Source organism: Bos javanicus, chromosome 2, assembly GCF_032452875.1.
Source record: "Bos javanicus breed banteng chromosome 2, ARS-OSU_banteng_1.0, whole genome shotgun sequence".
NCBI classification, from domain to species: Eukaryota; Metazoa; Chordata; class Mammalia; order Artiodactyla; family Bovidae; genus Bos; species Bos javanicus.
The window spans coordinates 78,942,145-79,086,323 of NC_083869.1; the positions used below are offsets into that span (position 1 = coordinate 78,942,145).

The window sequence follows — 144,179 nt, forward strand, 5'->3', positions numbered from 1 at the left end:
TTCAGTCACTCCTGTAGATGAGTCTTTCTCCCACCACCACTATTAAACCAAAACCAGTGCCTATACATGGACATTTATCTTTCATTATCCTCATTTTGGGGGAACTGAACTGTTATCAGGGGCTCCAAAATCCTTCCATACTCAACAATCAGTGGCCATATACTGGTCTGGTTTGCTCTGCAGTATATCCCAAATCTGCTGGTTGCACCCAAAGCCACATTTTAACATATATTTGCTTCTGGGTTAAAAAAAGTAAAGGTCAGTGCCTTCCCCACAAATAAAATCACAGCTAAAAAGCATAATACATGTCATTTTTATCTGAGCCTGCAATTTGAGAGTTAGTTCATTGAAAATGTGAAAGAAAAGGCAGAAAATGTGTGTGAGACAGCTTCAAAAATGATACCACCAGGTTTACTTTCCAATTTAAACCAATTTGGGTGACTCAGAAGCATAATCAGCAAGCTGGGCCATTGTCTGATCCAAACCCAGCAAATCTCTCCTTCCACAAACGTGAGCACAGAGGTTTTCCTCAAAATGAAGAGTGATGAAGGTGAAAGTCACTCAGTTGTATCCGACTCTTTGCGACCCCATGGACTAAACAGTCCATGGAAATCTCCAGGCCAGAATTGCCTTTCCCTCCTCCAGGGGATCTTCCCAACCCAGGGATCGCGGGTACATTCTTTACTAGCTGAGCCACAAGGCAAGCCTGGGAAGAGTGATGGTAGATGGAACTGGTCCTGAAGCTGACAGGTGTGGTGGTCAGGAAGGTAGCAATGTTGACACTGTTGAACACTTGTCCTGAGCCAGGCACTGTGTGAAGACTAACATGTGTTAGTTGAAGCTTGCTGCAGTCTTTATCAACTGAGATGACTTTATACTGAAGCTGGCAACGCTTGGCAATATTTTGGTTGTCACAGTTTTTGGTGAGGGGGAATGCTACCAGCATTTAATGGGTAGAGATCAGGGAGGCTGCCAAACATTCTACACCAGACAGCCCCTGCCCTTCACCCACAACAATTTTCCATTCCAAAAGGTCAGTAATGTCAAGATTCAGGCAACATGGCTGAATACAAAGTATCCCTGTTTTCCAGATAGGGAAACAAGCTCAGAGAAACGAAATCATTTCCAAAGATCAGTAAGTGAAGGAACCATACTTAAACTTGAGGATATCTATCTGACCTCATAGCTTCAAAAGCAAACTTTAAGAAGTCACTGCCTCTTAAATTCCTCTTAATTCCCCTCACAGGGAATTCCCTGCATCCAACAAAAAGATGTTTACATGGTCTGTTTTCAGTACTTTCTCAAGCTGGTGAAATTAACCACACACCTAAAGGAAAACACAAATGAAAGAATATGCACATGCATGCACAGTGTTTAAAGTTAAAAAGCACTGATTGCACAGCTCTGTTATCAAATTGCCAAGTGGCATTAGTCAAATCACTTAACTTCTCTAAACTGCACTTTCTTCATTTAAAGAAAATGAATCACACTGAGGTAATAATAACTAAGAATTACTTAATATTGCCGTGCTTGTCTGCAGTTTCTCTAGCTAATTAATCAATGTGAAAATGTGTTAGTCTGATGTAAACTTTGATTTGCATGTTAAGAAGCCACTCCTTAATCCAAAGGAATAAAAGCTGAAAGCTGGCACTTCAGGAAACATAGTACAATAGCAAAAGAAATATTGTTGACTGGAAGGTATTTTATGTATTTGTCGTGGAACTCCTACATCCATCAGAGGATCCAGTGGAAACCAGTCAGAGGACAAAACTGATCTGACAGAAGAAGGTAGAACTTCCCAAGACAGGGGTAAGCTTCAGGAATTAGACCCTGAGATTTAGTAGGTCAGTAGTCAGAGAAGACTCTTGAGAGTCCCTTGGACTGCAAGGAGATCCAACCAGTCCATTCTGAAGGAGATCAGCCCTGGGATTCCTTTGGAAGGAATGATGCTGAAGCTGAAACTCCAGTACTTTAGCCACGTCATGCGAAGAGTTGACTCATTGGAAAAGACTCTGATGCTGGGAGGGATTGGGGGCAGGAGGAGAAGGGGACGACAGAGGATGAGATGGCTGGATGGCATCGCTGACTCGATGGACGTGAGTCTGAGTGAACTCCAGGAGTTGGTGATGGACAGGGAGGCCTGGCGTGCTGCGATTCATGGGGTCGCAAAGAGTCGGACACGACTGAGCAACTGAACTGAACTGAACTGAACTGAACTGAGTCAAGGTCACTGCTGCCCCTGTTCTTGGGATGACACAATGTCAGTGTATTTTGCTCTGTAGATTTGTCTCTTTTTGATATGGTGACCACAGACACAAGGCCAAAGAGTTTAGGCTAACATGGTACCCCACTCCAGTACTCTTGCCTGGAAAATCCCAAGGACGCAGGAGCCTGGTGGGCCACAGTCCATGGGATCGCCAGGAGTCGGACACGACTGAGCGACTTCCCTTTCACTTTTCACTTTCATGCATTGGAGAAGGAAATGGCAACCCACTCCAGTGTGCTTGCCTGGAGAATCCCAGGGACGGGGGGGAGTTGCACAGAGTCGGACACGACTGAAGCGACTTAGCAGCAGCAGCCACAAGCAATAGAAGGCTCCTGAGGTTTTGTAGGTGGAGGACTGACATTATTAATAGTTTTCTTTTACTTTAGTTTTAATTGGAGGATAACTGCTTTACAATATGTGTTTCTGCCATACATCAACAAGAATCAGCCATAGGCATACATATGTCCCCTCCCTCTTGAAGGAGCTCCCACCTCCCACCTCTCTAGGTTGTCACAGAGCACTGCGTTTGAGCTCCCTGCATCATACAGCAAATTCCTGCCGGAAAGCTCAGAGACAAATCAACATACCAATGGGCACCTTATCTTTGACAAAGGAGGCAGGAATACACAATGGAAAAAACACAGTCTCTTCGATAAGTGGTGCTGGGAAAATGGGACAGTAACATGTTAAAGAAAGAAACTAAACGCCTCCTAACATAAAAATAAATTCAAAATGGATTAAAGACTTAGAAATAAGGCCAGAAACTATAAAGCTCCTAGAGGATAACATAGGCAGCACACTCCTTGACATAAATCACAGTAAGACATTCTATGACCCACCTCCTAGAATAATGGAAATAAAAACAAAAATAAACAAGTGTAACCTAATTAAACTTAAAAGCTTTTGCACAGTGAAGGAAACTATAAATAAGGTGAAAAAACAACCCTTAGAATGGGAGAAAATAATAGCCAATGAATCAACTGACAAAAGGATTAATCTCCAAAATATACAAGCAGCTCATACAGCTCAATACCAGAAAAACAAACAGCCAGATCAAAAAGTGGGCAGAAGACCTAAACAAACTATCTCCAAAGAAACATACAGAAGGCTAATAAACATATGAAAAGATACTCAACATCACTCATTATTAGAGAAATGCAAATCAAAACCACAATGATGTATCAGGTCACATGGGTCAGAATGGCCATCATTAAAAAATCTACGAACAATAAATGCTGGAGAGGGTGTGGAGAAAAGGGAACTCTCTCGCACTGTTGGTGGGAATGTGATCCCAACCATATGACATTCTGGAAAAGGTAAAACTACCGAGACAAAAAGCATGAGTAGCTGTCAGGAGTTCATGGATGATGAATAGGTGGACAACAAGAAATTTTTAGGTTAGAGAAAATTTTCAGTATGATAATATAATGGTGGATAAGTAACATTATTCATTTATCAAAATCCATAAAACTGTATAACACAGAGAGTAAAACTTTATGTAAATTATGAACTTATTTATTACAAATGTATTGATACTGGTTTATCGATTTTAACAAATGTACAACACCAATACAAGAAGTGAATAATAGAGGAAACTGTTTGTAGAGAGAAGTGCTTATAGAGCTCTCTATACTATTTTTCCATAAATGTATAACTGCTCTAAAAATAGTCTATTAACTTTTCAGTAAATTTTCTCATCTACTATTGTTATATATATATATCCAAATAAATGATTTCTTTTTCCTTCAAAGTAGTTGCCTTTGAAACTCAAACTCATTTTACTTGTGTCCTCATGAGCTGCTGTCAGACTTATCTTTCACTCCTCCTGGAAGAGAAGCCACCATTTCTTGTTAATCAAAACTAAAATGGCTGATTAGATATATTTGCTTTCTGAAAAAGAAAAAGAGGTCTGAATGTTGTTTTTGTTTCTTTCTTCTTCTTCTTCTTTTTTTTTTTTTTTTGCAGTTTTGAATGTTCCTATTCAATTTAATATCTTGGAACTCATTTTGAATTTTTTAAATTTCAGTTCAGTTCAGTTCATTTCAGTCGCTCAGTCGTGTCCAACTCTCTGCGACCCCATGAATTGCAGCACCGCAGGCCTCCCTGTCCATCACCAACTCCCGGAGTTCACTCAGACTCACGACCATTGAGTTGGTGATGCGATCCAGCCATCTCATCCTCTGTCGTCCCCTTCTCCTCCTGCCCCCAATCCCTCCCAGCATCAGAGTCTTTTCCAATGAGTCAATTCTTCACATGAGGTGGCCAAAGTATTGGAGTTTCAACTTTAGCATCAGTCCTTCCAAAGAACACCCAGGGCTGATCTCCTGTAGAATGGACTGGTTGGATCTCCTTGCAGTCCAAGGGACTCTCAAGAGTCTTCTCCAACACCACAGTTCAAAAGCATCAATTCTTCAGCACTCAGCTTTCTTCACAGTCCAACTCTCACATCCATACATGACCACTGGAAAAACCATAGCCTTGACTAGACGGACCTTTATTGGCAAAGTAATGTCTCTGCTTTTGAATATGCTATCTAGGTTGGTCATAACTTTTCTTCCAAGGAGTAAGCGTCTTTTAATTTCATGGCTGCAGTCACCATCTGCAGTGATTTTGGAGCCCAAAAAGATAAAGTCTGACACTGTTTCCACTGTTTCCCCATCTATTTCCCATGAAGTGATGGGACCAGATACCGTGATCTTCGTTTTCTGAATGTTGAGCTTTAAGCCAACTTTTTCACTCTCCTCTTTTCACTTTCATCAAGAGGCTTTTTAGTTCCTCTTCACTTTCTGCCATAAGGGTGGTGTCATCTGCATATCTGAGGTTATTGATATTTCTCCCAGCAATCTTTATTAAAGTATAGTTGGTTTATAATGTGTTGATTTCTGTTGCACAGCAAAGTGATCTAGTTATACTTATATATTTTTTTTTCATATTCTTTTCCATTCTGGTTTATCCCAGAATATTGAATATAGTTCTCTGTGTTACACAGTAGGTTCTTGTAATTTATCCCTGATATAAAAAATAGTTTGTATCTGCTAACCCCAAACTACCAATTCATCTCTCCACCACCCCACCCCCTCTGGCAATCACAAGTCTGTTCTGTATGCCTGTGAGTCTGTTTCTGTTTTGTAGATATGTTCATTTGTGTTATGTTTTAGATTCCACATATAAGTGACTTTGTATAGTATTTAACTTTCTCTTTCTTACCTGCTTCACTTAGTGTAATAATCTCTAGGTCCACCCATGGGGCAGCAAATTGCATCATTTCAATCTTTCCTATGCCTGAATAGTATTGTATATGTGTACCATATCTTTTTTATCCATTCATCTGTCAATGGACATTTAAGTTGTTTCAACACCTAGGCCATTGTGAGTAGTGCTGCTACGAATGAACGGGTGCATGTATTTTTTTGAATTCTAGTTTTATCCTGATATAGGCCCAGGATTGGGATTGCTGGATCATATGGTTGTACTATTTTTAGTTTTTTGAGGAAACTCCATACTGTTTTCAATACTGGCTGCACCAATTTACATTCCCACCAACAGTATAGAAGAGTTCCCTTTTCTCTGTATCCCTTCCAGCATTTGTTATTTTTAGACTTTATATAAATTGAATCTACAATCTGCAAAGTTGGGATAATGTGGAAAATTATTTCAAAGAAAAGCCATATCACTGGAATATAGTTCTAGCCACTATACCTGAATTTTCCCCTAAATAGTAGCTTTATATTAGTTTCTGCTGAGTATGCAAAGCGTACACAGACAAAAAGAAAATCCAGTTTAACCCCACTACCAAAAGCAAAGAAAGTCAGTTTTCAGTCTAATCATTGCACCTTGGAAGGCAGCATGTCCTTTTTCTTTAACTACCTTTAGAATTCTCTGTCTTTTGTTCTTACCCATTTTCCTCTGATGGCCTTAGATATAGGTTTATTTCTAGCACTTATTTTGCTTAAAGTTTATAACATTTTTTGGAAACTGTAACTTAATGTCTTTTGTCATTTGGAGAAATTTATCAACCATGATTTTTCAAGTATATCTTCTATACCATTTAATTCTCTTCTCCCTCTGGGACTCCAATTACAGTTCTTGGTTATATATTTTCATCAGGTTCCATATGGCTCAAATTCTTTTTCTGTATTTTGCACTTTTTTTTTCTCCATGCTCTTCATTTTCTACTGACCTGATTTCCAGCCTATTAATGCTGCTGTAAGCTTGTCCAAATTTGCTGTGAAACTCATCTGTTGAGTTCTTTAATATAGGTTATTTTATTTCTGTAATGTTCATATGTTCGTATAGTCTATCTTATAGTTTCTTGATCAAAAAATAAGTCTCCACTTTCACTAATTTCTTGAGTCTATAATTGTAGAGTTCATGTCTGATAAACCCAACATTTGAATTTTCTATGAGTCTGTCTCTATTGCCTGATTTTCTATACTTAAAATGTTTGACTGGATTATAACTAACGTAAAGTTTTTCTATGGATGTTTGCATATGTATACGCTCATGCAACCCCATCATACCAAAATATAGTGCATGTTCAGTCACTCAGTCATGTCCAACCATATGCACAATAGCCTGTTAGGCTCCTCTGTCCATGGGACTTTCCCGACAAGAATACTGAGTAGGTTGCCATGCCCTCCTCCAGGGGATCTTCCCAATCCAGGGATGGAATCCACATCTTCTGCATTGCCAGGCAGTTTCTTTACCATTGAAACACCTGGGAAGCCCAAGATATGGTAGTTATTAACAATATAGAGAGAGTATTAACAAATCAATAAGAATAAAGAGAATCACCACAAAGGAAAAAATGGACAAAAGACCTAAAAGGAAATTCACAACGATAATACAAATACAAGAATAGATCTGAAAGATGTGTAGGCTTACTTTTAGTCAAGGAAATGCAAAAAGTAAAATAGTAATAAGATACTATTTTTCACACATTGCATTGTTACAAATTAATGCATCATTGATCTATGATGGTAAAAATGGGACTTTCATATGTGAAAGACTTGACAATGAAAATTGTTAATTGGAAGGTCTCTCTCTGTGTTTCAAATTTATTTATTCTTTGATTCAGCAATTCCATGGTTAAGACTCTGTCATTCAGAAATTTTCATAAAAGCACACAAAGATATATTAGCTAAGATTCTGTTCTTAATGATTTACATGTATTAACTGATATAATTCTCAAAACAGTTTAGAGGTAATAAATATATTCCAGTCTGGATGATAGTTGAAATAGAAAACTAAAGCTTAAAAAAGGAGTATAGTACTTGTTGTTCCTCAAACACTATATAGACGAGACAAATTTTTTTTAAAAGAAAGACTGAATGGAGTAGACGAGGCATAGACCAGAAAGTGTTGCCCAGGTAAGTCAAGGGTCATAACATGGAACCAGCTGGGTAAAGACACAGGGCTGTGCTAGTCACCTAAAATTTGATACTGATGGGAGAAGATTCCAGTAAGCCCACACCAAGTATTTTCAATCACCTGCCATCTCTGTGTGCTCCACAGTGCCAACTGCTGTGGGGCTTGGGAAGGACTACAAGACTTAGTCTCAAAGGGTCTGAACATCATGTGAAAACACTGTCCACTCTGCTCCAGCGTCCCAAAGAAGAAGCCTTGCCCAGACATCTAGGTAGAATTTAGAGCAACGTGTGGGAATTTCTGGTCAAGTGTTTCCACTGTTTGTCTCTGTTTTTTCTCATGGCTGCTCTGTATCTGATTCATCTCTGTCTCCTCCATACTTTGTGTCTGGCACACAGTGGACAATCAGTGAATGGCTGTCAAATAGGTGAGTAGATGGGAGGATAGCAAGTTCTAATATTAACCCTTTCCTTATATATAGATGACAGGGTGGCACTAGATGATATCCAAAGATTACTCTTCTGCAAATATTTCTGCATTCTTTTCTAGCTTATTTCTTCCCCTAAGATTCCACTTCTGTGGAGTTTATTTATACTCTTTTAAGTTTTATCAGTACAGAGAAAACTATAACTAAAAGGGTGCCATTTGCTTTAGCTGCTTTTCCTCTTTACAAAGCAGATAGATCTTTTGTTCTTTTGTATCTATTGTTATGTGTTTCTGAGAAAACAAGTACTAACAGCCTCCAGGATAAATATCAGAGTATATGTCCACTGTCATATTAATTTCTATCTGTAAGGGAAATCTATTCTGTTTATTATTTTTATTATTTCCATGGACACTGAAATCCTGATATATCTCAGCCTTCCATCATTGCCAGTAATTCTCAGCAATCATGCACAGCTGAAGCAAGGCATCAAGATGGCATAGGAAGAGCCAGTGAGGGTTCCAGAAGCACAGCTCAGGCGAAGGAAACAGCAGCTGCCTGGGGCATGCTCATCCCATGGTGGAGGACTGGAGGACCAGAGGCCAAGTCAAACTATGCAGACACATTCCAAGCCTCTGCTGGGATACAGCTGAGGTCATGTTCACTCACATTCCATTGGCCTAAACAAACCTCATGGCCCACAGGGCAGGGCGTTACACTGGGTTCATGCTGGGGAAGACGAGAAGAAATATTTGTTGGATAATATTACAAGCTATCACAGGGGAGGGTGGGGGTGTTCATTCCAAATTTAACTCTCAAGGTCCCTGCTGCCTCCTCACAGTTTCCTGGAGTTCTGCCTGCTTTGTATGTTTTGGTGATTTCTACCACCCAGAGCAAAGATAATAATAAAAAGGGCCATCATTAATTGAGTATCCAGTATGTCTTTGCCATATATGTATATATGTGTGTGTGTGTATTATTTTTAATTCTCACCACAGATCTTTCAGGTAGGACTTGCTATGCTCACACTATATATGAGAAAGCTACAGATCAAAGAGAGAAAGTATCTAGTTCAATGTCACTAAGTCCATGCCAGAGATAGATGGCAAGCCTAGTTCTAGCAATCTATCTAATTGCCCATGAGCACATTCCAGCTTCTTCAGGTGCTCAGTTCTACTGACCATCTTCACTGATTGATTGATTGATGAAAAAGTCCTACACATCAAAAAGAAAAAAAAAAAGCTAAATTTACAAGATTCAAAATACCAAGCATTTAGAAGAACTAGCGTCTCCATACACTGCTAGTGGCAATGGAAAGCAATCTTCCCAAGTATAGATGTAAGATATAGAGGGTGGCTCAGACAGTAAAGAATCAGTGTGCAATGCAGGAGACCCATGTTCAACCCTGGGTCAGGAAGATCCCCTGGAGAAGGAAATGGCTACCCCTTCCAGTATTCTTGCCTGGAGAATCCCATAGACAGAGGAGCCAGGTGGACTACAGTCCATGGGGTCGCAAAGAGTCAGACACAACTGAGTGACAAATTCTTTGAACTTTGAGATGTAGTTGATACAGATACAGATATAGGCATAGACATACATATAGACAAATAAGTAAAGAATGATTTTCTAAAGTCTTTTTTATTGGAGTATAGTTGCTTTACAATGTTGTTAGTTTCTACTGTACAACAACATGAATCAGCTATATGTGTATATATATGTATACATATATACATTTATTCCCTCCCTCTTGGACCTCCCTCCCAACCACTCCCATCCCATTCATCTAGGTCATCACAGAGCACCAAGTTGAGCTCCCTGTGTTATATAGCAGCTTCCCATTAGTTATCTATTTTACACATGATAGTATACGTTAATCCTGATTTCTTAATTCACCCCATCCTCCCTACACCCACTGTGTCCATATATCCTTTCTCTACATCTGGATCTCTATTCCTGCCCTGCAAATAGGTTTATCTAACCTGGATTGTTAGGTCCATGAATCAAGGCAAATTGGAGTGGTAAAACAGGAGATGGCAAGAGTGAACATTGACATTTTAGGAATCAGCGAACTAAAATGGACTGGAGTGGGTGAATTTAACTAAGATGACCATTATATCTACTACTGTGTGCAGAAATCCCTTAGAAGAAATGGAGTAGCCATCATGGTTAATAAAAGAATCCGAAATGCAGTACTTGGATGCAGTCTCAAAAATGACAGAATGATCTCTGTTTGTTTCCAAGGCAAACCATTCAATATCACAGGAATCCAAGCCTATGCTCCAACCAGTAATGCTGAAGAAGCTGAAGTTGAATGGTTCTATGAAGATCTACAAGACCTTTTAGAACTAACACCCAAAAAAGATGTCCTTTTCATTGTAGAGGACTGGAATACAAAAGTAGGAAGTCAAGAAACACCTGGAGTAACAGGCAAATTTGGCCTTGGAGTACAGAATGAAGCAGGGCAAAGGCTAACAGAGTTTTGCCAAGAGAAAACACTTGTCATAGCAAACACCCTCTTCCAGCAACACGAGAAGACTCTACACATGGACATCACCAGATGGTCAACACTGAAATCAGATTGATTATATTCATTGCAGCCAAAGATGGAGAAGCTCTATACAGTCAGCAAAACCAAGACCAGGAGATGACTGTGGCTCAGATCATGAGCTCCTTATTGCCAAATTCAGAGTTAAATTGAAGAAAGTAGGGAAAACCACTAGACCATTCAGGTATGACCTAAATCAAATCGCTTATGATTATACAGTGGAAGTAAGAAATAGATTTAAGGGACTAGATCTGATAGACAGATTGATGATGAACATTGGACGGAAGTTCATGACATCGTAGAGTGGACAGGGATCAAGACCATTCCCATGGAAAAGAAATGCATAAAAGCAAAATGGATGTCTGAGGAGGCCTTACAAATAGCTGTGAAAAGAAGAGAAGGGAAAAGCAAAGGAGAAAAGGAACGATATTCCCATTTGAATGCAGACTTCCAAAGAATAGCAAGGAGAGATAAGAAAGCCTTCCTCAGCAATCAATGCAAAGAAACAGAGGAAAACAACAGAATGGGAAAGATTAGAGATCTCTTTAAGAAAATTAGAGATACCAAGGGAACATTTCATGCAAAGATGGGCTCGATAAAGGACATAAATGGTATGGACTTAATAGAAGCAGAAGATATTAAGAAGAGGTGGCAAAAATACACAAAAGAACTGTACAAAAAAGAGCTTCAAGACCCAGATAATTATGATGGTGTGATCACTCACCTAGAACCAGACATCCTGGAATGTGAAGTCAAGTGGGCCTTAGAAAGCATCACTACGAACAAAGCTAGTGGAGGTGATAGAATTCCAGTTGAGCTATTTCAAATCCTGAAAGATGATGCTGTGAAAGTGATGCACTCAATATGCCTGAAAATTTGGAAAACTCAGCAGTGGCCACAGGACTGGAAAAGGTCAGTTTTTCATTCCAATCCCAAAGAAAGGCAATGCCAAAGAATACTAAAACTACCGCACAATTGTGCTCATCTCACACGCTAGTAAAATAATGCTCAAAATTTACCAAGCCAGGCTTCAGCAATACATGAACCATGAACTTCCAGATGTTCAAGCTGGTTTTAGAAAAGGCAGAGGAATCAGAGATCAAATTGCCAACATCCGCTGGATCATTGAAAAAGCAAGCAGGTTCCAGAAAAATATCTATTGCTGCTTTATTGACTATAACAAAGCCTTTGACTGTGTGGATCACAATAAACTGTGGAAAATTCTGAAAGAGATGGGAATACCAAATCACCTGACCTGCCTCTTGAGAAACCTGTATGCAAGTCAGGAAGCAATAGTTAGAACTGGACATGGAACAACAGACTGGTTCCAAATAGGAAAAGGAGCACGTCAGGGCTGTATATTGTCACCCTGCTTATTTAACTTATATGCAGAGTATATCATGAGAAACACTGGGCTGGAAGCCGGACAAGCTGGAATCAAGATTGCCAGGAGAAATATCAATAACCTCAGATATGCAGATGACACCACCCTTATGGCAGAAAGTGAAGAGGAACTCAAAAGCCTCTTGATGAAAGTGAAAGTGGAGAGTGAAAAAGTTGGCTTAAAGCTCAACATTCAGAAAACGAAGATCATGGCATCTGGTCCCATCACTTCATGGGAAATAGATGGAGAAACAGTGGAAACAGTGTCAGACTTTATTTTGGGGGGCTCCAAAATCACTGCAGATGGCGACTGCAGCCATGAAATTAAAAGACGCTTACTCCTTGGAAGGAAAGTTATGACCAACCTAGACAGCATATTCAAAAGCAGAGATATTGCTTTGCCAACAAAGGTCCGTCTAGTCAAGGCTATGGTTTTTCTAGTGGTCATGTATGGATGTGAGAGTTGGACTATGAAGAAACCTGAGTGCTGAAGAATTGATGCTTTTGAACTGTGGTGTTGGAGAAGACTCTTGAGAGTCCCTTGGACTGCAAGGAGATCCAACCAGTCCATCCTAAAGGAGATCAGTCCTGGGTTTTCATTGGAAAGACTGATGCTAAAGCTGAAACTCCAGTACTTTGGCCACCTGATTCGAAGAGTTGACTCATTGGAAAAGACTCTGATGCTGGGAGGAATTGGGGGCAGGAGGAGAAGGGGACGACAGAGGATGAGATGGCTGGATGGCATCACCGACTTGATGGACATGAGTTTGAGTAAACTCTGGGAGTTGGTGATGGACAGGGAGGCCTGGTGTGCTGCAATTCATGGGATTGCAAAGAGTCTGACATGACTGAGAGACTGAACTTACAATTTTTTTAGATTCCATATATTTGCATTAACATACAATATTTGTTTTTTCTCTTTTGGGCTTATTTCAATCTGTATGACAGACTCTAGGTCCATCCACAACTTTATAAATGACCCAGTATTGTTCTTTTTTATGGCTGACTAATATTCCATTGTATATTGACTTGAGAGGATTAAAGAGGGGTAAATGCCCTTAAAAAAGCCAGGATCCTAAAGGTAACATTTAACAAAAAGTTACAAAATACAGGGAAATAGGCCAGTAGGACTGCAAGTTTTGGAGCACTGGTGTGAAAGGGTTGGAGAATCAGAAGGGATGTGCAATAAACTCAAGTTAAGGATTTAGAGCAGGGTGGGATGAAGACATTAGGAAGTTCGAAATTTGGGTGATGATTCAAGCAAGCAAGGGCTTCCCGTGTGGCGCTTCCCATGTGGTAAAGAACCCATCTGCCAAAGCAAGAGACTTAAGAGATGTGGGTTTCATCCCTGGGTCAGGAAGATCCCCTGGAGGAGGGTATGGCAACCCACTTGCCTGAAGAATCCTATGGGAAGAGGGGCCTGGTGGGCTATAGTCCATGGGGTTACAAAGAGTAGGACAGGACTTAAGCAACTTAGCATGCAAGCAAGCAGGAATGCACAGTGTATCCACCTGGATATTCCTTTGGGACAAGGTGGGTAACCATTTCAATTTAAAGCTTCATCCGGGATTGCTTGGGGGCTGGGGAGACTCATGACCAGTCCTTCAAAGAGATAAAAGAATTGAAAGCTCCCTTCCTTGACACACACCCCTTAAATCATGTAGAGTTTAGCCTGGGATAACAAGCTAAGTTACACCTCCTTGGTATCTCCGTGCATTTTACTGAAACAAATTCAGAGACTCAAGCTAGTTGCTGCTAAGTTTCATCTTGCTAAATCAAGCCCATTTTCTCAGCCAGCTGAACGTGTTTTTTTTTGTTGTTGTTTTTTTGATATTTTAGGTTTTCCCAAGTGTTCTTCAATAATTTAAAAAAAAAAAAAAAAAAAACATGATTCAAATTCTACTGCATAGGGCTTTTGTTTTAAAAGCAACCCTCTTCCACCACACACTTCCCTACCCATAAGCGGGCTCTCCAAAGACTCTTCTACCATCACTAATAGGAGGTCTCCAGTGGGTTAATTCATTTTTCTAGGTAATATATTAATACTAATTATCTTAGTTTTTAAGTTACCAACTTCAGACTTTTCACGGCAGTTATTCTTCATCTACCCCATCCCAGATCCATTCTCCTACTACTCATGCCCAGGAGAAGGACACTGCTGGTAAGGACTGATCAGTGGAGGTTGCATTTAGGTTCAGCCAAAGAAAGCCCTCACATGAGGCAGGTGGAGTGAGACCAGACCTTTAACCCAGTCCACCCTCAAACTTCTCTGTAAGTCCATATGTTTTATCATTGTCACTCCAGGGTCCCGAGAACAATGGCAGGTTAGCACTCTGGCACCACCCCCACTTCCTTTCCCCCTTTTCTCCAAAAATTGAATAGTTGCATCATCATGTTTGGTCTTCTCTTGGTTGGTTATTTTTGCAACTTTTAATGAGATATGTAGGGAGCACATCTGCCTTCAAATGCCATCCACACCTCTACGCTCTCTCTGTCAGTCAAGAATAAAAGCATCCTTCCCCTCCATCTCCATCACTGATGGACCTGGACTTGCAAAATATTATAAAAATTTGCGGTCTGTACCCTGATCCCAACTGTCTTCCATGATGTTTGTTTTTTCCACTACAGGTTTATTTTGAATCTGAATACCAATTAACAGTGCCTGTGTGTTGTAGCCACAGAATGATTTCCACTGAAGAGCCTGACGGTATGAGAGGTTTGTATCTCCTGTTCTTGGGGTCTGACATCTTTTTGCCAGCATTTCCCAAAAGAGAGTCTCCCCAGACTTGTGGCAAAATGAGTGATCTTTTCTCACTCTCCACAAATGGCCCCAAGTGATGCCATATTTTAGTTGGCTTCATATTTGGGCCATGACTTATTTGTGAAGATTTTTGTTTGTTTTCCTAGGGTTATAGCCAACAATGTTTTTTAACATGTGGAGAAGCTATGTATGCACTCTCACCATATTTTCAGGTGTATCCAGACAATCAGGCATCTTGTCGTCTATAGAATCACCCCTTCTGAGGTTCACCGACCCCCAGAAGGAAAGAAACACCCCTGAACTTCCCTGCCTTCCAGCCACACCAACTGTTGCCTGGATCCCAGGGCTCCTCTGCATTGGCATCCTCCCTTGCTCCGGCAAATTTTATCCTCCAAGAGCTTTCTTCTGTGTTTTAACAGCTAAATGTTTTGAGTCTGTGTGTATCCATAGATATGTTTATTCTTCTCTCACAGTCCAATTGCTCTTTCAGTCAGTAGCAGGATGAAAGGTTCAAAGGCATCTCCACTCCCTGAACTTGGAAAGCACTGCCTTACAGTCTTCTAGCGTCCTGTACTAGTGATGTGAGTTCTGATGCCAGTCTGATTTTATTCTTCTATAGAATGTGCCCCTGCTGCCCACCCTCCACCCCCTGGGCTCTGAAAGCTGTTAAAAATTCCTCTTCAGCATTGTTGCTCTGAAGCTATATAACAGAGATATATGCATTTTTAAAATTCATCCCTTCCAGTCTGAAGACCCACATTCTTGATTGAGCTCCGAACTATTTCCTCCTCCCTTCTTTGTGTCCTTGTAATTTACATGTATTTTCCCCACATCCATCTTCTCTGTTCCCTCTTCTAGAAATTAATTCTAGTTGGACCTCTTTGGTCATCTCTCATGTTTTTTTCTTTTGTTTTGCCCCAAATATAGATTTAACTTTCTTTAACTTTAGTTTTAACTTTCAACTCTTTCATTGAATTTTTCACTTCAGCCAGCATATTGTTAATTTCCAAGAATTCTTTCTGGTTATTTGCTTTTCCTTTTTCATAGCACATTATTCTTATTTTATAGTTTTAATATTTTCCCAAATCTTTGAGCATATTATAATTCTGCTTTTTATTCTTCACTTTAAGTTACTTTCTTATTTTTTTCTGTTTCTTTAACTGACATTAGTTTCTGTCTTTTCTTTATTTTTCTTTTCGACTTGGCCTTTTTCTCCCATGTTTTGGTTCTTGTATGTGACTTGATTGTCATATACTGTTGTCTATCAACATTTAAAAATGAAAGACCAGGCTGACTATTCTAAAGAGTTGTTAAGAACTTCCTCTTTTATTGTCTGAATCCATCTGTTTCCTAATCAGCCTTTCTTTGGGAGGAAAAATCTGACTGGAAGATCCATGTTTCTGAATTACACCATCTCTGCTTTAGAGTATGTGGAAGAGGAATTTTCTGACAGGCTCTGTGCCCCCAAATCCCAGAAAGAGGAGAGTTTTGCTGAAAAAAGCTCCTTCCCACACTAGCAGCCTTGGTTCACTTAAAAGTTTTCTTAATTTTCCTAAGTACATCTACTTGTTTTTGTCTGGGGGTGGGGGGTGGGGGGCTGGCATTTTGTTCCCAAAAGATGGGAGAGGGGAGTTTCCTCCACCCCAAATCTTCAACACATCTCCTTGCCATCACCCCCACTTCTAACTCCCACTGTTCAACTGCTGACACTGAGCCTAAACCTCTGTGTCTCCGAAAGACTTAGTCGACCCTCCCCACCCCACGCACTCCCCATGGCTAACCCACTGGCCTCCCCCAGAGCTGGAGCCTTTGTTTCCCTATTTCCTCTACTTAGCAGGCTTCACACCCTATCCATTTTTCCCACAGTTATTGAAATCTCTTACGTGCTGAAGGATCCCCTTAAAGCATCTTCCCTTTGGAAGTTAATTTTTTTTATTTTTATTGAAGTACAGTTGGTTTATAATGTTGTATTCATTTCTAGTGTACAGAAAAGAGATTCGGTTATATATATATGTGTGTGTGTGTGTGTGTGTGTGTGTGTGTTCAGTTGTGCGTGACTCTTTGTAACCCCATGGACTGTAACCCATCATGTTCCTCTGATCATGGGATTTCCCAGGCAAAAATACTGGAGTGGGCTGCCATTTCCTTCTCCAGGGGATATTCCTGATCCAGGGATTGAACCTGTGTCTCCTGCTGTGGCAGGTGGATGCTTTACCACTGAGCCACCAGGGAAGCCATATAATATACATTCTTTACATATTCTTTTCCATTAAGATTATATGTATATATATATTTGTATATATATTATTTTCATATTATTTTCCATTAAGATTTTCCATTATGTGTATATATATATGTATACACATGTGTGTATGTGTATATATATATATATATACGTATGCATGCATGCTAAATCTCTTCAGTCATATCCGACTCTTTGTGTCTCTATGGATTGTAGCCTGCCAGACTTGCCAAGTGCCTCTGTTCATGGGATTCTCCAGGCAAGAATACTTGAGTGGGTTGCCATGCCCTCCTCTAGGGGATCTTCCCAACCCAGGGATCAAACTTGCATCACTTGCAGTTCCTGCGTTGCAGGCAGATTCTTTACCACTGAGCCATCAGGGGAAGCCCTATGTATATACATACATTATTTTCATGTTCTTTTCCATTAAGATTTACTACAGGATACTGAATATAGTTCCATATGCTATATAATAGGACCTTGTTATTTATTCATTCTATTTATAATAGTTTGTTGTTACTGTTGTTCAGTCGCTAAGTCATGTCTGACTTTTTGCAAAATGGAAACCAATTTCTTTTATTGTTCCTTTCATATAATTGTAATGGGCTATCGAAAGTGAGAGTATGAAATACAATAAAATTAGAGCCACCCCCCCGCAGAAACTTATAAAGGAAAGAAATAGTCACTCACATCCACATGGCCTTGCCATGACCATTATCATCTGGAGGTGGACCAATTATATCTGGTGGAGATCATAACACACATTTATGTCTGTGTGTGTTTATTTCACATGATATTTTAAACTTTTTCTACAGTGCTGTGAAGCCTGTACCTTATCATCTTAATGAATGTGTGAGGTTCCAAGGGGGTCCTGCAACAGCTCCCTAGAAGCACACCAGATGGAGGCATCATTAACCCCACTTAGCACATGAGAAAACCTTGGAGTCAAAGACACTTGGCAAAGGGGCAAGTGGTGACCCACGAATGAGAAGTCATTATCACCACATTCCCAATCCTGGTCCTTCCTTGCTAGTGACATTGCTCTGGCATGAAATAAGTGGGGCTCACAGCAAATAGAATCACCACTCCGTCTTGCCAGTCACAGACCCCATGCCCAAAATTCTTCCCTCGTCTTGGGCCCAAGACAGTAAAAGAGGAGGAAGCTGACTCTTCCTTTGTTGGGCCAAGAGTTCAGCTGGGAGCAGCTGGAGAAGCCATTTTTTAGTTCAGTTATATCCAGACTTCCCTGGTGGCTCAGACGGTAAAGCATCTGTCTACAATGCAGGAGACCCAGGTTCGATCCCTGGATTGGGAAGATCCCCTGGAGAAGGAAACGGCAATCCACTCCAGGACTATTGCCTGGAAAATCCCATGGACAGAGGAGCCTGGTAGGCTACAGTCCATGGGGTCGCAAAGACACAACTGAGCGACTTCACTAAGACTTCACTAAGATATCCAGACTTAAATCCAGAGGAAAGGTCTGTAACCCAAAAAGGGCTCCCTGGAACTTTGTAATTCACTAAATGCTGGAAAATTCTATTTCCCTGTGTTCTGAGGGGACCCAGTGGAAATTCGTCCAGCAACTTTTTGCCTCTTGCTTCAGGTATGAATAACCCTATCAAGCTGAGCAGGAAACCAGTGAATCGCCAAGGAACACAGACTGAGCAGGAAGGGTCCTAAGGAGAGTGAACTGACAGCCCTTCCCCCACAGCAGAGCCTGCACTGAGTAGTTGTGTGAACTTCAGCAGTTACTTCACCTCTCTGGTGCCCAGTTTCCCCTCTTGTAAAATGAAGAAGATGGAAAGGAAAAACAAACAAAAATAAAGCATCTCCTGCCTTGTAAGGACACTGTGACATTCGCAATAATCACATATGAGAGTCCTCAAAGTAGCATCAGGTCTGGCACATCCTTTGCCTTCAGGAAATTGTCTCCATCTACATAATCCTATGCCTTCCGGGGATGTGTTTCCCTGAAAATTCACAGATTCCCCACTGTGTGGGAACCACCCAGGCTGAGCTCCAGGCTGTGCCCTTTACCCAGGCTCTTCTAAGATTCAAGCCAGCTCCACCCCCACATTTCTCTGTGCTCTTCCTGTTTGGTTTCTTTGTTTGGTTGGTTTCAGGTTTGTTTATTTATTTTGCTTCTGTTTGGTTTTTGTTTGTTTGTTTTTCTTCCCAGCATGAAGCTTCCTGGCTCATTTCAATCCTAGCTCCTAATAGATTAACATTAGAGCTGTACCCCGCTGCATGAGATTTTTGCCTATGGTAGCCTCAAACTATCTCAGACTACCTGATGTTTCTGCTGGGTTTCTATGCAGTCCATTTCCCCTAGGTTCAGTTTACAAACTGTCAGAGACAGACCATTATGGGTGCTTCAAGATCTGCCCTTGGATGAGGTGCCCTGTAAGTCAGGGGCATGGACTGTGGTTCGAGGTCTCACAGTCTCACTAACTTTGAACTTGGGGTACCCTCCTCTGCCTGGCAAGCTGAGGGCCAGCCTTCAGCAAAGTCTAGATCAAAGTGGGCTAGCAGCTCAGCATCAGCAACCAACATCAGGTTCCCTCCCCCTCAGACTTCATACCTCCTCACCAAAACTCCTCCTTGGAAAGTCCTGTGTGCTACTGGAGAAGGAGTGGGTTTACTGGGGAAGTGTGAGTGGTGGGGGGGGGGGTACTGCCCTAGGTCTGTCTGTGCCTCTCTGTGCACTGCCTTTTCCACCCTGCTCTCCACGCTCCTCAATACTCACAACTTGTGGCAGCATTACTGAACCAAATCCCTTCTCTCCACTACTCTTAAAATATACAGAGCCACAGTCTGCTTTCCTGATAAGTTGCCAACTTATCCATCAGCTAAGTCAAACTATTTCTATGCCGATGAGGAAGAACCAGAAAAAAACCCAGGAAGACAATATTTGCTATATACATGAAAAAGTAATGCTGCCTTTTGTGTGTTAAGAGTTCAGATAATCAATAAGAAAAACATTAGCTCCCTCTCTGAATTTGGAAATAGCATGAAAAATATACTCACCTAAAAGAACACATAATTTGTAAATGTGCCTATGACAGCATATTCAACCTCACAAGTCATCAAGAAAATGCAAACGCAGATAAATACATGTTTCTCATCTACAGAATCTACAGAATGATTTAAAATCTAGTGCTTAATTCTTAATGAGATGAGCACTGGCACTCTTGACTGGGGAGAATACAAATTGTTATAGGCACAGCTCATGAATATATCAAAAGCCTTAAATACACTCTGACTCTTTGATTCAGTAATTCCACTTGTGGAATACTAGCTAAGAGAGAAAAATACATGAAATGAAGATATTTATGTTCACAGGGCTTATGACAGCAGTGTTTAACAAAGAAAGGGAAATAACTTAGTAATTAAAATGAATTAAAATTCTTTCATATTTCTAAATGGAAAAATGGTTGTGACATAATGTTTGGGAGTGAAAACTCAGCACTCAAAATTACACGTGTGCTGTGTGCTAAGTCACTGGCAGTGTCTGACTCTTTGTCACCCTATGGCCTGTAAGCCCTCCAGGTTCCTCTGCCCATGGGATTCTCCAGGTAAGAATACTGGAGTGGGTTGCCATGCTCTCCTCCAGGGGATCTTTCCAATCCCAGATCAAACCTGGACCTCTTACATCTCCTGCATTGGCAGTCAGGTTCTTTACCACGAGTGCCACCTGGGAAATTTTAGTCAGGAAAATCTCAGTAGTACAAAACAAAGGTCCACAGATGGCCCCCACCTCAAAAAGAGGCTAGAAATAAAAATACCTTCACGTCCAGAAATTAGGGCTTCTCTGATGTCTCAACAGGTAAAGAATTTGCCTGCAATGCAGGAGACACAGGAGACACCTGCTCAATTCCTGGGTTGGAAAGATCCCCTGGAGGAGGAAAATGGCAACCCACTCCAATATTCTTGCCTGAAAAATCCAATGGACAGAGGAACCTGGCAGGCTACAGCCTGTGGGGTCACAAAGAGTCGGACATGACTGAGTAACTGATACATGACAGATACCAGAGCTCACGAGCTGTTGTTCGAATTGGGTTTGATTTTTTTTTCCTCTCCATTTAGCTTTTTTACACAAAGAGCATCTATTCCTTTGATGAAGGACAAACCTTTTATTAGAATTTTTAAACTTTTTATTAGAAATTCATTTAAATTAAAAAATTAAAGGCCTCAAGTAAAATCTGTCCACGTCTGCCTCTAAGAACTCATAGCCCTCTCCTAAGAATGGGACCAGCAGCAAGTGCATGTTAGTCTGGGGTGGGGATAAAGCAGGCAGGGGTACACCTCCTGTGGGCAACTCCTACCTTGTATGGTGCTTGGAAGGAAGAGGAAATCCCCAACATGGCCTCCATTGCACCCTCTTATCCCTTGGAGGGTTGTAGTAGGGTTAAACCAACCCTGTCCTACATGCATTAGAGTCTTCCAGGGCTGAGACTCAATCCTGGTTCTACTGCCGTGATCAAATTTTTGTCACTGTCCCCAACCTCAGTTTTCTTACTTTTAAAATGTGTCCTTCAGGAGGGAAAGGGGCTAGGGATGAACTGGGAGACTGAGATTGACATATATGTACTATTGATACTTTGGATAAAATAGATAACTAGTAAGAACCTACTGTACAGCACAGGGAACTCTACCCACTGCCCTGTGGCGCCCTAAATGGGAAGGAAATCCAAAAAATAGGGGATATATGTATGTGTATAGCTGATTCACTGTGCTGTACAGTAGAAACCTACACAACAATGTAAAGCAACCATACACCAATAAAAAACTAATTTAAAAATAAAATAAAATGGGCCCTTGACAATACCCTGTTTGAAGGTATTCATGGGGATTAAGTGAGATGAGAACTGCTTTATTGTTTCAAGACAGAGCTGAGCTTTTTACCTCATTAATAAATATCTAACACATTAAGACACACTAGTAATGCATTTCTGTGATTTAATGTCAGACTCTTGCCATATTATCTAATGTCTCATATAATTATTTTATCTTTTTAAAATAGTCCTCATTTCTTTAATAGTAGGTACTTTCATGGTTAAATCTTCTAAAATATCAAATATGTCCCTGTTAGCCGAACCACTGACTATTAAATACTGTGCTGTGTGCTTAGTCACTCAGTCATGTCCCACTCTTTGAGGTCCCATGGACTATTAAATACTATTTACCTTCTTTTCAGATTTGCCTGGGGTCCTTACCATAAACCAAGTGTTCCAGTGAAGGAGAAGGAAACAGGTAACTTTAACTCCTATGTGCTGAGTAAGACATCATATTGTCTGTTTCATGATTAACTAGCTAATGTATCACTCATAACAACCAAGCTTTGCAGATCTCCACAATTTCATAGATGAGAAATATGAGGCTCAGAGAAGTCAAGTAAAATGCTAAGTGTTACCCAGCTAGAAGGCAGTAAAGGCACAAAACCAGATGGAGTCCCAAAGCCTCAGCTCCTTGGTAGCCCAGGGTGCAGTGACATTCTCTCCTTAAGGATGGAGCCGAGATGTTTTAGTTGTTTGTTTTAATTTAAATTTTTTTATTTTAATTCGAGGCTAATTACTTTACAATATTGTATTGGTTTTGCCATACATCAACATGAATCCAACCACAGGTATACACGTATTCCCCATCCTGAACCCCCCTCCCACCATTACCTTAATACCAAAACCTGACAAAGATGCCACAAAAAAAGAAAACTACAGGCCAATATCACTGATGAACATAGATGCAAAAATCCTTAACAAAATTCTAGCAATCAGAATACAACAACATATTAAAAAGATCATACACCATGACCAAGTGGGCTTTATCCCAGGGATGCAAGGCTTCCTCAATATCCACAAATCAATGTAATACACCACATTAACAAATTGAAAAATAAAAGTCATATGATTATCTCAATAGATGCAGAGAAAACCTTTGACAAAATTCAACATCCATTTATGATTAAAAACTCTCCAGAAAGCAGGAATAGAAGGAACACACCTCAACATAATAAAAGCTATATATGAAAAACCCACAGCAAACATTATCCTCAATGGTGAAAAATTGAAAGCATTTCCTCTAAAGTCAGGAACAAGACAAGGGTGCCCACTTTCACCACTACTATTCAACATAGTTTTGGAAGTTTTGGCCACAGCAATCTGAGCAGAAAAAGAAATAAAAGGAATCCAGATTGGAAAAGAAGAAGTAAAACTCTCACTGTTTGCAGATGACATGATCCTCTACATAGAAAACCCTAAAGAGCCAAGATGTTTTAGAACGCTACTTTGTTCTTGTATCTCATCTGAATAGTTTGTTCAGTTTTCTACTCTTGTTGTTCAGTTGTTTAGTTACTTAGTTTTGGGCTTCCTGTCCATAAGGAATTTGTGGCATTTTTTCGGTGCTTTTAACGTTTCCTACCTGGCAACCCACTCAGTACTCTTGCCTGGAAAATCCCATGGACGGAGGAGCTAGGTAGGTTACAGTACATGGAGTCGCAGAGTCAGACACAACAGAGCAACTTCACTTTCATTAAGACATTAATTAAGCAAATTTTAGTCTTATGTCCAAAGACTGCTGCTGCTAAGTCGCTTCAGTCGTGTCCGACTCTGTGCGACGCCATGGACTGCAGCCTACCAGACTTCTCCATCCATGGGATTCTCCAAGCAAGAACACTGGAGTGGGTTGCCATATCCTTCTCCAATGTATGAAAGTGGAAAGTGAAAGTGAAGTCGCTCAGTCGTGTCTGACTCTTAGTGACCCATGTACTGCAGCCTACCAGGCTCCTCCATCCATGGGATTTTCCGGGCAACAGTACTGGAGTGGGGTGCCATGCCTTCTGTAAGTGAGGTTCTGGGACGTCTTCCCATTCAGTTCACTTCAGTTCAGTCTCTCAGTCAGGTCCGACTCTTTGTGACCCCATGAATCACAGCACGCCAGGCCTCCCTGTCCATCACCAACTCCCACAGTTCACTCAGACTCACATCCATCGAGTCAGTGATGCCATCCAGCCATCTCATCCTCTGTCGTCCCCTTCTCCTCCTGCCCCCAATCCTTCCCAGCAGCAGAGTCTTTTCCAATGAGTCAACTCTTCGCATGAGGTGGCCAAAGTACTGGAGTTTCAGCTTTAGCATCATTCCTTCCAAAGAAATCCCAGGGCTGATCTCCTTCAGAATGGACTGGTTGGATCTCCTTGCAGTCCAAGGGACTCTCAAGAGTCTTCTCCAACACCACAGTTCAAAAGCATCAATTCTTCGGTGCTCAGTTTTCTTCACAGTCCAACTCTCACATCCATACATGACCACTGGAAAAACCATAGCCTTGACTAGACGGACATTTGTTGGCAAAGCAATGTCTCTGCTTTTGAATATGCTATCTAGGTTGGTCATAACTTTCCTTCCAAGGAGTAAGCGTCTTTTAATTTCATGGCTGCAGTCACCATCTACAGTGATTTTGGAGCACCAAAAAATAAAGTCTGACACTGTTTCCACTGTTTCCCCATCTATTTCCCATGAAGTGATGGGACCAGATGCCATGATCTTCGTTTTCTGAATGTTGAGCTTTAAGCCAACTTTTTCACTCTCCACTTTCACTTTCATCAAGAGGCTTTTGAGTTCCTCTTCACTTTCTGCCATAAGGGTGGTGTCATCTGCATATCTGAGGTTATTGATATTTCTCCCGGCAATCTTGATTCCCGCTTGTGCGGCTTCCAGCCCAGTGTTTCTCATGATATACTCTGCATATAAGTTAAATAAGCAGGGTGACAATATACAGCCTTGACGTACTCCTTTTCCTATTTGGAACAAGTCTGTTGTTCCATGTCCAGTTCTAACTGTTGCTTCCTGACCTGCATACAGGTTTCTCAAGAGGCAGGTCAGGTAGTCTGGTATTCCCATCTCTTTCAGAATTTTTCACAGTTTATTGTGATCCACACAGTCAAAGCCTTTGTCATAGTCAATAAAGCAGACATAGATGTTTTTCTGGAATTCTCTTGCTTTTTCGATGATCCAGTGGATGTTGGCAATTTGATCTCTGGTTCCTCTGCCTATTCTAAAACCAGCTTGAACATCTGGGAGTTCATAGTTCACGTATTGCTGAAGCCTGGCTTGGAGAATTTTGAGCATTACTTTACTAGCGTGTGAGATGAGTGCAATTGTGCAGTAGTTTGAGCATTCTTTGGCATTGCCTTTCTTTGGGATTGGAATGAAAACTGACCTTTTCCAGTCCTGTGGCCACTGCTGAGTTTTCCAAATTTTCAGGCATATTGAGTGTAGCACTTTCACAGCATCATCTTTCAGGATTTGAAATAGCTCCCCTGGAATTCTACCACCTCCACTAGCTTTGTTCGTAGCGATGCTTTCTAAGGCCCACTTGACTTCACATTCCAGGATGTCTGGCTCTAGGTCAGTTATCACACCATCGTGATTATCTTGGTCTTGAAGATCTTTTTTGTATAGTTCTTCTGTGTATTCTTGCCACCTCTTCTTGATATCTTCTGCTTCTGTTAGGTCTATACCATTTATGTCCTTTATCGAGCCCATCTTTGCATGACATGTTCCCTTGGTGTCTCTAATTTTCTTGAAGAGATCCCTAGTCTTTCCCATTTTGTTATTTTCCTCTATTTCTTTGCATTGATTGCTGAAGAAGGCTTTCTTATCTCTTCTTGCTATTCTTTGGAACTCTGTATTCATATGCTTATATCTTTCCTTTTCTCCTTTGCTTTTCACTTCTCTTCTTTTTACAGCTATTTGTAAGGCCTCACCAGACAGCCATTTTGCTTTTTTGCATTTCTTTTCCATGGGGATGGTCTTGATCCCTGTCTCCTGTACAATGTCACGAACCTCAATCCATAGTTAATCAGGGACTCTATTTATCAGATCTAGTCCCTTAAATCTATTTCTCACTTCCATTGTATAATCACAAGGGATTTGATTTAGGTCATAGCTGAATGGTCTAGTGGTTTTCCCTACTTTCTTCAATTTCATACGGAGTTCATGATCTGAGCCACAGTCAGCTCCTGGTTTTGTTTTTGCTGACTGTATAGAGCTTCTCCATCTTTGGCTGCAAAGAATATAATCAATCTGATTTCGGTGTTGACCATCTGGTGATGTCCTCCCATTAGCAAGGTGCAAAGACCTCGGGATTCAGTCTTTGCTTACCTGGTTGGTCTTTGGCTTCAATTCCCCAGCTGCCATTCAAATAACTACAGTTGCTTTATTTATGAATACTCATGGACGGAGGAGCCTGGCAGGCTCCAGTCCATGGGGTCGCTAAGAGTCGGACATGACTGAGCGACTTCACTTTCACTTTTCACTTTCATGCATTGGAGAAGGAAATGGCAACCCACTCCAGTATTCTTGCCTGGAGAATCCCAGGGACAGAGGAGTCTGGTGGGCTGCCGTCTATGGTGTCACACAGAGTCGGACGACTGAAGCGACTTAGCACACTTAGCACACGCATCACTTCATGGGAAATAGATGGCAAAACAGTGGAAACAGTGTCAGACTTTATTTTTGGGGCTCCAAAATCACTGCAGATGGTGACCGCAGCCATGAAATTAAAAGATGCTTACTCCTTGGAAGGAAAGTTATGACCAACCTAGATAGCATATTCAAAAGCAGAGACATTACTTTGCCAACAAAGGTCTGTCTAGTCAAGGCTATGGTTTTTCCAGTGGTCATGTATGGATGTGAGAGTTGGACTGTGAAGAAGGCTGAGTGCTGAAGAATTGATGCTTTTAAACTGTGGTGTTGGAGAAGACTCTTGAGAGTCCCTTGGACTGCAAGGAGATTGAACCAGTCCCTTCTGAAGGAGATCAGCCCTGGGATTTCTTTGGAAGGAATGATGCTAAAGCTGAAACTCCAGTACTTTGGCCACCTCATGCGAAGAGTTGACGCATTGGAAAAGACTCCGCTGCTGGGAGGGATTGGGGGCAGGAGGAGAAGGGGACGACAGAGGATGAGATGGCTGGATGGCATCACTGACTCGATGGATGTGAGTCTGAGTGAACTGTGGGAGTTGGTGATGGACAGGGAGGCCTGGCGTGCTGTGATTCATGGGGTTGCAAAGAGTCGGACACGACTAAGCCACTGAACCGAACTGACTGAACTGAACACAGGCGATGCTATTATCCAACATGAACCTACATGCATTACAAAATAAAATGTTAAACTGTTACAGTAATCACTGCCAGCTTCTGTTAAATGCCTTTTTTGTCCCACTGTCATTAAGTAGACATTGCCTCTTTAAAACCTGGAATGTAATTGTTCTTGTATCCATTTTACAGATAGGGAAACTGAGACTAAAATTTTCCACACCTGGCCAAAGACATTCTGTGAAGAGTTCACTTCTCGTCACCATAAGACATGTTGAGTGTGGAATTTTGATTAAAGCTCTATAACCTATGAGCAACCCACTCCAGTACTCTTGCCTGAAAAATCCCATGGACAGAGGAACCTGGTGGGCTGCAGTCCATGGGGTTGCGAAGAGTCTGAAGTGACTGAGCGACTTCACTTTCACTTTTCACTTTCCTGAATTGGAGAAGGAAATGGCAACCCACTCCAGTGTTCTTGCCTGGAGAATCCCAGGGACAGGGGAGCCTGGTGGGCTGCCATCTATGGGGTCGCACAGAGTTGGACACGACTGAAGTAACTTAGTAGCAGATATAAACACTACCTAACTAAAGAGAATTAGAAATACTTTCCACTGTGTCAAACAGGCAGCTCTAGTAAGGACACCTGGAGTGGTTTAGGCTGGGAGAAACGGGGGAGAGCATCTGCATTGCACACCTCCAGGGGGCAGTCTTGAGTTGTGTTCAATCTGGATGGTAATCCCAACTGCACACACATTGCACAGACTGCTGGAAAGGTGCCCTGAAATTGCAGCAGAGATGAGGACTGTCAGGTAAACAGCAGTGAAAACCCCACAGAAAAGACAGGAGAAGGCCAGGGTGTTTCCTTGGACAGGGATTTAAAATACAGGTGACGTGTTCTGAAGCTCCCTACCTTTCTCTCTGCGAGGTGAAGAGAATATAATGCTATATATTACACAACATTCTTTTTGGTTGAGATGGGTAGAGTTCATTTAACCAGAGTGTCAAAATCCCTGTAGAGTTTTTAATTGCCTAATAAAGTGAATTCTCCAAACACTCCACTCTGTCTGAAAGCCTCAGACAAAGGTGATTCAAACAAGTCACAGGGTCTTAGCACCCTTTTTTCTAGGAATCTTTCCCAAACATAAGCCCATGGATTGGGGCAGTTGCCCTAAGGCACGAGGAGGCCAGGAACTCTCCCCAGGCCACAAAGGCTCCGCGGCTCTGAGAGGCCTCATAGGATCCGCCAAGACTCCAACGTAAGTCTGGTTCTATTTGGTCACCGTCCCGGACCGTGGCGGCGGGGAAGGCCATCCGGGAAGCCCATCTTGTCACGTCTGGGCGCTTTTCAGCCCACACACAGGGTAATTCTCAAACACAACCTCTATCTGTTAGCTGCAGATAGAAACAGAAACTAGTTAGAAAAATGTGATTCTCGCGCAGGAAAGTCAGAGCACAGAAGAGTTCAGAAGTGGGCGGGTGTATGTGTTTAAAAAAAAAAAAAAGGGTGGGAACCCCATCAGCCAAGTCTGCAGAAAAAACTAAATGAAGTCTGCCTATCTCTGGCCGGAGCCCCTCCCCTCGGTCCGCGCCGAGGAGTGTGACACAGGTGCCGCTTCCTCCGGCTGCTGAGGGTCAGGAGCGGCCGATCGCGACCCTTGCCACGGTCCCCCTGGCCGTGCCCCGCACCGGTCAGCGATGAGCACTCCGCTGCCGCTGACCACGACCCAGCAAGGTGAGTACCCGCCGGAGGAGGGGCGAGGGGGGGACGGGTACCGAGGGGGCGGTGGGGGCGGGGGGGGGCAAGCCCGAACTGTGGCCAAGGAACCCAGGGACTCTGGCTGCCGCCCGGCCTCCTGGTGGGCGAGGGACCCACAGGACCGCGTCACCGAACATCGCGGGAACCCGGGCGTCGCAGCGCCCTGCGCATCGCGGGGTCGTTGTCCCCCGAGTCTGGTGCGCGGGCTCTGCGCGCCCCGGGCCTAGAGAGGCCACCTCCGTCCCCGCGGCCACCCGCTGGCTTTCTGTTTCTTTGTGTGGTGGTGGGGAAGTGCCCTGTGGCCAGAACTTTTCCCCTGAGAGAATGAAGAGGGAGAGACAGATCGGTAAGCAGCGCAGAGAAAGCACAAGTTGTTTTCGGGACTGCGCCGGCAGGAAGGTGGAGGCGAGTTCTGAGAAACTCGGAGTTAACTCTGCTAACTCCCGACTCCTCTCTTCTCCCAGGCGGGCGGGAACCAGCCACACGCAGATGTTGCAGGGATCGGCTCGGCTCGCCTTGACCGTTTGGGCGGTTGCAATTCTTCAGAGCCTGTTTTCTTTCTTTTTAAAACCGGCACATGCTTTCTTAAGGACAGGAAATCCCGCAGGGATTCTTTGTGATTTTCAAAAGCAATGTTCTGAAATGTTACTGGGCCTCCCCCAACATCACCCCCTCCCCCGCCATTGGGCTTTTGCAATAAACATTAAATTTTCATTTAAAAAATAAACAAGCAAACAGACCAAAAAAAAAAAAAAACAGTGTTGATCACTCCTCCCTACCCTGGCTAGGTCTGATTCTTAGAAACTGTCAGAGAGGAGACTGAGTCTATAATGTAATACATTTAGTAGTTAACAGGGTCATGATTATGGGTACTGGAGACACACTCCATTTGTTTCTTTCTTGAGCCTGGGCGAGAGCCACTGGGTCTGTCTTTGTCCACCATGTGCCTCTCTGTGTACATGGCCATGTGTGTGCCCATGAGGTGCTCCCAGTTCCTCCCTGCCTGCTTTTGGACCATGTGTGCAACTTATTACAGGAACCTGAGGCCAGCCAACCTCCCTTAGCTGCAGTTTCATCATTCTTTGTGGGAATAATAGGATAGTATGCCTGTTTGGATTGTGAGAGTTCAGTGGCTCAGCATAGAGATGAACACATGTTAAGTGCTTAATGAATGTCCAGCATCTGTATCATACTGAGGATCCATGAGCTCCTGTGAGTTAGTGTTTACCTTTGTGTATGTGTCTGTGAGTGTGAGTCAGACACTAGTGAGTGTGTGTTTGTGTGAATCAGATACTATTTAGTGTGTATGTGTGTCTCGGGGCCAGTGTTGAGGGGACAGGGCACTGTGATTTTTCTAATTCAGGTACCAAGGAAGTGCGGGCCTACAATCCTTCCAGTCTGGAGAAGATGGGCATGCTCAGGGAGCCTTGCCCTCCCCCAACCCATCCACTCACCCTACCCCTCTACAGTGGTTCTCCAGGATTCAGGTTTCAGACCTTGACCCTTGACCAATGACTGCAAACACTTCTCTTCCAGAACTGATGGAGATGCAGCCCTTACTTGCATACCATTCCAGATTACCCTTAGGATTTACTTTCTGGCAGGATCTCTGCCGTGGGAGAACCATGGAGCTCTATTTCTCACCACCGCTGCTAACTCAGGCAGGATGTGTCTATATCCTTCCTGTCTCAGTTTACGTCACTACCCCACCCCCAGAACCAGATATTACAATGGAGAGGACCTGCTGCTCCCTCCCAGCCAGGCCCCTGCTATCCAACTGGGTGCATAAACCCAAAGGCCACAATTATTGCGGAGGAGTTATGTGCAGAAATCAATCGCCTTGCCCTTGATGGGGAGGATCAGGCTCAGTGAGGAGATGGCCAGGTCTGGCAGCTTTATATAGAATGCGCTACCTCTGGCAAAAGCAGGGAGGATTGTGTTCAGTGCCAAATGACATTCCATCAGAGCTGTTGCTCAACCCCTCCAGATATCTGTGGCTTTTGGGAGTCACATGGCTTTGGCACAGCCAGCAACTGGACCTTCCAAGGGTGCCCAGAGTTGGCCAGTTATTTCTGGGGACTTGCAGTGCCTCCAGGGAAATAGGAATGTGGGGTAAGAGGTGTCTTGTGCTTGCAGTGGGAGCTCACCAGCCCATCTACTATGGGGAGAGAGAGGCCCTTCACCAGCAAGGAGAAGCTGGCAACTCAAGTCAGTTTGCCTCTTTGAGTGGCAGGTATATAGTCCATCAAATGCCCTTCTGAGACCCCAACCTAAACACCTTCCAAAGGGTGAGCAAACACAACACCTAAGCACAAGCCCTTAGGCACTCTTAAGCACAAGCTACAAACAAAACAAGAAAATTTAAACAATGTTTGAAGAGTTTATAATAGAAAAGGATAGTTTCTTCCCACCTCCAGAGCAGGGACTTTATAGATTTATGAGAAACTTTCTAGAAGTATTGTATATCTCTACAATTGCTTTTTCATTTACTAATGAAACATGTATTCTACTTCATCTTTTTTTTTTCTTCATAAGACCATATTTTACAGAGTATACTTTATCACCATATACAGATCCATCCTTCTTGGGGCTGCATAGTATGAATATGAATGGGTTATTTAACCAATTCCTCCAAAAATGGACATTTGGGTTGTGTACAGTCTTGATTTCTTTTTTTAACCAGACACAGTGCTGCCATGACAACCCTTGTAAGTAGGGTTTCATTTGCATATGTTTATGTACATTTAGGATACTTTCCCTCAGAATTTAATTTGGACAAAAAGTATATACATGTGAAATGTTTTTAGATACTGAAAAATGCCCTTCAAAAGGTCACATGAATTTCTAACACTTTCTGACAGCCAATGAAAATGGTGTTTCCCCGCATCCTCATTCACACTGTGTGGTTTTTATCTTGCCCAATCTGATGTGTGACCCATGTTCTCACTTTTGAATGTGCCTCTGTAATTACACGTGCTTTTGCACTTCTGTTAGGTACTGTGTTTCTTTTGCTGAGAAGTACCTTGTATGGCCTTTGCCCACTTCCTAGCAGGTTCCCTACCCCCAGTGAGGAAATATGCCCCAGAAGTTAAATGAAGTGTGCTGTCTCTCATGGTGAGTGAGAGGGTGGACCTAAGCCCCACAAGTGCTGTGCTGGGGAGTCAGACTTGATTGGATACCATCCCCAACACTTACTGACTTTGAGGAGATATAGGAGACCTCGGAGCTTCAGTTTTCTCATCTGTCAACAGCTACTTCTTGGGAATAGTGTGATGAACAAGAGAATAAGGGTCTGGCGCTGTGCCCAGTGATGTGGTATTGGCAGATGTTGTTGTTAACAGAATTTAGCAAACCTGGCCTGCAGGTGCTAATCATCTCCAGTCTCCCTAGCAGAGAGCAGCTGAGTTTGCTTTTGATAATGTAACAGAAGCAATGTCGGTACCTATATGCCTAGGCCCATGGTCCAGCCTTGCCTGGGTCATTCCTCCACTGCCTGGCCTCACAGGCATATTCTTCCCTGTTTTGCAGATGAAACACTGGAGGCTGGGGAATGATGATCCTCAGGGCTTCCTGGTCCCCAGGATACAGCCAGGCTATGGACACAGGCTATGAGACCCCAGAGCCAACAGAGGCTAACCTGAGTGCGGCATTAGGGTGCATGTGGGCCTGCTGCCCATGTGTGCCAGGCAGGGCCTTTTGCCTCCCACAGGCAATGAGAACCATGCCCAGGAAACCAGGGCTGTGCCTTTGCACAGATGCTTAAAACCTGCCAACCACACCATAGCTTTTCATGCAGGCCTGTGGTCCAACCTCAGTCTACCACTGCTTGCCATCACCCCTTCTGTGTGGTCAGGCCTGACCCACACTGGGCCAGCTGCTGCCCTCCACAGCCAGCGTGGGACATTCCCTAGGGTCCTTCCTCCTGCCTGGACTGACCTGTCCCTCCAGCTACACCCTCACATCTGCCTGCTTCAGGCCTCCAGGCTCTCTGGGTACTGCCCCCTATACACACACCTATACCTGCTGGTCAGTTAAGGCCTCCCTGGGAACCTCCTGACATTAGAAAACCACTCACTGGGGCCCTGAGGACACTTTGCAGCCTGAGGAATTTCTGGGTCTGTCACATTTTCAGGAATTCTGACTTCTAAGAAGCTCTGTGACCCCAACTGCCCCCTACCACTTGGTGCCTAGCTCAGGAAAGTGCTCAGCCAGCAACTCAGACACGAACAGCTGACTACACAGACCACCCAGGGGCCAACACTCCTGAGCCCATGTCCATTCGAAGGTCCAAAAACACCTTTTAAAATCATCTGCTCAATGGGTCCTAATCTAGAACTTGGGCATCTGTAAATAATACATTGCAGCGGACAGAAAGTCAAACCCAAACCAATTCTAAGAACATGCTAATGGGCCCCGGGCATCACCACCAAACTCTTCTACTCTGCATTCACTGATTGGTATTTCATTTTCGCCTCCTCTGCTCCCCCACCTGCCCTCTCCACCTTTGCTCAGGGTTTCCTTCAGAGCATTACATAAGCTGTACTTCTGTGGGAACACCACTTCCTGCCCTTAGTCGTTATAAACTTTAATTTGGGTACATCCTTCCAGAACAAATGTTAGTGTGCAAAATCTTAGCTGAAGGCAGATATTGTCAAGCGTCGGTTCTTTCTCTCAGGCCAGCGGGAGCATGAGCTCAAGACGCTGGGCTCCTTCACAGGTTGAACCTTGCACAACTCCCCTCACACTCCCTCCGGCCACTGGAGAGCCTGTGTGCTGGTTCCCTGTGGTCAAAGACAGCCACTGGCCTGTCTCGCCCTGTGATCTGTATCAGAGCATCACTGGCTGCCCACCTTCCTGCTCTGAAGTCTGCCCATCCTCTTGGCCCAACATCTTTTCCAGCTCTCATTCATGACTCTTTAGGATTGATAAATTGCTCAAGACTCAAGTGTGGAGAAGGAAATGGCAACCTACTCCAATATTCTTGCCTGGAGAATCCCACGGACAGAGGAGCCTGACAGGCTACAGTCCATGGGGTCACAAGAGTCGGACATGACTTAGCAGCTAAACCAGTGTGGATAACTCTGTGAGTTAAAAACCCTAAAGGTAGAGGCCCAGTCATTGAGAGCCCCACCCCACCCCTGCACACACAATATGGTGATATCCACTATCTGGAGTTTGACCAGGTGACCGAAGTAAATATCAGAGAAAAGTCATCTTGAGTTTCCAGCAGGAAGGAGGGGATAAGTGCACCTGTTCTTAACAAGGTCTGGCCTCAGGGAAATTAACCAGAGCCTGATCTGATATGATACTGTCAGAGCCTAACTTACCTGCTGCTGCTGCCAAGTCGCTTCAGTCGTGTTCAACTCTGTGCAACCCCATAGACGGCAGCCTACCAGGCTCCTCCATCCCTGAGGTTCTCCAGGCAAGAACACTGGAGTGGGTTGCCATTTCCTTCTCCAATGCATGAAAATGAAAAGTGAAAGTGAAGTCCCTCAGTCGTGTCCGACTCCTAGAGACCCCATGGAGTGCAGCCTACCAGGCTTCTCCACCCGTGGGATTTTCCAGGCAAGAGTACTGGAGTGGGTTGCCATCGTCTTCTCCCGAACTGACCTGCTGCTGTTCAGTCGCTTCAGTCATGTCCAACTCTGTGCGACCCCATAGACGGCAGCCCACCAGGCTCCCCCGTCCCTGGGATTCTCCAGGCAAGAACACTGGAGTGGGTTGCCACTTCCTTCTCCATTGCATTAAAATGAAAAGTGAAAGTGAAGTCCCTCAGTCGTGTCCGACTCCTAGAGACCCCATGGAGTGCAGCCTACCAGGCTCCTCCTCCCGTGGGATTTTCCAGGCAAGAGTACTGGAGTGGGGTGCCATTGCCTTCTCCCTAACTGACCTAGAGGAAGGGAAATTCCCACCTCTAGCCCATGCTAGCCTTCTGTGCCCACCTGCAAGGAGAGAAAAACACTGAGGGACACTTATGAAGTTCACAGTCCAGAGAGACAGGCTCACTAAAGGATAGACCTCTTTAGACCATAGGGTGCTCCCCTTTCCCTACCCTTCACCACCCAATCCCAATAGGTCATTTTACCCAATATATCACATCTGGCTGCCAAGAAAAATTACAAGACATACAAGAAGACAAAACACACAATTTGAAGATATAGAGCCAGCACCAGAACCAGACGTGAGAGATATGGGAATTACCACACTGGAAATTTAAAATGACTGTGATAAGTAACTCTTTATGACACTTTTATTATAGTCTGTCTTGTATCTGCCACACCTCCCTTCTCTTATTGCCAAAGCATTGTGGCTAGTATACTCTCTGCTGCTCAGTGGACACACCTGTGACCCTTGCTGGGTCTCTGAGGAAAGGAGCCTTGAATTAGAGGCCTTTGGGAGGAACATCAGAGAAGGCAATGGCACCCCACTCCAGTACTTTTGCCTAGACAGTACTTTTGCCTAGACAGTCCCACGGACAGAGGAGCCTGGTGGACTGCAGTCCATGGGGTCGAGAAGAGTCGGACATGACTGAGCGACTTCACTTTCACTTTTCACTTTCCTGCATTGGAGAAGGAAATGGCAACCCACTCCAGTGTTCTTGCCTGGAGAATCCCAGGGACGGGGAAGCCTGGTGGGCTGCTGTCTATGGGGTTGCACAGAGTCGGACACGACTGAAGTGACTTAGCAGCAGCAGCAGCAGCAGGGAGGAACATGCTCTGGACAAGGATGCCCCATCATCTCACTGCACACATAATGTAGGTATTTTATCTCCACTGTAATGGACTGACTGGCACGTCACTTGCAGGGAGCACAGGCTGGGACCCCCAACCCCCTTCTCCTTCATACAATGCACACTTTTATGAGAGTTCAAGTATGCACCTACCAGCTGACCCTGGGCCTGGGCACATCCCCCTTGAACCCTGGAATGGAGAGTCTTCTTGTTTTATATGTAGCTGTGGACACGTATTTCAGCCATGTCTTACAGTGAAGGGGATTGTGGTTTGCCAGATCAAAACTAGATAAATCGTCCTGCTTATCTGCCTTTTGTGCTGGGTTCCTATCTGTGACCTCTGTGTTCACTGGACAGCAAAGTCCCCAGCTGTGAAAGGTCCTTTCTCTTGGGATGCTCACCATACACACAGCCTTCAGCAAGTAGGGAGTTCAAGCTCAGGTCCCTCTGCTATACCTTGTGAAGCCATTTAGTGCAAATACACTTGGCTTCAATTGTCTAGTGACAAGGAGGTTAGAAGACCAGCTTTAGAGTTCAGGCTTTGGGTTTGAATGTGGATCGGCTCTGACTTGACCGTGACCTTGAACATAGTGCTGGCCCCTTTGTTCTCAGCTCGTGGGTAAAACTCCTGATATAAAGCCTGGTCTGCATTTATCACTGTCTCTGCCTGAGTGCTTTACGGTGTCCTCTGAGTTCTGGCTCACTTTCCACTGTACGGCTCCTCTCCCTGTTTGCTCATTGGCCACTGAAAATAATACCAAAGACAGGAGGCAAAGTCTGCCCTGGTCCTAGGGCTCCAGATGAAGCCCTCAGACCTAGCATAGAAGTCAATTTTGCAATAGCTCTGGGATACTGTGCCCTTCTTTGCTAGGACAGCTTCCTCCAAGGGGTCTGTTCTTTCAGTATTTATCACAGAGTGGGCGAGGTGGGGCAGACAGCATGTGTTCTCTCCCACCAGCTGTGTGACTTTGAACCAACCTTTTACCCTCTGCAGCTTAGTCTTCTTAGCTAGCATCCGAGGAGAACAACCCTTGCTCCCTCAGCTTCACTGCCTGCTTAACAATAAGAGTCTTGGCTGTCTTGAGGAAGAGTAGGCTCCTTAAAATCATACATGAACGAATGGATGGAGGGATGGATGGAAGAGATGGGTGGGTGGATGGAGGGAGAGGGATGGATGGATGGGTGGGTGGAGGGATGGGGAGATGTGAAGGGCCAACCAGTGTACACAAGTCTGATCTGCACAGAGAGTGCTGTTGGTCCCATATTCACCTGCATCTTCCCTGCCTGTGTTAGCCCTGCCCCTCACTGGCCCACGATGGCCTCTAGCTCAGCCCGATGCCTTGCCCCTCCCAGCCTTCCTTGTGCACCCCAACCTGCGTGCACATGGGGCTCCTTCCCTCCCACCTGGCCTGCAGCTGCTCCACCTCTCAGTGTCTTTCCCTTGATGTTTGCACTGGGTGGGTGCAGAGCTGGTGTCCCCTCTCTCCTGGGTGGGCCCCCTTCTCACCACTTCCGGCCTCCAACCCACACTTGAACTCCTGCGAGGAAGCTGAGCCTTCTCTCCTTTGGTTGTGCCCTGGGACTGACTTGTCATTTGAATAACTTTCCTTCAGCTTCTGCCAAAGTTCTCAATTTAGTGAATTCAGTTCTGCTTTGGCTGAAAATCCCGAATTGTCTTTTTTTTTTTTTTTTTTTTTAATTTTTACAGTCTCTTTTTTCCCTCTTTTCCACAAATTCTATAAACTGTCCTGACCAACTGTCTCCCTGACTCAGAGCATAAAAAATTTGCTGCACTCTGCTTAAGTTATCTCATTTCACCCTCTAGCAGCCCTACGGTGATTATTTTATCTCCATTTTGCATGTGATGATATAGAAACTCAAGAGGCAATGTGAGTTGCCGAGAGCCACCAACCCCTCGCTCATGCACAGCAGGTGTTTCTACGAGGGACTCAGCCAGGGCCGCCTCACACATTAGGCACAGCACTTAGAGCTTTTAGAGAACCACAGAAAAAGGTGTTTCTTTTGCAATCAAAAGGTGAAAATGAACTTTTAAGACTAAACCTTGTATTTGTCTTTATATCAATGTCCCCTCTAAAATGATTGTTAATATGGGGGGTGGGGAGAAAGGACCCAGGAAGACAGAGCGCCTAGGCCCACAAAGGCCCCCTGGTTCAGCCCATCAGGTCCCCAGGGCCTGGTGCCCACTGGTCCCTGCCCAGTGCCCACAGCCCTGACCCTCCTCTGCAGGGCTTCCATGTCAAATCCTCCCACTCTCCCACTCCCCAGCAGTCTTTGCCCACCCAACAAAGGCAGAGCTCCTGGGCTGCTGCCGTGGCTCCCCCATGCCTGCTCTTTGCCTCTACCCTGGGAGATTGCCAGAATCAAAAGGAAATGCTTGAGGATACCCAGAATACTCCCTTTAAAAAAAAAAAAAAAACTTTGACGGCGCAAAAAAATTTATTTCCTCAATCACGGATCGAACCCGTGCCACTGGACTGTCAGGGAAGTCCTATCTCTGTATCTCCATCTCTGTATTTCTCTTATCCTCTTGCCTTTTTCAGCCATGAAATTAGGCTGTTGTTCTTCACGTCAAAGTTTAAAAGTTTTGTCCTGTTTCACTGTGAAAGAAGCAATTCGTGGTCATTGTAAAATTATACATAAAAAATCAAGAAGGGTGTGGGAAGAGTCTCTCTAAGCAGAGGTGACTTTCAGATACCTACGGGATAGCCAGGTGACAGGAGGAAGGCAGTTCATAAAGAGACTGGGCAGAGATACAGATGGAGGACCTCAATGTAAGGAGTCCACCCAGTGAGGGGCCAAGGTGGGCAGCCATGAAAAGCCTGCTGGACTCATACTGATCACTGTGGATGGTGGATCTCAGCACAGGTGCAGAGGCAGGGTGGGGAGTGCAGTTGGTCACGCCCAGGGGGGATACACAGGGTATCCTGTTCAACCGGAAGATGTTACCCAGATGTTGTTTTTCAGTCGCTCAGTCGTGTCCGACTCTTTGTGACCCCATGGACTGCAGCACGTCAGGCTTCCCTGTCCTTCACCATCTCCCCAGATGTAGATTTTATTAATTCAAGCTTAGAAACATGGAAACTGAGGTTCAAACAGGGCCTCACAGGGCATCACTGGCGCTGTCTGGCTGCCAGCCTGGTGTATCCGTCTGCCTCTGGGATGTGGCAGATGGCATGCTGGGAGGGGTTGCCCATGACCCTGGCAGTCCAGTGGTCTGCTCGTCTCCATGTGTCCCTGAGTTTACTCTCCTGCCTTGGAAGGAAAGGCCTTTCTTTATCCACCCCACGTGGGGCCAGTTGTGCTGGCTTTGCCCTCCTCAATGAGCCCCCACCTGGCAGCCGAGCAGCTGCTGATGAAATGTTCCTTGTGGCCTGTGAGGGCTGGGCTGTGACGATTGTACCAGCTGAGGCCAACCCACACACAGGTCCTACTCTTCCTCAGGGAGGCAGTGGGCAGCTGCCTCTCAGGGTCACTGCAAGGGCACCCAGAGAGAATAATGCCCCCACCAATTCCTGGCCAATTCCTGGAATGCCTCCACCACAGACCCACCCCTGCGTTGGCAGAGTTGTCTTTTGTTGAAATATCACCAGCCGTGGGACCATTCCAGCACTACGTGTTCTTCTTTGCTGCTGCTGCTCTAGGCACTCTCAAATCTATTTCCTTTCTTCATTCAGGAGTCACTACTTTTTGTTTATCCATTCTGTATATAGAAGCCTACATATGCTTACCTCAACTTCCCACTCCATCTCCCCTCCATCCCTCTTGCCCTTGCAACCAGCAGTCTGTTCTCCTATTGTATAGCACAGAGAACTATATTCAATATCTTATGGTAAACTAGAATGAAAAAGAATATTTTAAAAGGTGTGCATATATAACTGAATTACTTTGCTATACCAGTTGTGATTAACACAACATTGTAATCAACTATACTTCAATTTTAAAAAATAAAGAAAAAAAGGAGGCACTACTTGCCTTCTCTGGTAGGTGAATAAAGTGAAGCTCAGAAATGTTCGGAGGGTTACACAACCAGATGTAGTATGTGGAGCAAAGTGGGGTGCATGTCTCTGATTCCCTTGGGAACGTACTGTTTTTGCCACAGAAATTCACTCATTAGGTTCTTAAGTGGGGACAGGATGATGTAATGACTTTGAGGAGCTGATGCTGGGACTATAGAGTCACCAAAAAGAATGAAGGCCATCCATCCCTGAATCTCCAAAAGCAATGGCTCCCCACCTGGGGTCCCCACCCCCCAAAAATACACACATTAAAAAATAATGTCACAGCTACAAATCTCCATTGCAATTATTTTCAGGAGAAATGACATTTCTATAAAATGAATTGTGAGATGAAGTCTGGAAATATGAAAGAGATAAAAAGCCCATCTGTATAGTGGAGCTGGTGGCCTGGCAACTCCACTCCAGGACCCCCTTGTGATTGTCACTCTCAAGTCATGGCTGGACACCGGGGGTTCAGTAACCCAGTTTTCAGTCTCCTGGCTGGTGCGTCAGAATGGCCACCTGAGGTCTTATTACTATTTGTCGTCAGTGATGATGTTTTGGGGCTTTTGGAGGGTCCTTCCATATTAGACATTTTCATCACATAAAATACTCTCACTGTGGTTAAATTGAGGAGGTCATGGCAACTCACTCCAGTAAACTTGCCTGGAGAATCCCATGGACAGAAGAGCCTGGCAGGCTGCAGTCTGGGGTCACAAAGAATCGGACACAACTGAAGCGACTTGGCATGCATGAACATACGTGGTTAAATTATTTGCCTACAGCCAGACTGCAGCATACACCCAGCTGTCCATCACTTTACCAATTAATCCACAAGAAAGGTTCTTATCAAACTTCGAGTCTCTGTGAAGAAATCTTAATAGTTAGAAACTATTGGGTCAGCCAAAAATTTCTTTCAGGTTTTTAAACCCAAATGAACTTTTTGGCCAATCCAATAGATAGATGGTTCCATTAGGGAAGCAATTTATCCACAAATGTTTACTAACGACCATGTACACCCCTGGTTCATCAACAGAAACTTGAAGACTTCTATGTATCCGCCCTGCCCTAGGGATGCAGGAGAAGATAATAAAAAGTCTAGACAAGATCCCTGTCCTCAGAGCATCATTGGACTTCTTGGTGCAGCAGAACACACATCATGACAGGAATAAAAAGCATCCAAACCCCTTACTGAGAAATTTCTTAGCAACTGAATTCAGGTTCCAGATTGAATTGCCTGTGTCTTCTTCTGATTCTTCATAGCTAAATAGATATCTAGCAATTTAAAGACTAACTTAACTTCTCAAATATAAATTGCTATCTAAAATTACTTAACACTGGTAGCTAATATTAAATTATGGTGTATTTCTCCTTAACTTAATCTTGTTGAATTAAGACTTTGTCCTTGAAGAACTTGTCAACTCACAGCCTAAAAGTTGAGAATTATGTTTTATTTGGTGGATAAATCTGAGGACTTAAACCCAAGATGCAGCCTCTTAGATAGCTCTGAAAGGCTGCTCCAAAGAGGCAAAGGGAAAGCCAGGATATATAGAAGTTTTTGCAACAAAAGACCGAGTAGTTGGAACATCAAGTAATCAAAAGATTACTGTTTATCAAAGAAAACTAGACATCTTAAGTTCATGAATTCAGTACTTTTCTGTGTCTGGGAAGATGCAATAATCTAGGTTCACTGAATTAATTTCTTTGATATGCACCTTAGCTATGTGGGGCCAGTAGCCTGTGCTTTCTCATCTGGGTCTCAGAGGGGTAGCTGCACAGCAGAGTGCTGGATGGCAGATATCCTGCTTCCATCCTAAGTTCCCTCGGGGCTTACTATCTGAGCGACTCTGATGAGATGGCTTGATGGCTGCAACATCCTTTGCTTACTGATGTGGCAGGCAATATTTTAGTTCACAGACCAACGTTCATTGTTGAGAATGTTCTAACTCAGGGAATGACTGAAGTTTAGACAAGTTGAAAGAATGTTAAAATACAGAAAACAGTGCAAGTGTGTGGGGTACCTGCTGTGAGAGTAGATGATCTGATGTGTCACACGTGCTGAGCAAATGTTGGTTCAGAGTATTCTTTCCTTGTCACCGTCCTTCTCTGTGAGAAGGTGTGGGTGGTGCCTCCTTCCTCTGGATGAAGGACAGGCTGGGAGCAGCAGGGCTGTGATTTGAACCCAGGTGCTCCAACCCCAAGGCCATCTTTTCAGCCCTGCTCAGTATCACCATTTGTATGTGTAGACAGTGGAGGGTTTCAAAAGAGAACAAAATTCTCTTTCACAGGAGTGAAAGAAGGTTGGTTCCAATGGGCTTTTTAACTGCGCTCATTTATATCAGGCATTGGTCGCTACTCCTAGGTCATTTCCTATTTAAGATTCTTGAAGCTTCTGAAAAGATCTTCTGGAACATGCTATTTTTAAAGAACTCATTCGAGTGAAATGACATTTGTCACTCACTGAAAAGGCACATAATGCTACAGAAAGTCAGAATACAGCTTTGAAGACATTGCAGTCGAAGACAGATGAAATCTATGGTTTTCCTCCAAAGTTCAGACACCCGGTGAGACTGTGTTGCCGGGCTGTTTATTTCCTGAGGCTTTGGTCTCTGGCCAACTGTTCATTGTCCTCTGTTCCTTTGGTAAAAGCCACAGGGTCACACCACCCAGAGGCACAATTATCTGGGTTCCTGCCCTCATTGCCCTGGGGCTCTAGAAACAGAGGCCTGACTGTCTATGCAGATAAACACAGATAAAAGGTTGACCGCTCACTGCCCTGCTTTCTGCCTGGGGTCTCCAAGGTTCTCCTTTGAGCTCCCTTGAGTGGGGCCCTCCTCTAAGAAGAAATGAACAGAGGACGGTCATTCTCCTCAGCCTTGGTTCCAGACATCTCCTGAGCCAAGCAGCTCCACTCAGGAACCCTTGTACAAATGCTTCCCAGACCTCCTCAGGCCTCCCTGGAGCAGGCCCTTGGTGTAGCCAGGCTGTGACCACTTGAATAAGCAATTTATTCTGGTCTGGAACCTGACATCTCAGGACTCAAGATTCCCTGGAAGGTCCCTCTGTGATGAGGCCTCTCTAATCAGTGCAATTGGCCAGGGGAGCTGCACAGACTCCAGTCAGAGAGGGCAGGCCATAGCCTTCACTGCAGAGATGGCCTTGAACCTGTGCAAGATTTAAATCAGAGGTGGGACCTGCCACTCTCATACCATGTCATCAGCCCCTGTTTTAACCCCACCAATAACCAGTGTAGGTGAACTTGAGTTGGTGACTCACCCTCTCTGGCCTCCATGGCCCCGGTGCCTGCATCCTGTCATACTTATGGAGTGTTCAGGGCACAGTGAGCCATGGGTACAGCCAGACTCTGCAATCTGTGCAAAGTGGCCACAGCAGTGGATGGTGTCCTGTGTTCTTATAGCTAATGATCTTTCAGCTTGCACCTCTCACTGCCCTGCTTTCTGCCTGTGGCCTCTCTATGGTTCTCCTTGCTCCTTTGAGCAGGGCCCTCCCCAAGAAAAAATGAGCAGAGGGTGGCCATTTGAAAGGCTGCAAACATGTCAGACCTGGGTTCAAGATGCAGCTTAGCCACTCAAGGATCCATCCTCATGGGCACTTTAAATGAGATGTAGGAAAGGCCCAGGCCTAGCACTGAGCTACCACAATGCAAATATTAGCATGAGGGGGAAGAGAGAGGCTCAGTGACACAGAGACTTAAGCCAAGCGTTTGCAGACTAAGGCCCATAGGATGCCTGTTTTTACAAATAAAGTTTTATTGGAATGGGCTTCTTTGGTAGCTCAGCTGGTAAAGAATCTGCTTGCAATGCAGGAGACCCCGTTTTGATTCCTGGATTGGGAAGATCCCCCGGAGAAGGGAAAGGCTACCCACTCCAGTATTCTGTCCTGGAGAATTCCATGGACTGTATAGTTCATGGGTCGCAAAGAGTTGGACACAACTGAGTGACTTTCACTTTCACTTTATTGGAACACAGCTGTACCCATTCGTTTGTATAAACAAACTTCCTTCAAGGGACAACAGCAGAGTTGTAGCAGAGACCACATGGTGTACAGACTATTTAGTGTGTGGCCCTTCCTCAAAAAAAGTTTCCCAACTGCTGTCTTAAACCAACAGGAGCATCTCCAGTGGCTTGAATTCTAGCCCTGGAGCCCACCTGGCCCCACTGCACTTCTCTCTGGGGGAAGCCATAGCCTCATGGATGGATGAGAAGCCACAGAATAAAGACCTGCAGCCGAGGCTAGGGACCAGGTAGCAGCCAGGTACGCCCATCAGGCCAGGCCTGGCTTACCTGGGTGAAGATGGAATGACTCATTCCTGTGACCTGATCCACCCAAGCTGCCAAGGGAAGCTTGTCCCTCTTGTGGCTTTTACCTTCTTTTGCCTTCCTGTCACCTGTCTACCCCCAGCCCCATAAACATAGGCAGCTGGGGCTCTCCTACTGCCTTGCAGAAAATCCTCACCCCATCTGGGCAGGTATAGGAAAAAGAGCCAAACATCAGACAGGCTGTGCCTGGACCAGACAGCTCTCCCATCTCGTTCAGAAAACAGGGCTTCTCAGAAGGGCCCAAGCAGGCATTGGGCTAGGAGCGTTGTCCTGAACCTGGTTTTGTTTTTCTTTTTTTAACTTTTTATTTTATATTGGCATATGGTTAATTAGCAATGATATGTTAGTTTCAGGTGTACAGCAGAGTGATTCAGTTATACACTTACCTGTTCTTTTTCAAATTCTTTTCCCATTTAGATTGTTATATAATATTGAGCAGAGTTCCTGTGCTATATAGTAGGTCCTTGTTGGTTGTCCATTTTAAATGAAACAATGTGTACATGTCAACTCCACACTTGTAGTCTATCCCCCCTGCTAACCATTCCCCTCTGATAACCATAAGTTGGTTCTCAAAGTCTGTGAGTCTGTTTCTGCTTTGTAAATAAGTTCCTTTGTATCATTTTTTTTAATTCCACATTTAAGCAATATCATACGCTAGTTCTCTTTCTCTTACTTCCGTATGCCGCTCTCTAGATCCATCCACGTTGCTACAAATGGCATCATTTCATTCTTTTTAATGGCTGAGTAATATTCCATTGTATATAAGTACCACATTTTCTTTACCCAACTTAATGACATCTTTCCCCATCTCAGGAGGTTATTATCCCTCTTTTCAGATTGGATATGTTGACTCAGAGGAAAAAGTATGTCCACATTTCACCAGTTATGAGATAGTGGACCCTGAGTTCAACAACAGATTCCCTGAGTCTACACTCCTACTCTGCCTCTGCCACCGGCATCAGCAAGCTTTTTAGCCCAGCCCATGAGTGTGTTTTGAGCACCCACTGTGCGTCAGGCCCTGGGGATTTGACAGTGCACAAACCAACAGTCATCCAAAAAGAGAGCTTACATTTCAGTGGTGACGGACACAAGACCTGCAGGTAGAGTGCTCAATAAGTCAGATGACGCTAAGTGTGGGGAGGAAGATCAAGCCAGGAAAGGAGAGAGGCCCAAGGGACAAGAGGTGGTGCCATTCTAAAGACAGTGGGCAGAGAATCTTCACTGGGGAAGTTGATATTTGAGAAAGACCTAAAGGAAGCCAGGGAGCCAAACATGGGATTGAATATCTGAGAGGAGGCACAAGAGGCAGAGCACAGCACATGCAGAAGTCCTGCAGTAGGACCAGGCTTGGCCTGATCGAGGAACCGATAGGAGGCAGTGCAGCGGGGAGAGGAGTGGGAAGTGGTGACTAGGAGATGAAGTCAGACAGGTAAGGCAGCAGAGGGCCAATGGGACTGTCTCCCAGCACCCCTTGTAGCAGCTGGAATTCTACCACCTTCCTGAATTTTCCCTGCCAGAAGTTTTCTCATCCCGAGTGAGGAGCCCCTCAGCATCTCTGCTAAGGCTCTAGCAAGGTTCTGAGTCAGCTATTACACGTACTGGGGGCTGAGAAGGAGAGAAGAGGATGGCAGAGAACTCCTAAGTGATGCCTGAGGTGCAGTGGTGATGGAGGCCTTCACCAGGCACCCCGTTTGTGTTTATGTGTGTGTGCTCAGTCATGTCTGATTCTTTTGAGACCCCACGGACTATACCCCACCGGGCTCCTCTGTCCATGGGATTTCCCAGGCAAGAGTACTGGAGTGCGTTGCCATTTGTTCTCCAATGTCCTGAAAGATGCCTTAGTTGCAGGCCCACATGTGCGTGTGCGCACGCACGCGCACGTACACACACATACACACACCCACAGAGGCTGGCTTTCAGAGCCTCTCTGAAATTACTGGTTGCATCTTCTGGGTGGAGTTTTTCTGCAGGGCCACGATGAGCTCTACAGGAAATGAATATGGGTATGAGGTTCCTGGCACCTGCCCTCACAGGCACTCAGGACTCTCGGGGACCAGCTAGGAGTGTTACAATGTGGGACAGAACCCCATGCAGGGCCAGAGAGGGGGACATTGCCATCTCCCTCCCAGCTCTGGGTCCACGTAAGCCCTGGGGAAACAGTCCAGCAGAAGGCACAGAGCAGTCCCCAGGGCTGCAGGGTCTGGCCCAGCAGGGGTGGAGAAGAGAATCAGGAAAGGATGTGGACGAGGGTGCTCTCAGGCCCAAGACTCCTGGGGTCCAAGCTGCCACCTGCCTGGGAAAGGTGGTCCCCACAACACCCTCAGCCTAACCCGGAAGCTTCACACAGAAGATGCAACCATCAATTCCAGCGAGGCTTCTGAAACCTGACCTCTGCCTGTGTGCACATGTGTGCTTGAGTCCCTGGTGGAGTGAAAGAGCAGCCTAGAAACACAGGCTCCATCTCCCTGATATCAGAAGGGTGATGAGACCAGTGTGGGCTCCTGCAGCTCAGCTTAGAAGCCACGATTCTACCACTTGAGTCTCTCTGCACCCCCATGTAAGAGGCACAAATTAATGCAACTGCTCACGGAGGCAAGTCCCACTAGCAGCCAGGTTCATTAGGCGGGGACAGAGGTTGAGGTTTCATCTGCTTTTTGTTTACACACTGTTGTGTTTAATCTGCTGAGCTGCCCCGGAAACCATCCGGTTAAGTGATGGGGGCCAATTAAATATGGCTCAGAAGCTCATCCTGGCTGCCTCCTGCCCTCAGATAATATCATCCCTGCACGCGAATCCAGGTGCTCTTCAAGTGACTGGCTTCTCATCTCCACGGGGACAGGCATGCTAGGCTTTGGGTCACCCGAGCACCCTTTGTACTTGGAACCTCTCGCATATACAAATGCATGGACATGTTTCTCATCTTGCCTGGTTCTCCCTGCAGCCTGGGACAGGCCAGAGGGTGTGAAGGGAGGGTCAGCCTCCCCTGAGATTTCTCTAAGCCAAGGGGCCAGGCAGGCTGTCCATGTGCCCACCAGGGAGGGGAGTGCTCTTAGACACCACTTAAATGAAGGGTCTGGGGTCCTCACAAAACTCAGTACCCTAAGTGTTCCTGTAAAAGGGACAAATGACTGTACCAAGGCCACACCAATAGCAAATAGAAGAGCCAGCCCCACAGTCCAGCTGTCACTCAATTCCATAATGTCTGCACCCCACAGGCTCACCTACTGGCAGGCAGTATCCTCCTCCATGATGCTGAGTGCTTTTTGTGCTATGAACCTAGGGGACATTTTTTACTCAGCCATTAACAGTATAAAATAATACCATTTGCAGCAGCATGGATGGACCGAGAGATTATCACACTGACTGAAGTAAGACAAAGACAATTACCATATGATATTGCTTATATGTGGAATCTAAAAACAAAGATATAAATGAATTTATTTACAAAAATAGACCCACAGACAGAAAACAAATGTATGGTTACCAATGGGAAAGGAAGGAGGGATAAATTAGAAGTTGAGGATTAATATAAGATTAATATATACACACTGCTTACGTGTATGCTAAGTCACTTCAGTCATGTCTGATTCTTTGCGACTGTTCCCCACAGGCTCCTCTGTCCATGGAATTCTCCAGGCACGAATACTGGAGTGGGTTGCCATGCCCTCCTCCAGGGGATCTTCCCAAACCACGGAATGAACCGATGTGTCTTATGTCGCCTGCATTGGCAGGCAAGTTCTTTACTGCTAGTGCCACCTAGGAAGCTCGTATATGCGTGTGTGTGTGTGTGTGTACACACACACACACATTTATATATGTAACTGAATCACTGTTCTATATACCTGAAACTAACACAGCATTGTAAATCAACTAGTCTTCAATAAAAAATTAAAATCTAAGAGGATAAATGCTTCACACCTGAACCTGGTTTGCATCCCCAACACTTGGAGAAGGAAATGGCAACCCACTCCCGTATTCTTGCCTGGAGAATCCCATGGACAGAGGAGCCTAGCAGGTTACAGTCCATGCGGTCACAAGGGTTGGACATGACTTAGTGACTAAGCCACCAAACCACCACCACCGAGACACACACACACACACACACCACAGGAGACATGGCCGGCAGCACTATCAGGGAGCCATCCTCTTTGCTTTCAGCTTAGGTCCCGCTGGCTTCTGAGTGGGGTTGCCTGTGCCTGTGAATCTGCCTTGCACCAGCATCTGGCGTATAGCCTGACTGTGTCTGCTTGCAAAGGTGTTCTATTTCTCCCGGGTTTTTTTTCTTCCCTTCCTTTATTCACGCGAATCTGCCTTGCACCAGCATCAGACATATAGCCTGACTGTGTCTGCATGCAAAGGCGTTCAATTTCTCCCGGGTTTTTTTTCTTCCCTTCCTTTATTCATGCGAATCTGCCTTGCACCAGCATCAGGCGTATAGCCTGACTGTGTCTGCATGCAAAGGCATTCTATTTCTCCCGGGTTTTTTTTCTTCCCTTCCTTTATTCACGCTGATGGAAATGGCTCCTTCACCCAGGTCTGCCTCTGATAAGCTCCAGATGGTTTCAAGAAAGCAGAGCAGAGCCTCTTATCAGACAGCAGCAGTGGATCTGGTGCCAGCACTGGGCGGGCCTGGTGCTGATAAAATGGGCCTGGGCCCAGCTCACCAGCTGCTTTCTCAACCTGCCCTCAGGGCCTGACCCATCAGAAGTGGGGGTTGCCAGACCCAGGAAGCTTCTTTACTTTCTTAGGCACTAGAGCTGACTCCCAGTGACCACAGGCAAGAGGACCTGATAGGAAGCCATTGGGGACAGAGGATTGGCCATGAGGCTGACGGGACAAAGGACCCTAGGAGGCTCTGACAGGACAGTGGGAGCTGGCTCCTCCCAGGCACATATCGGGATCAAGTGTGTGGTTTGAGCCCTTCCCTGTGAGGCCCTACTGTTCCTAGTCCTGGATAAGACACCCCAAGGCTGGGGAAGGGGAGGTGTTAAGGCGTTTGGTCTAATGTGGCGTGATCACGTTTGAAGTAGGTTTGCCAGACCCAAAAGCTCAGGCTGTCTGCCCCCTTCCTGGGAGCTCTGGTTTGAAGGAGATCAAAGAGCTCATCCCCCCGCCCCACCGCCCCCCACACACCCCATTTGAAGATAGAAATTCTACCTTCAAACATTAACTTCTTTTCCTTTAAGCTTGGGTCAATGTTAAATTTCCTGTCCTTGAGGTAGGACAGACTGGGCTAGCTGACTGTTTTGTGAAAAGTGACTTGGCCATATGGAATCTAGAAGAATAGTGCCGATGAACCTATTTGCAGGGAAGGAATGGAGACACAGACATAGAGAATGGACTTGACACAGCGAGGAAGAGAGAGAGTGGGACGAATTGGGAGGGTAGCATTGACATACGCTATCATGTGTAAAACAGACAGCTCGTGGGAAGCTGCTATATAACACAGGGAGCCCAGCCTGGAGCTCTGTGATGACCTAGAGGGGTGGCATGGGAGTGGGGAGGGAGGCTCACGTGGGAGGGCACACATATATATAATTATGACTGGTTTGCATTGTTATATGACAGAAGTCAACACAACATTGTAAAGCAAATATCCTCCAACTAAAAAAAAAATTTCTTTAAGAAAAATACCTTTCCTGTAATAAGCATATATGTAAAAAGAAAAGTGACTTGGCCTTTCTGACCTTATTTGTCCCATTTTTAAAATGGGTTGGTCATCCCTATGTCCAGTGCCCTGCTGGGAGCACCCAGGATTTCACAGGTGGAGGGCATCTTGCCTCCACTGGTCACCAGGGTTCCACCACCAGGCTTTGCCCTACACTGCGAGACAGGGCCAGGGCCTAGCAGCAAGGTCAACAGTAGAGCCTCAGTCTGGGTTTGAATCCTGGCTCTGTCCTTGGACACTGTCTCTAAGCTCCAGTCTTTTTATATTTAAAGGAGGGATGGAAACTCCAGTCTGGCAAGGTTGTTTGCAGGAGTTCAGTTCATGAGAGCTACTCGTGATTTGTGGCTGTCCCATGAGAAAGGTTTTGAATGAGAAGCATCTTGAGTGTGAAATAATGTGAGTGAATCCCCAGCACAGAGCAGACTCATAAAAAACAGTAGCAGGAGCCCAGCTGATCTGCTGGCTGCCCCCTGCTCCAGGTGTTTAGGTACATGGATACATATGAGGTTGAAGATCCCTCCAAGACAAGCAGAGACCAGCAGGCTTCCATGCAGGCAGGTTCTACAGGGTCACTTGGCATCCTGGGCCAGTGACTGGATGTGCAGCCACCGAAGAGGCCTGCAGGGTGGGTGCAGAGGGGTACAGCCTGTTCTCAGATGACCTGCAAGAATGCTGTCAAAGCAAACCTCATGGGGATTTCACTGGTGGTCCAGTGGTTAAGAATCCACCTTGTAACACAGGGGACATGGGTTCATTCCCTAGTCGATGAGCTAAAATTCCACATGTCTCAGAGCAACTAAGCCTGTGTGCCACAGCTACTGAGCCCACACACTCTGGAGCCTGGGGGTCACAGCTTGAGAGTCCATATGCCACAACTAAGACCTGATACAGCCAAATAAATAATACATTTTTTAAAAGGGTTGACAGCACAGCCAGGAGGAGCAGCAGCTCCTGACTCTTAGTCCCTAAAACAGGACCACACAGGTGGTCTGCCCTGAGATGGACACCAAGCTGGAGAACTGAGACTAGAGGAACTAGAGGAACCTGATGTATCAAGAAACTATCTTTCCGAGACTGAGGCTGACAACTACTCAAGGCCAGAGAAAAGGCAGGCTGAGGGGCAGAGCAATAGGACCAGCCAGGGTGGCTGCTCTCATGAGCTGTGTCTACGGAAGAAACAGCAGGACTCCTCAAATCTCTCCCCTGGAATCAGTCAAAGCCTCATGTGTAATCCTGAGAGCCAGAGGACCAGCATGTATAAATGTTCTCTGTAGTGATAAAGGCAAGAGAGATGGTCTTCACACCTAGCAGCTAGTAGATGCTTGATACATTGTGTTTTGCGATCACTGCCAACTCCTGCTTTTGTAACTACATATCTGGATAAATTTCCTGCTGTGTTTCACTGCACTGCTGGGAGGAGCTTTCACTCAGTAAGCTTTTGATGATCACATAGATGGTCACCTACCATGTGTAGGTCACCTGGCAAAATATCAGACACCAAAGGGAAGATGCCAGAGCCCTCACTGTGCCCCAGAGTTCTTTGATGTGTTTGATGAGTCTGTCCATGGAAACAGAAGGTCACTTCCTTCCAGAAGGTCAGAACAGATACCCTCTACAGGTGGCATTGGACCAGTGTGGATTGATGTGTGGACATTCACCAGATAAGCCAGGTGGAGTGGACATTCCAGGCAGAGGGCACAGCAAGAGCCAGAGCCTGGGGGTGCAAAATATAATTGGAGTTCATGTGACCTACAAGGGGCTGACATGGGACAGGAACGATGTGAATGTGTGAGATGGCAATGTGGGAATTTGGACTGGCTTGTGGCTGTCACTCTGCATTTAGGCCTGGGATCTCCCAGTGGTCTTCTCTGGGTGGATCCCTATTAGAGAACTCACAGTGGATCTGTTAAGTTGACAAAAGAACTGAACAGTCCGTGGAGCTGGCATGTATTATTTGGGACATACTAAAAATTGTGTTGCTATTTATCTAGAAGTCGAATTTAACTAGCATCCTGCATTTTATCAGAACATGAGTGCTTTTCAAAGGCTCTCATGAGATGCTACTGTCCAGTCAGAGTTGAGGACCATGAGCCAGAGGCTCCTGCTGCTCTGAGCAAGCCCACTGTCTCAAGCCCCAGGCCAGGTCCCTAACTGCAAAGACTCTGAGTATATGAAGCATTCCCACTCTTAAAAACATTTTTAGGGAAGCTTTTGAGATTTCCTTCTTATTCATCCTTTCCATCTAGTTCATGGATGCCTCCCACAGCAGGTCAAAAACCTATTTTTATATAAATTTGAAAATCTGAAGCTAATTAATTTTTAATATTTTAAGTGATGCAATTGTGGAAGTTATTCAATGACTGGATATACTTAAATACAAAACAATAAATCCTTATTCATACTGCTTATAGCACTCCCAACCCACATGTCTTCTTAACTACTAACCACACTCCTTCCAGAACCTCAGACTCTCTAACCTTCAAGACTCCCAGCACTGTCAAGTGTGCCTTCCTGGAACCCCCGCCTCACAACTATACCTCCTTCCCCACATCCATTACTCTCAGTCCTGTTGGTCTCTTTCCTCTTTCTCAGTCCTGCTGATCCTTTCTTGGTAGCTCCAAAGGGCTCTTCTAAACTGAGAAGAGAGAAGACTTTCCTCTCCACTGCTGTACTACAAACTTTCTAGAAATTTTCTATAATCTCTCACCTGCTCATTGCCTACAGGAGAAGACTCAGTTTATCTAACCTCACCTTTAAGACTCTTCATTACTCATTACTCACCAAGCAGATGAGTGATAAAGTTTATTAATGATATCAGATGGGATAGTGATGGTGGAAGATGTAATAAGACAAGGAAAAGGAAGAGAGGAAAATAAACTAAAAACGTGTACTGAATTTAGTCATTGATATTTTTCCCTTCCTTTTCCTATTCCAAATAGGAGGTATAAAATTAAACATTGCATTTGTTTTAATGTAAAGTCATTCATACTAAAAAGGATAAAAGTATTCAAATCTACATTGTCTTAGACCATCTGGCTTATCCGGCAGTCCCTCCCTAATCCTGATTACTCGAATAGATCCAACTCTGTAGATAGCTAATGCCTATTTTGCTAACTCTATTTTTGCTCTCTCTACTTGGTTTGCTTAAGAAATCGGTACACCTGTCCAAAGAATAGTAAATTGTGTTTATACTTTCCCTTAACCCCCTAATATGTGTTAGATTTCAAACCCAATTTTGAGGTGCTGAGATCCCTGATTAGGCTATATGGACAATCCTTTCTGTTTATATTAGCTGCATTAAAATAACAGGAGAGTGAAATTCACCCTTCCTGTTGGTCATTAGACATTAACCAGTTGTGGGACTTTAAATAAACCACCTACAAAATTCTGAAGTGAAACAAAGTTTAAGTTTGTTGGCTTTATTTGATTAGGTTTCCAGGGCATTTATCACTTTCTGTGAAAGAAACATTTAATTTAGATGGCAGTTGATTTGTGTCATGGGATTTCAACTGACAGGAGGAAGAGTTATGTGTGTGTTTATGACTTCTTTGCTTTTAAAAGATTAATGTGAGTGAAACATAAATCACAAGACCTTTAAGGGAGAGAGATGCTGGAAAGACAGAGCAGGAGTGTGTCAGGGTGATGGATTGTAAAGTGTCTTCATCAGGGAGGAAACCAGAGGGAGGGTGGGACACAGGGGTGGTGGGGTGGGAGCAGTGAAGAAAAATGGCTTTTCCTTCCCAAGCACAAAGACTGTGCAGGGGCTTGAACTAGAGCCAGGCAACTTCTTAGCTCCATTGCCTGATGCAAACTGAAGAGATGAGCTGATGACTTCCTGAAGCCCCTTTCCTGCCCTGATAGCCAGAGGACAAAAAGAGTACTAACAGCACAGTGGACATGCTCAGGAAGCCCAAGTATTCCAGGAGACAAACAAACACTCCCTGCCCCCCAAGTCACAAGAACTGGTCCCCTGTTCTGCTCCCAGAGACACCCTACATCCAGAAGCCAAGTATGTGTGTGTGTGTGTGTGTGTGAGAGAGAGAGAGAGAGAGACAGGAGAAGGAGCTATTCTCAAAAAGGTGGGAATGATAGGAAGAGCTGTCATATGTTGGATACAATTCTCCTGGGAACCATACAGGTGCATCCTTCTCTACAGATCAGTGAGTTGAGGGTTGGAGATAGTTAAAGTGGAGGAGCCAGGATTCATGACCGTCTATTGCAATCCACCCTCCCTTCACCTACAAGGTGCTCCCTTGAAACACTTTCAGACAGTTTTTGTAAAGAGCAGTTTTCTGATGTGCATTCTCCTTTCTCTTTACCACCACTTCGAGCAACACATTCCCAGTATTTAGATCAGAATGCACCCTCTCTTTCCTAGCACGCTTTTCAAACACTATTCCAGTAGGGAAAAAAATCTACAGTGTTATTACTCACAGTATCAGCTAACATGTATTGTGCCCAGACTCATCTGTGAGTGTGTGCAGATACCATCATATGCATCATTTCATGTCATCCTCACAAATACCCTCAGACCCCATTGCACACGTAGCAATAATGAGCCCAGCATGCCTCCACCCAGGGTAAGGAGAAGGCAGAGTCCCTTGATGCAGCCCCCTCCCTGGCTTGGGAGGAAGAGAAGAATTCCAGGGAGTGGAGGGGGAACATGCTTTCCTTCCTCAAGGATCATTCCCTCCATCTTCACCTTTTGAGTTCATGAATTCAAAGTCCTGTATCTCTGGTTCACTCTGGATCCCCTTAGTACATCCTGGAGGAAGTACTAGTGTCTGTCTGTAGAATGCAAGCACCCCACTCCTTCATCTGACAGGCTCTCCCTGAGGCTTTGACCAGATCCCAGGGCAGCACACCCTACCACCTCTTGCCACCATCCTTTTCACTTTCCAGGCCTGACATGGGTCTCTGTGGATCCTGCCTGTCAAAGCTCACAAAGGGAAGAGAAAAGCATTTTCTGTCTCCTGTTCTCCAACTTATGGAACCCAATAACAAAGCGTGGCTAACTACATCATCATCATTTACACATGCAGTCTGATCGAGGACATTTAGCCATGTAATTAGGTACCTAATTGTGCTGAAAATGCAATTATATGATTTCTTAAGTGAATTAAGTCCTTGGAGAAGTGGTAAGGCTTAGCACACGTGATCTAGCTGGAGAGCAGGGACCATGAAAGGCATGTCAGCATGACTATGGCCCGCACAGAGGCCAAGTGGCCAGTACTTGAACCACATGGGTGACCACGTGAATGTATGCACGTATGTACAGATGAACAGGCATACGTGCATGCACTGCACACACACACAAGATGTCAACTTCACCTTACAATGATCTACTACAAACCAGGAACTTAATAAATGAGAGCCATTAATATCGCTGGGAGCTTTGTGTACCTCTGTGAAGTGACGACTGTTTAATGGCTCACTTGGAGACTCTCAGAGAGATTATTTATTTAACATGTGAGAGGCAGGTGTGTGGAAAAAATAATGATAAAAAAGTCAGTTGGGACATGTCAGAGGATATTTTATGCAACATCACTTATTCATCCAACAACCCAACATTGTGTCAGATAGTGAGGGGTCAAATACAATCCTCCCTCATTATAGCTCAAAAATGAGTGTAGAGATGGATGACCACAAAGCATTTTAGTAATGATTTGAACAAGTTGTTCAGCAAACTACAGCCTTCAGACTAAACCCAGCCTGTGGCCTGTTTAGCTAAGAAGGGTTTACATGTTTTTAAAGGATTGTTTGAAAAAACAGGAAAACCGATAAAACAAAGAAGAATATGCAACAGAGACCATATATGGGCTGCACAGCCTAAAATATTTATGAGAAAGGTTGCAGCTCCTGAAGGAATAAAGGAAGCAGCAGATGAGCCCGATGCAGAAATCAGGGAAGGCTTCTCAGAGGAGGTGACATGACCTGAACTTCATAGCTAAGCAGGAGTACTACAGCATCTCCATCCCCAGGAACTTCCTTCCAGCCAACCAGTCCACCACACACGAGAAACCATAAAGGATAAATTTAGAGGATTTGTTCCTGAAAGGAGGCCTGGGAGAGTCCAGAGGTTCTGAAATGTCAGGCAGTGGGGTGTGGACCTGTCCCACTGTACAACAAAAGGACCAGATGTGGCTTGCTGATCCCCAACACCGAGACAATGGGGAGGGACAGACCACTCAGCTTCTCATGCCCCTGTGGTCTTGATGCCAGGGATGTTAGCCCTTGAATCACCAGTAGGTCCAACCTGGGGACTGAACGATGTGGCAGAGAAAAGCAGCTACAGGGAAAGAAGGCACACAAATGCCTGGACGCCCAGGCCTTCCAGTTATCCCTGCCCCCAGATCGCTTCATCTCCCTGACAGCTCAGAACACAGGGACCAAAGGCTGCACCACCCAGCCTCCTACCCCAACCCGGCTGAATACGCCTCCCCTCCCTTGCAGCAGACACCTGGCTTTACAACTGGGCACAGTGTGGAAACAGGAGACGCTGTTGTTCCTTCCTTCCTGAACATACACATCATGCTCTCCTCCTCCAAGCAGACATCTGCTGTCTCTCTCAGAATCTCAGCTGTCTCACCAGCATCATTCTGTGAGCTGTCCACACACACACACACACACACACACACACCCCATTAACCTCAATTCCCGCCTTTTGGCATCAGCTCCTGCAGTCATAACCAGAATAAAACATTCACAGGGCACTTCCAAAGTCTTCATTTCAAGCGGCCTGATCTCCAACAGCTCAGGCCTCTGCTGATTCCACATCTTCACTCCAGCAATTCCTCAGACAAGTGGGCATCTTGAATCCAGTACCTGACCACTTCCCCTGCCCATCACCTTCCATCTACTCACTTCCCCGCCGAGCATCTTAGGCTCCACAGCCCATAATCAGACCTCCTAGAAAATACGTTCTGAACCCATCACCTCTCATCTCTCCCACTGAAGTTCAAGCCAGCATCCTTGGTTCTCTGAACTGTACCATGGCCCCTGCCTGGTCCCGTTCCTCTGAACAGTGGCCAGAGCCATCCTGACAGCATGACAATCAGTTCACAGTACTCTTCTGCTCCAAATCCTTCTATGGCCCCTGTATACCTCAGAGTAAGAACTGAAGCTCGTCCAGGGCTCTCTAGCCCCTCCATTATCCTCTGCTGTTATTTCTCTGACTGCATCTCCTACAGCTCATCCCAGGCTCACTCCACTCCAGCCACATTGGCCTTCTGGCTTGTCCTTAAATACACTGGAGCTGCTCCCACCCCGGGCCTTTGCGCCTGCTGTTCCTGCTGTCTGAGATACTCTTCTCCAGATCTCCACTGGATATCTTTTCCCATACCCCCTTCAGGTCGTAGTCAAATGCCACCTCTCCCTGGCCACACTTACTCAAATTTGTAACTCCTACTCATGGTCCTTGTCCTTTTTTTTTGTCTTCACACTGTCTAGTATACTCCATAGCTTGTGTTTTTCTCCTTTGTATTATTTGTATCCTTTCCCTTGAATGTAAACTCCAGAAAAAGAATTTCAGCTGTTTTTCTTCGTTTTTGCTGCTGTGTCCCCAGATGAATTTTGTTGAATGAACATGTGAACTCTCTTAACCTTTTCTCCTTTACTCCTACTGGCCAATGTTTAGATCAGTAAATATAGCTCTTCCCCCTCCTGTGCAGCTGAACTCAAGCCAGGCTAAGAGCACCCCCTATTCACACACACACACACACACACACCAGATTGACTGGTCCCCCCTACTCAGTGCTGTGATCCCCAATCCAAATTCTCTGTTCAACAAGCCCCCACCTCTCTCTGTCCATTTCCTCCCTCCACTTGTTTTCCCCCCAAGCACCAATTATGAGGGAGGCTTATCTCACTGAAAAAGAAACCTCTGAAACATCAAAAGAAGGTATAGAAATCCTTTTGAGGAGTTTTGCTATAAGGGGGAGCAGAGGAAGGGCCCAGAAGTGGGAGGGAGACAAGGTGTGAAGAAGGGAGCTTTATCTTTTCTTCAGTTTGCAGAACAGTGTGCTGTCAGGGGTGACCTGCTGGCAGGGGCCAATTTTGTGATGCAGGTGAGAGAGGGGAGGTCTCAGTGGTGACGTTTATCGTGTGTGGGGATGTGGAGTCTCATACACACACAGGCCCTGGGGAGCACAGGGCAGACATAGACTGAGCAGGAGGAAAGTCGTGACAGGGCTGCCCAGCCACTGCAGGGGAGCCTGGCCCAGTCTCCCAGGTATGGCTCGCCCCCCACCCCGGGCTTCTCCTGGCTCACTGCCTGCTTCGTCCTGGGCTCCAATGCTGCCACATGAGTCCAAGGCCCAGGGCTCAGTTCTGGCTCCTCTCCTTAATCTACATTTGCTGGGATGTGGCCCCAGCCCATGTCTGTGAGCACCGTCATGATGCTGGAGCAACCCCCTACCTCCAGCTACACCTTCAGCCCTCACCTTTCCCCGAGCTCCAGACTCCTCTCTCCGATGGCCTGCCCTGCACCTGTGCTTCACATCTAATACATCCCCGAGCTTAACACATCCTCATCTAGCGCTGATTTCTGCCCCCCTCCCTGCCCCACACCACACGCCCCTTGTAGTAAACTCCATCCTCCCTGCTCAGGCCAAAAGTCTGACTCTTTTTTCTTTCTTTCTTTCTTTGCACACTCCACATCTAATCCATTGGCAAGTTTTATTTGCCCCACATTCCAGATACACCCCAAATGTCTCTATCCCTCATCACCTGTGGCACCATGGTTCTTATCCAGGCGCTTGCCTAAACCATGGCCGCAGCCTCTCCCATCTTTACTCAGGGTCTGTCCTCAGCACAGCAGTTGAAATGATAATTCTCTCTCATACACAGTTCATATGGCTCCTGCTGGACCCCTGCTCTGGCCTCCCACCCCTCACCGAGTGCTGCGGGGTCCAACCTGTCCTGTCATCACTGCACCTCCTAGCACTCTGGCCCTCACTCACTCTGCAGTGGCCACATGGTCCCTGGCTCACCTGGGAACACATCGCCTGGCGAGTGTCTCCTTGAGATATTCCTCATTCCAATGTCTGTAGGGCTCACAGGCTCCAGTATTTCGGCCTGCATTAGTCCTTTGTGGCTACTATAATGAATGCCACAGTTGTTGTTGTTCAGTTGCTACCACATATCTGGGCTAAAGCAACAGATATGTATTTCTGACAGTTCTGGGCACTGAGAAGTAAGTTCAAGATCAAAGTGCCAGCAGGTCTGATGTCTGGTGGGGGCCACCTCCTGGTTCATAGCCAGGCATTTTCTCTCTGTGTCCTCAAGTGGCAGAAGGACTGAGGGAGCCCTCTGGGGTCTGTTTTATAATGGCACTAATCCCATTCACGAGGACTCCACCTTCATGACCTAGTCACCTTCCAATGGCCTCCTAATTCCACCACACTGGAGGTTAGGTTTCAACATATGAAATTGGGTAGGGGTGGGGAGGGTGGCAATGGCATCCCACTCTAGTACTCCTGCCTGGAAAATCCCATGGAATGAGGAGCCTGATAGGCTGCAGTCCATGGGGTCGCTGAGGGTCGGACACGACTGAGCGACTTCACTTTGACTTTTCACTTTCATGCATTGGAGAAGGAAATGGCAACCCACTCCAGTGTTCTTGCCTGGAGAATCCCAGGGACGAGGGAGCCTGGTGGACTGCCGTCTATGGGGTCACACAGAGTCGGACAGGACTGAAGTGACTTAGCAGCAGTAGCAGCAGCAGGGGAGGGTGGGGGGTGGAGGGGACAAAAGCATTTAGTCTAGCACAGCCCAAAAGTTGCCTCCTCTGGGTGACCTCCCTGATCACCTCCTCAGTTATTCTTTTTCCCTTTCCCCCTTTTTTGTGTCTTCAGGATTTATCACCTCCCTGGCCGTAAATCTTGAATCCCTATTTTTAACTCCCTATTGTCTCTCCCTACCCTAGAATGGAAAAGAAAACCCCAAGGGAGGGTCTTAGCGCAGTTCACTGTTAGACCTTCAGCCTCTAATAAAGGGAATGTGATGGGCCCTCAGTGAACCTTCTCTGAAGGGATGGTTCTGGCAGAAGCTTTGGAATCAGACCCCTTTCCCACCCCCCATGTTGCTGTTGTGTGACCTCAGGCGGGTTGTAGTTTGCCCCACTGAAAAGTGATGGGCATTGTTGCATCCAATTCAGTGGTTCTCCTGAGAAATTGCACCAATATACGAACTTATAAAGTGAGCCCCTAAGTGGTGGTGATTATATCATTATACATATCTAGAAAGGAGGGCTTTCGAGTGGGAAGAGAGACAATAGTCACTGGGGGGAGTGGAGCTAGAGTATAGCGGGAACCTGAAGGAACTTTTTAGCCAACCAAATACCTTGCCTTTGCTGCTGGTGGTGGTGATGTCGGGGTAGGAGAGAGGCATTCTGAGTGCCGCTGGGGCAGGGGGAGAGCCAGGGCCTAGCTGGGCTGGGGTCTTGGCCCTGCTGCTCTCTAGCTGCGAGGCCTTGGATAAGATCCAGGAGCTCCCTGGGCTCACTCTCCACATTTCTAAAATAAGGATGCCCACACCTGTCTCATGCCATTGTTTCTACAGGAACAGAGACGGCAGCAGTGATGGAGATTCCCCTTTGGTCCCCAGGTGAGTGCTCCCTCTACATCTGGGTCTTTAGGTCCTCACACGCCCAAGGTGGTCCATGGATGCCCCTGATCCTCCCCATGGGGCCACACTGTCTTCAGAAAGGGGGAGGAAAGGAGAAGTGAGGATACGGAAGTTCTTCCACCTACTGCCTGACTTTCCTGTGATAAGAAAGTCTATGACCAAATCTAACTCACAGGCCAGGCAGACACATAATAGCAGCAACCTCAGGGTGTGAATGGGAGAACAAACACTGGCCACACAGAGCCACGGGGTGGGGGTGGGGGGCAGGGGGGCTTGGTTCTGCTTTTGCCGGATCTGCGGGAGGAGACATTCTCTTCAGATAAATCTTCAGAGCAGCCAGATGTTTCTCCCCCACCCCCCAGCAAGGAGAGGCTTTATAACCCTGGCCTCTGCTCTTTTCTAAGCTGGAGAGGTCAGGTCCTTGGTCCCCACATTGGTCCCCCAGCCTGAAATCAGGGCTGGGAGGAGCATCGCTGGCCCATTCCCTGGGCCTCCACAGTTCAGCTGCTCCTTATAGAGCTGTCTTCCCCATCATAACTGGATCCACTCACTATCCATGTGCTTGGCCCTGGCTGGGGCATAACCGTCACCACCAGTGAAGGCTGGGGACCGTGACTTAGAGAAGCACTTGCATCAGCCCAGGGAGCTCAGTGATACAGCTGCAGGTGCATGCATGAACATATATGTGGATAAGGTTGTGTGTGAAATCTATATATTAGGAGAAAACGATACCCCCAAAACCTACCCCCTAACCTATAACGACCCAAAAGCTACCATCTCAAGAAAGTGTATTTCCTTTCTTTCCTTTTACTGACTCTTTTCTAGAATGTTTAACATAGTTTATATTTAGAGTCTTGTTCCTCTCCATTAAATCATACTATGAGCGTTTCCCCCTGTCACTAAGAATTCCCATGTGTCCCTCAGTAAGTGAGGCAGAACTGTCTGTCCTGTGGATGTATCATAATTTACAGGACCAATTTCTTGACGCAAAACATTTAGCTAGTCCTCTCTTATTTTCCATCTTAAACCCAATGGCAATATACTTTGCCAAACATGAATTTTTGTTGCTGTTTCAGGTGATTTCTCCAGGATCAATGACTAGAAATGGAGTTTGATATTTGGGGTGATATATTTACCAAAGAAGGTGTGAGAGAAGGAAAGGTACCCATTTTTGAGAATCCCACATTTTTTGAGCAATCTAGACAGCATATATTTTAGATAATAGCGTGTAAATACATGAAATATAATGACAATTTTTGTAGCGCTTTATGTTTTATAAAGTACATTCTTAATTTTTCTTCACAACAAGTTTAAAATAGTGCATTATTCTATATACTGGTATCTAGAACAAAAGTAGTTCAGCCCCTGGTTTTCTGAGTTGGCAACCCACTTCTTCCATTGCGTGAAGTTGTTCTGTTCTTGAAAAGAAGCAGATTCAGTTTCAAGTGGTTAAGAGCTCAAGCTTCAGCAGGAGATCAAGCGCTGCCATGTAAATCTGGTCTTGTTAGTCTCTCTCAGCCATAGTAAAAGAGGCTGATGGAGCAAGGGTGGGGATGGTGTGTTTGGAGTTAAACAGCGGAAGTTGTAAAAGGAAGATCATCTGGTTAAGAGCCGTCATCATGGAGGCAGCAAAGAAAACATAACCATCCCTCTCTGTCCTCCAAAACTGCAGTTTCCTGCTGCCATCTCCCAACTTAAATGGAAAGCAGCTGCCTGGAAGCTCGGGAGATGCAGAGTAGGGTCAGCCTCCCCAGGGTAAAGAGGAAGACAAGGAAGGGATCAACAGCCAGTGAAGAGATTCACAGGGCAAGTTCCCAAACAAAGGAACTTCAGTCCTCTGTGCGTTTGGAACCCAGCATGGCGGCACATGGAGGCATTCTGCTTCACCAACCTGGAAGCTCTCTGAAATCTCTCCTTTTAAGATTTTTATGGAGACTTCATTGCACAGGCATGATTCATTAAATCCTGAGGCACTGTGAGAACCCCACTTTGACTGAATCTGTGTCAACACTGTGGACAAGGATAATAAGTGATACTCACATAGCTAGTCTAACTCATAAGAGGTCTATGGATGGTGACTACAGAGCAGCACCATTGCAACCGACACCAAGGAAATGGGTTGGGGAGGCTGCGGCACTCCCCAAGGTGGTCTAGGTGGTGAGTGGGGGCTCACGTCACCCTGTGGGACCACCCTTCATGTTGTCCCCTGTCCACTCCATGCCAGGTCATCATGCTCAGCTCACAGGTACCCAGGGGGCTCCCATCTAGCAGGTGGGGCTTTCTTGCACCCTCATCATCCCCATGGCTAGATGTAGCTAGGGCTGGAAAAAGTAGGTCCAGAGCCTTTCGGGCTCCAGCTGGCTCTGGGGGAGTGGGGAGTTGGGAAGCCAGGCCATGCTAATTGAGACACACAGTCACTTTCTGGCTCCTCAGAGCATCTCCAAGAACCCACTTGCTTTGACATTTTGGTGCCCCTGACAACTTTCTCTGGAGAAGCCCTTGCCCGCTACATCATCGGGGCCCGGGTGTACTTAGCTGAATCAGCCTTGGCTCTCATTCCTTCCCTGGGTGTCACCACGCTCACTCAGGGCACACATGGGCATCCAGGGCCAGCTGAGGACCTTCCAGAATTTCCAGAGAACAACGCTGCAGCCTCCTCCCTGGTCATTGGTCAGAGGGTATGCGTAGCGACCAGACCTCGGTACATTGTCCCCTGTCCCCTTGCCCAGACAGGCAGGGGAGCCAGCAGAGGTGACAAATGCTCAGACTGTGTCACTGTGCCAGGTCTCCAGCTCCATCAGCTGGTCCTGAAAGAAAGGGCGCTGAGGCTGTAGCCCAGGCAGCTGTGGCTGTAGCTGCTTGTTTGCATTGCTGAGAGGGTCCCAGCCCCCCACCCCCTGTCCCCCTGTCAAAGGACTGTAACAGTGTTTGAACAGAGCCTCGTGCGCTGTCAGTAGCACTTACGGTCATGAGTTCAGTGGTTTGCAGAGGGAAGCCCCTGGACTAGAGCAGCATCACCTGCACAGGTGAGAAATGCGGGCTTTCAGGTCCAACCCGGCCCTGCTGATCAGAATCTGGGTGGTGGGGGCAGTGACCCACGGAGTTGGGGTGTGACAAATCCCGTGCCCCAGGCACTTCCCATGGACACTCAACTGTGAGAACCAGGGCCTCAGCTGTCAGTCTTTTAGGCTGGGGGTTTACTATCTCTGTGTTACAGATAAGTAAAGGGGAGTATGAGACATGGAGGGGCTTGCCTCCAAAATTCTTTCCTACACCACAGGTGTCATCATCCCTCGAGATGAGAAGGGTGGAGTACCATACCATTTGAGGAGACTAGTACAATTCCTAAGGGTATTTACTGCCTCCCCTCTTTAGGGCCTTGTTTCTTGTACTCAGTGTATGGTGAGTACATTTATCTGTTCCCTCTTTATCCACAACTCGGCAAATTCCTTCCAATTGCTGCTGGGCTCTGGAGCCTGATCCTGACCTTGGTCAGAGCAGGTACCCTGTCTCTCTGTCAGACAGAATCCACCTTCTCTTCTTTCAACATGAAGATCACTGGGCTTGATGAAGGGACTTGTGCAAATCAGAACTTAAATAGTATATACATACATACATATGTATATGTATGTAGAAGTGTGTGTATATATGTATGTATATGTGTATGTATGTATATGTGTGTGTGTGTGTATACATATATGTATGTATGTATGGTAGTGCTTTAGTCGCCAAGTTGCGTCTGACTCTTGTGACCCCGTGGACTGTAGTCCACTAGGCTCTTCTGTCCATGGGATTTCCCAGGCAAAAATACTGAAGGGGGTTGCCATGCCCTTCTCCAGGGTATCTTCCCAACCCAGGGATGGAACCCGCATCTCTTGTGTCTCCTGCATTGGCAGGCAGATTCTTTACCACTAGCGCTACCTGGGAAGCCTATAAATATTATGAAAATGAAGTCACTCAGTCGTGTCCAACTCTTTGCAACCCCATAGACTGTAGCCTACCAGGCTCCTCTGTCCATGGGATTTTCCAGGCAATAGTACTGGAGTGGAATTCCATTTCCTTCTCCAGGGGATCTTCCCAACCCAGGGCTCGAACCCAGGTCTCCAACATTGTAGACAGACGCTTTACCGTCTGAGCCACCAGGGAAGTCCTAACAATAAATAAATATTATAGTTGAGGACCAAAAAAAAGGACTTCCATGGTGATCTGTTGGTTAAAAATCTGGCTTCTACTGCAGTGGGGCTGGGAGTGGGTGGGGAATCCATCCTTGGCTGGAGAACTAAGATTCCATCATGCGGATGAGGTGCAGCCAATATATTGTGGTGTTGGAGAAGACTCTTGAGAGTCCCTTGGACTGCAAGGTGATCAAACCAGTCAATCCTAAAGGAAAGCAATCCTAAATATTCATTGGAAGGACTGATGCTGATGCTGAAACTCCAATACTTTGGCCACCTGCTGTGACGAGCCAACTCATTGGAAAAGACCCTGATACTGGAAAAGATTAAAGGCAGGAGAAGGGAACGACAGAGAATGAGATGGTTGGATGGCATCACTGCCTCAATGGGCGTGAGTTTGAGCAAGCTCCAGAAGATGGTGAAGGACTGGGAAGCCTGGTGTGTGGCAGTCCATGGGGTCGCAAAGAGTCAGACACAACTGAACAACAATATGCATATATTAATAATATGGTTGGTTCTCCTCTCTCCTTTTCCAGTGTGCTAAAGCCACACCAGCTGTTTCAACACCAGCTGCTCTGCCACAAAGAGCAAACCTTCTGAGCTCTTTTTGGTGGTATTAGTGTTGTCTTATCTGAGATTCTAGACCAGACACTTCTCTGGCCCTGCCCCCGCCCAAGCAGCAGATGGAGACCAAGTTCCAGGCTCCTCCCCAGGACCACACACAGCAGCCAGACTGGGATGTTTTCCTCCCCTTCTTCCGGTCTCTTTTGAATTCCATTTTCTTAGAAATCCTCAGATCTTCAGGAGGAAGAAGGGTAGGGTGTGGAGAGGAAAGAGTGGTTCCTTGAGTGTGCCTTGAGGCTATTTACTGCCCTCTTAATAAATCCCAAACTCCACACAACCCAAAGCTGACGAGGCCCCTCTTTCAGAGGAACATCCATGTATGGACAGTGGTGACTTCTGTATTGGAATAAGACTGTATTAAAAAAAAAAACAAAAAACCTCAGGAATAATAGCAGGGAAATATAGCTGGAGGAAAGCAGATACTCTGGGCTGTGAGTTACAGCATCCTCAACTTTCAGTTCCCCTCTATTGAGCACATCCCTCAAATAGCAATGCCTGGATATGAAAACTCCCTGAGTAAGGATCCAGAGGCACGAAGACCCCCTTTCCAGCTCCCTTATCTGCCAGTTTATCAATGTCAGGAATGGCTCTATTCTCCAGGGTAGGGAGCCCACCTCTCTTCTCCCCATCCCAAGTCCCAGTGCTTCACCCATGTATAGTGATATGGCTGGTGTGTTGCAGCATGCAAGGCTTCGGTACCCACCAGACACCTGTCCCTGTTTTTATACAGTATAAGCAGGCACCGGGGCAACAGGGAAAGCTGGATCACAGCCAGGAGGAGGCAAATAAGGCTGAATCTTTGGATGGGGTTTCAGAGCAATGTGATGACATTGCACGGCGATTTGGCTGCCCTGGGATTGGGGAGATTATTTATAAGGCGACACACAAGGGACTGCAGATGGTGACTGCAGCCATGAAATTAAAAGACACTTGCTCCTTGGAAGAAAAGCTATGACCAACCTAGGCAGCATATTAAAAAGCAGAGACATTACTTTACCAACAAAGGTCTGTCTAGTCAAAGCTATGGTTTTTCCAGTAGTCATGTATGGATGTGAGAGTTGGACTATAAAGAAAACTGAGCACTGAAGAATTGATGCTTTTGAACTGTGGTGTTGGAGAAGACTCTTGAGAGTTCCTTGGACTGCAAGGAGATCCAATCAGTCCATCCTCAAGGAAATCAGTCCTGAATAGTCATTGGAAGGACTGATGCTGAAGCTGAAACTCCAATACTTGTCCACTTGATTTGAAGAACCGACTCATTAGAAAAGACCCTGATGCTGAGAAAGATTGAAGGTGGGAGGAGAAGGGGATGATAGAGAATGAGATGGTTGAGTCTGAGTAGATTCCGGTAGTTGGTAACGGACAGGGAAGTCTGGTGTTCTGCAGTCATGGGTCGCAAAGAGTTGGACACGACTGAGAGACTGAACTGACCTGAACACAAGGGACCATGAGGGCAATCATTTTGACCTTGAGACTAGCAGACACATTCTCACCAAGGCACATCAGATTCACGTGGGCCTTACCTGCCCAGGTACTTTGTCCTTAGAATTTGATCTGGGAGCCTGGGTAAGTGGACACAGGCTCTCTGCACAGATAGGAAGGGTGACCTGCTGGCAGTTGCAGGCAGATAACTCCCCTCCTCCAGCATACAACCAGCAGCTCCTGGGAGCCCAGACCCTGACCCATGACGACCAGGTATCCCAACAGGTAGACCCACCTGGAGATCCTCCTGTGTCACCTCTCATCACGACCTTTCCATTTGCATCCTTCTCTTACCACCGCTGCTGGCATTGCCCACTCAGCGTCTCAGAAGGCCAGTCTTGGGGACCACCTCCTCTATAAAGCCTTCATGAGAACCCAGAGAATTACCCTTTCTGAAGTTTCCCATAGACATCCTTGTCTCTACTGTAAGATCTGTTCCTTGAAGGCAGGGACCTTGCCCTAACTCTCTGCCACATTGCTGGGATGTAGTAGGTGCTAAAGAGAGTTTGCCAAAGGAAAGAACGAATGAACAAAATCCTGAGTTTCCTCACTGTCCTAGAACCTGGGCATCCTGGGGCTGAGTCTGATGGTTGAGTTCCCTCTAGAGCAGCCCCAGGCACATCTTTTATTTTATTATTAATTTTTATTGGAGTATCATTGATTTACAGTGTGGTATTAGTTTCAGGTATACAGCAAAGTGAATCAGTTATGCATATACAAATATTCACTCTTTTTCAGATTCCTTTCCCTTACAGTCATTACAGAATGTTGAGTCAAGTTGCCTGTGCTATGCAGTAGATTCTTATCAGTTATCAGTTTTATATATAATAATGTGTGTGTGTCAATCCTAATTGGAGAAGGCAACGGCACCCCACTCCAGTCAATCCTAATCTCCCAATGTTTCCTTCTCCCCATTTCCCCTCCCCCATCTTCCCCCTTGGCAACCATAAGTTTTTTCTCTGCATCTGTGACTCTGTTTCCGAGGCACGTCTTTATTGCTCATATTGACACTCGAAGACACAGGGTCTAACTTTCACATAAATGTATCTGGTCTCAACCATGTCATAAGTGTCTTGGGGACAGATCTCATCCTTTCCACATACCATGAAGCCTGGGGCTGGGCAAATGCTGGTTTGCAAGAAACAGAAATTGTATAACAAGCTATCCATTTCTTTCCTTGGAGTGCTTTGGCTTGAGACTACACCCTTTCAGAGCAAGATTAACAACAGACCAAAGAAAAATAAATGTCTTTGACCTTTTTATTACCCCAAAGGAAAGTCAGTTAGTAAACATCAGTTGTCAGCTAATTTCTACTTTACTTGCATCAGGCCTTTGAGGCCAGAATGTAGAAAAGGAAGGAGAAACTCCAGTGCAAGCAAAGGAGAATTATCTATAGCCACAAAGGTTCCTGTCCCTCCCCTGGACCCAAGTCAGACTCACACAAAGCCATTGCCCCCTTCCCCTGGATTCGCTGGGTAAAGTGACTTTTCTGACCCAATACCATCAAGCAACAGACGTGGCTGCCACTGCATTTCTGACATCCACACCGTTGTCATGGCTTGAATTCACCCAAGACTTCGTGACACACCGAGTTTCCCTTCAGGATTCTAAGACTAAAATAATCTTCCTTTTCCCAGAGTCCTCCGCCCTGTGTGCGAATTCTTTTCTTGGCTGGACCAGGTGGGCAATGGGAAACAGGAATGGGATGCTTCTTCCAGGACCTCTGAAGCAGGAGGAAAAATCATTAGAAGTGGGTGGGGAGGTAGGAAGACCGAGCCTTGCAGGAAAAAGAACTTCCCAGCACAGCTTTATCGGAAAATACAAGAAAAGTGAGGCCCTTGCTGGTGACAGGAGGGTCAACTTGTGTCTCTGGGGCCAGTGCCTAAGCATTGCGACATCTGAGAAACACTACTAGACCCCTGAGAATCCAGCTGCTGCTTAAGGCTGTGTCCTGTTAGTTGTGTCCAAGCTGCCAGGCGGAACGGAGAATGTCGCCTACGTGGAGGAGCAGCACCTCTACACCCTGCTGCCCCCCAGGGCTGCTGCCTTCGACCAGGGGACAGGCGACTGACCACCCTGCAGACCTGGGAAATCAGCAGGGAGTTGGCTGCAGCCAAATTACATATAGTGCAGGAGCAAGGCCATTTCCAACTTCAGCAGCTGGCGCTGAGGAGAGAGAACACATTTTAGAGCTGTGGCATCCCAGGTTACAACACAGGCGCTGCTCCTTCCATCTGTGAGACTTTGACCTCTTACTTGAGCTCTCTGGGCATGCATTTTATTATCTGTAATTCACAAAAAGGGGCAAAGGCTTCCTTTTTGCTGGCTTGCTGTTCAGAGCTAAGAGGCAACTTCACCCAGTGCCTTCTGCCTACTAAGACCTCCTCCCCCTGATCCCCACCCCCCACCCCAAGGCTGAACCCCCAGGACCTGTGTCAGCACTTCTCTAGTCCTAGAATATTGTGCCCACCCCTGAAAATTCCCAAGATTCACTGGAGCATCAGCCTCCCCTGGTACCTACCCCCATACCCCACCTCCATGGGAGGTGGTGACATCCCCACATGAGAGCTGGGGCAGGAGCAGCCCTTCCCTTCCTCTCTGGATCCACAGCTACAGGAAACACCTGATGTCCCCACCCTTGACCTGGCCCCCCTCTGGCAAGTTCTGCAGCTGGGTGACCACACAGAGGGTTCAGAAGCCCAGAGGTATCAGACTGCTTGGCCATTCCTCAGCCATCACCCACCCACAAGAGCTTTCACAGGTATGATGCAAGTGAAGTAGAAATCAGCCGTACTTTGTTCTCCTTCTGTCAGCTTCTCGCTTGATCTCTTGATCAGGCTGCCCTTGAACCCGATACTATAGAAAAAAGGGTTTAGTTTATTCTTTTCTGTCATTGTTGTTTAGTTGCTAAGTCGTGTCTAACTCTTTGTGACTCCATGTACTGCAGCACTCCAGGCTTCCCTGTCCTTCACTATCTCTCGAAGTTTGCTCAAATTCATGTTCATTGGGTCAGTAATGCCATCCAACCATCTCATCCTCAGTCACCCCCTTCTCCTCCTCCCCTCAGTCGTTTCCAGCATCTGGGTCTTTTCCAGTGAGTCACCTCTTTGATTTAGGTGGCCAAAGTACTGGAGCTTCAGCTTCAGCATAAGTCCATCCAATGAACATTCAGGGTTGATGTCCTTTAGAATTGATTGATTTGATCTCCTTTAGGATTGGTTGGCTTGATCTCCTTGCACTTCAAGGGACTCTCAAGAATCTTCTCCAGTACCACAATTCAAAAGCATCAATTCTCTGGCACTCAGCCTTCTTTATGGTCTAGCTCTCACATCCATACACGACTACTGGAAAAATCATAGCTTTGACTATATGCACCTTTTGTTGGCAAAGTGATAGCTCTGCTTTTTAATACGTTGTCTAGGTTTGTCATAGCTTTCATTCCAAGGAGCAAACATCTTTTAATTCCATGGCTGTAGTCACCATCTGCAGTGATTTTCAAGTCCAAGAAAATAAAATCTGTCACTCTTTCCACTTTTCCCCCATCTATTTGCCATGAAGTGATGGGATCAGATGCCATGATCTTAGTTTTTTATATGTTGAATTTTAAGCCAGCTTTTTCACTCTCCTCTTTCATCCTCATCAAGAGACTCTTTAGTTGTCTAAATCACGGTCTGTAAACATCATGGTGAATGATACCCTCAGTAAGAAACCCACTTTACACTGTGACTCAGATCAATATGCTCACGGTGTGTGTGTGCACAAGAAGTCAGAGCTCCCTAAACAGTATGCCAGCTGAAGGTGATGGACCCAGAGTAATATCAACAATAAGACTCAGAATCAAGCCAGTGGCTACAACTGATAAATACCTATTCTGAGCTAGGTACCACAAACGTGTGTTAGTTGGTCAGTCGTCTGACTCTTTGCGACCCCATGGACTGTAGTCCTCAGGCTCCTCTGTTCTTGGAATTTCCCAGGCATGAATACTGGAGCAGGTTGCCATTTCCTTCTCCAGGGGATTTTCCCAACTCAGAGATTGAATCCACATCTCCTGCACTGGCAGGAGTATTCTTTACTGCTCAGCCACCAGGGAAGCTCCTCATCTCTGGTGAGGGCGTTGCAGTCTCAAGGAGAGCTAGGAAGGAAAAACACAGGGTACTTTGGGTCTCTACAGAAAGCGGGGAGGCCACTCATACTTGTCCAGTCTCAGGACTAGACTGTTGTCTGCTTCCGATCTCAGACCCACATCTGACCATAAATAACATTTTGCTTTGCCATAAACACCCCACCCTGCTACCTTAAGTTACCCATCAACCCCCACCCCAGATCCTGAGCTCACAGTGATCGTAATTCCAAGCTCATATGTACCCTTGAACCTCAGCAATGTGTGACCTTTCATTCCAGGCTCTTAATCCAGTTGCATACTAACCTGTCAACTTCCTGCACAGGGTCTGAGCTTATTCCAACTAGCCTTCTGCAGATATCCCATGTCCTTGCTGCCAGCTGAAAGCACAGGGTGGTGTAGCCAGTGACTCTCACTGAAGCATCTCCAGAGGCAAGAGATCAAAGCCCAGGTTTTAGGACCCTTGGTGCCATGGATGGCAAGCAGTTATTTGGGGAGAAAACTGAGAACTAGAGAGAAGTGAGCATTGTTATAGGGGCTAAGCTCTCTGCCTGGAATGCTTATACTCTTGTCTGTGCAGCAAACTCCTATTCATCCTTCATAAACCCATCTTGATAAACCCTTTCTGGAAACCCTTCTCTCACACCAGCAGTTCTCAACCCTGAATGTGCGTCAGAATCACCTGGGCCCCAACTCCAGCATTTCTGGTACAAAAATGTAGAGCCCAGGAATGTGCATTTCTAACAGGCTACCAGGAAATCCTGTTGTTTTAGGGACCACACTTTGAGAACCACCATCTTACACCATCCCCACCTTCCCAGACATGCCCAGGCATCTTCTTCTATGCCTGTTCTGACCTATGTGGCAGGTCTGGCCAGGCTGAAGTGTCACTACCATGGAGTCAGTCACATGGTGTGACTTGAACAAATTAATATCTGGTCTCTACACATAAGCCAAGAAATTCACCCTCAAGTGATCCAAGCCCTTACCTCTGGTCCTCACCCAGCTCATCTAGGCTCATCATTGGGCAGGACCTGCAGGGTTAAGTGTGCCGACCCAAGGCTGCTCAGGCACAGACAGGAGAGACTCCAACCCAGGGAAATCAGTTACACTTTTCTGGAGCTTAGCTTCCAAATCTGTGATAAGGGAATAAGAGTAACTAGTACTGAATGGGATTGTCGCTGGGACTATTTGAATTAAAATACCTTAAGTGTTAAGAATGGTACCTGGCAAATGGCAAGCAATTGCCAATTGTTTTTAAAAGAGAAATAACAGTCCTTTCTAATCCTGGCTGCACTGGACAAATTTGACTTAAGAAAGGCTTGCCTTCACCCGGAAAATTCCTCACAGCAATCTTGGGTATTTGAGCTTCTATACCCATCCATGCTGACTTAAGGAAGGTTCTGTTCTTTCTTACTTAACTCTGAGGGGCTCAGTAATCTAGGAAGTTCTAGAATGCTGGCCTCTAAATGCATTCATTTGTATGCATGCTTTTATCCTAGGAATCATGCATTCAGTAAATGTTTATTAAATGCCTACTATGAACTAGACATGGAACAACAGACTGGTTCCAAATAGGAAAAGGAGTACATCAAGGCTGTATATTGTCACCCTGCTTATTTAACTTACATGCAGAGTACATCACGAGACGCTGGACTGGAGGAAACACAAGCTGGAATCAAGATTGCTGGGAGAAATATCAATAACCTCAGATATGCAGATGACACCACTCTTATGGCAGAAAGTGAAGAGGAACTAAAAAGCCTCTTGATGAAAATGAAAGTAGACAGTGAAAAAGTTTGCTTAAAGCTCAACTTCAAGGTCCTGGCTGGGGACAAGAACTTCATCACAGCCGAGGAGCTGCGGAGAGAGCTGCCGCCCGACCAGGCCGAGTACTGCATCGCCCGCATGGCGCCCTACCAGGGCCCTGACGCCGTGCCTGGCGCCCTCGACTATAAGTCCTTCTCCACAGCCCTGTACGGAGAGAGCGACCTGTGAGGCCCCGCTCGGAGAACCCCCGACCAAACGCCCCCCTCCTCACAGCCTCCCGGAGGGGCTGGGGGAGCCCTTCCATCCCACCTCCCCACCACGAGGGCCCCCGGCCCGCTCCTCTGACTCTGTATCTATGCAAAGCCTGCTCCGTCTCCCCTCCCCTCCAACTTGGTGTTGCCAGGACGTGAGGGGCTTCAGCTCAGTCTCCTCCTCTTCTGCGATAGGAGTGGGGCCAGGCAGAGCAGCCTCCGGCCCTCACCCCCAGACACCCCCCTCTTTGCTTTGCCTGGACCTGTGTATCTCTTCAGATTTTCTAAGGACCACCCCCCTTCCCCAAACCACCCCCCTTCGCGACACACACACACACACACAAATTTACAAAAAAACAAAAGCTATTAAAAAAAAAATCAACCTTTAAAAAAAAAAAAAAAGAAAATGAAGATTATGGCATCCAGTCCCATCACTTCATGGGAAATGGATGGGGAAACAATGGAAACAGTGTCAGACTTTATTTTTGGGGCTCCAAAATCACTGCAGATGGTGACTGCAGCCATGAAATTAAAAGACGCTTACTCCTTGGAAGGAAAGTTATGACCAACCTAGATAGCATATTCAAAAGCAGAAACATTACTTTGCCAACAAAGGTCTGTCTCGTCAAGGCTCTGGTTTTTCCTGTGGTCACGTATGGATGTGAGAGTTGGACTGTGAAGAAGGCTGAGCACCGAAAAATTGATGCCTTTGAACTGCGGTGTTGGAGAAGACTCTTGAGAGTCCCTTGGACTGCAAGGAGATCCAACCAGTCCCTTCTGAAGGAGATCAGCCCTGGGATTTCTTTGGAGGGAATGATGCTGAAGCCGAAATTCCAGTACTTTGGCCACGTCATGCAAAGAGTTGACTCATTGGAAAAGACTCTGATGCTGGGAGGGATTGGGGGCAGGAGGAGAAGGGGACGACAGAGGATGAGATGGCTGGATGGCATCACTGACTCGATGGACATGAGTCTGGATGAACTCCGGGAGCTGGTGATGGACAGGGAGGCCTGGCGTGCTGCGAATCATGGGGTCGAAAAGAGTCGGACACAACTGAGTGACTGAACTGAACTGAACTGATGTGCTAGATACTAAGTCCCAAGCTGCATTTGATCACCCTGGATTGAGGTGTCCAGCATCCACTTGACCTTCCCTTGTCTGTGCCTCCCTCCCCCGTCCTGACACCTGCTCTGTCTTTTTGCTGACTTGAGGCTTTGTTTTCTCCTCTCCCCCACCTCCAGGCTCTATGCTGGCCCCAGAGCCCTCAGCCTGACCCTCCCTCCTCTGGGGGCCTCAAACCTGGAACCCCCACTTCCTCCCACCACCAGCCAGCTTCTTATCAGAAAGAGGCATCTGGCAGCTTCGCTGGGGAGAATGACCTCATCACACTATAATTAAAGTGACTCTCTGAATGGAAATGACTATTATGAAGCATTCTTCTCTGTTTTAATAGGAGGCACCCTTGTAATGGGACAATGGGATTTCCATGTGAACACTGAAGTTTCCATGCTCTAATAAATCCTTCCTCTCACCCATCTCCCAGAGGGGAGGTTCCTGCTCTCCTGCACATCCTAGCCTTCTGTCTAGATCACTGAGCTTTGGAAAAACACACTCAGTAACTTAGATAGTCCCACAGAGTGCCTCTCCCATAGAAGAAGAATGCAGAGGCCTGTGTAGGGTCTCAGACAGGGATCTCTGGGAGGGGCATCTTCAAGATAGATGAGACACAGGGCCCCTCAGAGAAGGCAGACTAAGTCCCGGTCTCAAGCCTGACCACCGACAAGCTATGTGATGGTGGGCACATCACTCTCTGAGCCTCAGTGGCCCACCTGTGAAATGGGATAATAAAAGCGGTGGTGCTGTCGCTCAGTCATGTCCTATGCTTTGCAACCCCATGACTGTAGCCCTCCAGGCTCCTATCCATGGCATTCTCCAGGCAAGAATACTGGACTGGGTTGCCATTTCCTCCTGCAGGGGATCTTCCCAACCCAGGGATCAAATCTCCTGTTCATCTCCTGTTCATCCTCCTCATCTCCTGTTCATCTCCTGCATTAGCAGGCAGACTCTTTCCCACTGCACCACTTGGGAAGCCCCCAGTACACCATGCACATGGTATACTAGATGGACAGCAGCTAAACCAACAACTGACATATGCGGACACCCCACACGTGGTCTGTTTTTACCATCATCACGAGAAAAGCTAAGGCCTGCAGGGGCAGGTGATGCTGCACTAAACACAACTGGACCTGTCATCACACCCTGCACAGGTGTCTGGTGAGCAGGTACAGGGAGAGCTCTAGGTCAGAGGGGCGATAGGGATGCAGCAGGGGTCCCTCACGTCCTGGAGATGCCATAATGGTGTCTGACAGCCCTAGGGTTCACACAGCGCTCTCCAGCAATGGTCAGCAGCCAAGCAGAGCCTGGGCCCTGCTCTGTGCTCCCAGCCAGAGGCCTGTCCATGTACCATGCAGTTTCCTGTGCACCCTGGGCCAGTGCACCTGCGAGCAGAGGGTATAAGCTCGTTGGAGACATTGCAGGGTGTGGGTAGCCATCCTTTCTCATCTCAGGCTCTTCTGTTCTGTCTACAGAGCCCAACCCGGGGATGGCCTCGAGTGAGATCAACATCGCTGTCATTGCAGGTATGTGGTCCTGGGGCCCTGCAAGTAGGCAGGAGAGTCAGAGGAAAGACTCACGGGAGGGCCTGCCATGGCCTCAACTTCCTTCCCTCAAAGGTGGTTAGAAGGTGGGCCAGGGACTCGGTCTCTGTAAGAATGTCCAACACAGCATCCTGGTGGACGAGGGGCCAATACAGCCGAATCAGGGCCTGTCAGGCCCTAGATCCACAGGGTTGGAATCTGGAGGGACAGCCACTCCAGTGAGGAATGTGCAGGGCTGGGTGGGCTTGAGGGGCTGACCAAGGCTCCTGACTTCTTCCCCAGCTCCCTCCAGCCACACTCTTCCTTCCGATGTCTTACACACCTGTCCCTCCATTCTAAGCCTGCCCCAGTCTTGCTTTGAACCCCATACTGGCCCTTGTTGGTCATGGCTATGACCCCAAACTGTTTCAGGATCCACTAAGTCTGTGAGATACAGCTTTTGGTGTCCTGAGATTCACACATCTCCCATAGTTCATTCATAGCTCAGGGAACTTCATGATTAAATATAAATAGATAAAAGCAGACAATCACTCTGGTGTTCTCCTACTCACTGGACAGCTGAACCTTCTTTCTTTTAGATAATATCATTCACATCATGCAGACAGGAATGCCTAACGGCAACGGGAAGTTGAGGAAATTGTACCACAAAGCTGAGACTGGCTTCAGCTATAGCCTATACGTATTCTCCACCAGCCCCTCCCTCAGTAAACCTACCTTCTAAGTCAAGGCAGAGAGTTTCTTCTGCACTTTAAAGCAAACACCTGAGCTTGAACCCCTTCCCAAGTTGTGAGAGTGCCACCCATTAATCCTACCCTAACTCTTCCATCCTTCCCACTCATCCTCTCTCTCCAAGACCCTGAGTGACCTGGTCCTTCTGACCAGCCCAGGCACTGCACCACCAGACCCCTGCCGCAGAACCTGTCTCCCAGGAGCATAGGGGAACCGGACTGGGCTGAGGAGCACAGACCACATTTCACCCAACCTGCCCCCAACCCTGTGGACAGCCCTCGCCTCCTCTCCTTCCTCCTACCCAGAGGACAGCCAGTTCAACTGGTCTTCCCAACACCATGCACTTTAAGTCCCATGCCCGGTTGGGACTGTCCAGCTTTTAAAACTGAGAAAGCTCAGATTGGTAAAGTATAAGAGAAATACTGAGGGATGGAGTGATGCACTCTGCAGGGAAAGGATAATCTTAGAGGAAGTGGTAGAGACTCATGATTCAGAAGGGAGCATCCAAGTTTACCAGGAAGATAAGAGGGGAAAATATTTTCAGCAGACAGAACATTTGCAAAGACATGGAAAAACGGTCAAATAAAAAGTGTTTGGAGAATTACAAATCAGCCAGATGGACTCCGGTAAGAAGAGTTTGAAGATGATTGCAAGTTCTTAATACCAAAGTGTCACAGAGTTTTAGAGGGGGCCATTCATCTGAGGTACTAGTGGTAAAGAACCCGCCTGCCAATGCAGGAGATAGACGCAGGTTCAATCCCTGAGTCGGGAGGATCCTCTGGAGAAGGGCATGGCAACCCACTCCAGTGTTATTGCCTGGAGAATCCCACAGACAGAGGAGCCTGGCAGGCTATGGTCCATTGAGTTACATAGAGTCAGACACGACTAAAGTGACAGCACGCATGCATTCATCTGAAGATTGAAGGAGAACTTTGATTAAACATGAATGCTTTTTGGAAGGGAAAAACATCAGGTTGTTAACTGGTGATTTCTGAGTAGAAGGATTAAGGACATTTTCATTTCCATTTATATTTCTTTATATTTGCCAGGTTTTACAAAACGAGCGTGACTTTATAAAATAAAATTTTTCACTCTTTTAATATCTATGTGTAAAATACCTAATTCTTTGGAATTAAACATTTAAAATTAAAAGTTTCAAGTCCCATGAACTTCTCAGTTTTAGGCAAAAGCATGAGTTGAATTCTGTGGATGATGCTTGGAGGTCTGCCTTCCTCAGTGGACCAGGAGGGCCTCAGAACAGGGTCAGTTCTGAGATGATTCCAGCCTCAGTCTGAGGGTGCTGAGTGGAGGGAGTGGGGAAGTCAGGGGTCACTTAGACGGGCACGGGGAGGGGCAAGTGCACTTGGCAGGGCAACAGTAAGGCAGGAAGGAGTCAGCCTGTCTAGGCTTGGTGTTTGTCCAGCAGCATGTCTGTCCTGGCACACCCCCGTGGGCATGCCTGCCCCGCCCGCACCCCAGTCCAGCCCCTGCCCCCCACACTGAGTTGTGTGCTTCCCCTCCTTCAGGCGTGATCGCGGCTATGGCCTTCGTGCTGGTCGGCCTCCTCCTGCTCATGCTGCACTACATGTACCGGCACAAGGGCACATACCACACCAACGAGGCCAAGGGCACGGAGTTCGCCGAGAGCGCGGACGTGGCCCTGCAGGACGACCCGTCCTTCCAGGACAACGGTGGCAACAGCAAAAAGGAGTACTTTATCTGAAGGACTTTACCAGGACTCAGCTCCCCCCATGCCTCCCAGTCCAGGAAAGAGAGCCCCACCACCTGCCCCATCACCTGCAGCACTGGGCAGCCCTCGAGCGCCCCCTACAGCCCAAGACACGCACCTCACCTGGGACACCCGGTGCCACCCGGCGTGGGGGCGAGGATCGAAGGAGGAATCCAGCTGGAGAGTCCTCTCCCAGGACCCAAGGGTGCTCAGCCGGACGGAGGAGGTCTGAGTCCTCCTGGGCTGTACAGGTTACCACCTGCGTGGGGGTGGAAGTCCTCGCTGGGTGTGAGTGGGGTGGTGGCCTGGGGGAGCAAGGAGTGAGTTGTCATCATGCTGACTGGGGACAATGGTATCAAACGTCAGCCCTTGACATTTGGGGGGAACAGCAGGTGCCAGAGCTCCAAGGCACCTTTGTCTCCCGTAGATGCAGCTCTGATTGGAAATAAATTTGAAATATAACAGAGCATTCAGAGTCAAAAGACATGACTGTGATTGTTGTATTCTCTGATGAACTCCATGAGCTGATGCTGGGACACAGCTCTGGGCTCCACCGGGCAGGTGTCAGAGAACAGTCTATAGAGGTGGCTTCTGGGCCCCATGAGGGAGGGAGGGACCAGTGACCAGCAGGCATCTTCCCCACATGAGCACAGCTTCAGGAAACAAATATAGGGGTGCAGTGTCCCTCTAGAAATACCCCATGGCACTGGCTGAAGTGTTGGTTCCCAAATTCCTAGTATTACAAAGAATGGACCTACTAAAAATATGAGTGAACCTCATCAGAAAAGCATTCCCAAGCCCAATTCCAACATGTGTGGGAAAGGCTTCCCCACAGCAACAGGCAACTCAACTCAATTTTGACACTGTCTACCCAGAGATGGAATCAGACTTCACAGGTAAAGGACTCAGTCCTACAGGATCACCCTCATCTCAGATGTCACCTGTGCTTCCCACCAGCCGGCTACAAACTGGAGGTGCCAACCACTCCCTCCCTGGGTTCCATTAATGTGCTAGAAGGGCTCACAGAACTTGGGAAAATCAGTTTACCCATGATTTACTCAGATTACTGATTTATTATAAAAGGTTACTGAACCCACATTGCAAACTATTATATAGGATGGATAAGTAACAAGATCCTCATTATAGCACAGGAAACTATATTCACTATCCTATGATAAACCATAATGGAAAAGAATATGAAAAAGAATGTATATATATATATATAAAACTGAATCATTTTACTGTACAGCAGAAATTAACAAAACATTGTAAATCAACTAAACTTCAATTTTAAAAAGCCCATTGACCATAGATTTTAAAAAATCCATCAGTGGTGACTGACCATCAACCTCGAGACACATTCCCATTCCAGAAATCAAGGGGGTGATACTAAAAGTTACAAACCTCTAATTGTATGGTTGGTTCCCCTGGCAACCAGCCTACAACCTTAGGGGCTTCCAAAAGTCACCTTATTCAACCAACAAAAGACACCTTTATCACTCTCAACACTTAAGAAATTCTGAGGGTTTGGGGAGCTCTAAGCCAGGAACAGTGGACAAAGACCAAAATATATGAGAAATACATTTTGGTTATCTGAATGACCAAATATATATTTATTATAAATCACAGTATCACATCATCCTTCCCATGATAACAATTGATGATGATGGCTTCCAGTGGCTGGAGTGCAGGTGGCAGAGTCCCCGTTCCCTGGGTTTGGGACCTGGCTACTCTTTTCCTGGTCCTGGGTTCTTGAGCAACTCACTTGACCTCCCTGGTGGACTCTCGGGGTCAATGGCAGGAACAAATGTGTTGGGTGCTCAAAAGTAATTTTATATAATGGGTGTGTATCAGTCAATGAAAGTTCCTCAGTGCATCACTTCTCAATGGTTCCTCATGAGCATTGTTGTTATTCAGTCGCTCAGTCATTTCTGACTCTTAGCGACCCCACAGACTGCGGCACACCAGGCTTCCCTGTCTTTCACCATCTCCTGGAGCTTGCTCAAACTCATGTCCATCGAGTCGGTGATGCCATCCAACCATCTCGTCCTCTGTTGTCCCCTTCTCCTCACGCCCTTAATCTTTCCCAGCATTAGGGTCTTTTCTACTGAGTAGCCTCTTCGAATCTGGTGACCAAAGTATTGGAGCTTCAGCTTCAGCATCAGTCCTTCCAATGAATATTCAGGATTGATTTCCTTTAGGATTGACTGGTTGGATCTCCTTGCAGTCCAAGGAACTCTCAAGAGTCTTCTCCAACACCATGGTTCAAAAGCATCAATTCTTTGTTACTCAGCTTTCTTTATGGTCCAACTCTCACATCCATACATGACTACTGTAAATACCATAACTTTGACTAGATGGACATTTTTTTGCAAAGTAATGCTCTGCTTTTTAATATGCTGTCTAGGTTGGTCATAAGTTTTCTTCCAAGGAGCAAGCATCTTTTAATTTCATGGCTGCAGTCGCCATCTGCAGTGATTTTGGAGCCCAAGAAGGTAAAGTCGGTCACTGTTTCCACTGTTTCCCCATCTATTTGCCATGAAGTGATGGGATCAGATGCCATGATCTTAGTTTTATGAATGTTGAGTTTTAAGCCAGCTTTTTCATTTGCCCCTTTCACCTTCATCAAGAGGCTGTTTAGTTCCTCTTCACTTTCTGCCATAAGGGTGATGTCATCTGCGTATCTGAGGTCATTGATATTTCTCCCAGCAATCTGATTCCAGCTTGTGCTTCATCTAGCCTGGCATTTCGCATGATGTACTCAGCATAGAAGTTAAAATAAGCAGGGTGACAATATACAGCCTTGATGTACTCCTTTCCCAATTTTGAATCAGTCAGTTGTCCCATGTCTGGTTCTAATTATTGCTTCTTGACCTGCATACAGATTCCTCAGGAGACAGGTAAAGGTGGTCTGGTATTCCCATCTCTTTAAGAATTTTCCATAGTTTTGTGAGCCACACAGTCAAAGGCTTTAGGGTAGTCAATGAAGCAGAAGTAGATGTGGCTCCTCAGGAGTAACTATGAGTTAAAGTGAACTTACTAACCATCCTCTTGCATGAGGGTCTTTCTAAGAGTCCCAGCAGCTCAGCAATCACTCATTTAGAGACTAGAAGCTCCAAGATAAAAGATTGCAGCCCAGGCAACCAGGAACTCCCCAGAGCTCAAGTTTCTTAAGGCTGAGTCATCTGTACAGGGAGTCAGCAAAAAGATCTTGCAGGATTCTCCCTAGGGAAATAATGGGACCCAAGCTCAGGCAGGAATGGCCACCATCTAAGGAAGCTGGAAGTCACAACAGAAAGAAGCAGAGATGGGAGAGACTTGATCCGAAATTGAGGCCTTTCCCTGGGTGACCCAAGCTCACTGGCCCTCCACATCTCTTCTGTATAATAAAGGGTTTGGCTGTATCCATGTCCCAAACACCACCTTGGCAAAGTGGCTATAAATAGCCCAAACCAAAAAGCTGTTCTGTGCACAGATAGGTTTGGAAAATAGTCTATTTAAAGAAAGCTAAACCAGTGCAAGTCCTCTTGTCATCTCCAGTATTCCAGCCTATGCATGACAGGCGGGGAGAGTCAGGCAGCACTGCCCAAATATATTTGGCCAGAAACCCCATTTCTTCCCAGAATACCTCTTGCAAACTGTGGACCAAGAATTCCTTAGAACACTTTTAGGAAACACTAAATGACTTCTTATATCCCTTCCTGTTGTGTCATCACTTTAGGATTTTGAGAATATGTGGGCACACGGCCTCATCTTTAAAGAATGTGAACATAGATCACCATTCAGTGGGCACAGAAAAAGCACCCAGAGCCCACACATACAAGTGATGCCAAAAACCTGGGCCCTGTGCGCCAGTGCCAGATTGAATCTCAGAGACAAAATTTGGGTGAAGTAGAAAAGGCGATGGCGCCCCACTCCAGTACGCTTGCCTGGAAAATCCCATGGACGGAGGAGCCTGGTAGGCTGAGGTCCATGGGGTCGCTAGGAGTCGGACATGACTGAGTGACTTCACTTTATTTTTTCACTTTCATGCATTGGAGAAGGAAATGGTAACCCACTCCAGTGTTCTTGCCTGGAGAATCCCAGGGAAGGGGGAGCCTGGTGGGCTGCCGTCTCTGGGGTCGCACAGAGTCGGACACAACTGAGTGACTTAGCAGCAGCAGCAGAAAAGAATAGTTTTATTATTTTGCCAGGCAAAGGGGGACACAGCAGGCTTGTGCCCTCGAAAACTGTGTGTCCCAATCCAGAGGGATTTAGTGAGGAGTTTTATAGAAATGATTCAAGACAGTTGCTGCTGCTGCTCAACAAAATATTGCTGCTCAAAAATATTGTTGTGTGTATCCCTTGAGGTGCACCAGGACCCTGCCCCAAGGCTGCACTATTGTCTCTTGGCTGCTCTTTCTTTGTCGCCACATCTCTTCCCTCCCCTGATCAGTAACTATTTGAACCTGCTTTTTGGAACTCAGGAAATGTCATGGAGCCTGGAGTGTGTTCCCTATAAACAAGAAATGGGGGACACATAAAGGCATCTGTGCTCAGGAACCCCACAGGGTCCTGCTCAGTTTCAGAAGTGCCTTCCTTTAAAAAGGCTCCAGGGAAAAAATGAGCCCTTGGGTCTCCATGAGGGCTGATGCCTGTGGAAGAGGAATGCTCATCACCCCTCATTCCACAGCCCCAGGAAGCCTATACTGACTGCAACTTCGTGAACTGGCCCATCGGACCTGGGTTCCTATCCCCTCATTTCCTCAATCCCCTCCCCTCAGCCTCATCCTCCTGGCCTACCTAGTGTCCTGGAAAACTTTATGGAAGAACATCTTGCTCCCCAGCCCAATGGTCTCAGAACTTAATGAAGCTTAGGTTCTTAATGTCTCATCACAGAAAGAATTCAGTGAGAGACAACGTGATAGGCAAGAAGTGGATTTATTTAGAGAAATACACATCCCATAGACAGAATATGGTCCATCTCAAAAGGTGAGAGCAGCCTTGGGAGAAATACACTCCACAGAGTATGGGCCACCTTAAAAGGTGTGTGTGTGCTAAGTTCCTTCAGCATTTCTGACTTTTTGTGACCCTGTGGACTCAGGTGGTCCATAGCCCACCAGGCTCCTCTGTCTATGGGATTCTCCAGGCAAGAATACTGGATTGGGTTGCCACGCCCTCTTCCAGGGGATCCTCCCAACCCAGAGGTCAAACCCGTGTCTCTTATGTCTCCTGAATTGGCAGGCAGGTTCTCTACCACTAGCCCCACCTGGGAAGCCCCTCCTTAGAAGGTGGGAGGCCCATAAATAGAGTAGTTAGTTTTTATGGGCTGGGTAATTTCATAGGTTAATGAACAGGAGGGTTGTTCCAACTGTTTTGGGAAAGAGGCAAAGATTTCCAGGAATTGGGCCAACACCCACCTTTTGGCCGTTTATGGTCAGCCTCAGACCTGTCATGATGCCTGTGGCTGTGTCATTTAGCTAATGTATTACAATGAGCATATAATGAGGTTCACAGTCAACTAGAAGTCAAATCTGCCACCATCTTGGAGCTACCTGGCTCTAACCAGTTTATGTCGTGTCCTTAAGGGTTATGTCATTCTTTTAGAGATTGTTCCCAGTCCTCCTATGTCAGTGACATGGAAGCTGCAAGGCTGGGTTAGCCAATGAGGCTCTGTGTAGATGCCACCTGGGCATCTGGGAGGGAGCAGTCACAGGTTGACTGCAGAGGTGAAGCAACCACACAAGGACAGAGCAATTTAGGGAGAGAAAGGTCACATGCACGGGCAGGTGACATCCAATACATATGGGTGTGCAAATGAATAGTGTTCCCACTGGGCAGGGAGCGTGCTTGCTTTATCTTTGATTCCTTCTCCTATGAGGGACTGGAGCATCCTTGCACTGGGCCTGCAATAGATGTTATCATGGCAAATAAGAGAAAGTATGCACACCCCAAGTCTCCAAGGGCTGTTCAGTCAGAAGGAGGAAGAGAAGGGTGTTGGAAGGGTGGAGGAGAGAGCTAGAAGAGCTAGGGTTCATACTCCGTGTGAACCCTAGCTTCATTGCACATAGTCCTCCTTCATCCTCACAATAACACCACGGGAGTATGGCCTCATCCTCTCTCTCCACCTGTGGAGACTGAGGAAGGGCTTGCTGCAGGTCACACAGCTTCTAACAGCCAAGGAAGCATCTGAATACAGGCCTGTCTCACCAGCAGGCTGGGAAAGGGAGGTCCTGCCCTCCACAGGCTGAGGCGAATCAGCAGGTGCTCTTCCTGGGAGCAAAGCAGGCAGCAGCAGGATTCAGGAATGCCAGGGAGTTGGGGCACTCAGGCCAGCTCTCTGCCACCCAGTGGGCATGGCCAGCCATGGCCTGGGCTCCTGTGTCAACATCTTCATTCTTCCTGAGGACTGGCTGAGGCCAGAAGCAGCTCTGAGCCACGGGAGCTGGTCCTGGGTGGGATAATTAACAAGATAGAGACAGTCAGTGTTTTCAGGCCCATCACACCTCACCTACACCTCAACCACCCCAGAAGCTTGAACCCAAGTCACTCTTATCAAGAGGAAAATAGTCAGCTAGATGACATCATGTTATTCATACCCTCCCTGCTTGGATGATTTGTGCTTTTAAAAAGTATTCAATTCTGAAATCAGCATATTTAATGATAATGTTTCAGACCCAGAGACAGATGGATCATATGTGTATGTGTAAGTCTGAGAGTATAGCTGCAACCTACAAGCATGCACGAGGTACCTATCAAAGTGCGGGGGAGACATAGCTGGATATAATAGGTTCTGCCTCAAGGGCTACATGGCTTGGTGGAGGAGGTAAGCACCTACGTGTACATGGAAAAGTGTTAGTGATGCTGTAAGAGAAGTGATACAGACAGTGTGGACACCAGGTAGGGAGGGGCCGGTTCCACCTGGGGGATAGCATGGCTTCAAAGGGGAAGCGGGGCTTAGGTCAACCATACAGCAGACCAAGAATGGATCAGCAAGGGCCTTCAGACCCAGGCTAAGCAATCTGGCCTTTGTCCCATGGGCAATAGAGAACCATGAAGGAATAGGTCAGTCTCCATCATAGAGATGTGGCAATGAGCAGATTCAACAGGACACAAGTACAGTGCACTGTGGAAATGTACAAGGGTTCTAAGCTCATATCAAGGTCTGGACACGGCCCAAGGGCCGAGACATTCCGCACCCTGAGCACACCCATCACGCCAGCTACACTGGTGTTTAGTCTGGATTTCACATGACTCAACCCATCCTGTCAGTGGGAAATGGATCTCATCCGCTCCCTAGAAGAAAGGGCAGTAGGTCAAGGCTTGGAGCCAATTGTGTAAATATTAGAGAACTTCTTCTGCAATGGGAGGAACTGATGTTTTATCTTGTTTATGTCCCTTTGGAGGAGAGGCTGCTCAATTCTTTGCCTTCTTGCTGCATATATTTTATCATCATGGCAACAGGGGTGATTTAAAGGGCCAACAGGATTTTAACTGGCCTAGGGCCACAGTGAAACTACAGGCAATTCAATGTTTGCTGTGTATTAGCTCCACACATTGCAGAGAGAATATGGTTCTGGAATCAGACAGAGTTGAACAAAAATCTCCCCTGTGATATGAACTAGCTCTGTGACCCAGGAAGAGTTACTTAACTTCTCTGTTTTTGTTCAATGAATTAAATGAAGATAAAGACAGTTGAATTTTATGGTGTTTTGAATATAAAATTCAATAAGGAAATAAACTTCTCGGCAACCACGAAGGCACTGAAATTTTACCTCTTTCGAGTTAAGAGGCAGCCTATAAAAACTCTGCAGGTGCAGACAGAAGGCATAGGAGTCCCTGGTCAGAGACAGAGAGCTTCATCACTTAGAACACAGCTAGGACACGAACATCCATTCTCTTTGTCCCCAAGTCCTGACTGGCGATGTGGGTAGTCCCAAACAGCTGTGTGTCCACACGAGTGAATTAAGTTCTGAAAGTAAATGCTGGGCTAAATCCCTTAAAATGGACAATATGCATACCCACCCTCTACTCTGGAGGGAGGCACTATCTCCATCCTCTGAGGCTGTTTGCTCTATAAACGTCCTTGCAAAGATTGTCCAGAACAAATGGCAGCCTGTGCCTCACTCACAAGATGTGACAAATGAGAGAGGCCCACTAAGAACTATCTCCTAGTTAGGTAGGCACTGCCTAACCCCATGCCTGGGACAGAGGGTTTCAGTAAATGCTATCTGTTGAGTGAACGTGCATATCCACAATCCCCTAACAATGAACTAAATAACTAGACCTTCACCTGTGTTGTTGTTGTTCAGTCACCAAGTCATGTCCAACTCTTTGCAACCCTATGGACTGCAGCATGCCAGGTTTCACTGTCCTTTACCATCTCCCAGAGTTTGCCCAAGTTCATGTCCATTGAGTCAGTGGTGCGTTCCAACCATCTCATCCTCTGCCATACCCTTTTCCTTCTGTCTTCAAGCTTTCCTAGCATCAGGGTTTTTCCCCAATGAGTTGGCTGTTCGCATCAGGTGGCCAAAGTATTGGCGCTTCAGACCTCCCCCTTCTCACCAGCAAATCAGAAAGCAGCTTCCACGTCTTCTTTTTGACTGTGTTGCATGGCTGGTAGGATCCTAGTTCCCTGATCAGGGAATCCAGCCAGTGAAAGCACAGAGTCCCAACCACTGGACAGACAGGGAATTCCCAGAGAGCATCTTCTGCTTCTTGAGACACTTAAGGGAGTTTAAGGTCGAAGACTTTTCTGCCCCTCTTTGTATGGAGGTGTACATGAGGGAGATGTATATGAGAGAGGTAGCTGCAGGTGTGGTATATTTGCTGCTTTGCTATCACAAACAGAGGAGACACTGTGGGGAGTCTCAAGTTCATGGGTGAATTCATAAATCCAGAGCCTTGGCAATGAGATTGGATGGAATTTGCCAGCCTCTGTTTCTGAGGTTGTCCTGTGATGAAAGTGACTCTCTTGCCAACACGATAAATCTCCAAGGACAAGGCATGCAGACCTCCCAGTCTCTAACTTCAAACACTTTCGCCAGCTCGTATCTTTCAACTAAATTGCCTTCTTTTTCTAAGTCAAAAAAGACTTAGGGAAGAGCTCTACATTCACCTTCTCAAGATAAAGTACCCTGTGGGCCCCTTCTATGGCTAAGAGGCAAACACACTTCCATCCTGGGAAGGGTCATTTAGTCCACAGCCGTTGTTCATCAGATATTGTCTTCTAAGGGTGACAGGTGGAGATGTTAGGACAAAATGATGGTGAGCATCCAGGCCCCAGCGTCCAGGCAGTGAAACACCTTCAATAATTCACAGATGTCCACTGAGTTTATACTAGGTGGCAGGCACAATGCCAGAGACTTAGAGGTGATCAAATTCCTGCCCTTGCTCCAAAGGACACCCAGCACCACAGGAAATGTGTCAAATCGGCTCATGTTATGAAGTGCACACAGTGGAAGGCTGTCAAAAGGAAGAAACTCACAAACATAGAAAACAAATTTATGGTTACCAAAGGGGAAAGGGGGGTGGGATAAATTAACATAAACTAGTATTACTATATATAAAATAGATAAGCAATAAGAACCTATTGTGTAGCACAGGGAACTATGTTCAATATATGATAATAAGCTATGAAGGAAAAGAATCTGAAAAATTGGTATGTATGTAACTGAATCACTGCTGTATACCTGAAACTAACAAAACATTGTAAGCCAACTATACTTTAGTTATTAAAAAGAGGTGTGTGGGAGGTCAGGGGAGGATTCTTGAAGGAGGACTCCTGAACCTTGTTCAGAAGGAGTCAGCCAGATACAGGCACGAGAAAAGCAGAGAAATAGAGGTTCCAGATACTTCAAGTGTACTGTCCCATTTGGGGGAGCATGAGATGTGTGGAAGTGACCAAGGATAAGGCTGGACTGCCAGGTAATGAGGGGCCTGGCTTGTCATACCCTGGAGCCTGGATGTTGTCCCAAAGGTGGTGTCAAGCCCTTGGAGGGGCTTATGGGAGGAAATAGGGTGCAGATATGGTCAGGTTTACTTTGGTGGCCAATGTTGAAGATGAATTAGAGGTGTATTATGGGGAGAAAGATGACCTAGAAACTGTTGGGGCTTGAATAAGGAGAAGCACCTTATAACAAGTCCCTTGGGTTGAAAGCAAAATCCTGTTCAGACACAACTAGACTCCATCTGGCTCTGCATTGCTTGAGGGATTTCACATGCCCAGAACACTATGGCAGCGGGAGCAAAAGTTCAAAATAGATGTGTTGGGTTTGTGCATGAAGATTCTTCCCCCACCTTTGTCACTAAAATCTGCACAGAATGAACCAAGGTCTTCAGATTCCTAGAGACATATTTGCAGCTCCTCTGGGACAAAAGATATCGGGCTAGAACCCCAGAAGGAAAATAAAAACAAAGGGTTTGGAAGAGATACCTCTTAAAGCCTGTCTATATGACATTGGTGATACCCATGGAAAGCATTCTACCTAGACTTTCAACCCCAAGGAAGTCAGAAATGCCATAATTCAAGTTTTGTTCTTTAGGAAGATAAATTGCAAATCTCTCTGCCTTCCAGGTGTGGGGGAAAGTAGTGAGGCTGTATACATGCCTCTTCTCTGTCCAGAGGACTCAGGGCGCCAGAGCCTGGAGGCAGGAGCCAGGATTGGAGTGCTAAGGCATATTTGTGTGGTAGAGGGCAGGGTGGAGACAGGAGGGCAGAGGAGGGAGATGTTTCTCATTTCACTAATTTGCAAAGGCTCAGCTCTGACACCCATCTCAGGTCAGAACACCATCTTGCTCACATAGGACTAGGATACAAAAAAGAGACTGTGCTGGATGTTGAATAAAATGACCGGACATGGTCCAGATAAGGTCACAGAAACCAATAGGGATACTTCTGTCTAATCTTCTAATTTCTCAGGTAGAAGAAGAAATGGGATCTTAGAAACTCCAGAGGGGCCAGGCTCCACCTAGGTTATAAATACCAACATTGGAGCATTACTGGGCATTTGGCAAAGTCCTACCCCATACTTGTCCCTGGCAGACACTGCCATTTAAAGATGGCACTCTCTTACAAAAGCCTGGCTGGATTTCCCCACACGGAGAGATATGATCTGACAATGGAAGGGACCCATTGGACCTTTCAGCTGATTGTCACTAAGTGAAAAAGACAAGTTGGTTCCTGGGAGATGACACAGAGCAGTCATGAGGCTCCCCTCTTGGAGTCTGTATCTCCTCATGAGTAGAAAAGGGATGAAGCATCTTACTGGCCCTTTTTCACAGAACTGTTAGAATGAATTAGAGCATCTCTGGGACACAGAGATGCTCAGGATGAAGAGAAGACTTCTGCCATGGTCTTATCACCCCTTTCAACACCCTGTTGAAATGTAACATCACAAAGATTTCTTTGGTTGCTTTTATGGAGGGATTTTCCCCCACAGACATGTTTAATTAAAAACAAAACAACAGCCAAGCTGAGCTGGAATTCTTGGCAGCTAATGGTGTCTACCCCCCAGGGAAGGAGAAGTAAGCTCTCTGACTTGTTTATTCCACCAACCATTAATCCACTTGCCATTAAAAAAATGATTCTAGGAGGGAAAAAATGTGCAATTGCTTTGCTAATCAAAGATATAACACACACACATACACTTACATACATATGTATATATATATATATCACATTTTATCTTATTAATTAAAGCAGAGATTATTTAAAAGAAACTTGTCCAAAGTCATTAAGCTTCCAACGGGCACATGCTGGTGAATGCAGACCTGCCCATCACTTTTCTGGCAGCGCATTTGGCAGTATACCAAGAATCTTGTAAACGTTCACATTCTTTGTCCCAGAAACTCTACCTCTAAAGGCCTGTTCTGAGAAAATATCCTGAAATACAGATCAAGATTTCAGTTTAAAAAGATCTGTAATAGCTCTATTTACAGTAAGGAAAATAGAGAACAGTTTAAGAGTTTCTCATTAGGGGAATGTTAAGAGAATTACAATGCAGACTGGCAATTAAATATTCTGCAGCAATAAAATGATGTTGCAGAAAATTTTTAAGGTTAGGGAAATGCTCATGATGCAATGTTATATGGAGAAACATTAAAATAAACAATATATACCCAGGACAAATGCAGGCACACTAGAAAACCAGAGAAAATATGGGGAAGCTCATCTGCACACTATTAATAACAGTAACTGCTCAGAGTTAAGATCACTGAAAGAAATTTCCAAAGGACTCAAGGAAGCTCTTCTGAGATGCCTCCCACTTTGAAGGGCGGATCTTCAGTGTGTCTTCTTCCCCGTTTGCCCTCAGGGTGGGCCCCTAACCCTGTTGTCTACCTCCTGTCAGAGTCCACATGCAGCATGGCAAGGCCCACACAGTTCCTGGGAGTCTGCATACCAGGCATCTCACTTCATCCCTATGCTCCAAGGACCTCAGCTCCTGGAGCAGAGCTTCTTCACAGACAGAATAGGTAGGAGCCTCTGTTTTCTGATATTTCCCTCCTATCATGTACTTTTCCAAATTGTCTACCCAAAATATATAATCAGGGTTGAAAAGTAGTATAAATTAACTAAACTTTAGCCAAGAAGTCACATTGTCATAAAAACAGAGTATTCCACAGCCCACCCTGCCCACTGAGCCCTGCCTGTGTAAATTCCCCTAGTGAAGACCATCTGCCCAGGACCAATCTTTAGAACCAAACAAAGAAACACTACATGAGTATCACTCAAACTATAATCAAGGTGACTCAAAAGTGATTTAGACTATGCCCAGCAGCACTGCTTGAAAACCATACCACCCATTGTTGCACGCTACCTGGATGTGTGCTGGTAAGATGGAGACAACCAGGGACCCCATCTGCTAGAAGGCATGAGAGGTCGCACAGCTCAGCTTCTCACTGAACAGGTAGGGGATACAAAGATAGACAGGGCAACAGCTTGTCTGATACAATATAATGCACTGAATATGGGCAATGGCTATTTCTAAGTTTATGATTACTTACTACTTACCAGGTATCTACCACCTATTCACTCACTGAATGCTCACAATGATCCTTTGACTTAGGTGTTACTATTTTCTCTCCATTTTACAGATGAGGAAACTGAGGCAGAGACACAAGAGGAAGATCACCCAGATTGCATAGTGTAATGTGGTGGAGTCAATATTGGAACTCAAGCCTCAGACCATGCACTTAGTCATTACACAGTTTTTTAGAAACTGATGACTCTGATGTGGAAGAGCTCCAGCGGGTTTCTGGAAACCTAGGGTGTGTGGGCTTGCAGGAGGATTGCTCTAAGAGTACCCAAAGACACCTCCTATCTGGCATGAGATGAGTGAGCTAATCTGCAACCCAGACCATCCACATAAGTATCCCTATCTGCTGAACTGGTATTTATTCCACCTGATGTTAAGTGCCTTTCCAAGCAAGTGCATTCTCAGAAATACCCTCTAAGGTATCTTTTCCTCTAGAATTTCCCTGCTTCACCAGGGGTATTTGCATGGGAGGAAGCAAATGGAGGTGAGAAAGGTACTGCCTTTCAGAAACATCCTACCTAGATTCAGACACTCAGTTCTCAGAAAAGCGGGAAATCCTGAGAGATGGTGTTGCCCATGAGACAATTCAGAAAGCTTTGTTCATTGGTTTTGGCAAAGCAGAACCTGTGGGGCTCTGAGAAGGCAGAGTGCCACCCGCACGGCATGGTACGAGCATGTGCCTTCCTTCCAAGTCACAGAGCATGTGCAGAGAATCTCCTATGTGCCTGGCCCTGTGTCTATGCTGCAACTACGGAAATGAAGGTCTGCTCTTAAGCTGGTCACAGAGACAGGGACAGTGATAGAAAGGAATCCAAAAGCAACACACTTGCTAAATATAGAGATAGAAGGGACCATGGGAATTCTCCATACATGTCCAGTGGGATGGGGAAGAGAAAAAGAGAAAGAAAAGCAAAGAAAGGGAGAGTAAAAGGAAAAGAGGGGTTGGTCAAGCAGAGCTTCTTGGAGGAGGAGCTCTGCTTGTCAGTCTGAAGAGGTAAGTAAGAATTACTAAGTTACCAGTTAATTGAATTAACAAAGCAATTTCCAGGAGAGATGAATGAGCAGACATAAATGGGTCTGATATTCCCAGAGTCCTGGAAAATGTGAGAAGAAAACTCACTAATAGCCTTGAAGGCCACATTAAGAAGGATGGTTTCCACTCTACCACCAATGGGACTCCCTTAAGAATTCTGAGCAGGAAGTGGCTTAATCCAATTTGGGGAAATGGACTAGATGAAAGACTCCCCCTCCCCAGACCAAAGTGATAGAAATTCCCACCAGTTAATAAATTCTCTAATTGAGAAGAATATACTATCTCTGGAAAAGGAGTTAACACTGTGCAAATACCTTCCCTGGGTATATCACTTTATCTCCTTGAGTAATTTGTTAACTGCTGCTGCTGCTGCTAAGTTGCTTCAGTCGTGTCCGACTCTGTGCGACCCCATAGACGGCAGCCCACCAGGCTCCTCCATCCCTGGGATTCTCCAGGCAAGAGCACTGGAGTGGGTTGCCATTTCCTTCTCCAATGTATGAAAGTGAAAAGTGAAAGTGAAGTCACTCAGTCGTGTCCAACTCCTAGCAATCCCATGGACTGCAGCCTACCAGGCTCCTCCATCCATGGGATTCTCACCAACTAATATTTGAACACGCACCAACACAAAACACTTACATACATGAGCTTGCATCCCTATGTACACAGTACAGGAAAGGGTCATTTATTTTATTTTAATACCATTTTCATATAGTTTTAGATAATTTCAGAAGTAATGACTCCAGTTGAGATGGTACAATTTCCCTTTTCAGACGCCTAACTTATTCTAAACATGTGGAAATAGAGATAAAGCACAAAAGGAAGAAAGCAGCCTCAAAAGCAAGAACAACATTTCTGTGGCATCAGAAAAGAATTAGAGATCCAGAGAGACCCTAGCCTATTTGCTAGGAAATAGCTTTGGCTGGGTAAGAGAAAGTAAAAGTATTCACCTGGGCAGGCAGACCCAGAGTTCAGAAAACAAGACTTTTAGAGAACACTGGCCTTTTCAGAACCAAGAAGGATGAGCAAAATTAAGTTCACACTTTGACACATCCTAACAAAACCACAGAAAAGTCAGAGAAAAGAGAGATTGCTTCCAAAGGAATGACAACTGGGCTAGTGGTTGACTTCTTAACAGCAGCAAAGGAAGTTAGAAGGCAATGGATTCTCTACAACATGCCGAGCAAAAATCATCCAGGAAGTGACAGAAACAAAAAGATGGAAAGAAAAGTTAAGAGACAGATGATAAGTGGAGGAAAAGTTAAGAGACAGATGATAAGTGGAGGATTGAGTAAGGAGAGCCAGCATATATGCAATCAGGTTTCTAAAAGGGTAGAAGAGAAATGGAAAGAGGCAATAGGTAGTAGAGAATTTTCCAGAATTCATAAAAGACACTAATCTTCAGAGCTCGGGAATATCACAGATCCCCAAGGAGGATAAATACAAAGAACCCACACCTAGACACATCATAGTCAGATTGCCAACAGTGAAGACAAATAGAATATATGAGAAGTAGTGAGAGAAAAAGCATGAATTATATTTAAAAGTATGAACAATTATTTTGGCAGATAACTTATCAACATAAAAAAAAAGAAGGAAACCATTTGAAAAATGAAATAATATTTTTATTGAGAAAGAGAAAACTGTCAACCTGAAATTGTATAATTATCAAAACTATCTATCGTTCAAGAACATAAGGAAAAAAAGACATTTTCAGACAAAAAGGAAATGCTTACTAAATGAAATTCTAAAATTCTAAATACTTCAAGTGGAGGAAGGAATCCCACATGGAAAGTGTAAGATGCAACATGAAATGAGTAAGCAAAAAAGGTGGGAAATACGTAAGTAAATCTAAACGAAAGCTAAATTGATAAAACAATAATAATAATGTCTTGTGAGCTTAGAAACATAGTACAACTGAAATAATGGACATCAACACCACATTTATAAAGGAGAGCTAAAATTAAAATATTCTTGGGTTTTGTATTGTTTAGGAAAATGACAATAATATTAATTAAATTTTGACTTTGATAAGATAAACACACATATAAAATAAAAAAGGTATAAATTATACACTAGAGGCAAAAATGAAATGAGAAAAGTATTCAATCAATTCAAAAGAAAGCAAGAAAAATAAACAGGGAAAATTAGAAAGTACAAAATAGGTTATTAGAAATTGATTCAGTTATGTCAGAAATACAATAAATGTAAATTTATTATATTCTCCATTTAAAAGAAAAGACTGTCAAAATAGAAAAGTAAAATGTTTTTTATAAGATGTTGTATACAAGAAACAAGTCTAAAACATTGACACAGAAAGGATAAAAGTAAAATAGAAAAAAAAGTATGCAGATATTGATTCCCCCAAAAACTACATTAGCACTTATAGATGTGAATGCATCTAAAAATATAGTCTCAAAATATGTAAATCAAAAATAGAGATTTTTGGAGAAAATAGGCCACTACAGGAAAAATAGACACATCCAGGGTTATTTTAGGAAATACTGACACAATTGTTTTGGGATTAGCAAGATCAAATAACTGTAATAATAAACTAGACACAAAAAGATTTGAAAAGCACACTGACCTTGATATAACAGAGATTAGATAGAAGATAAATAGATACTTAAAAAGATAGATAGATAGATGTAATTAGGTAGGTAAGTAGAGGGAGATGATAGATGACAAGATGAACAGATAGTTAAAATAACATTCAACAGTTGAGAAATACATATTTTCTTTAAGTGCACATGGTATATTTACAAAAATCATCCACATATTAGGACAAAAAAAAGAGAGAGAGAAGTCTCAACTACTTTTAAATGATTAGTACCCTGGTATCTTACAAACTATATTCTCTGACCAAAATGTAGTTAAGTTAGAAATCAAGAACAAGCATGTAAATTCAACAACATACTTCTGAATAACACCTGTCAAAGAAGAAATCATAACAGATATTCAGTTCAGTTCAGTTAAGTCGTTTGGCCGTGTCTGACTCTTTGCAACCCCATGAATTACACATAATAGATATTAGAGAACATTAAACCTGAAAGATAATGAAAACCTGCATATCAAAATGTAATGCAATGCTAATTTGATATATAGCTAAAATACTAAATATTAATATTAGGAACAACAAAGCATAATTTAATGAACCAAGCTAAGCACTTACAAGAACAGTAAAATATACTCAAAGAAAGTGGAAAGGAGAGTATACTAAAGACAAAAACAAAAATTAATGAAAAATAAATACATACAATAGAGAGTATAATAATGTCAAAGACTTTTCTTTTAAAAAAAGGTCAATTTTAAAGCTTTAGGTAAAAATAATCAAAAACATGAGAAAAAACATGAATAAATAATTTAGGAGTAAAATAGAAAACATAACTTTAAATGTGGCAGATATTAAAAAAGCAATACAAGGATATTATGAGAAACATTATACCAATAAGGTTGAAAACTTACATGCAAAATCATAAAAATATAATTTACCAATATTGAGGAAAAAGGGAAAACAAAATTCTTAGTTGTCCTATAGCTATTAAAGAAATCAGAAACAGTTAAACCTTCCCACAGAGAGACTACCAGAGCTATACCAAGTATCCAAGGGATACACAATCCTAATTTTATTGACTCTTCCAAAGAAAATGAGCCTCTTCATAAAGTAGGTTCATTATATGAAGCTGGTATCACTGAATGCTAGAATCCAACCACAACAGTATAAGAAAATAAAATTACAGACAATCTGTTTTTCATGAATGTAGATGTAAGAAATTTCTAAAAACTTATTAGCAAACTGAATTCATCAAAGCATATGAAAATTATCTATCGTGACCACATTGAGTTTATTTGAAGAGTGAGGTTCATGTAACATTTTTTAAAAATCAATAAATGAAAGTCATCTGTTAACAGATCAAAGGGAAAATGTCACAGGCTTATCTATAAGATGCAGAAAAGCATTTGATGAAATTTAGCATGTATTTATTATTAAAAAAAAAAAAAAACTCCTAGCAAGGTAGAAATAGAAGGAAAATTACACAACCTAATAATGAGACCTTCATATATAACAGTGTTTCCTTAAGATTAGGAATAGAGAAAGCCCTACTAGCATCACCTACATTGAACAGCATACTGAAGGCCCCAGCGGACATATAAAAGCCAGGTGGAAAATGCTATGAAGATTGAATAAGAAGAACCAAAACATTGTCTGTCATTTCTTACAGACAATATGTCCAATAATACAGAAAATGCACAGAATTTACAAGTGAATTATTGCATTAATAAAAGAGTTTAGCAAGATTACTGAATTCAAGGTCAGGGTCTAAAATTGCATTTCTTCATACTAACAACAAATGTTTTAGAAGGTTGCTTTTACAAGTATTATTGAAAATTGTCTTGAGAATGTGAAGTCCATAAGAATAAATCTAAGAGAGGATATAGATGACTTCTATGGATAAAATTAGAACTTAATCAAAAGACATTAAAGAACCTAGGTGATTTATGTTTTTGACACATTTCAATCAAAACACAGAAGCATTTGAGATGTGCATTTGTTTTGTTGTGTTCTGTTGTGGTTGTGTAACTTGATGTGTTTCTAATATTTGCACATACATAAAACGAGCAAGAATAACCAAGATAGTCCTGAAGGAGTAAAATTAGGTGAGAAGACTTAGCTGAGCATTTGATACTAGGAATAAGTTTACATCTCCAGTAATCAGACCATGACATATTGGTGCAAGAGGTGGGAGAAATGACAAATGAAAGGAGAGAGAACCAAGTAACAGACCCATATACACAAGAAACCTAATTTATGACAGAACTAACATTGCCCTTAATTGAGAAAGGTTGGACTTTTGAGGAAATTTTAAAAATGCATAGTTTTCATGCATCTTGATTTTTATTGGGACTTCTCAATCTTGGTCAGTGGTCCTGGGGTTTCTGAGCCCACAGGAGGGCCCCTGCCATCCGGGAGCGAAGGCAGGCACCGCTCTCCGTGGTAATGGAGAATCTGAGGGAACGACAAGGGTGGTTTTGAAAGCAGTGGAAACTGCAAACTGGCTGTGGCCACTGCCACAGGAGGGACTGTCACCACTCTGGCAAAGAAGCATAGCTGGAAGGTGACCCCAGGAACCAAGGCCCCACAGGAGACAAGGAGGCAGCCCCTTCTCCCCCTCCAGCCTCACAGTCACCCTGGAGTACCCATAATGGACAGATCCTAACAAGGAGCAGCTGGCAAAGCAGAGTCTCAGCCTCAGCATCACAAGATTACCGCCCAGGTGACCTCATCCAGTGTGGAATTCTTCCCCTAGATACTGGGGAACTTGGCTCCCAGCACTCACCACCTCCTTCAGGCTTTGTTTTCTCCAGGCAGGTGGAGGGCCCTGGGGCACCAACCTGCTGGGGGCACATTACCAGGACCCAGAGGTCTGGGTGAAGGGTGCAGTCCTGACATGTGACCAAGAAACAGTGTCTAGTCCCATTTGATGTTGAGATTAGCCCCAGTAAACTGAATGAAAGCCTGGACTTTGCTCCATCAAAGGTGGACCAGAAACTGAGCAATCAAAAATACTCATCATTGTCATATACGGTTCCTTCAAGTCCTGTATAATTTGAAGCCCCTGCTGTCATCTTCCCAGAGTGCCACAGGAAAATTAACACAAGGACCCATAACACCACGATTGCTCCAAAGTAGCACTAAGTTAGCAAAGCAAGTAAAAGATATCAATTACAATGGTCAGTGCTGCCAGTTAAAGAACCCAGACCCCAGTTTTCTGGCATTGATCCTCCAGATTCAGGGATAGAAAAAAACATGTCTGTAGAAGCCATAGTAATAGTAATAACAAGAGGGGCAAGCACAAGCTATTATTTAATGTGCTAAGTGTAGCCCTAGCTCCTCAATGAGTATTATCTCTTTAATTCTTACAACAGTCCGAGAGATAAATATAATTAGCCTCACTGGAGAAGTTACAGCTTGGAGACTCAGGGAGTAAATAACAAAGTAAAGTGAATGTCTGTCAGCTGTGTCTTTGCAACCCCATGGACTATATACAGTCTATGGAATTCTCCAGGCCAGAATACTCGAGTGGGTAGCCTTTCCCTTCTCCAGAGGATCTTCCCAACCCAGGGATCGAACCCAGGTCTCCTGCACTGCATGTGGATTCTTTACCAGCTGAGCCACAAGGGAAGCTAACAAAGGAAAGTAAAGAAAAAGTCTTCTCAAGTGGCAAATCTAGTAAGTATAATTCCTGGCATTAGGAAAGGTTGTTTTCAGCAATTAGTTCATGGTCAAGGAAATGGCAGGACTGATTCTCCTTAAGGAGTCTAGTTTGCCTGTAGCAGTATTGCAGCCAGCTTGACCACTGTAACAACCTATCACAGACCAGGGACTCAGACGACATTTATTGCACACAGTTCTGAAGGCTGGGAAGTCTGAAATCTGGGTGCCAGCCCAGCTAAGACCTGCTTCCAGGATGGCAGACACCAGCGTCCTGCTGTGTCCTCCCAGATGGAGGAACAGCAGGAGAGCTGGAGAGGGTGAGGGCATCCTATAAGGGTGCCCATCCTGTCATGAAGGCCTCACCCTGACGGCCTTGAAGGAATGGTCAGAACGCGTCATCCCAAAGGATGCTCCCTTGGCAGATTGAATGTTTTGAGTTGAAGACATCTGAAAAGTAGCAAATGCAGCCATAGGCTTTCTCTGAATCCTTTTGATCTGTCCAAAAACCAAGCCTCCTCCAAAAGGAACACAATTGTCACAGATCCCCTCCCTGGAAGTTTTATCAACTAGGGAGAGTTGACTTCTTACAGAGGAGGGGGCCAAAGGTTACACTATACCAAGGCAGACTGTGACAAACCATCACACCTCCATCAGTGCTTCCGGGGCCTCGTTCTTCTCCCCTGAAAATCACTTGCTCTCCTCTCAGTGGCTTCCATCCTTTCTCCCCTTCCCCTATTAAAATAGTATATAAACTCTCAAACCACACTGCTCTTTTTTTTTTCCTGTGATGCTTCAAGCACATAGTATTAAAAATTAATAAGCTTGCATACCTTTTATGCCTGTTGTAAGTTTATTTTGTAGACCCAGCTCTCAAACCCAGGAGGATAGAAACAAAATCCTTCTTCCCCTATAGCCTCAGTTCAATTCAGTTCAGTCACTCAGTCGTGTCCAACTCTTTGCGACCCCATGAATCGCAGCACCCCAGGCCTCCCTGTCCATCACCAACTCCTGGAGTTCACACAGACTCACGTCCATCAAGTCACTCCCAATGACCCTCTTTCCAAATGCCACTACATGGGGTGTTACGGCTTCAACATATAAATTTTAATGGGCTACAACATCCAAATGATGGCAGGCAGAGTCCCTCTCTTACTTACCTTCAGGGATTTGCCAGACCCTCCCACCCCGACACCTATACCACACTCATGGTCTGTTTTATAAGTGAAATGTACGGAGGACTAGAGTAAAATTCTGTAGAGGACATGTATAGGTGGCACAGGTTCCATCCTTGTGGATAACACAAGAAAAAGTGCTGAGAGGCACTTGACAAGCCTTCACCTCTGACCCCCTAAAACAGAGTTCCACAATCCACTGTGGATCTTCCAGTGCAATCCTGCACAGTGTTTCTTAAAACTTTGAATGACTTGCCCATATTTAAAAATCAGGAGACATAACAGAAATATCTGGATTTCTAGATTTGCTTGAAAAATTAGGAAAGCCAGAAACTCTGGGCATTTGTCCCTCCTGACCTGCCAGAAGCAAGCGATGGCTGCCATCTTATGGGGTTCATTCCCCTATCTGACTCCAGCCTGCCCTCCCCCGATCACTTTCCTCACTGACACCCTGTGTCACCTGTTTGTTTTTTTTTTTTTTAATTGGAATATCTTTGTTTGACAATGTTGCACTAGTTTCTGCTGTACACGAAGTGAATCATCCATATCTATACACATATCCCCTCCCTTCTGGATTTCCCTCCCATCTAAGTCACCACAGCAGACTTCTGCAATATATAGTAGGTTCTCACTATTTATTTACTTTATACATAGTAGGGTATATATGTCAATCCCAATCTCCCACTTCATCCCACCTCCTCTCCTGCTTCGTGTCCATATATTTGTTCTCTATGCCTGTGTCTCTATTTCTGCTTTGCAAATAAGTTCATCTCTACCATTTTTTTCTAGATTCCAAATATATGCATTAATGGATGATATTTCTCTTTCTATTTTTGACTTGTTTCACTCTGTATGAGAGTCTTCAGGATCCATCTACATCTCTTAAAATGACCCAATTTGTTCCTTTTTAATGGTTGAGTAATATTCTGTTGATTATATGTGTCACATTTTCTTTATCCATTATTCTATCAATGGACATTTAGATTGCTTCCATGTCCTGACTATTATAAATAGTACTGCAATGAAATTTGGACTGAAGTGTCTTTTGAATTATGGTTTTCTCAGGATATATGCCCAGGAATGGAACTGCTGGGTTGTATGATAGATCTTCCGCTTCACGGATCACTCTTGTCGGGGCAAAAGGGCTTGCATAATTCAATGAAGCTATGAGCTCTGCTGTGCAGGGCCACCCAAGATAGATAAGTCATTGTGGAGAGTTCTGACAAAACCTGGTCCACTGGAGGAAAGAATGGCAAATCACTTTAGTATCCTTGCTTTGAGAACTCTATGAACAGTATGAAAAGACTCCAGTATGCTACTGGGGAAGAATGGAGAATTATCTCCAGAAAGAATGAAGAGGCTGGGCTAAAGCAGAAACAAAGCTCAGTTGTGGATGTGTCTGGTGGTGAAAGTAGTCTGATGCTGTAAAGAAAAATATTGCATAAGAACCTGGAATGTTAGGTCCATGTGCATGCTGAGTCGTTTCAGTTGTGTCTGACTCTTTTCAACCCCATGGACTGTAGCCTGCCAGGATGCTCTGTCCTGGTAATCAAGGTAAATTGGAAGTGGTTAAGCAGGAGATGGCAAGACTAAACATTGACATCTTAGGAATCAGCGAACTAAAATGTATGGAATGGGTGAATTTAATTCAGATGAACATACTTTCTACTACTGTGGGCAAGAATCCCTTAGAAGAAATGGAGTAGCCCTCAGAGTCAACAAAAGAGTCTGAAATGCAATACTTGGATGCAATCTCAAAAATGATAGAATGATCTCTGTTCATTTCCAAGGCAAACCATTCAATGTCATAGTAATCCAATTCTATACTCCAACCACTAATGCTGAAGAAGCTGAAGCTGACCAGTTCTATGAAGACCTACAAAACCTTCTAGAACTAACACAAAAAGATGTCCTTTTCATCATAGGGAATTGGAATGCAAAGTAGGAAGTCAAAAGATACCTAGAGTAACAGACAAGTTTGGCCCTGAAGTACAAAATGAAGCAGGGCAAAGGTAACAGAGTTTTGCCAAGAGAACACACTGGTCACAGCAAACATTTTCCAACTTCATGAGAGATGAAGCTACACAAGAACATCATCAGATGGTCAATACTGAAATCAGATTGATTATATTCTTTGCAGCTGAAGATGGAGAAGCTGTATACAGTCAGCAAAAACAAAACCAGGAGCTGACTGTGGCTCAGATCATCAGCTCCTTATTGCAAAATTCAGGTTTAAGTTGAAGAATGTAGGGAAAACCATGCGACCATTCAGGTATGACCTAAATCAAATCCATTATGATTATACAGTAGAAGTCATGAATAGATTCAAGGAATTAGATCTGGTAGACAGAGTAGCTAAAGAACTATAGATAGAGGATCATAACACTGTATAGGTGGCAATGACCAAAACCATCCCAAAGAAAAAGAAATGCAAGAAGGCAAAGTGGTTGTCTGAGGAGGCTTTATAAGTAACTGAGAAAAGAAGAGAAGTAAAAGGCAAAGGAGAAAGGGAAAGATACACCCATCTGAATGCAGAGTTCCAGAGAATAATGAGAAGAAATAGAAGAAAACAACAGATTAGGAAAGACTAGTGATCTCTTCAGGAGAAGGCAATGGCACCCCACTCCAGTACTCTTGCCTGGAAAATCCCAGGGATGGAGAGCCTGGTGGGCTGCCGTCTATGGGGTCGCACAGAGTTGGACACGACTGAAGCGACTTAGCAGCAGCAGCAGCAGTGATCTCTTCAAGAAAATTGGAGATACCAAGGGAAAGTTCATGCAAAAATGGGCACAATAAAGAACAGAAATGGTAAGGACTTAACAGAAATAGAAGAGATTAAGAAGAGACGACAAGAATACACAGAAGAATTTATACAAATAAGATCTTAATGACCCAGAAAATCACAATGATGTGGTCACTTAGACATCCTGGAGCATGAAGTCAAGTGAACCTTAGGAAGCATTACTATGAACAAAACTAGTGGAGATGATGAAATCCTACCTGAGCTATTTAAAATTCTAAAGATGATGCTGTTAAAATGCTGCACTCAATATGCCAGCAAATTTGGAAAACTCAACAGTGGTCACAGGACTGGAAAAATTCCAATCCCAAAGAAAGGTAATGCCAAACAATTTTCAAACTATTGCACAATTGCACTCATTTCACATGCCAGTAAGGTAATTCTCAAAATTCTTCAAGCTAAGTTTTAGCAGTATGTGAACTGAGAATTTCCAGATGTACAAGCTGGATTTAGAAAAGGCAGAGGAACCAGAGATCAAATTGCCAACATTCACTGGATCATAGACAAAGCAAGGGAATTCGAAAAAAAAAATCTATTTTATTGACCATGCTAAAGTCTTTGACTGCATGGATCACAACAAACTGTAGAAAATTTTTCAAGAGATGGGAATACCAAACCAACTCACCTGTCTCCTGAGACACCTATATGCAGATCAAGAAGTAACAGTTAGAACTAGACATGAAATAATGGACTGGTACCCGATTGGGAAAGGATTATGTCAAGGCTGTATATTGTCACTCTGCTTATTTAACTTATATGCAGAGCACATCATGTGACATGCCAGGTTAGATGAATCATAAGCTGGAATCAAGAATGCCCAGGAGAAATAACAACCTCAGATATGCAGATCACACCACTCCAGTGGCAGAAAGTGAAGAGGAAATAAAGAACCTCTTGATGAAAGTGAAAGAGGAGAGTTAAAAAGCTGGGTTAAAACTCAACATTAAAAAAACAAAGATCATGGGATCTGGTCCCATCAATTCATGGCAAATAGATGGGGAAAAAATGGAAAGAGTGACAGATTTTATTTCCCTGGGCTCCAAAATCACTGCAAAATGAACGATGACTGAGGCCATAAAATTAAAAGATGCTTTCTCCTTGGAAGAAAAGCTATGACAAATCTAGACAACATATTAAAAAGCAGAGACATCACTTTGCCAGCAATGGTCCTTATAGTTAAAGCTATGGTTTTTCCAGTAGTTGTGTACAGATGTGAAAATTGGACCATAAAGAAGGCTCAATGTCAAAGAACTGATGCTTTTGAATTGTGGTGCTGAAAAAGACTCTTGAGAGTTCCTTGGACTGCAAGGAGATCAAACCAGTCAATTTTAAAGGAAATCAACTCTGAATATTCATTAAAAAGACTGATGATGAAGTTTAAGGTCGAATTCTTTGGCCACCTAATGTGAAGTGTATACTCACTGGAAAAGACCCAGATGCTGGGAAAGATTGAGGGTAGGATTAAAAGGGGGCAACAGAGGATGAGATGGTTGGATCACATCACCAACTCAACGGACATGAGTTTGAGCAAATTCTGGGAGATAGTGAAGGACAGAGAAGCCTGGTGTGCTGCAATCCATGAGCTCACAACCTCGCAACTAAACAACAACAACAGATGGTAGTTCTTGGGACTTCCCAGGCAGCACAGTGGTAAAGAATATACCTGCTAATGCAGGAGCTGCAAGAAATGTGGATTCAATCCTTTGGTCGAGAAGATCCTCTGGAGAAAGAAATGACAACCCACTCCAGCATTCTTGCCTGGAAAATTCCATGGACAGAGGAGCCTGGCAGGCTTCAGTCCCTGGGGTCTTAAAGAGTCAAACCCTACTGTGCTTGCACACAAGCAGTCAGCACAAGCATGGTAGGTCTTATCTCTGCCTCTACACTGTTTCTTGTTTAAAATAGAGAGTTAGACCAGGAGGTCTGTGCATTTCAAGAAGTTTGGAAGAGATTATGTTACTTCACGGAAGGAAAGATTGCTCCTAGGTGATTAACAAGCAAATAAAATCTGTGCCAAAAGTGTACAGGTGAAAATGCCACTGTAACGTGAATAGTGTTTGGCTCTTGTATTCTACCCAGGTCACTCAGTTTGATGCTGACTTGGCTCTGAGGGGTGTTTGGTCCATCATGAGCTGTTCTAGAATGTTCATTATCCTGGCCACCAATAATTCAAACTCAAGGTCAGCATTTAGTGCCCAAATCAGGGGATTCTGTACTTTTTTTCACAGAAGGTGAACCCTTGGATCTATGTTCTACATATGGAAAATTAAAACATAAAGATTTGTTACGCAAAGTAAAGATCCTGCTTTGTGTGGCTTGGAAGTATATGGCAAGGAATGTCTAATTCTCTGTTCTAAGAACTGAAACAAAAAGTTTCTCCAGGAGGTAGAAACACAAAATTTTGTAGAAAACAGTAAATATCCTAGAGGTACATTTTCACTAGTAGGATCTGGTAGGACTGAATACAAATTCATGCATCTTATTTATCAAGCAGTGTTGACCTTCCCACCTCAATGTGACCTCTCTCCATTTCTAAACAAATGAAGATTATTCATTTTATTTTCACCTACTAACCTGTGCTTTCCCAACACCACTCAACTACTTCATAAAAATAAGTACATCCCCCCAAACCAGCCATGAACTGCCAGGAGGAGGTGGAGGAGGCAAGAGGTAAAAGTTTCTAAAAGGTCCAGAGTGTAGTAACAGGTAGGTCTGGTGTTTAGTATGCACAAAGTGTGTGCTAAGTAACATAGCATGTGCTGAGGACGTATTATGTAACTTAACCCTTGTAATGTCTTATTTCACTCTTTAGTAAAAGAGGAGACACCAGCCCAAATAGGCCATCAGTGCCTCCCTATTCCTCAAGGAAGTTCAGCTCTGCAACACCTCAGGGCCTTTGCACCTGCCACCTCTTCTCTTGGGAACACTGTTTGCTCAATCTTCAAACGACTGGTTCCTTCCCTACTCAAATGTCACCTCCTCTTAGTCTGTCTTGCCCATTGTGCCTGCCTCCCCGTGCCCATCTCCCTCAGATCACCATGTTACTCTTCACAGGTGTCCAATGAGTGTCCATTGGTTTGAATGACTCTTGACTCTCAATCTCCACTGGTTTGGGGGGGTTTCGTGTAACTTTCTGCTCAGGATGTTCTCTGAACTAAAATAATAATAATAACCTGAACATCAAGTTCATATTTACCAGTTCAAAATTCAAGGTTTTTGTTACTGTTCAATTGCTAAGTTGTGTCCAGCTCTTTGCAACCTTATGGACTGCAGCATGCCAGACCTCCCTGTCCTTCACTATCTCCCAGAGTTTGCTCAAACTCAAGGCCATTGAGTCTTCTCTGACACCACAGTTCAAAAGTATCAATTCTTCAGCAATCGGCCTTCATTATTATCCAACTCTGTACATGACTACTAGAAAATCCATAGCTTTACCTACATGGACCTTTGCCAGCAAAGTGATGCCTCTGCTTTTTAATATGCTATCTAGGTTTGTCATAGCTTTTCTCCCAAGGAGTAAGCGTCTTTTAATTTTATGGCTGCAGTCACCATCCACACTGATTTTGGAGCCCAAGAAAATCAAATCTTCCACTGCTTCCACTTCCCCCCGCCCAAATATTTGCCATGAAGTGATGGGATTAGATGCCATGATGTTAGCTTTTTGAATATTGAGTTTTAAGCCAGCTTTTTCTCTCTCCTCTTTCACCTTTATCAAGAGACTCTTTAGTTCCTCTTTATATTCTGCCATTAGACTGTTATCATCTGCCTATCTGAGGTTGTTGATATTTCTCCTGGCAAGAATATCATTTCTCCTGATATTTCTCCTTGATTCCAGCTTGTGATTCATTCAGCTCAGCATTTTGCATGAAGTATTCTGCAAAGTTAAATAAGCAGGATGAATTCAAGGTACTCTGCTGTCTAGGGTGAGTAGGTTCTTCCAATGTTATTATCCACCTGAATCTATCTCATTAGTCCACCCACCCCAAATATACAAGTGAAAGTGAAAGTGAAGTCACTCAGTCGTATCCGACTCTTTGCGATCCCGTGGACTGTAGCCCACCAGGATCCTCCGTCCATAGGATTCTCCAGGCAAGAATACTGGAGTGGGTTGCCATTTCCTTCTTCAGGGGAATCTTCCCGACCCAGGGATCGAACCCAGGTCTCCCGCATTGCAGGCAGACACTTTAACCTCTGAGCCACCAGGGAAGCCCATACAAGTGAAATTGGCCTTAAATATGCCTTCCAGGGATGGAGGAGCCTGGTGGGCTGCCATCTATGGGGTCGCACAGAGTCGGACACAACTGAAGTGACTTAGCAGCAGCAGCAGCATGCCTCTAGGACAATACAGAAAGAATAGTGAAGTCTAGGCAGGTATATGGTATGGGAAAGGGTCCCTCAGCTCTTCAGCCACAGGGATTTTGGTAAAGACAGCTGAGCTAACTATGGAAATGAGGGTAGTGGTGATATAGTAGTCTTGGAGTTGGGGTGGGGGCAGGGGTGCTTATGGTTATGGTGGTAGCAATAGCCTTGGTGTTGGTGTAGGTGTTGCTGCTGATGATGGCAAAGTGGTGACTTGCCCAGCTTGGGGCTGGAATGGGGTATTGATGATGGTGGTAGCAGTGGTGATGGTTGGAGTCTTGGAGTTGGTATGAGTTATAATAGAGGTGATAGTGGTGCATGAAGTCAGCAAAGGAGGCAGTGGGACAGGCATGGGGGGGATAAGGGTGATGGGCTTCAAATCTGGACTGTTTGCACCAATCCTCATGTTTCTGAGCCACCTGGTTCTCCCACCCCCACAAGTTGCCACCTAGATAACTATCCAGTCAAGACAACCCAGGGGTACCCCCCCGCCAATTCAAAGGCCTTTAGTGATCACTTCGATGCCTTGGTATACTTGAAATGACTCAGGATGTATTGGTCAAGGAATACACATAATTTAGATGCGAAAAACCTATGACTTTCTAGAGGTGCTGGCCAACACACAGCATTACAGATACAGGTGCCAACCCCCAGGGCTCCACAAACCCCACCTCCTCTCAAGCTTACTTCCATCAGGCAGCGTATAGAGAAGTCAGCCAAGGCATGAAACTGCTTGCTGTGCACTATTCCATGGCAACTGAACAGCAAAGTATAAATAGCTCAGCTAGCACGGGTAACAGCTGACCGGAAAAAGCAGCAGAAGTGGTTGGTAATCTGGTGGTGGAATCTTAGGCCTGAGAATGTCACCCCAAGCGCCCTTAAGAGCAGGAGATGCCCAGATATATAACGAGGGCATCTGCTAGGCAACAGAAGGAGGTGAACATGATAAAAAGTGGGGCTTTAAGGGACCTATCTGAGATTACTAGATTCAGTCAGGAAGTACTAAGCAGATCAAATCAAATCAAATTAAGTTACACCCACACCTATGGTCAATTAATCTTCAATAAAGAAAGCAAGAGTTACACAATGAAGAAAAGACAGTTTCTTTGGCATGTAGTGTTGGAAAAGCAGACAGCCATATGTAAATCAATAAAGTTTGAACACACACTCACACCATACACAAAAATAAATGTCATGTCTTAAAGACTCAGTTATAAGACATGACACCATAAAATTCCTAGAAAAGAATATAGGAAAAACATTCTCTAACATAAATCTTAGCAATATTTTCTTAGGTCAGTCCCCAAGGCTATAGAAATAAAAGCAAAAATAAACAAATGTGACCTGATCAAACTTGCAAGCTTTTGCACAGCAAGGAAACCATAAACAAAACAGAAATACAATCTACAGAATGGGAGAAAATACTTGCAAACAATGCAACAGACAAGGGATTAATTTCTGAAATACACAAACATCCCGTACAACAACAACAACAAAAACCACCCAATCAAAAAATGATCAGAAGACCTAAATAGACATTTCTTCAAAGAGACATATAGATGATCAATAAACACATGAAAAGATGCTTGACACTGCTAATTATCAAGGAAATGCAAATTAAAATTACAGTGAGGTGTTAACTTCACAAGGTCAGGATAACCATCATTTAAAAGTCTACAAATAACAAATGCTGGAATGGGTATGGTGGGAATGCACACTGGTGCAGCCACCATGGAAGCAATACGGAATTTCCTCAGAAAACTAAAAATAGAACTACCATGTGATCTTTCAATCCCAGACCTGGGCATACAACAAGAGAAAACTCTAATTCAAAAAAATACACACACCTCAATGTTCACAGCAGCACTATCTACAGTAGCCAAGACTTGGAAACAATCTATATGTCTATCAGCAAATGAATGAATAAAGAAGATATGTATGTATATACAATGGAATATTACTCCACCATAAAAAATAATGAAATACTGTCATTCAGAGCAACATGAATGGAGGCCTGGAGATTATCATACTAAGTGAATAAGTTAGACACAGAAAGACAAATGTGATATCACTTATATGTGGAACCTAAAAAATGATACAAGTGAGTTTATTTACAAAACATAGACAGATTCACATAGAAAACAAAACCATGGTTACCAAGGGGAAGGTGGGTGGAATGATAAATTAGGAGTTTTGGACTAACAGATGCACACTACCATATACAAAATGGATAAACATCAAGGACCTACTGTATAGCACAGGGAACTATAGTCAGTATCTTGCAATAACTTATGATGGAAAAGAATATGAAAAAGAGTATGTGTATATATAACTGAATCACTTTGCCATATATTAGAATTTAAGACAATATCGTAAATCAAATTTCCATAATAAAATAAAATTTAAAAAAATTAAATCACTGCCAACCTCAACCACTTAATGAAGAGGGAAGAAGTGTAGGAAAGAATATGAGTGATCAAGTTTTAGACATTTTTTGGCAGGGGTGTGCAGAGTCTGCAATCATTTATTCATTCCTTAATTGATTTATTTGTTCTTTCCACCTACATTTCATTCTCACAGACATTTTCTTATTTCAATTGCTCAATAAATTTAGCCCTTGGCTACCTGTTCTAGGAAATGGAAACAGGACCTAGTAAGAGGCAAGAGCATCTGACTTTAAACTGTGAAGCAGATGTAGAGAATGTCCACCCAGGGGTGCAGTTTGTGAACACGGTAGGAAGTGAGAGGCTTGGGAAAAAGCTACTAGGTAGGTTTCCTAAAGCTGAAAAGCATCAGACGTTCCAGCTGAATGTTGAAAACACAAAGAGGCGAACACGGATGTGAGCAGGGCGTTCAAGGTAAATGGCAGGGGCTCAGGTAGGACCTTGAGAGCAGCTGGCACTCTGGGCAGAGGCGAGGAGATAAAGGCTAGAGATTCACGTCCCGAGCCCGGGGTCTGAGCTCCGCCCATTCGGCCCTGCCAATCACCCCCTCTGTCCTTCCCTTTCCGGATCCCGGCCCCCTCGCTGATGGGTAGTGCGGTGGAGGCAGGGTCTGGGAATCCTGGGCTCACGTACCCGAATCACCCAGGGAAATTTTCAAAATTGTCACCCCAGACTCTAGTATCAGAATCCCTGAAGTGGACTTTGGCAGGTCAGTTTTGGGCAACGACCTTAGGGCAGAATGGTTCTTAAGACTCGGGTGATTAAGAAGTACTGTGCTAAAGAAACATGGAAACACCTAAAAAGACAGATGGAGGTCGTCTCAGGACGCAGTCCCGGTGCTCATCACCCTTGACTCTCAGAACGTCACCTAGACCCATGTCTGACTGTGTGGGTTTCAGCCTCGGCAAGGACCACCGGTGTGCCTTCCGAACTCGTTGGCTGGGCCTGGTTTCTTACAGAGAAGCAGCCTCCATCTGAGAGGCCATGGGATCGGCCATTGGCTACAGCTCCCCACCTCTAAGAGCTTCTACTTTTGCCCGCTCCGAGCTGGTACTCACCACAGACACACCACAGCTTCCATGTAGGTAAGGTCTGCGGGGCTGCATGCAGTATCTTGCAGTTGTCACACCTCTGCCCAGGTCAGACTTGGATCTTGTCCTTTGCGACCTCAGGAATATTCTGCCCTGGAGCCCACTCTGGACTCAGTTACATGTCCTAGGAGACCCTGGAGGTGGAACCAGAGGGCAGGAAGTGTCAGAGCCCAGAGCCTTGCTCATGATGGAGCCACCAGGACTTTCTGGGAGGAGTAAAATTCAAGTTCCACCCCATCTCCCCTGTAACCCTCAAGGTCTTCAGTAAAATGGGCTGGTTTCACATTGAGATCTCCAGTGTCCCCCAACTCCAGAATCCCTGGTGAAATGCAAAAAAAACTGCAGTCGTCGGGGCTGTCAGCACTTTGTCAGTTGGCTTTTGGCCACTGAGTGAAAGTGTTAGTCACTCAGTCCTGTCTGACTTTTAGTGATCCCATGGACTATAGGCTTTGCAGGCAGATTCTTTACTGTCTGAACCTCTCCAAACAGAGGCAGGCTCTTCAGTGGTATTTTTAGCTATGCTGTAAAGCCTAAATCCTCTTTTAAAAAAAGAGAGAGACAGAGATGAGCCAACCAGAGGTTTACTGCATAGTTGTGTAGAGACCATCTGCCCCAGGGTCAAGGACATCATAGGGGACACCCAGGACATGTATGAGAGGAGCCAGGATTGGACATCAGGACAGAGGGGCTTAGCTTTTCTTCCTGACATTGCACTGGGGCCCTGGAGACTCAGGGAGGGGCCTCAGAGCCGCAAGGACAATCTGTAGCAGCGAACAGTGCACATCGGAGAAGACCCCAGGGAAGGGCTTCTGGAACATAGAAACTACTGTCTGTTGGTTCCTTGATTGAGCTGGAAAAAAGAATATAAGCACATGGTTAAAAATTTTAAGCTATTAATTATGCCTAATGGCTCAATACAGCAGGAGACACGGGTTTGATTCCTGAGTCAGGAAGATCCCCTGGAGAAGGAAATGGCAATCCACTCCAGTATTCTTGCCTGGGAAATCCCACAGACAGAGGAACCTGGCATGCTGCAGTGCATGGAGTCGAAAAGAGTTGGACATGACTTAGCGACTGAACAACAAAATGACTCAGCACTGCCACCTGAGAACACGGCCTGATAGCTGATTAGGCCCCTGATTCACCCATGATCCCAGGGAAGCACCTGGGGGACCCTTTCTTCCATCCATGGAACCAGCGGCCTTCTCTGTCTCAGTGGACCAGACAGTCAGTGTTGCAGCAGTCCCCAGATTCCCATGGAGTCTGGCTGTGATGGAGAATGCTGAATTCTCAGTACCCTATTCCCATAAAAGGATGCTCCCCGTTGTTGTGAGAACTCCATTCTGAATCCCAATATAGGGGACACAGAAATGAACCTTGCAGGGCGGCAGGTATGTGGAATGTGACTGGGGGCCTGTTGTCCACCCGTCCTCCCCACCTTGGTCTCCGCGAGCACAGTCCTCTTGGCTCCAGTGGCAGAGAGTGGCACACCCCACCTTCCCATGCTATCCACAGAGTCCTGGGTGCTAGAACCAGACTTGACCAATGACATGTGTTGGGACTTCTGCTGGGGCCTCCTGGGGAAGGAGGTTTTCTCTACTAATTAGGAGGGGCTGAAAAGGAGCCCTCTCTGCTGCTGCCTGGAAAGGCTGTCATCTTCCCTCAACCACTGGGGAAGCATCATTGGCAGGGAGAGGATGGCTGAGGTGGAAGATGAAAAAGGTCTCCAAGCATATCTGGAGCCAGTGCACAAACTCTTGGGCCACTCTTGGCTGTGTTCCTGTCAAGGCATAAGGTACAAATCCTTCTTCTTAAAGCCACTTGTAGTCGGGCTTCTTTGCTTTCAGCCCAAATCATCCTGAGAAAGGTTTTTTTTTTTTTTTTTAATTTGTACCTTCAGATCCATCCTCCTGGCCTTTGTTCCCATCCCCATGGCCAGGTCCAATCTCTCACAAAGGCTCAGGACACAAAGTGTTAGATCAGGGCAAGAAGTAAGAGTTAGCCAGTTCCCTAAGCCTCCAGTGTAATATTCCCCCAAAGAAAAATCACTGTAACACAAAATCTGACCATGTCCCTGTTATCCTGAAAACTTGGTTGGCCTCTTGGTGGTAGTCAAGCCAAAAGACAAAGCCAAGACAAAGATTAGAAGAAGGGAGGACTTATTACTTGCAGCAAGTAAGAACACCTAGGAAATTTCCTAAAGCAGTGTCTCCCCAAAAGGCAAAATTGGGAAAGTATTAAGTTAAGAGAACATGCATATTCATGATGGGGGCTTGAAGCAGAGGAAAATTAAGCATAAAATTGGGGCCAAGGTCAACAGAGTCCAAGCTCTAGTTGAAGTCACAAAGGTCAATATTAATATTCCATTGTCCACCCAGGTGGGGACCTTAGATCCTGCAGACCTCAATGACTGTATCAGATTGTGATGTATAGCCCTTGAGGAGGAACTAGAACCCTGTTTTATCACAGAAGTATTGTTTCTTGATTGCTTTCCGTTAGTTCCTGCATTCCCTCACTTCCATTAAGATCATCAGTTACTGAGATCCGTTCAACAGCAAGCACTGTGGCCAGACTTAGATCCCAAAACAGCTTAGGCCAAAACTGTTTACCTTAGGTGGGTAAAGAGTCTGCCTGCAATGCAGGAGACATGGGTTCGATCCCTGGGTCTGGAAGATCCCCTGGAGTAGGACATGGCAACTCACTCTAGTACTCCTGCCTAGAGAATCCCATGGACAGAGGAGCCTGGTGGGTTATAGTCCACTGGATCTCAAAGAGTCAGACACAACTGAAGTGACTGAGTATGCACACACATGTCTAGATCTCTTTCTCTTTGGACCCCCTACCCTATCTGCTTACACCCCTTTCCCACGTAATCTACAGCAACTCCCTACTTTCCTCAAGAAAAAGCCCAAACCCAAGTTCCTTATTTGAGATCACTGTGATCTGATCCTGCAAGTAACCCTACAACATGTGGAACTGCATTCTATGCAAGCTGAGAACTCAGAGTCCAGTAGGATGTGGTCACCTGCCCTAGGAACAACACTCTTATTCCATTTAGTGCACTATGTGGATTATGGTACCCTGGGACCTAGAGGAAAATCACAGGAACCTTCAGACAAGGGCAGCCTGGGGATGAGTCATGAAGGGTGAAGGTTTCCAAGCCAGCCATAAGAATGCCTGAACCTGGGGCTGTACCCCATCATCCTGCCTTCACATCATCTTGGATCTTCTACCAGGAATCATGGTTCTCCAGGCCCACATGCCCAACACTTGCTCTTCCTAAGACACCCAGAGGAGGCCCTTCCCACCTTGAAGTCTTCTCTGGCCCACTCAAGCCACAACCCTCATGCCCTCCTTTGTTCTGCCGGAGGTCTGAAGGTTACTCTCCTGCTCTAGGTATTACGCATTATTATTCAGAAGACTATCATTCAGATAACTGTCTGTGACCCACAACTTAAGGGACATGTTTTTGTTTACTTTTAACCCCCCAGAGTTATTAACATAGGGGTTGCTGGAGACTTAACATGCCGTATAGGTTTGAGGAGAAAGAGAGGGAGGGAGGGAAGGAGAGGGTAGGCCCAAAATCTGGTTCCAATTGATGGATTTCCTAGTCCTTTTGAAACAGGAGGAAGGGAAGCAGGGCAGAAGCTTTAAGGGAATGAATGACATAGCCCTTGAGGATATGGCATAAGCTGGTTAGAAAAAAGTAGGTCCAAGATGGTGAAAGATTCAGCTTCCAGTAGACCTTGAGCCTCATTATACGTTTATTGTAATTAGCATCTAAGTGACACACCCACAAGTGCCATGACAGTTCCAAGGTCAACCATCAAAGGCCAAAAGTGGGCAGTGGTGCAGTTTTTGAAAATCCCCACCCTTTCCCTGAAATAGTTGAAATAATCCTCCCTGTCATTAGCTTATGAAATTACCCAGCCCCTAAAAACCAACCACCCCATATTTCAGGGCCTCTTGCCTTCTGAGGTGGTCCATACTCTGTCTGTGGAATGTGTTTCTCCCTTGGCTGCTCTGTTTCCCAGATGACCCCATGTCCTGGGGCTGCTCTTGCCTTTTGAGCCAGACTGCATACTGTCTATGGAATATGTATCTCTCTGAACCAAAAACACTTTTTACCATTCACTTTGTCACTCACTGAATTTTTTCTGCAAAAGACATAAAAGAACCTGAGTTTCACCAAGTCCTAAGACCAGGTATATGATCTCAATTAAAAGACAGTGGGTTCAAGTCCCAAACTGGGTTGTGGGGTTTCACTATTAGGAACCTGAGACCTTTTTGACCAGGTATTAACATGTCAAGACCTTCACACATTGGTGAAACTGAGTGTTGCACTTTCTCTTTTTTGATGAAAAGAGGCAGCAACTGCAGTTAAGCTCAAGCTCCTAGATGCCCGCAGGCAGCCTGGGTGAGGAGGCAGCACAGCTTACATAAGCCCTGGGGGTTCGCCATGGAGCCCCCCTCCATGTTCTCCTGGTTTGGGGCTACAGCAGCACTAGGTCAGATTAACTGTTTCATACACCGAAGGCAGAAAGGATGCCACTGAACTGGAGGGGCCACAGCTGGGTGGGGCTCTGGTAGGGAAAGATGCAGCCAAGGCAGGCACTCATTCAACTGAAAGTCTTGATGGAAGAGGCTGTAACAAACTCCTGAATGCCCATCCTCACCCACGACACTTCCCCAAAAGCCTCCAGGAGCCTCTGTGCATGGATGAGGATGCCCATGCCAGGCCGGCACCACGATCAAGAGGGAATGGCCAGAGATGGGGTCCATGGTCAGCATGAACCAGAAACTTGCCCTCTGGGTTTCGAAAGAGCTGTTCAGAGAAATAAGGTAATGCAAGCAGGCATGATGATAACAGTGTTAACAGAGATGGGGGGTTGTGGATGAGAAAATGTCACCTGCCATATCAGTAAATAGAGGATGCTGCAGCCATCAAGCCATCACACTACAGCCACCGTACAGTAAGCATAGAGGGAACTCAGGATAGAAACAGGATGCTCGCCTTCAAGCAGTCAGTCATTGCAGCAACCTCTTCTCCCAGTGGTGCACCCCAAGGAGACTCAGGATAAGAAAGCACAGGATACTGGCCCGGCACAGCGGAGGTACACATCAAATCAATGATTCCAGTAAGCTCAGACTCTTGCATCTTCCCATACACATAACAGCACTAAATTCTTTAACTTCAGATATCTTATTTTCTTTGATTAACAATGATCTTTTGATGTTCCAAGAACCTAGTCTTTGTTGCCAAAACTCCTAGATTCTGGCTCCTCCCTTGCCTCCTTGGAGCAATCTCTCAGAACATCTGAGATATGGTGTTCCAGGCTTGAAGTCCTCAGAATGTCTGCCAAAAAACCCCCTAGACCTCTCAACTTTTAGGTTGTGCTTTTTTTTTGGTCAACATGATATCAACACTAACCATGAAGAGGGCTCACTGCCTGCCAGCCCCAGACTAAGTCTCTAATGACATTTATAACAGTCCCACCAAGGTGCACTATCCCCATTTTACAGATGAAAACTAAACAAGCTGGAAATTAAGCAGCTCAGCCAGATCCAGGCAGCCCCAGGACTTGGATCTCACCAACGGAGCCACAGCTGATTCTGTACTCTACCATGGCCTAGCCCCAGCAGCTGGGGACTGAGCAGACTCTGGTCCCCACTGGGAATTCTGACCCCAAAGAGAATGGGGAAGAATGACACCTGGAGGACTCCGGGTGTTCCCCACTGTTGATTTGCCATGGGGAGTTTCCCATAAGCTAGTGTTCAGAAACAGTGTGCAAAAGATGTGAAATGGGTGGTTTGTCTGAATTGCCAAGGTATGTAAAAACAAGCAGTCAAATGATGGCAAGACTAACCACCATGCTGCAGCTGGTCCCAGGGAAATATCTGAAAACCAGTTACATGAGTCATGAACTTCTTACTCATATTTTTTAAACTGTTGAAAGTTTGGAGGGGATTTAATGATGGAGAGAGCACAGTGAGCCTAGGGAGGCAGGAAGGAGACTGAGTTTTTATTTAGAAGAGTGAATCAGACATTTTAAATTATTGATTATAGGACTTCCCTGGTGGCTCAGATGATAAAGAATCTGCCTGCAATGAGAGAGACCCAGGTTCAATCCCTGGGTTGGGAAGCTCCCCTGGAGAAGGAGAAGGCTATCTACTCCAGTGTTCTCGCCTGGAGAATTCCATGGACAGAGGAGCCTGAGAGGCTACCATCCATCATGCTGCAGAGTCAGACATGACTTAGTGACTAACACTTTCACTTAAGTGGCCAGAGGGTTTTCTTTTGCTTGCAAGTGATCAGAAAGGGAATCAGTGAGCTCAGAAGGGAAAGACTGATCTTATCTGAGTAGGATTAAAGGGCAGCAGGAGAGCCAGCTAAAGGGACTTTTTAATTCTCTCCAGGTTGATAGGTAGCTAGGCAGACATGAGCAGATCCTGCCCCATCCTGAATGGTTGGTCTTTCCTTCTGGGGGGTCAGAGCAAACCCAGATATCCTCCCTCTGTGGTCAAGGACCACCCCTAGGTCTCCAGTCATATCAGAACCAAGCAAGATAAAACCACCAGCACAGTTGGCACAGGTGCATCAAGACCTAAAAGGTGATTCAAGGTAACCCAGGGTTTATCATGCTGTATTTGTAACAAATTAGCTTTATGGTTTTGGCCTCCACCCCTCCGCCTTGGGTTTCAATTGTCGGTCAAATGGCACAGGACACAGGGAGGGACCACCACTCTAAAAAGTCCAGCCCCACCCTATTGCAGGGCTGCTCTTGGTTTCCAGACAGCCCTCTCTCATTTGTTCTCAGGAGTGTTCTTTCACTCTACTTAATAAAACCTTTGCTACATAAAACTGTTCTATGCCTCTCAACTGAATTCTTTCCCATGAGAAGGGCAAGAGTCAAGGAAAGTTCCATTCTGCCAATGAGATTGGTGTAAATATCATGCCTATGAGCCTTGGAGTGTGCCTTGGTTCTAGATCTGGCCTGGCTCTCTAAAATATGATCTCATCCAACTCTGACAACACTCGGGACTGGAAGTGAGGAAACTATGCCTCAGAGAGGTTTAGCAGCTCTCTCCAGGTGGCCCAGCCAGGGAAGAGCAGAGTCTTTCTGACCCCAGGGCCATATGTTCAAGGCATGGCACACTAGCTGTCTCTGGGTGGACGTCTGCTTTCATATTTTAGACAACCAGGCTCTGAGGGGTCCTCCCCTGTCACCAGTTCCTCCCATCCTGATGCAGTCTCATTCTTGGCTACCCTGCCTGCTTCATCCTCTCTTCTGCAAAGCAGGGTTTACTCTCCTGTCCAGTGCACCACCGGTCTGAGAAGACACACACGAGCCAGACCCTAAGTGCAAATGGCTGGCGTGGATGGGTTCTAGAAGCCAAGCATGCACTGCCATCTGGAGGGGGGACTTCTGAAAATGCAGACATTAGAAACAGGCCATGATTCTAAACAGGTCCTATGAAGCACATGTCTAATAAGAAACGCTTGCCTTGGATGCTGGTTTTGCTTCCCCCTTTCATTAGGGCTGGAAAAGCTTTGTTCTACAAAGGCTATGAAGTGAATTTCTTGAATAAAGAGTTTTCCTTCTGTGACAGCCACAGGATCCCAAAGGATGAAGAGTCAAAGAAGGGAGATGCAGTAGCGGATACAAGCTCCATGAATAAGTACAGAGACTGTTAATGTGGCAACCCTTCATGGAACTGGCAATGTTCAAAATCACGACTGTGTCTTCAACTGCCACTCCAAAAACCCTACCCCCTTCACCCTAATCCCAAGGAGGCAGAAACACTTGCAAATGGAGCCACTTTGTAGAGAAACTGGGGACCTGGACACAGCACCTTCAGTACAAGAGCCAGCAAGATGATGAGGGAGCCAGGAAGGAAGAGTTGCACAACCCATTCAGGCAAGAACTTGCCTTCTAAGCCCTCCCTCAGGAAAAATGGAAGACTGACAAGGCATTTTGTGAGCAGTAGCTGAGCATGAGTCAGGACAGATACTGGTTAAGACTATGGTCTCTCAAGCCAGACCCAGCTCTGCCTCTTACTAGCTGTGTGACCATGGATAAGTTATCCAACATCTCTGTACCTGGGTTTCTTCACTTGTAAAATAACAGATTTAGATGTATGAATATAAGCACAGCATCTAGTAGCCATTATTGCTCTTGCAGAGTCAAGGGGCAGAAGAGGTTATAAACTAGAAGCTCCTGTGAAATATCTCATTCTCTTTCTATGAGCCCTCCACTAAAGATTCCAGAAGAAACTAGGTCCAAAGAAGGGTCCCAGGCTGACCCTTTCCGGGAAAAGGTGAAATGAAGTTGGGGATACCACCAAGCTAGCATCCCAAGAGACTCAGTTTGGACAAACAGAATTTAAAATTGACCTCCCTGGGGGAAAATGCCTAGTTTAGACACATGTGAAACAAGCAGAGTGTCTGAGGTCATGGGGAAGAGAGTGGGCAGGGCTGGAGGAGAGGGCTCTTCTGTGTTCTGAATTCCCTCCAGAGGACCATCTCAGGAGGAAGGGGAGGAAAGACAGTGGTCATGAACAGGGCCTGGAGCCTGCATGGAGGTAGTGCAGGTCGTGGTCGCAGCCAGGCCCCAAAAGAGGCTATCTGGCTGCCAATCCTGGCTTCACTACCTGCCCCTGGGCTCAGCACAGTGCTCTGGAAAGCTGGAGGAGATAAACAGGCAAAGATCATAGGGTAGTGAGGATTAATGACAAAACATAAATTTACAGCAGTGGCTCCTGCTAAGTGAGATTGATCAGTAGCTGCTGTTATTTGCATGCCTAGCCTGTCGGAGGAGGGTTGGTGATAGACTTTCTTATCATTTGAAAGTCAGGCAGTGGTTGGAAGAACTTCCTTATCTTCACTTCTCCTTTCCTTCTCTTTTCCTGAAGACATTGTGGCCCTGTGAGGAGGACCCGGGGCATCTGTGGTGCACCTTGGGGGTGTGGGTACTGCAGGGATATAAGGACGTGGACACAGAGGGCACACTTGCCTGGGGACCAAAAGTGAATCTCCATCACTGCTGCCTTCTCTGTCCCTCTAGAAACAATGGCGTGAGACAGGTGTGGGCATCCCCACTTTAGAAATGTGGAGAGTGAGCCCACGGAGCTCCTGGCTCTTACCCAAGACCACACAGTTAGAGAGTAGCAGGGCCAAGACCCCACTCCAGCAGGCCTTGGCTCTCCCTCTGCCCTGGTGGTTCTCACGGTATCCCCTTCCCCACCCCCACATCACCAGCAGCAGCAAAGGCAAAGTACACCTGCCTCTGCCCCAGACCTCCTGAATGTGCACCTCTGGATAATCTTGAGGCAACTCCAACTCAAAACCCACTAGAGATGGGCTAGCACACTGATGATGACAAGTGCTAGCTAATGACAAGAACAAGAAAATCCAACAGCACAGGAATCTAAAGATTCATGCTCTGGATTTCCCTGGTAGTCCAGTGACTGGGACTCCACACTCCCAATGCAGGGGTCTGGATTCAATCACAGGTTGGCAGACTGGATCCTGCAGGTCACAATTAAAGATCCCACATGCTGCAACTTGACAAAAGGATCTCATATGCCTTAGAAAGGATTGAAGATCCCATGTGCCACAAATAAGACCTATCAGTTCAGTTCAGTTCAGTTGCTCAGTTGTGTCTGACTCTTTGTGACTCCATGAACTGCAGCAGGCCAAGCCTCCCTGTCCATCACCAACTCCCAGAGTCCACCCAAACCCATGTCCATCAAGTCATTGATGTTATCCAACCATCTCATCCTCTGTCGTCCCCGTCTCCTCCTACTCTCAATCTTTCCCAGCATCAGGGTCTTTTCAAATGAGTCAGCTCTTCACATCAGGTGGCCAAAGTATTGGAGTTTCAGCTTCAACATCAATCCTTCCAATGAACACCCAGGACTGATCTTCTTTAGGATGGACTGGTTGGATTTCCTTGCAGTCCAAGGGACTCTCACGAGTCTTCTCCAACACCACAGCCCAAAAGCATCAGTTCTTCAGCACTCAGCTTTCTTTATAGTCCAACTCTCACATCCATACATGACCACTGGAAAAACCATAGCCTTGACTAGACAGACCATTTTTGGCAAAATAATGTCTCTGCTTTTTAATATGCTGTCTAGGTTGTCATAACTTTCCTTCCAAGGAGTAAGTGTCTTTTAATTTCATAGGTGCAGTCACCATCTGCAGTGATTTTGGAGCCCAGAAAAATAAAGTCAGCCATTGTTTCCACTGTTTCCCCATCTATTTGCCATGAAGTGATGGGACCAGATGCCATGATCTTAGTTTTCTGAATGTTGAGCTTTAAGCCAACTTTTTCACTCTCCACTTTCACTTTCATCAAGAGGCTCTTTAGTTCTTCACTTTCTGCCATAAGGGTGGTATCATCTGCATATCTGAGGTTATTGATATTTCTCCCGGCAATCTTAATTCCAGCTTGTGCTTCCTCCAGCCCAGTGTTTCTCATGATGTACTCTGCATATAAGTTAAGTAAGCAGGGTGACAATATACAGCCTTGACATACTCCTTTTCCTATTTGGAACCAGTCTGGTGTTCCATGTCCAGATCTAACTGTTGCTTCCTGACCTGCATATAGGTTTCTCAAGAGGCAGGTCAGGTGGTCTGGTATTCCCATCTCTTGAAGAATTTTCCACAGTTTATTGTTATCCACACAGTCAAAGGCTTTGGCATAGTCAGTAAAGCAGAAATAGATGTTTTTCTGGAATTCTCTTGCTTTTTCGATGATCCAGCAGATGTTGGCAATTTGATCTCTGGTTCCTCTGCCTTTCTAAAACCAGCTTGAACATCTGGAAGTTCATAGTTCATGTATTGCTGAAGCCTGGCTTGGAGAATTTTGAGCATTACTTTACTAGCATGTGAGATGAGTGCAATTGTGTGGTAGTTTGAGCATTCTTTGGCATTGCCTTTCTTTGGGATTGGAATGAAAACTGACCTTTTCCAGTCCTGTGGCCACTGCTGAGTTTTCCAAACTTGCTGGCATATTGAGTGCAGCACTTTCACAGCATCATCTTTCAGGATTTGAAATAGCTCAACTGGAAATCCATCACCTCCATTAGCTTTGTTCATAGTGATGCTTCCTAAGGCCCAGTTGACTTCACATTCCAGGATGCCTGGCTCTAGGTGAGTGATCACACCATCGTGATTATCCAGGTCATGAAGATCTTTTTTGTACAGCTCTTCTGTGTATTCTTGCCGCCTCTTCTTATATGATCTATCATCAACAAATAAATAAATAATTTTTTTTTTTTTCCAAAAAAAGACCCAGGCTCAAGGATAGATTCCTTGGGAGTTTTCCTAGGTGCATGGGGGCCAAATACGCAGGCTCAGAGTTGAGGGGGTAGGAGGGCAGGAAAAAATGGCAGGGTTGAGTGATGCTAGGACAGGTGGCACCCCCATTCAGCCTCAGTGGGTTTTCCCAGTGGCTGGACTAGAACACGAGGGCTGAGTGGACATCAGCTGAACTGTGATCTGGCTTGGATGGGTGGTCTCTGGGATTCAGCTCTGACTCTCCCTCATTGCCTGTGGGTAGATCACTTCTCTACAAGAGGGCAGGTAGCAGAGAGGGTTACCAGGGGTATTATCATAAAGCATATAGGACCTACTTAGATATCAGAGTCCACTGCACCTGGAAAAGGACACTACAGTAAGTTCCCTACATATGAACCTTTAAGTTGAGAACTTTCAAAGATGTGAAAGTGCATTTCATCAACATCAGGCATGAATGAAATTGAGCTTGCCCTCCATCTCCTATTACTGATGATCCTTCAGCTCTACCATCTCCCAGCTCTTCTCCCTCCTCCAGTCAGTAATTCTTCTTGCTTGTTCATTCAATGTGAGCTATTACACTATACTTTTCAAAGTACTGTATTGTAAGATTAAAAATATTGTCTTTATTATTTTATGTTTTTGTTTCTTATGTATTAATTCTGTGAAAAGTATTATGGTCCTATTACAGTATAATATTGCTTATTGTGTTATTGGTTACCTAGGTTAACTTTGTTGGACTTATGAACAAATTGGACTTAGGAACGCACTCTTGGAACACAACTTGTTTGCTCATAGGGGACTTACTGTATCGAGTTTTCAAATGGGCATCACAGTGGCAGTGGCCTGCTGGGCTGAGGGCTTAAAATATGAGCACTCCAGAGAAATCAAGGTGGTCAAGGATGAGAGATGAGTTCTCCTGTCTTCACAAACACATTAAAAATAAAACTACATGTAAAACAACTCTTTCTGAAATCAACCTGAGAACTAGCAAGACATCTCTTCCACAACCAAGCCTAAATATAAAGGTCCAGGTGGAATCTGGTAGGAAGATAGGAGAAGCACACCCCTGGTGAGAAACCCAGAAGAGGAGGGGATACCACTGGTGCTGAAATGCTCCCTTGGGAGTGAGGGGTTTGCACCCCATATTAGGCACCCTAACCCAGAGTTTAACACTAGGAAGATTAGCCCTTTAGCTGGTTTGAAAAGAACCTGTAAGAAACCCAGACACAGCTCTTGAAGAGCACACACATAGACTTGCTCACTCCTGGTCACAGCATGGAGGCAGCAGATAGAAAACTGCCCAAGCCTCTGACAGACTTGCCATAATCACCCCGGTGCATCCTCCAGCCCATACCTGGCTGCTCCTTCAGCCCCTCTTGATCCAGAGCTGCTCTCCACCAGGGCGAGGCTACCATTGTCAATGAGAGGAAACAGAGTCAGCTTGGATCTCAGCCTTGCCTCTGACCAGGGCAGAGGTAGCCCTCACCAAGGCACATAGCCCTGCCCACATGTAGAAGGAGTGAAACTAGCTCTGGGGTGGAGCCTGACATCACTGGCAGCAGTGAAACCAATGCATCCAGGCCTGACCCAGCCTCTAAAGTAAAAAAGTGAAGGTATACACACCAAGTAAAAGTGAAACCAACATAGAAGTGCAGCCCCAAGCCCTCAGGCCCTGGCCATAACCAAAACCAAGACAGAGACTGCTGTCACAGCCAGGAGGAAAGCAGCTCCCTCAAGGCTCCTGCTCCAGCACCTTGGACCCTGAGTTCACCCCTGACAGGCAATCATGGCCACTGATCGTAGGAGAAGCCCAGCTCATACCTAGATCTGATCATAGTGCACCTCCGGTAATAACTACCAGCAAACCCCAAGGAAAGATGCAGCCTGTGCTCACTCCAGATCCAGTTCTCCCGCCAAAGCCACCAGGCACATGCAGACTGCACAGTGATGCTCCTGCTCAAGGACACAGGGTAGATCACTGTTCCACCTAATTTCATAGAGACAAGAAAAGTCAAAATGAGAAGACAGAAGAATATGTTTCAATTACAAGGAAAGAAACTTTTAAAAACCTAATAAAACAGAGATAAAAAAATTAACCTGATAAAGAGTTCAAAGTAATAATAAGAAGAATGCCAACAGAACTAGGGAAAAGAAGAGATGAACACAGTAAGAATTTTAATAAAGCACAGGAGCATAATAAAAAACAGAAATGACAAATACAATAACTAAAATAGCAAATACATTAGAAAGAGTTAAGAGCAGATTAGGTGATACAGAAGAACATATAAATAATGCTTTTATAGAATAAGAATAGAATAATGGAAATTGCCCATTCAGAACAACAACAACAATAATAATAAAATTTAAAATAAGATCGTTTAGGAATTTTCTCGTGGTTCATTGGTTAGGATGTTGTGCTTCCACTGCATGGGTCATGGGTTCAGTCCCTGATCGGGAACCAAGATCGTGCATGCCATGTAATGCAGCTAAAAATAATAATGATGATGATAGCTTAAGGAACCACTGGGACAACATCAAATGTACTAACATTTACATTAGAAGGGTCTCAGAAGGTGAAGAGTGAGAAAAGGGATAAAAAAATGTATTTGATGAAATTATGGCTGAAAAATTCTTAAGCCTGAAGAAAAAACCAAAAGATTTCCAGGTACAGAAAACAAAGGATCCCCAAACAAGATGAACCCAAGAGATCCAAACCAAGACATCATAATTCAAATGGCAAAAGTTAAAGAGAGAATTCTAAAGGCAGCAAGAGAAAAACAGCCCTATATAAGCCCATAAAGCTATCATCTGATTTTCTGAAGAAACTTTGCAAACCAGAAGGGAGAGGTATAATAGATTCAAGTCCTAAAAAGGAAACATCTACAACCAAGAATACTCTGTCCAGCAAAGTTATTATTCACAAGGAAAGATAAAGAACTTCTCAGACAAGCAAAAATTTAAAAAGTTCATCAACACTAAATTTTTCTTACATGAAATGTTTAAGGGTCTTCTTTATATGAAAATTAAAAATCTCCAGCAAGAAATAAAAAGTTATAAGAAAGGAAAAATGTCACAGGTAAAGGCAAATACATTTTTAAAAAACCTGTGACTCAACCACTTAAGTAAGCTAATATGAAGGCTAAAAGACAAAATATTGTAAAAATCAACTAAAACTACAATAAACTGTTAAGGGATAGATATGAAGTTGTAAAATATGACATAAAAACACAAAATGTGGGGGGAGGGGAGTAAAAAATCTAGATCTTTAGAATGTGCTTAAACTTAAATGACTATCAGTTTATTTATTTATTTTGACTATCAGTTTAAATCAAGCAGATATAGATCAACATATAGGAACTCCATGGTAACCATAAATAAAAAAACTTTAATGGATACACAAAAACTAGAGAGAAAGGAATATAATCATAGCACTAAAGAAAATCACCAAGCCACAAGGAAGAGACAAAAAGAAGAATAAAAGGAGAGAGAACTACAAAAACAACCAGAAAACAATTAACAATAAGCAACAAAATGGCAACAACCAGATACTTATCAATAATTGCTTTAAATGTCAATGGACTAAAAGACATAGAATGGCTCATTGGATTAAAAATAAAACCACCAATCTATATGCTGCCTACAAGAGATTCACTTCAGAGATAAAGACAAACACAGACTGAAAAGGGAGAAAATGGAAAATGATATTTCATGCAAATGGAAGTTATGGGAAAGCTGGGTTAGCAATACTTCTATCAGATGAAATAGACTTTAAAAAAAGAATAGTTATGTAATGATAAATGGATCAATACAAGAAGAGTTCATAACATTCATAAACATATATGTACATAATATAGAAGCACACATGTTTACAACATAAATATTAAAAGATATAAAGGGAGAATTTGACAGTAATTCAATAATAGTAGGGACCATTAATACCCCACTTACATCAATGGACAGATTATCCAGACAGAAAAGCAATTAACACTGTCTTTAAATGACATATTAGCCGAGCTAGACTTAATAGTTATCTATAGGACACTCCCAGAGAAGGCAATGGCACCCTACTCCAGTACTCCAGTACTCCAGTACTCTTGCCTGGAAAATCCCATGGACGGAGGAGCCTGGTAGGCTGCAGTCCATGGGGTCGCTAAGAGTCAGACATGACTGAGCGACTTCACTTTCACTTTTCACTTTCATGCATTGGAGAAGGAAATGGCAACCCACTCCAGTGTTCTTGCCTGGAGAGTCCCAGGGAAGGGGGAGCCTGGTGGGCTGCCGTCTATGGGGTCGCACAGAGTCGGACATGACTGAAGCAACTTAGCAGCAGCAGCAGCAGTAGCATAGGACACTCCATCCAAGTTTACATGGAATATACTTCAGGATAAATTACAAGATAGACAAAAGAAAAAACAAAAAACCTTAAAAAATGTAAGAGGATAGAAAACATATCAAACATTTTTTCTGACCATAACAGTATGAAACTAGAAATAGATTATAGGAAGAAAAACAAGAAGAACACAAACACTTGGGGACCAAACAACATTTTAGTAAAAAACAAACAAGCAAACAAGAAAACAATGGGGGTCAATAAGGCAATCAAAAATAAAATCAGAAAATTCTTTGAGATAAATAAAAATGAAAACATAACAATCTAAAATCTGTGGGATGCAGCAAAAGCAGGTCTAAGTGGAAAGTTGCTACTGATACAGGCCTACCTAAAGAAGCAAGAAAAATATTAAATAAATAACCTAACCTGTTATTTAAAGGAATTAGAGAAAGAAGAACAAAGGGCAAGGTAAATGGAAGGAATGAAATAATAAAGATCAGAATGGAAACAAATTAGAGACAATAGAAACAACAGAAAAGATCAATAAAATCAAAACCTGTTTTTTGTTTTTTTGGTTTTTTTTAAAAATAAAATTGACAAGACTTTAGCCAGGTTCATTAAGAAAAAAGAGAGGACCCAAATAGGAAAGAATAAGACATAAAATGTGAAAAATTGCAACCAAAGTCATAAAAATACAGTTATAAAGGAATATTACAAACAGTTATTTGCCAACAAATTGAACAACCTAGAAGAAATGGCTAAATTCCTGAAATATACAATCTTCTAATACTGAATCAAGACAAAATGGGCTATTTGAACAGACCAATTACTAGTATTGAAATTGAATCAGTAATAAAAAAATAAAAAACTTACAGCAAATAAAAGTCAAGGCCTAGTCAGCTCCAAAGGGGAATTCTAGCAAATATATCAGCAAACCATTATTTATTCTTCCCAAACTATTTCAAAAAACTGAAGAGGATAGAATACTCCTATATTCATTCTACAAGGCCACCACTACTTTGACACCAAAACCAAAGACACTACAAAAATACCATAAAAGAAAATTGCAGGCCAATATCTCTGGCAAATGTAGATTCAAAATTCCTCAACGAATATTAGCAAACCAAATTCATCAGTATGCAAAAGGATCATACACTGTGATCAAGTGGGATTTATTCTAGAGATGTAAGCATGGTTCAGTATTCATAAATCAATCAATGTGACACACCACATTAACAAAACAAATAATAAAAATCAAATGATAATCTCAATAGATGCAGAAAAACCATTTGAAAAAGCTTATCTTCAATTCATAATTAAAAAAAAAAAACTTTCAACAACATTGATATAGGGGGAGTATATCTCAACATAAAAAAAGGCCATTAATGACAAACCTACAGCTAACATCATATTCAATGGTGAAAAGTTTTCAACTTTTCCTTTAAAGTTAGAAACAAGACAAAAATCCGCAATCTTGCTGTTTCTATTTAATATAATAGCAGTAGTTCAAGATACAATAATCAGGTAAGATAAAGAAATGAAAGTCATTCAAATTGAAAGGGAAGAAGTAAAATTGTTACTATTTGCTGATGTTGTGATAATATATATAAGACCCTAACATCTCTGATCACATGGACCATAGCCTTGTCTAACTCAATGGAACTATGAGATGAGCCATGGCATGTAGGGCCACCCAAGATGGATGGGTGGGTCATGGTAGAGAGTTCTGACAAAACGTGGTCCACTGGAGAAGGAATGGCAAACCACTTCAGTGTTCTTGCCTTGAGAACCACATGACATATGAAAAGGCAAAAAAAATAGGACACTGAAAAATGAACTCCCCAGGTCGATAGGTGCCCAATATGCTACTGGAGATCAGTGGAGAAATAACTCCAGAAAAAAATGAAGAGACGGAGCCAAAGCAAAAACAATACCCAGCTGCGGATGTGACTGGTGACGGAAGTAAAGTCCAATGCTGTAAAGAGCAATATTGCATAAGAACCTGGAATGTTAGGTCCATGAATCAAGGCAAATTGGAAGTGGTCCAACAGGAGATGGCAAGAGTAACATCAACATTTTAGGAATCAGCGAATTAAGATGGACTGGAATGGGTGAATTTAACTCAGATGACCATTGTACCTACTACTGTGGGCAAGAATCCCTTAGAAGACATGCAGTAGCCCTAATAGGCAACCAAAAAGTCTGAAATGCAGTGCTTGGATGCAATCTCAAAAATGACAGAATGATCTCTGTTGGTTTCCAATGCAAACCATTCAATATCACAGTAATGCTGAAAAAGCTGAAACTGAACGGTTCTATGAAGACCTACAAGACATTCTAGAACTAACACCCAAAAAAGATGTCTTTTCTTTATAGGGGACTGGAATGCAAAAGTAGGAAGTCAAGAAAAAAACACCTGGGGTAACAGGCAAATTTGGGCTTGGAATACAGAATGAAGCAGGGCAAAGACTAATAGAGTTTTGCCAAGAGAACACACTGGTCATAGCAAACACCCTCTTCCAACAACACAAGAGAAGACTCTACACATGGATATCACCAGATGGTCAATACCAAAATCAGATTGATAATATTCTTTGCAGCCAAAGATGGAGAAGCTCTATACAGTCAGCAAAACCAAGAGCGGGAGATGACTGTGGCTCAGATCATGAACTCCTTAGTGCCAAATTCAGACTTAAATTGAAGAAAATGGGGAAAACCACTAGATCACTCAGGTATGACCGAAATCAAATCCCTTATGATTATACAGTGGAAATGAAATAGATGCAAGGGATTAGACATGATAGACAGAGTGCCTGAAGAACTATGGATGGAAGTTCATGACACTGTACAGGAGGCAGGGATCAAGACCATCCCCAAGAAAAAGAAATGCAAAAAGGCAAAATGGTTGTCTGAGGAGGGCTTACAAAAAGCTGTGAAAAGAAGAGAAGTGAAAAGCAAAGAAGAAAAGGAAAGATACACCTATTTGAATGCAGAGTTCCAAAGAATAGTAAGGAGAGATAAGAAAGCCTCAGTGATCAATGTAAAGAAATAGAGGAAAACAATAGAATGGGGAAGACTAGAGATGTCTTCAAGAAAATTACAGATACCAAGGGAACATTTCATGCAAAGATGTGCTCAATAAACGGCAGAAATGGTATGGAGATAACAGAAGCAGAAGATATTAAGAAGAAGTGGCAAGAATACACAGAAGAACTGTACAAAAAAGATCTTCATGACCCAGATAATCACAATGGTGTGATCACTCACCTAGAGCCAGACATCCTGGTATGCGAAGTTAAGTGGGCCTTAGGAAGCATCACTACGAACAAAGCTAGCGGAGGTGATGGAATTCCAGTTCAGCTATTTCAAATCCTGAAAGATGATGCTGTGAAAGTGCTGCACTCAATATGCCAGCAAATTTGGAAAACTCAGCAGTGGCCACAGGACTTGAAAAGGTCAGTTTACTCCAATCGCAAAGAAAGGCAATGCCAAAGAATGCTCAAACTATTATACAATAGCACTCATCTCCATGCTAGCAAAATAATGCTCAAAATTCTGCAAGCCAGGCTTTAACAGTACACAAACTTTCAACTTCCAGATGTTCAAGCTGGATTTAGAAAAGGCAGAGGAGCCAGAGATCAAATTACCAACATCCACTGGATCATCAAAAAAGCAAGAGAGTTCCAGAAAAACATCTACTTCTGTTTTATTGCCTATGCCAAAGCCTTTGACTGTGTGAATCACAACAAACTGTGGAAAATTCTTAAAGAGATGGGAATACCAGACCACCTGACCTGCTTCCTGAGAAATCTGTATGCAGGTCAGGAAGCAACTGGAAGTTAAAACTGGACACGAAACATCATACTGGTTCCAAACTGGGAAAGGAGTATATCAAGGCTGTATATTGTCACCCCGCTTATTTAACGTATATGCAGAGCACATAATGAGAAAAGCTGGACTGGATGAAGCACAAGCTGGAATCAAGATTACCGGGAGAAATATCAATAACCTCAGATATGCAGATGACACCACCCTTATGGCAGAAAGTGAAGAGGAACTAAAGAGCCTCTTGATGAAAGTGAAAGAGGAGAGTGAAAAAGTTTGCTTAAAGCTCAACATTCAGAAAATGAAGATCATGGCATCTGGTCCCATCACTTCATGGCAAATAGATGGAGAAACAGTGGAAACAGTGATAAACTTTTTTTTTTTTTTTGCTCCAAATCACTGCAAATATTGACTGCAGGCCATGAAATTACAGTTACTCCTTGGAAGGACATATATGAGCAAACTAGACAGCATATTAAAAAACAGAGACATTACTTTGCCAACAAAAGTCTGTCTAGTCCAGGCTATGGTTTTTCCAGTAGTCATGTATGGATGTGAGATTTGGACTATAAAGAAAGCTGAGCACCGAAGCATTGATGCCTTGAACTGTGGTGTTGGAGAAGACTCTTGAGAGTCCCTTGGACTGCAAGGAGATCCAACCAGTCCATCCTAAAGGAAATCAGCCCTGAATATTTATTGGAAGGACAGATGTTGAAGCTGAAACTCCAATATTTTGGCCACCTGATGTGAAGAACTGACTCATTTGAAAAGATCCTGATGCTGGGAAAGATTGAAGGTGGGAGGAGAAGGGGATGACAGAGGATGAAATGGTTGGATGGCATCACCGACTCAATGAACATGAGTATGAATAAACTCTGAGGGTTAGTGATGGACAGGGAGGCCTGCTGTGCTGCAGTCCATGGAGTCACCAAGAGTTGGACACAATTGAGTGACTGAACTGAACTGAACATCTCCCCCCAAAAGCTATTAGAACTACTAAATGAAATTAAATTGAAGGATACCAGATTAAATACAAAAAAACTGTTGTCTTTCTATATACCAGTAATGAACATCAGGAAGAGAAGGGGAGAAAACAACTCCATTTACAACTGCATTGGAAAGATTAAAATACCTAGGAATAAGCTTTACCAAGAAGATGAATGACCTATACTCTGAAAACTATAAGACATCAAGGAAGGAAACTGAAGATGATACAAAGAAATAGAAAGATATCCCATGATCTTGGATCAGAATAATTAATATTGTTAAAACTGACTTACTATCCAAAGCAATCTACAGATTTAATGTTCTCAAAATATCCATGACAGTTTTTACAATAACTAGAAAAAAAACAATAATCCTAAAATTTGTTTCAAACCACAAAAGAGCTAGTATAACCAAATCAATTTTGAGAAAGAGGAACAGAGGTGGAGAAATCACCTTCCCTGACTTCAGACTGTACTAAAAGCTAGATTAATCACAGCAGTATAGTAACTGGAACAAAAACAGACACATAGTTCAATGAGAAAGAGTAGAGATCCCAGAAATAAACCCACAGCACATATGGTCAATTAGCCTATGACAAAGGAGGCACAATACGCAATGAGGAAAAGACAATTTCTGCATTAAGTGGTGCTGGGGAAACTGGGCAAGTATGTATAACAGAACGAAATTCGAACGTTATCTCATACCACATACAAAAATAATCTCCAAACGAATTAAAGACCTAAATGTAAGGCCAGAATCCATAAACTTCTAGAAGAAAACATAAGCAATATCCTCTTTGACATAAATCTTAGCAATATTTTTTTGGATCTATATCCTCAGATAAAGAAAACAAAAGAAAAAAATAAACAAATAGGACTTAGGTAAAATTAAAAGCTTTTGCACAATGAAGAAAACCACTGACAAAATGAAAATACCTACTGAATGAACGGGAGAGTATATTTGCAAATGATGTCTGATAAAGGATTAGTATCCAAAATATATAAAGGGTTTACACAATTCAATATCAAAAACAAAACAACCTAATCAACACATGGGCAGAAGAATGAATAGACATTTTTCCAAAGAAGGTACACAGATAGCAAACAAGCACATGAATACAGAGCACAAGCTCAACATCACTAATCATGAGGAAATGCAGATCAAACCCAAAATGAAATGTCACCTCACACCTGTCAGGGTGACTCTTAGCAGGAAGACAACAAATGACAAACGTGGTGCGGATGTGGAGAAAAGGGAACCCTAGTACACTGCTGGTGGAAATATAAATTGGTACAGCCACTATGGAAAACAGTATGGAGGTTCCCCAAAAAACTAAAAATAGAACCACTCTATGATTCCACAATTCTGTCTCTGGGTATATAGCTGAAGAAAACAGAAACACTAATTTGAAAAGATACATATACCCCAGTGTTTATAGCAGTGTTATTTAAATAGCCAGGATATTCACGCAATCCAAGGTGCATCACTGACTCAATGGACCTGAGTTTGGGTGAACTCTGGGAGTTGGTGATGGACAGGGAGGCCTGGCGTGCTACAGTCCATGGGGTGGCAAAGAGTCGGACACAACTGAGCAACTAAACTGAACTGAAGGTGCATCAATCCATTTATGAATGGATAAAGAAGATGTAGTATATGTATACAAGGGAATGTCAACCTAAATATGGCTATTGAGTGGGGGTCTACTACATGGAAGGCCCAATGCCGGCAGGGCCCAGGAAACAGCCTGTCACGGACTTGCAGACAAGCAATGCAATTGCATGTGATATGCTCTACAGCTATTCCACACACACACACACACACACACACACACACACACACACACACAAATGAAATAATGCCATCTGCAGCAACACGGACGGACCTGGAGTGTACCATGCTTAGTGAAGGAAGTCTTACAGGGAAGAACAAATACTGAATGTTTTCACTTGTATGTGGAAATAAAAACTAAAACAAAAAAAAAAAAAAAAAAAACTAAAACAAAAGAACAAATGTAACAAGACAGAAACAGAACAACCTAACGGTTACCAGTGGGGAGAGGCATAGGGGGAAAAGCACGATAGGGGAAGGGGATTAAGAGGTACAAACTACTACATATAAAGTATATAAGATACAAGGAGATAAAGCACAGCACAGGGAACATAGCCAATTTTTATAATAACTTCAAATGAGTATAATCTTGAAACATTCAATCACTCTGTTGTATACCTGAAACTAATATTGTAGATCAGCTACACTTCCATTAAAAAAGAAAAAAACATGAGAGTTATCCTTCACCATAGTATGTGTTGGGGACTGAACCCCACTTCTGCCACGTGCTTTGCCAGAAAAGCTGCAACTGTCTGCTCTCTGATGCCCAGTGAGTCTCTGGCTCCTCCAGCCTTCATGTGCATAGTTCACACCTGCGGGTTGACTCCTCCATAGCTGGCGGGATTCAATTTTCTTTCCCCACAAGAGCTATGGAGATATTAAGAGAATAGCATGTTGGATACCAGCCATGTGCCAGACTGGGAAAATTGGGGTGAATACAACTCAGTCCCTGCCTCCAAAAGCAGCCAGTCAGGAAATGGAGATACAAAAGCCAATCAGTCCTCTCAAGATGGTCTTTTTCAATCTGAATACATATGACTACTGAGTGGGGGTCTAACTACGTGGCAGGCCCAGTGCTGGGGGGCCAGAACACAGGCTGTCACAGACTTGCAGACAAGCAATGGGATTGGATGTGATACAATCTACAGCTGCTGTACACAAAAGCTACAGTGACAAGTTCAGGTTCCCAGGGACAGAGGCATTGGACCCCAGCCCCCTTCTGGGCCCTATTTTCCCATTCATGGAAATAGAGTGGACTCAGACTGTTAGTTCTGAGGGCCTGGTACCCGTTCTCCAAAGCTCCCCAGGCCTTTTCTGCAGATGGCATTAATATATCCCAAAGCCTGCAGCAAGCTCTCCACCTGAAGCAGATGTTCTCAACAGTAAGCCACTAATGCCCAGTAAAAGCTTAATTGCACACTTTTTTTTTTTTTTTCCTACCACTGAATAAATAATCAAATCAAGTTAACTCAACCTCACTGGCTGGTCTCTATTTTTCCCCTGTTCAAGGCTGTCTCTCCTCTAATTAGCTGTCTTTCATAATGTCATCTTAAGAGTTCAATAAAAGTGCATAGTGGGGGCACTGGGGATGGGCAGGGAAGCGGTGGTCCTCCATGCAGTCAGCTGCCTACCACTGGCCAGCTGCTGCTGGGCTGCCAGGTTTGAGCTGAATGGCCACCAGGGGAGCCATTGCCAACGTGCACTCAGCCAGCAATGTGGAACTGCATCTCACGTGAAGGAGCTGCCTTGGCAGGCAGGAGGCACAGAGCTGGTTGGAAGGACCCAGGGAACAGGATGGGAGGTTTACAGGGTGAAACAAGGTCACCTTGGGGAAGGGTTGCAAGAGGTATGAGTCATGAGAGGCCCCTGCAAAGGCCAAACTCACTTCATTCCAAGGGAGGAATCAGAAGGATGGGCAGGGACTGCAGTGAGCAGAGGAGTGGGCTTGGTAAGGGCTGGCTTCAGGAGGACCCAGTCCAGCATTCTTCCACCAGCAGCCTTCCACCAACACCACCCCTGAGGGAAAGACAAGACACCTGCTCTTCACACTGCCACCTTCCCATCCCAACCTTGCACCACTTTGGGAGAGGAGCATGGCTCTGTCCCATGCTCAGTGTGAGTAGGTGGGGGGGTGGGGGGGGCGGGTGTGGAATGAGTGGGGAGAGGAGCAGAAGCACATGAACCAAGGTTCATTTCCACACCAGTGAGGGAGGATGGACGGGACACATAAAGGATTGTCCTTCATTTTGAAATATTTTCTTTCTCTCAGTGCCAAAATGCCCTTGGGGAAATATTAGCTACAGTTAGTAATAGTCAATATTTCTGAAGTTTTATTTTATATTGGAGTATGTAACAATTGCCTGAAATGCAGAGACCTGAGTTTGATCCCTGGGTTTGGAAGATCCCCTGAAGAAGGGAATGGCTACCCATTCCTGTATTCTTGCCTAGAGACTTCTATGGACAGAAGAACCTGGTGGGCTACAGTCCATGGGGTTGCAGAGTCAGATGTGACTGAGTGACTAACACTTTCACTTTCATGGTTGATTTACAATGTTGTGTTAGTTTCAAGTGCACACCACGGTTATCCATTTATGCATATGCTGCTGCTGCTGCTAAGTCGATTCAGTCGTGTCCGACTCCGTGTGACCCCACAGACGACAGCCCACCAGGCTCCTCTGTCCCTGGGATTCTCCAGGCAAGACTACTGGAGGGGGTTGCCATTTCCTTCTCCAATGCATGAAAGTGAAAAGTCAAAGTGAGGTTGCTCAGTCGTGTCTGACTCTTCGCGACTCCATAGACTGCAGCCTACCAGGCTACTCTGTCCATGGGAATTTCCAGGCAAAAGTACTGGAGTAGGTTGCCATTTCCTTCTCTATTTATGCATACAAATATATCTAATTTTTTCAAATAAGGACCTGCTGTATAGCACAGGGAACTCTACTTAGTACTCTGTAATAAACTAAATCAGAAAAGAATGTGAAATAGTCAACTTTTTTTTAAGCCCTACTTTGGCAAAATTAAAACTTGGAAATCCTTTTGATCCACCCATTTTTCACTGGCCCTCTCAATAAATACAAAGTCTGGGACCTCAATACCAGATGGAACTCCCCTTCGTATGAGGGTTCTGGCTCTGGGTGGTGGGTATGTCAACAGCAGAGTCATTCTGGGCTCAGGTATGAATGCAAATACCTGTCACAGTGGAGAAGCAGAGTATCTGTACCCAAGGAGGATGGGGCAGTAAAGGCCTGGAGGCTTCCTACGAGTGAGAGCTGGGCCCCTGGGAAGGCTCACCCACCTTTGTAATTCTTCCCGTTTCATCCACAGTGCTGTTTACCCTAGCACCGTGGCCTGTACACTGCAACAGAGCAAAATTCCATTCCCCTGATGAACTTATTCACCTCTCTGAAAATGCACTTTACCTCTGGTCAGCAGGTGTTGAATTTGGCTAATGATGGAGCCTTGGACTTCTGTATTTTACAGCTTGTCTCCTCCCAGATTGTGCCCTGGAGTTTCTGCTCATAAAAGGAATTCTTGTCAACCCATCCCTGTCCTGTGTTCACCTGTGACCTGTTTTATCTCCTGAGATATCCAAATCTTGCTCCTTTGGTTTCCTAGGACCCTGCAGCACCAGCTTCTCACACACACACACACATGTGCACACACACTCAGAGTCTGATCCGGGTCAGAGGATGGCTCTGCTCAGTGGTGTGGTTCCCTGGACTAAAGGACAGCTCTGGGATCCAGCCATGAGGACCAAGCTCTACAGTCTCATTAAGAAGCCCACGGTTCTAATATTGCAAATGAAGCTCATAATAGCTTCTGTAAAGTCAAATATGGCCTAGTAGAAGCTAAATAATAAAAAATGATTTCTTGATGATTCAAAATTTCTTCTCTTTTTTACTTGTGCGAATGGAAATATACCCATATCACCCTGCCTTCTGGCATCCTATATACAACTGCACACATCACCGTGACTGGGGATCATTTTTCCAGTGCTATGCTCTTCCTAGATGTTTTAGGGGGTGGTGAAGGGCACTCTTGACCCTCTCCAGGGATGACTGACAGGCTGTCTCATGGCTAGCCTTACCTGGGGAACCAGAGAAACCTGGAGGTGGAGTTACACAAGGAGATTCTTGCTTATGGTGAGTAGAACTAAACAGCAAACCCCAAAGTGTTGTGCAAAAAGAATATGAATTAAGAGCCTGGTAAACACAAGCTTGTGTGGCAACGCAGGTAGGATTTGAGATGGACTCTGATGAGGAAAAACACTAAAACTACTGAAGCAGGTAAGCAGCCAACCCAGGGATGCTCTGAGGCCAAGGGGCTGCAGCAGCTTTTTGAGATTTCCCACTCCAGGCAATGTGGATGTACTGAGTGCATTCAAAGGAGCAGAGTCATGGCCATGGCCTCGGGCACAGGGGCTTTCTTTTCTTTTTTTTCTTTTTTGCTCTTTTTCTTTTTCCAACCCTCAGCTAAACTTGCCCACTGCTGTCTGAATATCTGTGGATGGCAGACTCCTTCACATAATGACCACCACCATCATCGTCATCATGCCTTCTCTAATTGATTGTGAATTGGGGATGAAAGAAAGAGGAACTTCTTAGGACTTGGAGTAAAATAGGAAGGACTGGGCTATGAAGGTGAACTTCAGAGGCTTTACAAGCTTAAGTGCCTGGGTTTTGGACATAGCCTTTATGAGAGCAGTTTTTACGACTTGCACACCTGCAATTTTAACTTCAAGCCCTTCTCACTTCCTAAGTCACCACCTGCAAAAAGCATTTAAAATATAACTAACAGCAGCCATTTACTGCCCACTCACCATATATTAGGTGTTCCTCCAGGCCCACTATACGCACAACTTCATTTAACTCCTTTCAACAGCTGAATGGTATCAGTTCAGCTCAGTTCAGCCACTCAGTCGTGTCTGACTCCTTAGGACCCCATGGACTGCAGCACAGCAGGCCTCCCTGTCCATTACAAACTCCTGGAGTTTACCCAAACTCATGTCCATTGAGTTAGTGATGCCATCCAACCATCTCATCCTCTGTTATCCCCTTCTCCTCCTGCCCTCAATCTTTCCCAGCATCAGGGTCTTTTCAAATCAGTCAGCTTTTCACATCAGGTGGTCAAAGTATTGGAGTTTCAGCTTCAACATCAGTCCTTCCAATGAACACCCAGGATTGATCTCCTTTAGGATGGACTGGTTGGATCTCCTTGCAGTCCAAGGGACTCTCGAGAGTCTTCTCCAACACCACAGCTCAAAAGCATCAGTTCTTTGGCACTCAGCTTTCTTTACAGTCCAACTCTCACATCCATACATGACTGGAAAAACCATAGCCTTGACTAGACGGACCTTTGTTGGCAAAGTAATGTCTCTGCTTTTTAATATACTGTCTAGGTTAGTCATAACTTTCCTTCCAAGGAGTAAGTGTCTTTTAATTTCATGGCTTCAGACACCATCTGTGGTGATTTTGGAACCCCCCCAAAATAAAGTCAGCCACTGTTTCCATTGTTTCCCCATCTATTTCCCATGAAGTGATGGGACCAGATGCCATGATCTTAGTTTTTGAATGTTGAGCTTTAAGCCAACTTTTTCACTCTCCTCTTTCACTTTCATCAAGAGGCTCTTTAGTTCTTCTTCACTTTCTGCCATAAGGGTGGTGTCATCTGCATATTTGAGGTTATTGATGTTTCTCCCGGCAATCTTTATTTCAGCTTGTGCTTCATCCAGTCCAGCATATAAATTAAATAAGCATGGTGACAATATATAGCCTTGATGTACTCCTTTTTCTATTTGTAACTAGTCTGCTCTTTCATGTCCAGTTCTAACTGTTGCTTCCTGACCTACATACAGATTTCTCAAGAGGCAGGCAAGGTGGTGTGGTATGTCCATCTCTTTCAGAATTTTCCAGTTTATTGTGATCCACACAGCCAAAGGCTTTGGCATAGTCAATAAAGCAGAAATAGATGTTTTTCTGAAACTCTCTTGCTTTTTTGATGATCCAGTAGATGTTTGCAATTTGATCTCTGGTTCCTCTGCCTTTTCTAAAACCAGCTTGAACATCTGGAAGTTCATGGTTCACATATTGCTGAAGCCTGGCTTGGAGAATTTTGAGCATTACTTTACTAGCGTGTGAGATGAGTGTAATTGTGTAGTAGTTTGATCTTTCTTTGGCATTGCCTTTTTTTGGGATTGGAATGAAAACTGACTTTTTCCAGCCCTGTGGCCACTGCTGAGTTTTCCAAATTTACTGGCATATTGAGTGCAGCACTTTCACAGCATCATCTTTCAGGATTTGAAGTAGCTGAACTGGAATTCCATAACCTCCACTAGCTTTGTTCATAGTTATGCTTCTTAAGCCCCACTTGACTTTACATTCCAGGATGTCTGGCTCTAGGTGAGTGATCACATCTCATGATTATCTGGGTCATGAAGATCTTGTTTGTACAGTTCTTCTGTGTATTCTTGCCACCTCTTCTTAATATCTTCTGCTTCTGTTAGCTCCATACAATTTCTGTCCTTAATTGAGCCCATCTTTGCATGAAATGTTCCCTTGGAATCTCTAATTTTCTTGAAGAGATCTCTAGTCTTTCACAGTCTATTATTTTCCTCTATTTCTTTGCACTGATTAATGAGGAAGGCTTTCTTATCTCTCCTTGCTATTCTTTGGAACTTTTCACAGCTATCTGTAAGGCTTCCTCAGACAGCCATTTGGCTTTTTGCATTTTTCTTGGGGATGGTCTTGCTCCCTGTCACCTGTACAATGTCACAAACCTCCATCCATAGTTCATCAGGCACTCTGTCTATCAGATCTAGGCCCTTAAATCTATTTCTCACTTCCACTGTATAATCATAAGGGATTGATTTTGGTCATACCTGAATGGTCTAGTGGTTTTCCCCACTTTCTTCAATTTAAGTCTGAATTTGGCAATAAGGAGTTCATGATCTGAGCCACAATCAGCTCCCACTCTTGGTTTTGCTGACTGTATAGAGCTTCTCCATCTTTGGCTGCAAAGAATATAATCAACCTGGTTTTGGTATTGACCATCTGGTGATGTTCATGTGTAGAGTCTTCTCTTGTGTTGTTGGAAGAGGGTGTTTTCTATGACCAGTGTGTTCTCTTGGCAAAACTCTATTAGCCTTTGCCCTGCTTCATTCTGTACTCCAAGGCCAAATTTGCCTGTTACTCCAGGTGTTTCTTGACTTCCTACTTTTGCATTCCAGCCTGCTTAATGAAAAGGGCATCTTTTTTGGGTGTTAGTTCTAAAAGGTCTTGTAGTTCTTCATAGAATCATTCAACTTCAGCTTCTTCAGCATTAGTGGTCGGGGCATAGACTTGGATTACCGTGATATGAAATGGTTTCCCTTGGAAATGAACAAAGATCATTCTGTCGTTTTTGAGATTGCACCCAAGTACTGCATTTCGGACTCTTTTGTTGACCATGATGGCTACTCCATTTCTTCTAAGGGATTCCTGCCCACAGTAGTAGATATAATGGTCATCTGAGTTAAATTCACCCATTCCAGTCCATTTTAGTTCACTGATTTCTAGAATGTCGATGTTAACTCTTGCCATCTCCTGTTTGATCACTTCCAATTTGCCTTGATTCATGGATCTAACATTCCAGGTTCCTATGCAATATTGCTCTTAACAGCATCAGACCTTGCTTCTATCACCAGTCACATCCACCACTGGGTGTTGTTTTTGCTTTGGCTCTGTCCCTTCATTCTTTCTGGAGTGATTTTTCCACTGATCTCCAGTAGCATATTGGGCACCTACCAACCTGGGTAATCCATCTTTTAGTGTCCTATCTTTTTGTCTTTTCATACTGTTCATGGGATTCTCAAGGCAAGAATACTAAAGTGGTTTGCCATTCCCTTCTCCAGGGAATGATATCGGGCCTCACTAAACTCGACCTCATTATGAGGGAACAAATTCAGGACTGTTGTGTCACTTGCCCAGGGCCCCACAGCTAGTCAGTGACAGAGGCAGGATTCAACAACAGACATTTCTGACCCCAAGGCCCTTTCATGAGCCTTCCAATATTTTGTGTGGCCATCACATGCCCACTATGCTGATTTGGGGGCTGGTAAACAGCTTCATCAAGATCACTTGAGAACTGAGGACTTTGCCACAGTTCTGGTTAAAGCACTGAGGAAACTGGATCAATTCACCAATACTTATGCTCTGCTAAGTCACTTCAGTCATGTCCTGCTCTTTTGTGACCCTATGGACTGCAGCCCTCCAGGCTCCTCTGTCCATGGGATTCTCCATTCAAGAATAATGGAATGGGTTTGCAATGCCCTTCTCCAGGGAATCTGATTTCGGTGTTGACCATCTGGTGATGTCCATGTGTAGAGTCTTCTCTTGTGTTGTTGGAAGAGGGTGTTTGCTATGACCCAGGGATCTAACCCCACAGCTCCTGTGCCTCCTGCATTGCAGGTGGATTCTTTACCGCTGAGCCACCAGGGAAGCCCCTTCACCAATATATAAATATAACATACCCTGCTTTGAAAGACTGGTAGTATCTACTCAGGCTAAACACATAAAGTCCGGTTATCAGCATATTCCTAAGAGAAATGTGTATATACACTCACAAAGGATGTATTCAAATGTGGTCATTCCAGTATTGTCTGTAGTATCTCCAAACTAGAACAACTAAATGTTTGTCACAGGAGCCTGGATATATAGATTGTGCTTGGTCCTACAATGGCATATTGCCAGCTGTGAGGGTCAACAGACCACAGCTCCACACAAGAGCATGCACTGGGACCATGGGGCCTTGTGCTGAGATCAGGATCCTAATCTCCCCATGTTTTTCCAGATTTGTGCCATGTCTTCCCCATCAGCCTGGGATCTCCTTGTGAGTGGAGAACTGTCCCTTTCTTTCCTGTTTCATTCTGAACTCACCCAGGTAAACATCACCTTTGGGAACATTGTTGACTATCTACTCTGGAGATCAATGAAATAGAGGATAGAAAAACAAAAGAATCCATGAAACCAAAAGTGAGTTCTTTGAAAAGATTATCAAAATTGACAAATCATGTAAGTAGACTGGAAAAGGAAAAAAGAGAGAAAGACACAGATAACTAAAATCAGAAATGCAAGTGGGGAATTTATTTCCAACCTTATGGAAAGTAAAAGGTATGTAAGAGAATACCGTGAATAATTATACAACAGCAAATTAGATAACTTAGATGAGTAGACAAATTCCTAGAAATACACAGACTATCAAAGTGACTCAAGAAGAAATAGAAAATCCAAATAAACCCAGGTTGTGTACTGAATTGTGTTTCAAAATTCACATGTTGAAGGCCCAGTGGACTAATTCACCTGTAACAAGTAAATAAGATGAAAAACAGTCTCCCAAAGTGTTGCCACGTGGTGCTAGTGGTAAAGAATCCACCTACCAATGCAGCAGACAAGAGACCACGGGTCTATCCCTGGGTTGGGAAAATCCCATGGAGAAGGAAATGGCAACCCACTTCAGTATTCTTGCCTGGAAAATCCCATGGCAAGAGCCTGGTGGGCTACAGTCCACGGAGTTGCAAAGAGTTGGATATGACTGAGCACTTAGCAGCAAAATATTGCTAAAAATGTGGGAAAATTGGGACCTTCATGTATTGCTGGTGGGAATGTAAACTGGTTCAGGCATGGTGAAAAATGATTTGGCTTTTCCTAAAACTTTTAAACATTAAATTAATATATCATCCACAATTTCATTCCCAAGTATATACCACCACCCCCAGCCCCAAGAGAATTGTAAACAGATACTGTTGCATATTCATGCATGTTCATAGCACCACTATCCACATAACCAAAAAAATGGAAACTGCACAAATGTCCATCATCAGATGACTGGGTAAATGAATCATGGTCTATAGATACAATGGAATATTATTCAGTCATAAAAATGAATGGAATATTGATAAATGCTACAATGTTAATAAATGTTGAAAACATATGGTAAGGGAAAGGAGAGAGACACAAAATGTCACATATTGTGTGATTCCATTTATATAAATATCTAGAATAAATAAATCCATAGTGACAGAAGACATATTGATTCTTGTCAGGGTCTAAGAAAAAAATATAAGGAGAAACTGATTAATGGGCAAGAAATTTTACTTTGGAGTGATAAAATTGTTTTTATAGAGGTGGTAGTTACAAAACATTGTAAATGCATTAAATGCTACTGAATTATTCACTTTAAAATGGTTAATTTACTTTTTCTCATTTTTAATTGACGTATAGTTGATATATAATGTTATGTTAATTTCTGCTATGCAGCAAAGTGATTCAGTCATACATATGTATACATTCTTTTTCATATGTTTTCCATTATGGTTTATCCCAGGATATTGAATATAGCTCCCTGTGCTATGTAGTAGGACCTAGCTGTTTATCCATTCTATATATACTGCTTTGCATCTACTGACCCCAAACTCCCAATCGATTCATTTTATATGAATTCCACCTCAATAAACTATTTTTGAAAAGGGTAACCCAGGAGTTCCTGGGGCTAATGGAATTTGTTCTACACCTAAACTGTGGTGATGGCTATATGAACCTACACATGAGATAACATTGTTATCTAAATGTGTGTGTACACACACTCACATTCATATACACTCATGTACTCACATGGGTACAAGTAGAACTGGGGAAATCTAATTAAGACCTTTAGATTGTATCAATGCCAATGCCTTGCTTAGAATACTGTACTGTAGTTTTCCAAGGGGGCTACCTTACAGCAAACTGGGTAAAATATCCATGGATATCTCTATATTATTTCTAAAGCTACATGTAAATCTACAATTATATTAAAATTAAAAGTTTAATTTTCAAAAAAGCTCCCTCTTCCAAGCTTTCATGACCCACATCCTTGGGGGCTGGTGAGAAACTCTCAGGTGGCCTGACCATCTCTCACTGAAAATGAAAGTTGCTCAGTTGCACCTGACTCCTTGCAATCTCGTGGACTATACAGTCCATGGAATTCTCCAGGCCAGCATACTGGAGTGGGTAGCCTTTCCATTCTCCAGGGGATATTCCCAACCCAGGGATCGAGCACAGGTCTCCCGTATTGCAGGCGGGTTCTTTACCAGCTGAGTCACAAGGGAAGCCCTCTCTCTCACTATGAAAGGCAAGTGATTTGAAAAGATGCATGATTTACCACCCCACATGTTAGTGCCAGTTAACTAGATGCTGCCATAGTTTTTCTCAAGTTGACTGATTTTACATTTTTCTCTAGGCCTGGGTTTTTTCCCCAGACTCAAGACATAATTTCCTCTTTCAAAATCAAGTATTTTAGTACAGCTCAATATTGTAGTTTAATGCTGCCCATCTCAGGCGAGTGACAACTCATCTACCATATTCATGCCTTTAGTTTGGAGAGGGAAAGGAGAAATATCATTTTATTGTATGGTCTCAATTCCTCACCCAGCAAAAATAAAGTAATGAGAAGCAGCCATTTTTAGGAATAAATCTTTTTTGAAAAGACAAGAACAGAAAGGCTAGTTACTCAGTAACTGGTTCAGTTTCTGCTCTGATAGGTCAGCAATTTAACTCACAGTGAGCTCCTGAGAAGCTGCTTCCTCTCTCCTGATCTCAGTTTTTTCTACTGAGAAGAAAAAACTGTTTTTTTTTTTCTATTGTTACTCTGTGAAGTTAAATTAGTACCTTTAAAAAGTCCCTTCTGGTTCTAAAATCCTCTGATTCCTCTTATCTGCTGTTATAAACCATAGGTCTGTCACTCACTATTTTAGCAATTTAACCCCTATGAACTCCAAACAGTGGTGTATCTCTACAAAATAAAACTAATGTATGAATGAGTTTTGATATGTATGTCATGAATTCATAGGTCTATTTGAAGAGAACTGACATATTATTCAATCTTCTGACTGATGCTCAACATTTATGTCTCCATTTATTTAGATCTTTAATTTCTCTTAGCAATGTTTCTTACTTTATTTTCAAGGTATGCGTCTTGCATTCTTTGGTTAAATTTATCCCAAAGTATTTAATTTTTTGTTGTTCAAAGATATTTTATTCTAATTTCTGCTTGTTCATTGTTAATATATAGAAATGCAGTTGATTTTGTACATTGATTTTATGGACTGCAAACTTGCTAAACTCACTTGTTCTAGTGTTCATTTGAAGATTCTTTAGGATTTTTTGGATAGATGATATGTTCCCTCAAATAAGGTAGTTTTACTTTTTCCTTTCCAATAGTGATGCCATTT

At 44.4% G+C, this 144,179-nt stretch overlaps 1 protein-coding gene and 1 long non-coding RNA gene across 3 annotated transcripts; both read left to right on the forward strand.

Annotated features, from left to right (window-relative positions):
• Nucleotides 1-28,299: 28,299 nt before the first annotated feature.
• On the forward strand, nt 28,300-78,233 carry GYPC (glycophorin C (Gerbich blood group)). 2 transcript variants are annotated; one of them, XM_061440273.1, is made up of 4 exons: nt 28,300-28,810; nt 60,149-60,193; nt 75,225-75,275; nt 77,549-78,233. In XM_061440273.1, the coding sequence occupies exons 1-4, from the start codon at nt 28,774-28,776 to the stop codon at nt 77,743-77,745; spliced, it is 330 nt and encodes a 109-aa protein (XP_061296257.1). In that variant the 5' UTR covers nt 28,300-28,773; the 3' UTR covers nt 77,746-78,233. The 2 variants fall into 2 exon arrangements, with proteins under 2 accessions (XP_061296257.1, XP_061296267.1); XM_061440283.1 differs by lacking the exon at nt 60,149-60,193 and having other exon boundaries at nt 28,379-28,810.
• LOC133261731 (uncharacterized) lies at nt 60,200-74,054 on the forward strand. Its single transcript, XR_009741089.1, has 2 exons — nt 60,200-72,436; nt 73,040-74,054. It is a non-coding gene; the product is annotated as an uncharacterized LOC133261731 (long non-coding RNA).
• Nucleotides 78,234-144,179: the final 65,946 nt, after the last annotated feature.

Excerpts from the sequence above, each read along its gene's own strand:
- GYPC (XM_061440273.1), top strand. The coding sequence starts at position 28,774 with ATGAGCACTCCGCTGCCGCTGACCACGACCCAGCAAG. Across the intron at positions 28,811-60,148 it reads GCTGACCACGACCCAGCAAG|GAACAGAGACGGCAGCAGTG; the intron begins GTGAGTACCCGC and ends TTGTTTCTACAG. Across the intron at positions 60,194-75,224 it reads GATTCCCCTTTGGTCCCCAG|AGCCCAACCCGGGGATGGCC; the intron begins GTGAGTGCTCCC and ends TTCTGTCTACAG.